The sequence below is a fragment of the Pararge aegeria genome, chromosome 26 (assembly GCF_905163445.1).
Source record: "Pararge aegeria chromosome 26, ilParAegt1.1, whole genome shotgun sequence".
Taxonomy (NCBI): domain Eukaryota; kingdom Metazoa; phylum Arthropoda; class Insecta; order Lepidoptera; family Nymphalidae; genus Pararge; species Pararge aegeria.
Window position 1 is genome coordinate 5,374,221 of NC_053205.1, and position 103,254 is coordinate 5,477,474.

At 37.0% G+C, this 103,254-nt stretch overlaps 5 protein-coding genes and 1 pseudogene across 7 annotated transcripts; 2 read left to right on the top strand and 4 right to left on the bottom strand.

Annotated features, from left to right (window-relative positions):
* Positions 1 to 16,277: 16,277 nt before the first annotated feature.
* On the bottom strand, positions 16,278 to 42,954 carry LOC120635473 (eukaryotic peptide chain release factor subunit 1). Of its 2 annotated transcripts, none has more exons than XM_039906495.1 (9): positions 42,488 to 42,954; positions 40,773 to 40,948; positions 39,279 to 39,517; positions 37,796 to 38,026; positions 35,632 to 35,787; positions 34,368 to 34,468; positions 33,558 to 33,651; positions 32,578 to 32,725; positions 16,278 to 16,912 (listed from the first exon to the last, which is right to left on the bottom strand). In XM_039906495.1, the coding sequence occupies exons 1-9, from the start codon at positions 42,568 to 42,570 to the stop codon at positions 16,827 to 16,829; spliced, it is 1,314 nt and encodes a 437-aa protein (XP_039762429.1). In that variant the 5' UTR covers positions 42,571 to 42,954; the 3' UTR covers positions 16,278 to 16,826. The 2 variants fall into 2 exon arrangements, with proteins under 2 accessions (XP_039762429.1, XP_039762430.1); XM_039906496.1 differs by lacking the exon at positions 16,278 to 16,912 and adding an exon at positions 27,406 to 27,672.
* Positions 42,955 to 44,212: 1,258 nt separating this feature from the next.
* LOC120635406 lies at positions 44,213 to 63,413 on the top strand. 2 transcript variants are annotated; one of them, XM_039906416.1, is made up of 9 exons: positions 44,213 to 44,611; positions 47,340 to 47,446; positions 49,769 to 49,890; positions 53,850 to 54,016; positions 56,696 to 57,004; positions 58,404 to 58,568; positions 59,472 to 59,552; positions 61,508 to 61,882; positions 62,598 to 63,413. In XM_039906416.1, the coding sequence occupies exons 1-9, from the start codon at positions 44,360 to 44,362 to the stop codon at positions 62,706 to 62,708; spliced, it is 1,689 nt and encodes a 562-aa protein (XP_039762350.1). In that variant the 5' UTR covers positions 44,213 to 44,359; the 3' UTR covers positions 62,709 to 63,413. The 2 variants fall into 2 exon arrangements, with proteins under 2 accessions (XP_039762350.1, XP_039762349.1); XM_039906415.1 differs by having other exon boundaries at positions 47,340 to 47,455; positions 62,598 to 63,412.
* Positions 63,414 to 68,903: 5,490 nt separating this feature from the next.
* LOC120635227 lies at positions 68,904 to 81,316 on the bottom strand. The gene is made up of 9 exons (XM_039906181.1): positions 81,173 to 81,316; positions 78,808 to 78,867; positions 75,590 to 75,622; positions 74,991 to 75,116; positions 73,397 to 73,607; positions 71,725 to 71,832; positions 70,975 to 71,122; positions 69,919 to 70,108; positions 68,904 to 69,107 (listed from the first exon to the last, which is right to left on the bottom strand). The coding sequence occupies exons 1-9, from the start codon at positions 81,194 to 81,196 to the stop codon at positions 68,985 to 68,987; spliced, it is 1,023 nt and encodes a 340-aa protein (XP_039762115.1). The 5' UTR covers positions 81,197 to 81,316; the 3' UTR covers positions 68,904 to 68,984.
* Positions 81,317 to 88,259: 6,943 nt separating this feature from the next.
* On the top strand, positions 88,260 to 92,304 carry LOC120635480 (annotated as a pseudogene).
* A 1,286-nt stretch (positions 92,305 to 93,590) lies between these two features.
* LOC120635056 lies at positions 93,591 to 94,661 on the bottom strand. Its single transcript, XM_039905959.1, has one exon. The coding sequence runs from the start codon at positions 94,659 to 94,661 to the stop codon at positions 93,591 to 93,593; it is 1,071 nt and encodes a 356-aa protein (XP_039761893.1).
* A 6,202-nt stretch (positions 94,662 to 100,863) lies between these two features.
* LOC120635057 lies at positions 100,864 to 102,392 on the bottom strand. Its single transcript, XM_039905960.1, has 2 exons — positions 101,937 to 102,392; positions 100,864 to 101,244 (listed from the first exon to the last, which is right to left on the bottom strand). The coding sequence occupies exons 1-2, from the start codon at positions 102,354 to 102,356 to the stop codon at positions 100,864 to 100,866; spliced, it is 801 nt and encodes a 266-aa protein (XP_039761894.1). The 5' UTR covers positions 102,357 to 102,392.
* Positions 102,393 to 103,254: the final 862 nt, after the last annotated feature.

Consider the following 103,254-nt stretch of genomic DNA (forward strand, 5'->3'; position numbering starts at 1 on the left):
CTAAATAATTAAAGAAATGGACATAATAAACGTAAATAAATTTGGAATAATAATATCCTCATTATCGGACAACCAAGTTTCACTCAACATTAAAATTTGAGATTTTTATCAATTGAAAAATTACCGGAATGAACCCGCAGACAATTGAAAGTGTACACTGTCAAACCTAATAGCTAACTTCATGGTGACGGTGTGCGCGCGCATTGTAAAAATTTACCCTCATAATTTTTCCCTAACGCGCCAAAAGAAGTATAACTTCAATAATCAACCCAATTCCGGATACCGTGTCTTCTCATAATGAGATGGGTTTAGGCCGTAGTTCACCACGCTGGCCAAGTGCGAATTGACAATAGACTCCACACGCCTTCACTCCACGCCGCCTCCAAATCCTTATGAAGAATTTTCAGGAACGACGGTTCCCTCACTATTTTTTCCTTGCCGTTAAAGCAAATGATATTTTTATTGTCCTAATTAAAAACTTCAAAAAGCAGCATTTGGGAAACTTAGTCGATTTTTCTCATCGCCGATACCGCATTGCCTGAAAAGTAAAGTTTTCAACCAGTCTGTCCTTGCATCCTCACTTATGGCGCTGGAAACGTGGATGCACACATTTAAGTTCTCTCGAGGGCTACGTAGCCCAGAAGGGTAGAATTAGAAATGAAGATATCCGCAGGAGAACCAAAGTCGATGACATAGCCAAAACTATCTTCTTCTTCTTTTGATTTCTGGCGTTTTGTAGTGCCAAAACAGCACAATGTACTTTGCCAGTGTCAAGTAGCTTGGAAAAGGCACGAACTAGAGTGATTAGTGAAGAAAAAGAAATGTCTATTTCATAACTTCCTCCTGCAATAGTAGTCGTTAGTGAAATTAACTAAGTACGCATGAATTTAACAATAATTTGAAGATGAAATAAAATTAAATATTTTTATCCAAAATATAAAAATCATAGTTTTAATTTGTTAATTTAATAAATTTACATAGATATTTAACATACCGAGCCAAAACTATCAGTTAGCCCTTCAATGCAATCTCACCTGGTGATGATGCAGTCTAAGATGGAAGCGAGCTAAGCTGTTACGGAGTATGGTAATCATACCCTTAATAACGATCGACGCGATATCGCACCGGAACACTAAATCGCTTAGCGGCACGTATTTTTCTTTAGGATAGTAACTAGCGCCAAAGCCTCCCACCAGACCGGACCAGAGAAAATTCAGAAATTATAAATTCCTAAATTGCGAGGATTCGATCTCGGGACCTCTGCCTTAAATTCACCGTTGCGCCAGAGAAGTCGTAATATCGGTCAATTAAAACATCCTAGTGCTGTAAAAAAAGTTAATTATCAATTCTACAAGTACCTGTGTAAGTATGTTTTAAAAGTGCTTTCTACGGGAGCGAAGCGATATTAGCGATATTAGCGAATAATAAAAAAATTAACTCAATGAAACGGAAGTGCCAAGCTGAAGAATAAATCAGTGTCAATAAAGGAAACGACCTTTATTAAAAGTCTGTAAGAAAACTTGGTGTTACCGACAAAGACGTGTTGCCAAGCGATGTAATCTACAACGATGCCGTGGAAAAGCAGACTAGGGGTTTGGGATAAATCTTTAAACTGATGGTAGCCATCTTAGACTGCAACATCTCCAGGGCTAGCACAGACAGGGGACCAAAAATTATATCCCCCATTTATATCCCCTGGACAGGGGATAAAATTAAGGTGTCCACCTGCTAGAGCACAGGAACATGGAATACGAGAAGTTTACGCTCGTTATTTTTTGTCATATATAGATTTTAATTTTCTTTTTAATTCTCAATAATGTTAAATTATTGAAATAAAAACAACAAAAAAAGCATCCGCTTCTCAGCTTGCGGGGCTAAACATACGTAAACGTACTTTCTGTAGCCTTTTAAATGTTGGTAAGAGATTAAATTAACTAAACCGAACTTTTTCTCGTAAAGTGAAGTAATAATCGGCGGCCCAAGCGGATGGTCAAAATGATGTCAAATGAAAACAGCTGCACGATCAATATATAAACTTAAATCACGCGAATCCCTCCGTGAGAAGTTTACAGTGTACATTTGTAATAATATAGTATTTGTAAGACAACATATTAGTCTATATAAACAAAAAGTGGACATAAACAGTCGACTTACAAGAAATGTTCATAAATTAGTGTTCCTCATATCCAATGAGGAAGTTCTGCGACGCATCAATCAACGCGACGGCGTGAACTTTTGCACACCATCAAGTTCAGAAAAGTTGCATCCACCAGTTCCGGTACCACCATTGATGTTGCCAGCCATGATAGTTCGTTGCCTGCCTTTACCATGTTTCCATTATATACATGAGCATTTCCCGAATCTATAACTCTCCCAAACTACTCCCTTCAGAAGATCAAATGTCAAAAGGGGTCAAACTCCAAGTTTTACAACTTATAAGAACACACCACTGCGTTTCATCATTTTCATCATCGGGCACGGGTCTCCTCCAACAATGAGAAGGGACTAAGGCCGTAGTCCACCACTCTGGCCCAGTGCGGATCGGTGAACTTCACACACTTTTTGGAACATTATGGAGAACTCTCATTTATACAGGGTTTATAATGACAGGCCCAAGAAGGTGTGCCGTGTAGTGTACGCCTCTCTGGAGGATTTGGCAGCGATCAGGCCATTGACAATGGGACCGTGCATTGGGGGGTCAAACCTTGGCGAGAGTGCGGTGAATACGCAAGTGAATCCCGCGCTCTCACGTATAGCTCTATCGAGGGACACACAGAGTTTTTAGTGGGTAAGTCCCACATAGCTACTCCGTTTTCGGCATTTTCTCTGAATAAAAAAAAAAAAAAAAGAAAAAGGTATACAGGGTTTCCTCGCGATGTTTTCTTTCTACGTTGAAGCAAGTGATATTTTGATTACTTAAAGCGCACATTACTTAGAAAAGTTAGAGCTGCGTGCTGGGATTCGAACTCGCCTCCCAGAAAGTGAAGACGAAGTCCTACCCACTGCGCGATCACCGCTTTATATGTTTATTTAATTTGAAACCGCTTTTATATGTTTATTTAATTGTCATTATTTATTCGCTAGTTGCTATTAATTAATATGTGGCGTTGTTAATATAACGCGAAGTCCTGGAATCGATTCCAGGGTTAATTCAATAATTTGTCTTAGGGTTTTTCTCAAACATGCTTGGAAATTTGAGTATTATCCTGACAACCTTCATCAAGATAAATCGACATTACTGTACTGGCCAACATCAGTTTACATTTTCTGACTTGTTGTATAATAAAGGCTTGTACTTAAATTTATCAATAGTGTAGTAACCACGATTTAGTTTAAAACATCGTTGGAACTTAAAAGGTTAATCCAATGTTACAATGGAATCATGAATTACAAAAAAACAATTGCGAAAATACTAAATTATGTTTACATAACCAAATAGTATTTTTTTTATCCCAATTTGTTAATAAATAACTTAGATAAAAGTCCTTAAAATTTTTGTTACATGTAATTTTTATCCAACGAAATGATTTTACCGAATAGGTTACCAATCAGAAATAAAGTCAAGAATAACACACCTTTTTTTCGCTGTGAAAAGCGTTGATTATATTAATAACGGTATAATTTCTTGAAACCTCATTTAGAATACCTCCCGCGTAACCCGGGGAAATACAGCTAGTTAGTGATCATGGAAATAATTGAGAAAAGATTATATACCTGTATAATATATTTATAAAAAAAATCCTCTAGAACATTATGTAGTTATTCAGAGTTTTAATATTAAAAACGCAACCATGAATAAATATGTAATATCTACTTATTAGTTTGATTAAAACCGAGATCCTTTATGATATACTTAGTTATTACGTTGATTATAAATAAATTAAATTTTAAATTGCTTCCACAATCATGATGGCTTCCAAGTTATGTAGATTTTTTATTATTTTTTCTTTTAAAAAATGGTTTAACGGTAACAGTGCTAGTCTTTCAAAAGCGCGTCCCTGCTTTCATAGTCAATGTAGTTTAAAAATTACAATAAAGGCGCCAACTGTTACCAATATTCTATTAAAATTCGAGTGCATAGTGTCTCTTACGCGGCTACAAGGTGACGCGTACACAACATTTATGTTGTCTCGTTAGATTTCCACGGTAACAACCATTTAGCTTACAATAATACCATATTAAAAAACAAATAAAATAAATATTGGATAGAAGCAGGCGGTACTTTGCGGAAATCCATCATATATTATGAAAATTAAGCTTAATTTGCTATCCTCCGCGAACAGCAGGAGAATCTGTATGGTATATTTTATAATTTCTTCAATCCGTATACTCCACACCAAACAGATCCTCGGGAATGTACCCTCTACGCACGTTTCGCTCCGAAACCGGAGCATCCTCAGGAGATGTTAACTTTACAACGAATAATTGTTAAGTCAAATAAAATAAATATATTACGACACACAGCCATCTAGTCCCAAAGTAAGCGTAGTTTGTGTTACAGGTACTAAGATAACATAAATACTTATAGAGTCACTGAAAATCATTTTCATCACACAAACATTTTCCAGTTGTGGGAATCGAATCGCCTTTGGTCTCAAGAAAGCAGGGTCACTGCCTACTGCGCCAATCAGCCGATTATATTAATCAATAGTTATAACTAATTTGGCAAAGCTTAAAAATCTAATATTTTAAAGCAAACCATTGCAAAGCCAATATCTATGTCCAAACCAAAACCATGCAAGCAACCACACAAAAATATGAAACCTTATTAAATAACTGTCAATTTTACGTCACAAGTGCGATCATAGACAGTAACGCTCTTGTATAACGGGTGGTCAAAAAACGAAGCAATCAAAATAATTCACATTAAAGTTTGTTATCGCGATATATATAAAATTAACGTTTCCTCTTGTATTAGGGCGCAATTACACTGGTTTTATTTATTGATGAATTTTAGATGAATTGTACCGGATCTACGATTTTTCAGAGTGGGGCAAAAACTTAATATTTGCACAGTAGAAAAAACTTAATATTTGCACAGTAGAATTATGGCCGTTTTCACTAACATTGAATTGGCGTAGTTAACGTCCAATTTGACGACCGATTGGCGCAGTTTACAGCGACCCTGCTTTCTGAGTCCAAGGCCGTGGGTTCGATTCCCACTACTGGAAAATGTTTTGTGTGATGAACATGTATATTCTAATTATTTACTGAATAGAATAGAATAGAAAAACTTTATTGCAACACAACAAAAAAAAGGAAAATACAAGGAAAACAGTAATAGGACTTAGTGTCGAGCGTACGAAGCCGATAAAAGAGTGGAAAATGGATGGTGCATAAATATTAATTATTAATTATTCATAAAAATATTCATCAGTCATCTTAGTGCCCATAACACAAGCTACGCTTACTTTGGGGCTAGATGGCGATGTGTGTATTGTCGTAGTGTATTTATTTATTTCATATTTATTAGATGATAGATGGCAGTCGTTTACTCAAAAACTATTAGGTTTTCGGTTTCACAGAAAAGTCTCAGAGACAGTACATAATTTACCCCTAAAGCCTGTGAATTTTTTTTATTTTTTTATTTACACGTTGTATATATGTAGTGTATATGATAAGTAATTAATATTTTATTTAAGCGTTTCATTGCGCCCTAATGGATTCAGTCCATCGACCTCCCAATTTAAATCCAGTCTTAAATCTTTTAATCTAAATCTATCGATTAATTATTTGAATACATAAATTAAGTGAGTTTATTTAATTTATTGACCGTCTCAAATTTACTTTACTGCATCGCGAATGTTATAAATAATTTATTAGCCCATATAGTTTTTATCTGCCGCTTTAGTCTAGTGGTTAGTAGGTTCGACTACGGGTCACAAGGTCCTGGGTTAGAATGCCGGGTCAGGCCAAATTATATAAGGTGCTGTGTATCTATCTATCTATCTATATACGAGTATATAAAAAGTGTGTGGGTATGTTCCGTATAGGCTCCGAAATGGCTGGACCGATTTCAATGAAACTTTCAGGGAATCTTCGGATTGACCTGGCGAGTAATCCTGTAAAGTTTGGTGACGATCGGAACACTCCTGTTTTTGAACTGTCAAACTGTCAAATACAGCTTTTATTTACTATGATGATATTCTATTGTTGGGTGTACATTGGTGTAGATAATGATCTTCGCCCTCTCGAGTAGAGAATAGAAGAGAATGAATACGGAGAGAAATAAATGATTTTAATATATTATGAGACTTATATTAAAAATTAAATGATGTAAGTTTATTGTGTAAATAAAATTAAGCAAAATCTAGCCCGGCGAAGCGGGCTGGGTACGCTAGTTCTCTATAAAATAATCTTTGGCACCAGCACGGAGTTTGGACGCCGGCAGTGTCAGCCCCCACGCCTCGGAGAGCATGTAAAGTTTTCGGTCCCGCTTATGATCACACAATTGCGGTAATAATCGATAAAGCCCACCAACCTGCATTGAAGCAGCGTGGTGGGTCTATGCCCTAAAACCGTGATTCCTTCGAGAAACGAGATTATCTTTAAAGTGGCAATCGATACATGACTACACGTCATGTACGTCACGCCAAGGACGTCGACGACGACGATGACGTCACGTTTTGACGTCCCTGGTGCAGCGATGAGCGCTGTGGATTCAAGCGGTCGGCGAATTTTCTCTGGTCTGGTCTTGTGGGAGTCTTCTGCCGTGGCTAGTTACCACCATACCGACAAAGACGTGTCCACTTAGCGGCACGTCTTCACGTTCGGACGTTCCGGTGCGATATCGTGTAGTATCTTAGATAGGTATCGGTTCAGTATAACTGCCATAGCCGTAACAGGTTAGCCCGTTACTATCTTAGGAAGGTGAGATTGCAGTCAAGAACCAATCTGTAGTGTAAAAAAAAAAATATGCAAATGGAACATTGTCCATCAATTTGCAAGTGAAATGATATGGTATTGTGAAGTAGAAGTATACAAGCAATCGAGATGGTGAGAATGGATTTTGTTTCTACGGCTTGAGCTAGTAATACTATGTCAGTACCAGTGGCGTGCACTTCATATATCCACGAAAGCACTGCATACCCTAAAATTGAAATATAGCCCGGACCCAGTGCACGCCACTGGTCAGTACCTAGGCTCTTAAAGGTAGGAGACAAAATTATGTCCATCGATTATATCCTGTGACAAGGGATAAAATTAACCTGTCTTCCTGCCAAAGCAATGCAACAGGGAATCAGAGTAGTTTACCCCCTCGTTTATCATCATCATATCAATCTGGTACCGTCTCCAATGTCCCACAATGCCAAGGGTTTAGGTTTCCTTCACCATTGAAGCAAGTGATATTATATTTTCTTACAACGTTCATAGAAAAGTTACAGATGGGAGCTGGGATTCGAACTCGCCCACACGAAAATGAAGTCGAAGTCCTACCCACTCGGCTATCACCGCTTCTCACCTGACGTATTATTTGGTAATTGATATGCGTAGAATGTGTACATATGTGATTATTACGCGTAGTTATATTATGTGGATGTTATTTTTTCTTGTGCGCTTGGAGAGTTGATAAAGCTGAAAGAGATGATAAATTTTTATCCTTTCCCCGTGGAGAAAAATGTCTCCTGGCCACGCTAGCCCAGGAAGTAAAATTACCGACTCAAAATACCATTATATACTTACGTCAGCCAAACTTCAGCAAACAACAATGAGGTGTCAAAATTTTTCCGTATCGTGAAGTGGCAAAAAATCCAAAAGGTCATAGAAAAAATGTAAGAATGACGCAACGTTTAGATTTGAAAGTGGCTTCGGGAGTTTTTTTTTTTCGATTCAGGGCCGTGCCTTTTTGTGTTAGATTTATTGTTTGTTTATTTACTAGGTACTTACTCGAAAAATTGGAGCTAATCTTTTTATTTTATTTCTTTATTCCATTAGGTACAAGTTAGCCTTTGACCGCAGTTTCAGCTTGTGATGAAGTGATGATGTAGTCCAAGATGGCAGCGGGCTAACCTGTTACTAGTCCTGGAGTTATAAGTATTATAGCCATCGCCTTTTTGGTACATCATCTTAATGGAACGCAAAATCTTGGCGGCAAGCCTCAAGACCAGACCATAGGCAATTCAGAAATCGTACATTTCTAAATTTCCACTCCCGGAATACGATCCCAGGACCTCCGCTTGTAAGACCACAGCGCCACGGAGGTCGTCGAATTATGTCTACATTTGTTGTACCTATGTTAGAGTAGATTGAAAAATTGCCCGGTCATATATCAACCTACCTCGTAGATAAATAACTTAACTAGCTGTTGCCCGCGACTTTGTCTGCGTTTGATTTTTTTTTTTGATGTGGCATTAAATTAAGTTGTAGAAAAAAAAAAATTAAAGTATTCAGTTTCGCTGCTGCTGTCCGCTGAGGAGTTCTGTCCTCCAACCGTAGTTTGGGTAAAATTAAACACATATAGTACCTCTATAGTACAAAAATAATTATTTAAATCGATTATAATTTGTCGGAGTTATGGTTTTAAATCGTCAAACACTCATCCCTTCTCCCGAAAGGAAACGAGCTTAATGTCGGGATAAATAAAAATGCCATTTATTTCTCATCGCAAATATATAAAATTTACATTGATTTTAAATTCTATTGTATACAAAATATACAGATAAGTCTTCTTGACCAGTCTGTCCCGGCTATCCTGCTAATGTCGTCTGCCCATTTAGATTTGGGTCTGCCTCGTTTTCTTTTTCCTTTAGGGCCAGTCCATGTTGTAACTTTCTTGGTCCACCTGTCGTCAGTCAGCCTATGGCTATGGCCGGCCCATTGCCATTTTAGTTTCAGCGCGTGTGACAAGAAGTCTATGTCGGGATAAAAAGTATCCTATATTACTTATACACCCATGTACACCCAACAATAGAATATCATCATAGCAAATAAAAGCTGTATTTGACAGTTCAAAAATAAGAGTGCTCCGATCGTCGCCAAACTTTACAGGATTATTCAATCAATCCGGAGATTCCCTGAAAGTTTCATTGAAATCGGTCCAGCCGTTTCGGAGCCTATACGTAACATACCCACATACTTTCTCTTTTATATATATAGAAGATGTAATTACCAGTATTTCTGTTTTTTTTTTTTTAATATAATAATAATTTTGCTGCTTTTATCACTTTTATTACTTTGATGGGAGCAGTGGCGTGCACAGGGTTTCTGACCAGGGTATGCATATAGAAGGAAGATGCCAGAAAACGGAAAAATCCTTCGCATTTATGAGTTATACAAAAATCTTAGGGTATGCAGAGCTTTTGTGCATGCATGAAGTGCACGCCACTGAATGGGAATAAACTGTGCTTCAATCAATTTGTTTATTTCATTATTTTTATTTATCTATTTAGTTCACTCGGGTCTCAGCTGAAAAATCAGCGGCATGCATGTACCTAAAATGCACGGCAAATGCTGAGCTGCACACCCTTTCTGTCTGGTGTTACACACAGACATTGTTACTATATTATTATAAGATGTACTGTTTGTAACACTTCTGTTCTTTCTTTCTTTCTTCTTTCAACACGATGTTTATCTTTACCGTTAAAGAGGAGTGATTGTTTTTAAAACGCACGTAACTCCGATAAGCTAGATGTGGGTGCCGGACGCGTTCCTTCGGAGTACTCGGCTGGCGTTGGTTTGCAAGGCTCTGGATTGACAAAACTGGGCACATCGTGACCAAGGCGAGTTTGCTTTGGCGTTGGCGGAGTCGCGGTTGTGTGCGAAAGCGTCCCGTGGATTTTTCTTCAAACAGTTAGGACCAGCATAAGGCTTATTGGTAAATGTACGCATCAAAAGTGCTACCTATGGGCCTACTTGAATAAAGACATTTTTGCATTTGACTTTGTGACATTACCTGTGCGCCTTTCCCATGGCGATGGAGTATCCAATAAGGATTTCCCACGAAAGGAAGCAAAAATTGGAGCGGTGATAGCGCAGTGGGTAGAAGCTAGAGTTCACTTTCGGAGAACCGATTTCGAATCCCAGCATAGCTCTAAGCACTCACCTCTAACTTTTCTAAGTTATGAGCGTTTTAAGGAATTTGAAATATCACTTGCTTCACCAGTGAAGGAAAACATCGTGAGGAAACCTGCATGCCTGAGAGTTCAATATAATGTTCGCAATGGTGAGTCCACCAATCCGCACTAGGCCAGCGTGGTGGACTGAGGCCTTAACCCCTTCCCTCATCTGCATGATATGATGAAAACAAAAAATGTGTATTTACTTTCAAAGCAGAGATCTTGTAAATCGCGTGCGCCTACGTGGATATAATAGCAAATGTGAATTGGTTAGTAGGTAGTTTTTTTTATTTTTTTCACTTGTGCGGCCGTGACCTTATGGGGGGGGTTGTTTTTTTAACTTTCATAATTTTTCATGACGGTGAATGTCACGAAAATAGGGGGTACGTGAAAGGGTACTTTCCTATACTTACGTACTTTTGTTGCGATGCTGTGTTTGAGAGCTTGATTTCCAGTGTAATTAAAAGCAAATACGGCCCAACACGAGGTGGTCAGACATCAAGGGCGTCGCTGGATCCAACCGTGGAATTTGGAACTCCCTTCAAAAGGCCAATGCCCAGCTGTGGACGTCTATCGGTTGATATGGTGATGATGATGACGAAGGCTTACACCTACGCCTCAGGTGCATGAACACGGGCATGTTGCAGAACGAGTTCATCGCATGACCTGTGGTTGGATTGTATCTAGGTACGCCGTTTATCACCAGTCAACCATAAAAAAAAATTTTGCCGCGCTTAGGTACTAGGAGGTAATAGATAAAAGGATATGTAAATGAAACACAACACACAGCCTTCAACCGACATTATAATACAGGTAATAATAAAAAAAAAAAAAGTTTAAAACTCGTGACATCAACTAGATAGATACTTCAATTGACGGGAAAACGAAGAGATACAATAATTGCGTACGCATTAGAGTTAAAAAGGAAAGTACAACGCATAGAACCGTGTCAAAGGAAACATTTATAAACAAATATATAATAAAACTTAAAAACAACGTTTGTTTGTTGTAACAGGATGTTAAAAGACTATGGATAAACGTGTATTTTACTTACACATTGTGTTTGCGTTCAACACGGGTTTTAGGGATTAACAAAATGCAATATATTACTATCGATAAAAGTGTGATATCAGTTACTGAACAAGCATTCGTTTTATACACATTTAGGGATAAGCAAGATGCGTTAATTTCTTATCGATGCTGTGTACCTATTTGCATTTGACAAGTTTACACATTTAAGGATAAAACAAAATGCAATAATTCAGTATCGATAAAAGTGTTATATCTGTTATTTAAGCAAGCATTCGTTTTATACACATTCAGGGATAAGCAAGATTCATTAATTTCTTATCGATGCTGTGTACGTATTTGCATTTCATACGTTTACGCATTTACGGATACACAAAATGCAATAATTCGTAATCGATAAAAGAGTTTTATCAATTTGCGAGTGGACATTCTTTAGTTTTTTGCACAATTAAGGATATTTAAAATGCAGTTATTTATTATCAATGCAGTAGATTTGCATTTGATACGTTTACACGCATTTAATGATTAGCAGTATGCATTTGCTTACTATCGATAAAAGAGTGTTCAATCAATTAAAGAGTGAATTTGCATTCGATACTTTTACACAAGGTTGCATTCATTTATTTTGATCGTAGTAGATTATTTTGCTCCCGAGAGTAAATTTTATAGGTACAACAATAGGTAGGAGCTACGATAAGTATCGACAATTGCGCATCCCTAAAAACTAATGTGACACGGTCCCGGCGTAAGTACGCTTACATTAAAAATACCCAAAGATTAAAATTCTTAGATAAGCCCTTACCTTACTGTCACACTGGCAAAATATGTCAACCGTCGAATTAAATTAACTCACTACAATATATCGCTTTAATTAAGATAATGTATCAAAAACGTGATAAACACTATAACACATCCCAGAATGTCAACAACCATTTTGACTGTTTTCACATTATTCTGTCAGTAACGTTTTGATAATACTAAAGAAAATGAACATCAACTGTTTTTTTTTTGTAAAAATATTTTAAAACATACTCTAGACGAAAAAGTATTAAAAGGATCGTTTCAATTATACATAGCAAGAAATGGACTATAAGACGATATTAAAACCGTGTTACTCTGCTCGGTGTAAGGGCACAATATCTACAATTGCAATCTTTGTTGATTCCTTGGACATATAACATATAATTGGCGTATTTTTTTTTACAATTTACACATGTTGAATACATAAAAAGCGCTGTTAAATAGCTATATAAATAGCGATAACGATCTCGTATTAATATACTTTTTTTTTATCTTCCTCGCTCTTTACATTACAAGTTACAACTACTAAAACTTTAATCATCCGAAATAATCTTAGTTCAAGAGCCAGTGAACGATTTGTTAAAAGCGTTTTAACAAATTCTAAAGTTGATAACGAGAAAATGTTGTAATTGATCCATATAACATAGCATACTCTACCTGCGAGTTTGCGCTTGTAGTATTTTAGAAAAGTATTGACATCTGCAAGCGATATATGTTGAGTCAAAACAAAACTAAATTAATTTGTATGCCCAGAAACGCAACAAACACCCATTGTCGCACGGCGTATTACGGTTGTTGTACTGTTCTGGAAACTCGACTCATGTTTCTAAAATTATGTATTACTTCAATAAAAATCCTCTAAGAAGAAGGTATGCACAGGGTATGCAGATGGTATAGGATGAAGAAAATCTTCAGTATGAGCTATAAATACTTGAGGGTAGGCTTTTTATAACTCTTACAATGCCTATCCTTAAGTTTTTTATAACTCATATTGGAGATTTTCTTTATTTTACATCATCTGCATACCCTGTGCATACCCTCTATGCACGCCACTGCCAAAGACTAACATATTATTTTCATGTAACACATAGCGATGTATGCTAGTCAACAGTCTCAGTATTGCAGGTTAAATTTAAAGTAAGTTTCAAGAGCAGTACAGCAATGTTACATACTAAATGATCTTTTCGCTAGTCCATTACACAAAATTAGCATAAACACTTCGAACAAATCGTTTCATGTCTCTTAATAAATCGAAACTTTCTTAATTATACAACGTACAAATAACTAGTCGTTTAATTAGATACGCTATAAATTATATTTTAAACCTTTCCCTCACAATTAAAACTATTTTTAGCTTTATAAGGCACTTATAGCCGGAGAACGGGTGGTAAATTTTGAATGTGACTAAAATTATTTTCATGAAATCTCTGATATGCCTAAAATAGTATGTACCGTACCTGAAAAGAGACCTATAAAATGGCATCATATTATTTTGTATTTAATTGAAGCACTTTATTGGTATTTGATATCAACAAATTTTAACCGACACGTATAAAAGTTTGTTCACTGGACTAAAACTTAAAGTTTTCTAATGTCATGAAACTACGACAGATTCTAACTACAGGCTGGTACGTACTGATTATTAATTAACAAAAAACCCAATACCTAAAAACTTAGACCGACGCGATCTATGTATCTAACTAAACGATCCATAGTCCAAAATGATGAATAATAACCCAACGAGGTAGGTAGCAGCACAAATCAACTTAACGATTGTTAACAATGTTAGTAAGAAATTTATAAAGTAACTAAGAAATCTCATCATAATCGTACGCCATTTTCGTTAACAAATCTTGGCAAACGCAAAACAGTCCTCAACAGACTTTTAAAGTGCACCTCCAAAATTTACCACCGTCTCTTGGACTATTATGAGAGGAATCGAATTAATTGACTAATATAAGTGATACGTAAAATTCCAACATTATCTATACGACTGATTTACACGAAATAACATCGGTTATTGTTCTTATCGCGAATCAGTAATATTAAGGCACGACTTTTATTTCGTAATTTTGCAGGATTATTTTATTACTCAAGCAACATCAGTGTGGTCGAACGCAAAAATATGCATTTTTTATGTTGCTTGTTTTTTTATACGATCGCATTATAATTTATTACAACGTTTGTTGTGTGTTTCAACAGACTTCTAAAGGGTTAGCGACACCTGAAATTATAATTTTAAAATATAGTAATTTAATAGATTAAAAAAAAACTCTAATGTGAGCTATTGTAAACTATAAAGCATCACTAGGATACCGAAAAACTGATATAAACACTCATTTTCCATTTTGAACTGCACGGAATTGTGCCGTGCCGCATCGTTTCACGTGGCACAGCATGTCTCTTAATGCATCAAAATAAAAAAGGACCTCAAATACTTTATACTAAAATGGTCTTTGTTTATTTATTTTTTTAAGAAATAATAGTTACACACACGTGTCGCCATTTTAATTTAAAAAAAAATACCTCTTTAGCAATTGCTTTGCAACGTATGGCCATTTTATTGACATTAATAACAAATCCGCGTATCTTAAACATCCACTTATTACGCGTGCTCCCAAATAAAATTACAAACAGTTTCATCAAAATAAAAAAGCAAATACTTGTAATGACAAATGTGGAATTTTAAAAGCGACGTTTTGGAAGTTGCATTCAATGGACGTAGTTCAATATGGCCGTCAGTTGATTTTTTTTTTATAAGAATCATACATCACTCTTATTTTCTTCTTCTCACGACGTTATATTTTGCTACAGTCAAACTCATTCAGCCATTTATGCGTGATTGAGTAACAAACATACACACAAACAGTCTTAATTTATATTTTACTAACATTTCAAGCAAATGTCTCAATTTTAAATACATAGCCTAAATAGCAACTGGAACCCGCATTTTTATCGTAGCCAAAGTAAATTACACACAGTCAACAAGTAAAATTGGGAACCTCAAAGTTACCATATACTTTCAAATGCCATATTTTATATCTATATTTCGAAGAGGATTTTTATATGTTTTTAAACATCCATAATCCACCCATCTTCAAACTATCACATTTGTAACATTTTAGTGTGTTTTAAATCTACCAGATTTAAAACACAATGGTGTAGTTTTCCGAGGTGACAATTCTAGGACTTTCAAATGAAAATCATATTTTTTTATTGTTTTATATTGTGACCGCATTCAAAGGATACAAAAATATAATGTGTACTATGAAAAGTTTATTTACTAGTGCCATATCGAATATATTATTGATTTACATAAAAATGTACAAAAATATTCTTCAAATGTAATCTTAAACATCTTTCAAAATCCGTTCCATACTGCAGTGCAATAAAGTTCATCGCATTTCAATGAAATAAATATTCGCTTCATCGAATTTCAATGAAATCAATGTTCGCTCCATCGAACTTTAATGAAATCAATAGCCGCTCCATCACTAGTAAATAAATACGATTTAAATGTAATTCTACTTCAGCACTAACTGGACAACGATGCTAGGTCATCAGCATCTTCTTTAGACTATAAAATCCCACTGCTGGGCAACGGTCTCCTCTCAGATAGTTAAAAGGGATTTAGTACATAGACCCGCCACGCCGCTCCATCGTGGGTTGGTGAGCTTCAACGATTACTATCACATGTTAATAACGTACAATATTAACAGGTAACATAATTAATATTTATATCAAAATTATCTAATAAACGTTTAATCTCCGCTGTTTTGGATGCCATCTTGAGTATTTAACAATACTATCTCGACAAAACAATTCATATAATGTTGTTAAATCGTACTAAAATTCGTGTAAATGTAATAACATTTTGGCTATCGAGTTTAGGGAACAAATATATATATATTTATTTTATATAACCACAAAAAAGACACTGCTGGTAAAATAAAGGTTTTCTCAGTACTTAGAGATAATATAAATTAAAATCGGACGTCAAACTCACAAGGGTGTAATCACATTACTGAGCATCGTTTTTTTGTATTTAGATGGATTCGGTAACACTTATACGAGTTTCGGCTGATTTTGCTATGCGCTCCTAGTTGTATTTTTGTTTACGAAAACTTAAGATTTGTATTGTATCTTAAAAATTTAAGATTTGTACGGGATCAAAAGAGCACCATCTAGTGAAAATATTGTTTCCCTCTTATATTATAAAAATGAAGCTTAATTTGCTGCATTCCGCGTAAAGCAGGAGAACAGATCTTCGGCAATGTACCCTCTGTGCACGTTTGGCTCCGAAATCGGAGCATCCTCAGGCGATGTTGACTTTACAATGAATTTAAAATTGTTCATTGTAAAGTCTGAAGATTGAAGAAATTATAAATTATAATACAGATTCTCCTGCTTTTTGCGGAGCAATAGCAAATTAAGCTTAATTTTCATAATATATCGTGGATTTCTGCAAAGTAACGCCCTGCTTCTATCCAATATTGTTTCCCGCTATTATAACTAGGTGGCGCTCTATCGATTCCATGCAAACCGCAGTTAACTATGACGGAAACGACAAGAAATCTTAGACCAGGCACCCAGATTATTTCACCATCTATTATGCTGTCGAATACTATAAGTCACTGCAAGATATATTTAAATGCCACGGATGTTAAGACGCGCCAGCATAACTTCTTACAAGTTGACTTCGGATGATTTTAAATACAAAAATGCGAAAGCTATAGTAAATGCAAGAAATCGGGAATGAATTGCGTACGCATCTTCGTAAAAAAAAAAGCGATCTGTATAAAGATGAAATGGAAATCGTAATGTGATTTCACCCTTTTATAAAGTAAGGCTTTAGGGGTGTTGTAAATTTCTCTTCATTTTCGTTATGTATCTGAGACTTCCGCTAAAATTTAATATACAATTTTAACTTATGCCATAGGTTTAATAATCGTCGATGTCGTATAAGTTGTCAATTTCTTCGTCATCCAGTTGCATCGATTGGAAGTCTACCTTGTAGCGTAGGAGACCTGTAATAATTAAACATAGTTATTTTTTTTTATAAACATAATAATTAAATATTGGTTGCTTACCACGCGACTGTTATAAAACATTTAACTAAAATAATTTAAAAAATATATATATATATATATATATATATATATATAAAATGTTACTGTGTTATAAACCAAGAAATGTGAAGACGCCTAATAAAATGTAACATGTATGTTAGGAAATGTTACCATGTTTATTTATTTATATTCTTATAATAATAATAAATAAATAATAGATAATAGAATAAATAATACAATATAAATAGATAAATAAATAAATTTTATGCAACTATGTTTGCAATCTATATATATAAATAAATAAATGTACTACGACAATGCACACACCGCCATCTAGCCCCAAAGTAAGCGTAGCTTGTGTTATGGGTACTAAGACGACTGATAAATATTTTTATGAATAATATACATAAATACTTAGAATATACCTATAAACACCCAAATACTGACAAACATTCATGCTCATCACACAAACATTTTCCAGTTGTGGGAATCGAACCCACGGCCCTGGGCTCAGAAAGAAGGGTTGACCAATCGGCCGTCAAATAAAAATGTTATGTTGGTTTGTGTACGCTTCTAAAACTCAAAAAGTTTTATCTATTTTTCTCAACCATTCAATCATTCAATCACAATGTGCCTCAGAGAAGCGTGGCAGGGTACAGCTAGTGTTTAATAAAATTACATTTCATTTGTGTACAAAAAAAATAACCCTGGCAAGGCCACGCATCAGACAACGTTTCCCTCGGCACACATTTCTAGCAACAGTCCACAGATCAGCACTGGGCCAGCGTGGTGGACTACGTCCTTAACCCCTCGTTTTTCAGGGAGGAGACCCGTGCCCCGTAGTGAGCCGGTATTTGGCTCATATCATGATGATGGTATAGCATCATAATATTTTTATTTGCGTCAAGAAAGTATTAAATCAAAAAACAACTTGAGACTTCATTCAAAGTTGTTTTCTGCAAGAATCCAAATATTTTTTGTTGCATTTCCAGAGAATTATTATCACAATGTGTGTGGCTACATAATATTTTCAAAGGACAGAAGAACGTATTCAAAATTCATTTATTAAAAGTAGGCCAAAAGCACTTTTGATACGTCAAGTCTATCTGTGTGTAGTGACTCTACCACCGGTTCGGAAGGCAGATTCTACCGAGAAGCCGGCAAGAAACTCAGCAGTTGGTATTTTTCAAGATCGACGCTTTACATTTTACATTTTAACATTTTATTTTTAAATGAGTATGATTTTCATAATGTGATTTCAAATAAAGATTAAGATAATCAAGATGTATATATTTTTTATAAAATCTCTAAATTACTAACTACGGCACACAACTGTAAAAAAAAACGATCATACTGAAATCTCTATCAGACACCTCATTTGTTGTACACACGACAAAAAAAAAGAAAAAATATCAAACTAGAAATTTTCACAAAAACACAATTGGCAACTTCTAACTAGTTTACATCGCATTTTAAAAAAAAAAAAAAAAAGGTAACATCAAAAACCAAACGTACGCACCTACGAGTAAGCATTAGAAAACTTAACCTATGAAATGAAATATAAAAAAAAAAGCAGTATACCTACGTGAAAGCTTTAACTATTGCCTAGAAAGAAGAGAAAAAAAAAAAAAACAAAAAAGGACCATGCAAAGCAGAAAGAGTCAGTGTTATTTATTTACCTTATATATCCAGGTTAGGCTTGAGAGAAAATGTAAGAAAATACCTATTCTATAGGACAGTATAGGACATATTTTGACCATGTTAAAGGTAGTATATGAGTGACGGTCGGTGACGCTTAAGGTGTGTTTCGACTACTACACCGATATCGTGTAGCAAACAAATTATTTGAAGCATTTATAGAACTTAATTTACTATGTTCTGCTGACGACAAACAGACGAATGTCTGTCAGTGGTCAATCAATGAAATAAAAAAAAAAATAATGCAAAAAAACTTTTAGTAACAGTAATCACTTTTACTATAAATTAAATTTCCTTTGTTAAAGTTGTGTATAGTTTTCGCTCGCAGTAAAGTTTTTCAGTGAATTATACTCAGAAAAAAAAATTATGATTGCCAACCTTCTTTTACTATTTGTTACATTTCAATCAAAACGTTCTACTTTTGTTTTGAAGTTATACTTTTTTTGGCGCGTTAGGGAAAAATGGAGAGTAAATTTTTACAATGCGCGCGCACACCGTCTCAAAAAACCGACACCATGAAGTTAGCTATAGTCAACATTTTAGTTTTTCTAAAAAAGGTTTCAATAATTTAAAGAATATTTTTAGTGTCGTTTTTTCTACAAACGTAGAATAAGGCGAAAGATAAAAAAAATTATATGTATATATATATATATATATATGTATATATATATATGTATATATATATATATATATATATATATAAAAAATAGATAAATCCACTGCATCAAAAACTAAACGTAAATATGTAAATATGTAAAAATGTAAATATGTTCATAATATATCGTGCGGTGAAATACGGCTCGTTTTTTAGCCATGTCAATTAAAGTTTTGTATAACCATATTTTAGCAATCATCGGCGAGTAAGAAAATCAAGCGGAAAAATCAAATGCATAGACCTAAACCTAAAGTCTAACTGTTATTTCCCCTTTCCTATGTCGGGTTGCCTGGCAGCGATCGCTTTTTAGCGATAAGGCGCCCATTGTACCTGTGTATTATTTAGTGTTGCTTTTGTTTATAATTTCATATATGTTAGGTGTACAATAAAGTGTATTTTCATTTCATTTCGTTTCATCGTTTTAATAGGTTCATTTGTTTCAGTCGCAAGCAGGTCCGCTTGTGCGCAAATACATATCAAAGAAGGAGAAATAAGTTAACTCAAGGTGACAAGTGCAAACGTATTTTTACTTATACTTATATCAGAAAAGCATACATTTTCAATCAATAAATTACTTAAATTCCAAAGATTTCTTTTAAAATTAAGTTTTTTAGTCCTCACTTTAATTTCGTTTCAAACTTATACCACTAATACTAATACTAAGAAAAAAGTTTTTTTTTTTTTTCATATTAAAAATTAAATCACTAAATATAATTGCATTCAAAATATAAACTACGTTAATCTAATTGCTTCAATATAATATTGTTGTGCAGAAACTGAAAATTATCAAGATAAATAATAAATTTAATAAATCACTTTAATAATAAAATTAATACACTCGAAACGTAACAACAAATTAAAAAAAAAAAAAAAAAAAAAAAAAAAAAAAAAAAAAATTATTGAATGTTACAACACATAAATTAGAATTATTAGCGTGGTAACAATAGCCAACTCATCAAAAATTAGACAATCACTTCATTTATCATAATAAAATAATATGTGAAACCTACCCTGTTCTTTCGGATGAGAAACTTTTTATCACACAGGTTTCAATTTTATTTATCTTGACAATTCCATGTACTGAACTACGGGTTATCACGCTGAGGAACGTTACATAATGAGTATAATATTAATAATTTTAATTTTATAAGTAAATAATTTCATATTGTACATATATTTGTCATCGAAAACACTCCGCAGTGAGATGTATGCCTCAATTTTTTTTATTGCGTTATTTTAATTATATATTTAACCTGGAAAAATTTACGGTACCACAAACTTAAGCTACACTGTTAGATACATTACATTGAGATATTTAAATCGTCATATATTATGGCTCCCATAGAATATATGTCAATTTATTAAACCCATCCGTTTATAAAGAACGCTAAGGGGTCGTTCCAACAGACAGACATGTATCAGTCATGACACCGGCCATTAAGAAATTGTAGGAAATCTATTATATAAGTAAGTTAGTGGCGTACACAGGGTTTTTAAGTAGCCTAGATAGTAAGATAGCATAAAATGTAAAAATCCCCCTTCATATGCCAGTTAATAAAATAATTAGGGTATGCAGTGCTTATGCGCATGTAGAATAGAATAGAATAGAATTTGTTTATTCACCAGAACATCACAAACAGACTAACATACGGAGTGACTTAAAATTTTATACTTAATTATGAATAGTTTAAGTCTATGATGTGTCGTGCCAATAAAAAGGTTCTGACTCAGCTCAATGTCCCGGACACTAATGTAACCACAACGCTGGTATTCTGTCAGTACCTATTGAGTTGGGTGAAGTCCTGTTATGAAATCCCTACTAATATTATAAATGTCAATGTAAGTTTGTTTGTTACGCTTTCACGCAAAAACTACTTAACCGATCCTCATGAAACTATATACACATATTCTTGGAAGTGTTAGAAGTAATATAGAATACTTTTTATCGTTAAGCCTTAAATGAGGGGTTTGCTGCTGCCCGCTGTGGAGTTTTGTCCTCTATCTCCAACCACAGTTTGGGCAAAATTAAACACATATTATAACCTCTATCGTACAAAAATAATTATTTAAATCGGTTATAATTTGTCGGAGTTATGGTGTAAAATCGTCAAACACTTTCATCCCCTCTCCCAAAGGAACCGAGCTTAATGTCGATTAAGCTCGGTTCCTTTGGGAGAAACTCCGACCCATAACTCCGATAAATTATAGTTAGGCAGCCATATTATACGCGATCAGTTTCCATGCGGCATCGTACCGAAACGAATAAATCGCTTGGTCACCCGTATTTGTCGTATTTGGTTGCCAGCCACGGCCGAAGCCTCCCCTAAGACCCGATCAGGGATATTCAGATATTATAAATACCCAAATTAATATTATTTTCCAACACCGCGCCAGGAAGGTTTGAGAAATATATATCTGCATTGCAATGTGAAGCTGGTAAATTTGAATGATAAATAATAAATATACTACGACAATACACACATCGCCATCTAGTCCCAAAGTAGCTTGTGTTATGGGTACTAAGATGACTGATCAATATTTTAATGAATAATATACATGAATACTTATAATATAACATATAAACATCCAGACAGAAAAACATTCATGTTCATTACACAAACATTTTTTCAGTTGTGGGAATCGAACCCACGGCCTTAGACACAGAAAGCAGGGTCGCTGCCCACTGCGCCAATTGGCCGTCCTAATGTGTATTATATTCATAAAAATATTCTCGGCTATCTTAGTGCCCATAACACACGCTTACTTTGGGGCTAGGTGGCGATGTGTGTATTGGCTTAGTATATTTATTTATTAAAAAAAAATACACTGGACCAGCCTTGTGAACTAAGATCTTAACCCCTTCTCACCCGTGCCCTATAGTTGACCGGTAATGCGTTGATATGATGAGAAAAGTTAATTTTTACAGTTTTATACCCGCTTTTTTTTACTACTTGAATTTTCGTCGGAGATTGCCCGACTGGTTTCGCACCCTCACGGTTTTATTAGCAATGACTAAGAGCCCAGAATGGCTGCAAAACTCACGTTTGTTCAGGTTTACTCACATTATTTTACAGTAGTACGATTTATTTTATCTGGCGGATACCAAATAAATATATGTTAAAACTTTTTATTAATTCTAACTCTTATACATATATTATTTGATGAACAGGCCGTAGGTAACTCGTATTTTAATATTTTTTCTCATCCTATTAATTGCCAGGCTTATTGGTATTACGACAATTTATTTAACATCGTTTCGTGGAAATTAATTTATAATGCAAATTCTCAGTTTTAACGAATGCTGCGTAAATTTGTGGTAAGCTTTAAAATTACATACAATTATTGCAACTACAGTATAATTAATGGTGATAACACAAAACATTTATATAAGAACATAGCAAACGCAAACACATATTCCACACCGGTGTAACATTTTACTATATTTACGTTTTTTGTTATATTAAGTATAACATTATACAACGTGTAAGTGATAAGCGAAATATTACTTCATGGGCTTTTGATGTACATTATTTACTTTCTCTGGGACTTATCTGTGACACGAAAAGGTTTTTGAAAAGCAATAGTTTTAGTTTAAAATAAATCAGATACAGCCCTAACATCACATGCTAAATTAAAATCAAGTGACACCTGGTTACTTCACTTTATTAGGTACGCGTCGCGTAGCGTAGGTACTATGCACGTGTCGGTCTTTAACCTTCAATCATAAGCAAACACTCAATGTTTTTAATTAGTTTGTATCGAAAAATATATATATGCTCTATTCATTTAATATTTTTACAGGGTGATTCGTTATGAAATATACTTATGCACTCTTCAAAAGTATTTCGTAATTCGGTTACACATTGTATAGCACTGTAACATTTTTTGCATCTCTATTTTTTTGTTATAACTTATGTACGAGAGCTATATTCCAAGCGTATTCCAAACATTGAGAACATATAAATTTTATTAAATAATCTTTAAATATATAGAATATTTAAAATGTTAAATATATATAAATATGTATTTTCCTATGCTATTATTGCTTTCAGGGCGTTTTTGTCTTGATGACTTGATCGATTTAAGTAAGAATATAAAAAACTCCTTATTATAATATGTTTTATATAATTTTAATGTAAATAAAGCCGACACGTTACTCGGTACAATAGTAGCGTAAATATCAATATTTCCAGGCCAATTATATAATCTTTTTTTTTATTTTTTTATACTGTGGTACTAACACCATGTATACATATTCAAGCCAATGAAAGTACGTTAGAATGAGACAGACAGTCTTCTACGAGGTCTTCTGCTTGGTTTGACGGAAGGACAATGTAACCTGTATTGCGTTTTATTGCGATATTTCTTTAGAGAGGAGAGATATTGACAAATACACATTCTTGACATTAAAACCAGCATCTCATAAGCCCATAATTAAATTAGGGGGCGTCCATAAATTACGTGAGGTTTTAAAATTTTTTTCCCCCCTCCCGATCCCCCAATCTCACGTGTGATTTTTTTTAATTTGGGTTTCTTACGTTCACGCTTTGGATTGTTATTGTAAAAAGACCAATGGACCAAAATAGTATATTTTGTTTTTGTTTCAATCAGGGGGCAAAAAAGCACGCGCGCTGTGTGCGTGTGTGCGTGTCTGTGTGCGTGTGAGTCTGTGTGTGCGTGTGAGTGTGTGTGTTTGTGTGCGAGTGTGTGTGTTTGTGTGCGAGTGTGTGTGTTTGTGTGCGAGTGTGGGTGTGCGAGTGTGTGTGTTTGTGTGCGAGTGTGTGTGTTTGTGTGCGAGTGTGTGCGCGCGCGTGCTAAGCAAAGACCTCACAGTAACATGTACAAATCACAAATCGACCTTATACGTTCAAGTGCTCGATATTTGCTTTAAGCTACATCGGTATAAATGGTGGTATGGAGTTGAAACTGGAAATGGGAGATTAAGGAGCAGGGGCCATAAGGGTTCAATAGGGATATATGGGAGTGAGAGGGGATTAGCTACATTATCTTATTTTGTCGTACAGATTAAGGCAACTGTTATGACAATAAGGCAAATATTATTACATTTCTATTCTTTGCAGTTATTTTCTCAAGGCTTTATGGCTATAGGCTACCATTTCCCTCTAATGCTATAAAAAGAGTCGCTCACGGACTGTTTTATTAAGAATATCTATATGCAATTTGTGTAGACGAAAAACTACGGACTAAATCACACAGCTCAAGGTATAGGGATATCATAATTTCACCAGCGTTATAACAACTTAGCAATAGCTATGAAAAAATTATAGCAAGAAAACCAATATGTTTATATATTACTTTAATTTTCAGTACTCAATTATGAATGATTTTTAAAGGGACACCCGTGACAGAAAAGTGCAATTATTGTAACCCGTTTAAAAGCAATTTAAGCATATTTATTGAAATGATTTAAGATATAAACGAGAAGCAATATATGGGTTGGTTAAGGAAGAAATGGGACGGGTTTAAACAACATTCAAATATGTTTTATCGAAGTCACGGGAAGGTTTTTAACGCTTATATTTATGGCATTTACCAACTAAACAAAACATTTTTAAAAATTGGAATCATCTGTCATTCAGTTCATCATGCACAATACTTTTTTTTTTCAAACCAATTTTGACCCTTTTAGGGTAGTTTATTTTGTATAAAACCGCAACCTCACTCGCCCTATGTAAAATTCAAATGATAAAGCATGCAAGCCAAGTTCGAATTCATCGGTGAAAGTTTTTTTGACTGTCCAATCTTCCGAAACTAATAAATCAATATAATCCAAAAGTTTCAGATGACAGATAGAATTTATTAGTTTATTTACGTGCGTAATTCAAAAATTGTTTATATCAAGTAGACCTTATATACTCTTTTGAAACGCTAAGTCTGTCTGTTTGCAGTGGCTCTACCGGTGCGGAAGGCATAATTCAATCCAAATCTAACTTCAACGACAAACCAGTGAAAATTGATATCAGTGTTTTTTTCAGCCCCCTCTAAATTATTGTTAGGCTTCAAGGGAGCATTGTTTCCATATCTAAAAATATCACGTCTCGATGTATATTTCGTGCGGATTTAAATAAATCTGGCCGGGAGATTGAATATGTTCAAGTGTGCATTTATTCAGGCAGCTTCTACCGAGAAGTAGGCAGGAAGCTCAGCAAATGCTCTTTTGTGACATCAGCATTTTTACAATTCTCCGTTGCGAGAGTTGAGCGGTGTGCTTTCAAACTTATCTTGTCATTGAGTAATGCATCAATGCATAGTAACCTCCCTTTAATAAACGTGTTTAAACACATTGTTATAACTTATGAATTGTTAGGTCCAAAATTAACTTATGAATAACAAAGCTTAAATGAAAAAATTATAGCAAGAAACCCAATTTTTGATCATTGAATACTGTGTTTTTTGTATGACTTTAATTTTCTGTACTTCTATTATTCTTGAAATTTAATAGGAACCCGCGTACGTTTCTTTTCTGGGCTATAAATCGTCAATTGTATAGTAAGCTCGCTGTAATAAATGTGTTTAAGCACATTGTTTTAACTCATGCATTGGTAGGTCCAAAATTCACTTATGAATCACAAAGATTTCAAACCCCAATTCCTTTCTCTTTAGATAGCAATACTAAATTGTATCTGTTTTCTGAATCTTTTGGATTACATTGATTATTAAGATCGGGTATAAGTCAGTGGTCGGCAAACTAGCTTTTTGACGGATGCAAATAACCTCGCTGTTCGTTCAGTAATACATATCAATTTTCTAGAATCGATGACGCTCGAATCAAATCTTTGACAACAAAACCTGGTAATCGATCTTTAACAAACTATGAAGTTGTTCGCGTGAGAGAGAGAAGGACAGTAAAGCATATTATACGTAAATGAAAACCGAAATATCACTTTACATGTTTTAGAGCTACATTGTTAGTTTTTGAGTAAACTACTGCAATAGTTTTTACTGAAAGAAGTCAGATAAATAACATCACATGCAAAATTAAAATCATGTGACTCCTGTCACTTTATTAGGTAGCGTAGGTACTATGCGCGTGTCGGTCTTTTGTCTTCAATAGGGTTGTCACAAGGAAACACTTAGCATGTTTAGAATTAGTTTGTATGGTAAAGTAAATATGCTTCTTTTTATTTAATATTTTTACAGGGTGATTTCTTATGAAATATACTTATGCACGTTTCAACAGTATTTGGTAATTCGGTTACATACACGTTGTATATGTATTTTTTTCTCAACTCCATCAATATGGATATCAAAGGGGCTGTACTAGTAGAATAATGCACGCTATATTGAATAGGAACTTGAAAATTATTTGTTTGTCGGATCATTGCCCTTGATTGATGAGGAGATATAACTGGAACTTAATAATTATTATTTTGTCAAAAATGTCTTTGGTGTACAATATAGTGTCTTTGATTTGATTTCATTTGAAAAGGGACAGATTTCCAAGTTTGAACCCTAATATACGTTTAATTATGCGATTGCGTGAAAGTTTGTAAAGCAATACAGGGAAACCGTATTGTTTTACGCTGACAATACGGTTTCCCTGTATTGTAACTAGATGGCGCTTCTTGCATACCATACACTTCGTATTTAACGTCCACGCGATCGAATATTTAAACATAGGTAGAAACGTGTCACACGTGGCACTCGCAGTTCTTACTTCGAATTCGAACGGTTATGTGATGAAGCTTTTAAAAACATTTCTATAAGACTATTTTTCGGCTAAAATATGCAAAATTACAGGTAATTAACCCTACGCTACGTAAGAGATATTCGGCACTGCGAAAATCTTCCACGCGACATTTATCCTCACCATTTATATTCCGCGAACGGAATTTAACTTAAAACGCACTCTTAAAAAAAATTAATCGCGATTTTTTGTAAATATTGTACTAAGCGACATAAAACGTCATACTGCACAAATTTTAAATTCCATTACTAGCCTAGCCCTTGACTGCAATCTCACCATTAAATGTTTAGTATAAGACGCTAACGCTACGTTACGTAACAAAACGTTAACTAATAACGGTATGTCAGTTATATTAAATACCCCTAATCGGTTTCTACGCGACTTCGTAACGAAACGGTAATCGTTTCGCAGCACGTCTTTGTCGATAACTAGTCACGGGCGAAGCAAAAACTCGCGCATACAAATCGCGAGAGTAGAAATCGCGCGAGCGTTTCTCGCAGTGCTGGCTAGAACAAACATAAAGGTCCATAAGCCCCAGTTTGCCAACCACCGATCAACGTAAATCGATTTAACAGCTTCAATAATCATCGAGGTCGACATCGTCCAACGGTTCATCTAGCTGGAGCGATTGGAAATCCACCTTGTAACGCAATATACCTATATTTACATGTCGGCCAGATAATCCAACAGCGTCCGAAGCAGCAGAGAAAAAAAAAAAGGAAAAGAGTACAAATTAGTAACAGTACTCGACGGTACTCTTCATACAAGATTTGCTGGCACGAGTCGCATTCAGTATCGACCGCAAGACTAAAATGGATCTTATTAGTATTGAATTAGAGCTCAGATTTGCCTGCAATTCTTTAGAGCAGGCTTTTGAATAAGATGTACAAGATTTGCGATTTCAAAACTAGTGGCATTAGGTCCATTTTACTTTGAAGATACAGATTTTGATATGCGAGAACGACTCGTCGATTGCGTGCGTGCAAATCTTGTACCAAAGCCACAGATATTCTTTTAGGTTCGGTGCGCTGGGAATAATTTTGAAAGACCCCTTTTTCTAATTCATATATAACTTTTGTGTTAATTTTATTGCAATTATATTAAAGGAGTATATAGGCTAGGAAATCGGTGTTTAATTGGCTGAAATTATCGGTAACGATATCGAGAGACTTATAGACATGATGGCAATGTTAAAAAACTGCCATATTATGTTCCGAAAAGGAAAGTAAGTTATTAAATTATGTTGCACAAGTTTTAGTATATTCATATATGTTATGTATCCCCAAGCTAAACTCGGTATTTCTGAATGCAGCTATCTTCAGTCACATCAAAATGTAGATATACAAAGTTTAAAGTAATAATATTCTTATTAAAATTATAAAAAAATATTATTGTGCCTTCACACAAAAAAAAAATGCCTATGTTAAAAATGGTAAATGTCTTTAAAAGCATTTTCATTCCTTAATTTTAATCCTTCAATGAATAATAATTTGACAAAAATAATAATAATTACGAACTAAAAATAAATATTTACAGAAAATATAAGCCGTCTAACTGTTCACTTATTGGCATGGTATACAAAATGCTGGCGCTATTATGGGCCAATAGTTTTTATACTCTATTTGTTTTTTTAAAAGTTGGCAGCATTAATAATAACGTTAGATTCCAAAGTTACCTCCCTTAGCGTTTAAGCTTTATTATGATATAGGCATCCATTTATTCCAAAGACCTCACAGAGTTACTTTTTATGTTTAAAATTGTTTTTTTTTTAATAAACAAAGAAGTACGTATCGGGACACCACTCAATAACGAGTATTAACATGTATTCGATTTTGAATAATTATTCCAATTTCAAATTATATTTCAAATTTTTATGTATTGCCAGCAAAGAAAATATACGAGCTAATTTAATTTTAATGACGTAAAATCGAATTCACACGTGTACGCGTGTGAGTACACACATATATGTAAATTAGTATTGTAATATTATCTAGGACCTATGTGTCGCCTTAAATGTTAACACAGCTAATGTTATGGTTGTCACTGCGTAATTTTTAACACTATAAGTATTTAAAGTCAAGAAAAAGTAATGGAACAAAGTTTATTATATTATTATTATCAGTTATACCCCTCTTTGGCTTACTACCTCTTTTAAAAAGCATTTTGTGTTTAAAAAAACAACAACGACATTTAAAATAAGAATATAAATAAATAAATAACATTTTTAGATCTGTGACTCTAAAGAACGCCATCTATTGACAATACAATCTGTTTAGCGGTATTGTGACTACATGACATTCTTAAGTCTTTGGATTCCATATAACTCGTAGGTAACGTTCCGGCGAACGAATAAGTAAACGTTGGTAGATATCTCAAACTAGGTCACCTAATATTAAGTGATGATGAAGCCTGAGGTGGAGCGCGCTTGTCTAGAAGATACCTAGTCCATCGAGATAAAAAAAACCTAAATATCATAAGTAGCAAACGTCTTGGAACGGCGTTGTTAATGTCTGCAGTGCGTATTATAAACGTAGCAAAACGCTTCGTACGCGTGTCTATGTGATATCAATTTCGTAAGGGGACTCTTTTAATACCTTGCGGGATGGTAGAGAACTGCGGGGTTTCTTTTATGCCATTACAAGTAAGCGATTGTATGCAATTTAACCTAGTGAAGATGGGTTATTGGGCAGTTAGGGCAATCCCAAACATCTAATCTATTACAACGGAGCGCAAAATTAAAAATCAAGTTACTATGGTCACTTTATTAGGTACGTGTAGCGTAACGTAGTAGGTGCTATGCGCGCGTCGGTCTTTTATCATCAATAGGGTTGTAATTTGTAAACACTTCCCAACAGACCAGACCGGAGAAAATTCAGAAATTATTCAACGTAAAAGAGGTACATTATTTACTTTCTCTGAGACTTCATAACCAAAACGCTCATAGTTTTTGAGTTAACCACTGCTATAGTTTCTATTGAAACAAATAAATCCCTAACATCAAATGCAAAATTAAAATCAAGTTACTATGGTCACTTTATTAGGTATGTGTCTCGTAAAGTAGGTACTATGCACGCGTCGGTCTTTTATCATCAATAGGGTTGTAACAGCTGAACACTTAGAATGTTTCGAATTTGTTTGTATGGAAAAATAAATAGGCTTCTTTTGATTTTGTATTTTTACAGTGTGACTGCTTATGAATTGTACTTATGCACCTCCTTCAACAGTTTTCCGTAATTCGGTTACAGGTTGTTAATTTGAAAATCACCTCTTGGGATAGAACACGGAACCTCCCACATTAAGCTAACAGCTCTCAAAATTGCGTGAAGTAAACACTTAGAATGTTTTGAATTGTTTCAAATTTGCTCGTTATGATTTAATATTTTTACAGACCGATTCCTTATGAAGTATACTTATGCACACTTCAAGAGTTTATCGTAATTCGGTTACACGTTGTAAATTAGAAAATCGCTTTTGCCGGGGATAGAACACGGAGCCTCTCACTTTAAGCTCACAGCTCTCAACACTGCGCTAAGAAGGTCGAAAAATATATAACGCCTGAGCGCACTCTCCGAAATATATCTTGCTTAGAATATCGATAGACAGACGAAATTAGACAAACCGAACGGTTGTCATTTCTGACACAATCCTAAATCAAAATTTGCACGGCCCTTAAAAACTACACCATAGCATATTTACGATTTTACTAATGCAAAAATGTGTTATAGGGGTCTTTGAATTGGGAGATTTCACTAGCATATTTACGAGTGCACACACACTAATGCCAGTTTTATGTTATTTGGGGGGTTCGCTATCGACTCTTTTTCTATCTATCTATATATCTTTAATCTGTCGATAAGTTATCGAGCAACATAGTTAAGTGACAAATATTAAATGTAGTTTTTAACAAAACTACAAATTACATTTTTATTAGATACAGTGTTTTACTAGCTTATTTAGAAGTTCACTAACGACCGTCTTTTATATTCAACTTTATGTAATATATCGATAAGTAAGTTAGAAACTTTATTATTTATTAAAGAATTATGAAAATTAAGCTTAATTTGCTACACTCGGCGAAAAGCAGGAGAATCTGTATGGTGTAATTTATAATTTCTTCAATTCTTATACTCCACACCAAACAGATCTTCGGCAATGTACCCTCTACGCACGTTTCGCTCCGAAACTGAGAGATGTTGACTTAAAAATGAATAATTGTTAAGAATATCTATCCAATAGTTAAAGATTATATTATATAAGTATTCTATTGAAAATAAAAACATTTCTAAATAATCAATCCATTCATTACCAATCAATTGAATATACAAAAGGGACGTGAGGCAAGAATATATTAAATAGGAGTAAGGTTTGTATTAGGGGGTTAGACTAGCGTATTTAGGGGTAATCAAATCACCGTTAGGGGGTCAGTTTTATTCCCAGCACACCTCTAGCGTAATCAATAAAGGCTAGCGAACACCTAGGCGAATTAATAACTATAATTTGTTGTTATAGTGATTGTTAACGGGTTGCGCAACCCTAAACACTTTTGGCAATCGAGACAGTGGCGCTGATGATGTTTTATGCAAACTGAACTTAGTTAACAGGCCGAAAAGTAGTGCTGTCATTATTTTAATGAAAAACACTAGTTTTCGATGTGTAAATTTAGTTTCTTTAACACAATTGTGCACCACAGAATTGGCAATCGTTTAAGCAAAATTGAACTTTATTCACTGCACCGAACTGTTCATAACGCAAGTGAATGTATAGGGATCGTTGCTTGCACCATTAAATAAACAACATTTTATTAATTAGTTAAGAAACAAAAGTGTTTACGTTTGCGCAAACTAAAATTTATCTTAACTTAAAAGCTATTTAGTATAAAATGGCGCCTACGTGAGCGGAAGCAAAGAGGATTTAATTTAATTAATTTATATATACATAGAGGTAGACCTTTGCTATTAGAAGAGTATCAATATTCCAAATATGAATTTGACGGCTGCGGTATCGAAACAGTGGCCATTTTGACATAATACAATCTTCATGAACTAAGGCTAAGGTCGTTTCCTATACAGCCAAGCAAACCGTATACGCCTCAACAATCCTCTGAAACTTCAAATTCATCTGCCACAAATTTTATTATTGCCATAGATTCGGCTATATGGGCTTAATGTCTTTACCTATCAGAATTTTTTGTACGAGCAAGTATGCAGTGATATAAAAAAGCACAAATAAGAAATGCGCAAAGGCGACCTTGAAATCGACAAACGTTTGTCTCAACTTTGTGTTACTCTCTGTTACACTTCCCCTACTCACGCTCGTTCGCGTTAAAGACGATATAATCCCACTTTCTTTGCATTCGCTCACGTAGATTGACGGGTAAATGTGAGTATACATAGGCGAGGCGTTTCAGAATAAATACAACATTAGAATGGCCTCACATTGCTTTTACTATACGCCGCGCCGCCTAATGTGCGCTAGCCTTTATTCTGCGGCTGTAAAGGCTAGCGTACATTATGGTTTTTGTTTTTTTTTTTAGCAAAAAAAATATTAAAAAAATAAACTCACCGCCGATCCCTCCGAATCCCCTGACGAACTGACTACCCTCCTGACTCTTGTCGGTGATGATCTCAAGAGTCGCCCCGAAAGACTTGTAGTTGTTGGCGAGCCATTCAAGCAAAGGCTGGCATTCGACCAGCTCCAATTCCACGCCAGTCTGTTCAACACAAATTGTTAATAATAATATGGGGTTTTTAGAGCATATGCCCACCGCGGTACTACAATGCGCGTTGGTGGGCTCTACCGGAACAGATTGCTCAAAGTGCTCAGAGGGGTTGACACCACTAGCTACTTTACTAGGCTGTAACTGAGAGTTCTTTAACAGAAAAAACCCAATAACTTTTTGGAAGTTTGGACTCAATCCGGAATTCAAGGATCTCGTGATCCGTAAGTAAACATGTAGCCCCTAGAGCAACGAGGCCCGCGACTCCCGCCGCGTTTGTTTTGGGTTTTTTAAAAAGTCCCGGTATAAAATGTATTCTATGGCCGTGTCTAGAATGAAAACCATTTGTTTTGTTATTTTTTGTAATGAGCCTCATGTGTCTGTAATTACAACGGCAACCACGCCCTTCAGACCGGACGAGCTGTGTATAGGACCATAGAAAAGACTCCGCGCTTTGACGGCGCGCCGGTACTGTCAATGAGTATACGAACATTAGTTCATTATTGCAGACCAAGAGCTAATCTAAGGTGGTAAAGCGTTTTGTGACAGAAAAACCCGCGATATACATATACTACCAGATGACTTTGTAGTGGATTAAAAAGAAACGATAAATTAAATCAATCAGCAATAAAATACGACATTATGTCGTATATTTTAGAGGAAATAATTACGAAACTTTACTAACAAAACTATCGTCAATTAGACAAAGCAGGTGTTTCAACCCTCGGAATGTTGTCGACGGATTGACTTGATTTTTTTACACAGCATTGCAAACATAGTTTCTGTATACTTTTATACTGAATATAAGATAAATAAATAAACTCACATCTTTATCAGTGAAATGTGACTTATCCTTCTCTTGCTCGGGCGTGAGATGCAGAATGGTCTCCTGGTTGGTGGCGTGGGATTTGAGCACGTATCTGAAATATTACATTTTGTCAAATTACTTAGCGTTACGCTGACGTAGACACTTCGCTCTGCCTATATTCTCTTTTTAACCGTCTTACTTCAATATTTTAAGTGTTAAGTTAAACCATTTGTTAAGCTAATAAGTACTAATAAGCTAGCGAAAGGGGTAGAAATAGTCAGCTTTTAATTTCTACTCTTTTTTGCCAGTTTCTCCTAATTAGATAATTGGATAATATTGTAAAATTACATATATTTTTTATTCGTATGTCGTGAATTTCAAGTAATTGAATGCAGTGAAAATAAGTATATATTTGCGATAAAACAAATTAAGAAAAAATTGCTGTCATTTTAGCATTTAGATTAGACATTTATAGGCCAAATTGTGTCATGAGAATTTAAAAAAAATTAATCCGTTTTTTGTTTTTTTTTGCCAAGCTATAAAGTAATCAAGAGCCTAAAAAAAGTATGGCAAGTATCCCGCCAAAGAGAATATAAACACTAGGCGTTTTCCAGCAATCATTTTTTGTAGTTCCCACTGGAAGTTTTTAAACTCGAAAAGTACATAAACATAGTTGAAAAGTATTCCTTTTATTTTTAATGCAAAATGAGCTGTTACACAAGTGATTCTGAATACAAATTCCAATAAAATACAGGAAATCTGAAATCTTTTACCGGAATTTTAAATAAACACCGATTCAAATACGAAGATTTGTAACGCATAACTCACCGCTGAATGTCTAGGTTCTCCCAGCAGATGAGTGTTTCGACAGCGCCGAGTTCCAGCGCCCGCAACGTATCGTCTACACCGAAGCAGTATTTTCCAGTGTCCTGAAAAAATATACGTAATAAGTGTCGAGTGAAATCCAAGAAGGTAAGATTTATCAAGGTTCCGTTTTTTGTCGCACTTCAACTTATTATCACCTCTCCAATTACAAAGCATGTCAAAATACTGAATAACTTTTCCACCATTTTTCCGCGTTATTTTTAATGTCCACAGACTTATGATTATTTGACGGCCCACTGGCGCATCGGCAGCGACCCTGCTTTCTGATTACAAGGCTGTGGGTTCGATTCCCACAACTGGAAAATTGTCTGTGTGATGAACATGAATGTTTTTCAGTGTCTGGGTGCTTATGTGTATATTATAGTTATTTATGTATATTATGTATGTGTGTATTGTCGTAGTATATTTATTTATTTTATTTATTATTATTACTGGATATCATTGAACTAAGGAAACTGCATGTTTGTAGTGTCTCTACATGCACAGGGTTTTCGACCAGGGTATGCATAAAGCAGGTACATGGCATAAAATGCTAAAATTCCCCGCTAATACGAGTTATATAAAATAATTTGGGTATGCAGTGCATTTGTGCATGTATGAAGTGCACGCCACTGCCGGTTCGGAAAGTAGATTCTACCTCAACATTTACAATCACTATCTTGCGGGAGATGAGAGCGAGGCTGGCTGCTTCCAATCTACCTCCTCATTAAGGAATTCATCAAATGTATAGTAACTTCGCTGCATTACATGTGTTTTTACATATTTTTTAAATGTAGTTATTGGTAGGTCAAGAATTTAGAAATCGCCTTTAATCGCATGAACAGTGATTTAGGTAATTCCTAGAGAATAAAAAACATTTCGCGAACTCTTATGTGATGTCCAACTACGTTAAGCGCCCGGTAAACTGACACTTGACAAATGAAATATATAAATATATTAGGCGCTGTTAGAGGGCCTAGATTGCCCCCAAAGGGCAATTTGGAATTAATACTTTCAGATTTTTCCCGGCCGGTGGTTAGTTACCATCATATCAATAAAGACGTACCGCCAAGCAGGCGTGCACTTCATACATGCACAAAAGCACTGCCTACAGGATTTTTCCATTTTATGCCAAGTATCTGCTTTATTCATACTTTAGCCGAATACCCTGTGCACGCCACTGCCGACGAGTGATTATTTGTGGTTGAAATATAAAGTCAATGAATACCTGAGAGATCTCGTCAAAGTAGCGCCCAATGAGTTTCTTCTCCTGTATAAACTTGACGTTCTGAAGGGACTCAGCTGCGAGTTCTATCGCCTGGTTGAACCCGTTCTCACCACCGTAAGACACGTCCACCAGTTTGATGATTTTGGATTGCAGACGCTGGAAACAAAAACAGATTTATTCATCATCATCGTCAACGGTGAGCGCTGTAAATTTAAGTAAGAGTTTCCGGCAGAGGCAATTTTGGAATTTACAATTTCAGATTTTTTCTAGCCCAGTCTTGTGGGAGATTTTGGCCGTGGCTAGTTACCACCCTACCGACAAAGCGATTTAGTGTTCCGGTGCGATGTCGCGTAGAACCTATTAGGGGTATAACTACCTTACTCCGTAACAGGTTAGCCCGCTACCATCTTAAACTACATCATCACTTGACACCAGGTGAGATTGCAGTCAAGGGCTAACTAGTATTGGAAAAAAAAAACTTCCTAATCAACATCATCTGTGTATCAATCCCACTGTTGAAAAGTTCTTCTCTCTTACCGGAGGTTTAAGAGCATAAAAAAAAAAACAAAAAATTCAAAATTCGCTTATTTCAAGTAGGTCTAGTATAAGCACTTTTGAAAAGTCAAGTCTGTCTGCGTGTAGTGACTCTACCATCATCATGGAACTACCATGCTGCGTTTTTAATTTATTCTTTCCAATATAACAAATCGGAACAGTGCAAGTCATCATTTGTTTCATTTGTTATATCAAAGTTTGTTATATTGAGGTAAGGTTGGTCTAAAATTTGTTATGAAGAGAAAAAAAAATATACTTTCATTCACCTAAACATTGTTTGCGATAGTTTACAAGGTTTTGTGTTGCCGGAATTCGCTAATTAGAGTTTTTTACACTTTTTTAAACGCAAAGACGACGGGGTGTTATAAGTTTGATGTGTTTGTGTGTGCGCCTTTGTATCTGTGTGTTTATGCGCCTGTGTGTGTGTGTGTCTGTGTTTATGCGCCTGTGTGTGTGTGTGTGTGTCTGTGTCTTTGCGTGTGTGTGTGTGTCGGAACGGATGAATAGATTATGATTTTTTTTTGTTTCAAAGATGAAGCTTGGCTAGTAGAAAAATAAAAACAATGACAAATTTCAAATCCAATATTGTATATATGGTAGATTTTAAGGTGGGGTGTGCTCTTGCTCAGACACCGGATGTCCAAACAATCATCTTTGGAAGTCGTATATCATGAAAACTTCTCTATCATCTAGTGACGTATTGTGAAAACCGCCACAGTGGTAGTTTATTATTAGTATGTCGTAGATTAAGTTAGTCTATTCTATAGGGATAAGGCTGTACCTGATCAGGATCGTACATTTCGCATAGAGACAGCTCAACCTTGAAGTGCACCAGCTAGAACGAGGATGCACCACATTAGTGGGCTCTTTGTCTTTTTTTTTGTATCAATAGTCTATGACCGTTAACTGCTGGACTTAAATGGGACTCTCAACGGGAGGGTTTTCCCATAGACGGATTGGTGATCACAGTGGATGGTAGTAGTACAAGAACAGAGGACGCTCGTACTCTATCTAGTAGAGTCCGAGTTTGCACGGAAATGTTTGTTACTTTTCTCCAATATTTTACTACATTCCTCTTGAATCATTCTATCTATCGCTGAAAACTGCATTAATATCCGTGTGAACAGGGTGATTCTGATCAGGGTGAGACCTGTTTTTCAGTCTATTTCAACTAACAGCGAATCTAATAAAAACTCAGCTTAGAGCCTACCAGAATGAATTTAGCTAGGGTGTACCTGACCAGGGTGAGTGTAACAAGGGTGAGTCTGATCAGATTGAGACCAAAAATTAATATAGAATATAAACTTACCTCACTTCCTAAGCATTACCATTGCAAAGTGTTTAGGACTTCAGGGTTCATTTTTAGGGGGATCTTATCCCAGCATGCACTTCCAACTTTTCAAAGTTATGTGTGTTTTAAGCAATTAAAATATCACTTGCTTCAACAGTGAAAGAAAACATCGTAAGGTAAACTTGGAAGCGTGTGCACCAATCCACACTGGGTTTGCTTAAGGAACTCCGGCCATAAGACTTCTAATTATGGAAGGCGACCCGCACCCTGCAGTCGGTTGGTAATAAGTTGATATGATGATGATGGTCATATACGTACCGGATCAAACATATCAGACTGGGACAGCTCGGTTTTGAAGTCAGCGGAACCAGCCAGGATGAGTCCAGCCACATTGGGACGGTCCGCACTGATGAATAGCTGTGTGGCCACCTCGGCAACCTTGCGCACGTAGTTGTGACGTTTCTCCATACGCAGACGCGCGAAACGTAAGGCGGACTGACCACCACGGCCGTGCTTCTTGGGTAGATCCACCGTGAACTTGTGCAGCACCTGGAAATTAAATGCATTTGTATCAGAAGCAATGACAGGTAGCAGTAGTAAGAACTTCACAGGGCATGCAAGTAACGCGTCCTGCAATGTGGCGCCCTGAGACGAACGTGCTAAGCCTATGTGCCTTTAATTACACCGGAGCTCTGTCACAAATAGCTTGACTACTACCAAAAATACCTAATCTTAAAGGTAGAATACCTTGCGGGGGATAAAAACAATGCAGATTTATCCAACCAGCGTTGTCACTATTAAAAAAAAACGTGTGTGTACTTATGTACAAGCGATAGAGTTATACTTCTTTGGCGTATCAAGACATAAATCTTTTCAAAAAAGTGGCAATGGCTTTACGTTTGTAGAAAAAACGACACTAACAATAGAAAAAAGGTATTTAAAATAAATTGATGGTTTTATTGTAATCTAGTTATCTCATTTTCGGACCACCAAGTTTCACTGAACATTAAAATTTGAGATGTTTGTACAATTGAATCCATTAAATAACCAGAATGATCCCACAGACTTTGACAATTGAAAGTGTACACTGTCAAACCTTATAGCTAACTTCAGGGTGTCGGGTTTTTTGTGACGGTGTGCATCGTAAATAGTGAGCTAGCGCACGATATGGTGAATATTCCCCTTTCAATCGGTATCGGAACTACCTTCATCCCGTTAAGATCGTGTAACCATGTGAGGCACATTTTGTTACAGCGCATAATTTCACTCCAATGATTTTTTCCTAACGCCGCTACAAATTCAAATTCAAAATTCATTTATTTCAAGTAGGCCTTAATATAAGCACTTTTGAAAAGTCAAGTCTGTCTGTTTGTAGCCGCCTCGTCTACCACCGGTTCGGAAGGCAGATTCTACCGAGAAGAAGCCGACAAGAAACTCGGCAGTTGCTCTTACAGAAGTATAACTTCAAAAATTATGTATTGTATAATTACAAAAATAACCTAAATTACATATAAATAAATAAATAAATATACTACGACAATACACACATCGCCATCTAGCCCCAAAGTAAGCGTAGCTTGTGTTATGGGTACTGAGATAGCTGATGAATATTTTTATAAATATGATACACATGAATACTTATAATATACAGATATACGCCCAGACACTGAAAAACCATCATGTTCATCACACAAACATTTTCCAGTTGTGGGAATCGAACCCACGGCCTACGACTCAGAAAGCAGGGTCGCTGACCACTGCGCCAGTCGGCCGTCATATAAAAAATATGATAGACACTCACCTCACGTGTATTACCTTGCAGCGTACCAAATAACGCGCCATTACCATCCATAACGATGAAGCCAAACTTATTATCATCTGCCAACAATGCAGTTAAGGCTTCGGTATGGAATTTGTTATCGCACAGATATAGGGATGTGTTGATCGGTTTGAATGGCTCAAAGTCGATGTTGACCTTCTTCTCTTTTCCTTCCTCCGTTACGATCGTACCGCAGTATATTACCAGGCCGTTGGGTGGTACTGAAGAGAAGAAAAAAAAATTTTTTTTAATTATTGCATATTTTTTAACGTAGTAAATTGCCTGTATGAGTTTTTAGGATACTGATAACAATAGGAATGAATTACCGCCTGTTGTCTTGCGGTGCAATGGTAGAGTGATGGTAACAAGATCAAGTAGCTAGTTCCTGACAAGCTAGCTCCTGATGAGCGCACTCTCCGAAGAATATCCTATAAAACACTGGCAGACCAGCTACCTTACAATGATGATCAAGACTGGAGTTTAGTTTTCTCCCAAAATTATATTTTGCCAGTGTATCCCAAGCCGATCACATTACAATGGTACACATTACTCTATATACTGCAGAATATATTTTGTATCAGTGTTTTGAAAACTTGATTTGACAAATGGTACCATTTTTATTTATACTCTTTATTTGTACACCACTAAGAAAAACGAGACAAAAAAAAAGAACAAACACATGAAGAATGAAGCAGGATACAAAAGGCGGCCTTTTCGCTAAGTAGCATTGAGGGTACAATATATCTTAAGAACTTATAAAATAATTACTAAATAAAAATATACCAAGGACCACTACTATGGTCTCAATGGCTAATGGCGCTAAATGTGTTAATAGTACATATATACCCAAAATAAGTGTGTTAATAAAGATCACAAACTTGTTTCTGGTTTAAGACATTTATTGTTCCATAAAGGAATTTCCACTCAAATGGAACTTACAGGCTAATTTACAAAAAGAAAGTAATTATATAAAATTGCACCTTTGAGCACATTAAATAAATTGTAAATAGAAAGTAATAATAAATAATAAATAAATATACTACGACAATACACACATCTAGCCCCAAAATAAGCATAGCTTGTGTTATGGGTGCTAAGATGACTGATGAATAATTATAAGAATATATACATAAATACTTATAATATAAGGTAAACTTGCCTGCGCCAATCGGCCGTCATCATATCGACGGTCAACGGGTAACGCGTGCGGCAGCTTTCAATTAGCTTCTGGTTCTATCCCAAGAAGGCTAATGACCTAAAATTCAATTAAGTGCCAGCTGCATGCAGATGTAATTACAGGCACGGAATTACAGACGGACACAGAGTGACATGTTGCATGCCCTGCAGTGTTTTGCTCTCTTTTAGGCATTGGTTTTCCACATACAATCAGGTGTACCATGCTTTGAATGTCAATTATAACTATAAAAAGTTGCTGCATATGGTGGTTTTTATATTTATATATGTAAAAAATCTCACCTTTAGTGTATAACTTGAGTCTGTGCTGCACAGATGTGATGGCACCCAGCACAGAAAGTCTGTTTACTCTTGATTTGATGTTGGAGGCAGTGCCAAATTCATCAGCCAGCATTTTGGAGACTCTGGATATCTGATCCTTTGGTGGTATTATTAAGGATATCATTGATGTACCATTCCTGAAAACAAATATCTGTTAGGTTTTATTGCTATTTTAGATGGTTTTAATTTAAATAGGTCTCATTAACCTGTGTGCTCCCATAATCTGCATACATTTTCCAGACATATTAGGTTAGGATGGAACTGAGGTGATGGTATTCACTATGTTCTACCATTGGCTGCAATCTTAACTGCTGATAAGTGACAATGCAGTCTAAGTTGGTAACGGGCTAATGCATTAGAGGGGAATGGCAATTTTATAGTTTCTACATGGTATTGTAACAGAATGCTCAATTGCATTGCCAGTAGCATGACAAGCTTCCAACCATATAAGATTGAAGAGATAAGAGTACAATATTACTTTAAATTTAACCTATTGTAACATAATTTTTATAATAATGCGGCGGGGGAATGATAGCCTGGAAAAAATTATAGTTACGGGCAACACTGAAGACAAAAGACCTAGAGGCCGGTCCCCAACAAGATGGGCAGATCAGCTGAAAAAATCAAATTCAGACTGCTTCTATCAAATCGCAAAAATGGCCTCCAACAGAAGTCTATGTAGACAGTTTACCAACGTGAAGTTGAGATCTCACCAGGACCACGATCTTCAGTGATGAAGGAACGACCATAGAGAGAGATCATAATTTTAAATTAAACCTCTGGTACATTATTTTGACTCTTAATCAAGGTTGGCATTGGCATTAATTTTATAGTTGAGGAAAATGAAAGTCAGAATGACTTTGCAGAAGAAAGTGCTTGTTACATTGACATTTCTTTATAATAGTAAGTACAGATTCTTACAATTCATCTGTTAGAAGGTAAAAAAGTGAATTCTGTTTCACATTCTTTCAGATCAAATAATAGACCAAAAGATCTGAAATTCAACAAGCTTGAACTAAACAAATTCTTATTTCAAATTGATTGAGTATCTACAATACAATTTGATAGATGAAACAATTATTCCTTTGTGTCCTGAAGTGTGATGATTCATGTAAAGGGAGATAAATATTTTTTTCAATTATTTTTACTTGTGGCTCTCGACTTTTCATTCTAACACTGTACTTTTTTATCCAAATTTTAGGTTTGAGATACATTTCACTTGACCAGCTAACACTTGATCTATCACTTTTTATTCTACCAATAATCCTATGAATGCAATAATTTCACATTTTTGCATAAACATTGTCAAATTAATTATTTGTAATATTGGTTTAGATATTACAGACAACGAAATGTATGCAGATTTAAAATTGTCATTAGAGTCGATAATGGCTTGCACACTGTCTAGTGGTTGCATATTACAATGGCGAAAAGTTTCGAAATCAAATTCGAAAAAATAACAATATTCGATTTTGATAGCGCAAGCTCGTTGACTGAACATTGCACATTGATCGGAAATATATATACGTATCGAGGTTATATTTCGCGCATGCAAGTTGCGCATAAAACCAGCGTGGAAATGACGAAGCCAAGTTGGCATTTTCACCGAATCATGTGGCCAAAAAACTTCGCAAACAATCTCATTTGCGCTTTCCTCATGCGTTTATGTAACTCACCCTCTTGCCATTTCCAAGCTCTTGATTAGCTTCTTTATCTTCCATATTTCGACATTGCGATCTGCAGACGATTCTTCAGACATTTTTGATCGGGTTCAAGCAAACAGTTAACAACCAAATAACAACGAATGCAACGTTTATGTATCCAAAACACCCCTAAACTTTAAATAAATGAAAATATAAGGGTACGGAGCCCAACACTGTTCAAACTGCTCAAATCCAGATTGAACCGGACGGACGAAAGCTACACTTTGTTCACACACTTTCTAGTTCACATTTAACTTTGAAACTAGCACTTTTCTTCTCGTACGGGGATTCTTGGATTTCTTCTTATTTCGGTTACCCCTAAGCATGTGGGATGCAAAATTCACACATTGGAAACTAAAAAGATGACGTGAACGTGTGACCAAGCGACGGAACAAACGCCAACGTTAGAACAGCCAAGTGCCACCGATCGTTATCGATTGAAGAAATGAAAGAAAATCCTTCGTATTGCCAGCTCGAAAAATAAAAATGTGAAAACAGAGCTTTCACAAAATATCCATTTTATTTTAATTTAAACGAATAGCATTAGCGTTGTAAACTGAAGTTGAATTTTATAACAAAACACGATTCGTCGTTGCGAATTTAACACATTTTATGTGCTGGAAAAAGCCGCATATTCCTTCCCATTCGCTTTCTTCTTTAGAATGTTATACAAGCCTATTTAGTTTAGTAAATATTTACTAAACTCTTAGTAAACGATTTAATTAAACATATAATTTAACAAATCTCCTTAGTAGCCCAAGATAACTCGTTTATTATTATTTGTATTAGACTATCGATCACGAGGTCCTGGGTGCGATTTCCAGGCCATAACAATATATTTGATTATTTCGCCGCGAAGAACTTCAATTCCTTCTTTAACCATCATCATCTTGAGTTTGGATTCCATAAAATCAAAAGTAAATAGGCACGTCCATCTTAGACTTCATTTTCACTTTTCATCAGGTGTGATTTTATTGAAGCGCTGGTCCATATAATTCAAAAACATGTATTTTATATTGCCTTTGTTTTGATGATAATATCCGAACTACGCTGGACGGAACAAAATGACTTACATGAGGAGGCCATAGCACTATTTCCTTAGGTCACTATTGCAGCTACTGCAAGATCTATCCACGTAAAAATTCGTTTTGAGATACCAGGGAGATTGCAGGTTATAATTTCAGATACAGGACCGATATAGATTGATAGTATTTGCTGCTCAGCCACAGTACAAATAAGTTAGCATCTGCCCCCCTATTCTATAATTATTGTGACAGTTAACAACCGGTGGCAACCTGATATCCCAGTGATGAGAACACAGCTGTCGCTGAACTAAGATGGTAATGACTAAACGGGTTAATTAAATTTTCTGTGGAGTATGTAGAAAGTTAGAAAAAGTAGATCTTGCCTATCATTTGAATTATAATATCTACGTGGTTTTTTATGAGTTGGATTTCCTTTACCGACCTGACAAATGCAAACAGCCAAAAAACTTTGATATCGGAAAAAATATATATGAGGATACTAACATTACATGAAGTAAGTCCTAATATATATATATATATAACTCCTAATAATAATTACCCTGTTTTGAGTATATCTCAGTCGTAAATAATAAATATGGTAATACTAAACATGAAATGTCATTTGCCTACCTGTCAAGGTGCTGTCATTGTCATTAAAATATGTCCATTTTGTTCGCCCTCGTGAGGTGCAATTTTATATTTCGCAATCGGCTTAAAATTTGAAACACGTTTACTGATGTAGTGTTATCAATTAAAAATGCCTATTGTAGCTTACTTGTAAGCGTTATCCTAGCTCAAGTACCTTAGAATTCCGTAAAGCATGTCCACTATTAAATTCATTCTGAAGGATTTAGGTGTTATGAAGATATGGAGTGTCTGGACGCGAAGATATATTGTTAGTACGGTTGTTAGGCGATGTATACGTGACCGTGGCTTCAGAGACGTGATACTGCGTTTCAAACACACGATATTACGCCAGCGTAGAACTCTTATGCTTGCGGCGACTGCCGCATACAAAAATCATTCGGAAACCCCAGGCTGTGAACAGGGGATCAGTGACGATGAAATGCAGGTGATTTTTGTTGCATAACTTCTATATTTACACATTTTTTTATCTGTACAATACGCGTTAATATAATGCCCATTCTTATGGTACTACGCGTGTTATTTTTGGTAGGATGCGCCTGTTCCCTACATGTCGTTTATTTATATGCGCAGTGACTCGCTATTACGTTCCCACTGGCATTGAAAGTCAAAGTCAAAACTATGTTTATTCAATTATACCTATGTAAGGCACTTGGATGTGTACACACACACACAAAATTTTAGCTAGTGGTGATAAAACTTTATCTATATAGTTCCAAACTCAATTGGGTCCTACAAAATTCGAGTTTTAAATAAAGTGGATATATTATAATTGGAAAGTGTGTTTGTCCTTCTTTCAGACTCTAACTAAGAAACTACTTTTTATCAGAGGAAACAAACCTTTTCAACAGGATTTGTATAAAACCATAGTAAACGCAGACTAAGAACCCAGGCAGAAGCTAGTTATACAAAAACTCATTGCTATGCCCCTCAAAAAAATGGGATTAACAGACAATCTACCTATTTTGACACTGCATCTTTTAGAACTAGCTGTTGCCCGCGACTTTGTCTGCATTTGATTTTGTTTTTTGATGTGGCATTAAATTTAGTTGTAGATCTAAAAAAAATTAAAGTATTCAGTATCGCAAAGCCTTTAATAAGGGGTTTGCTGCTGTCCGCTGAGGAGTTCTGTCCTCTATCTCCAACCACAGTTTGGGCAAAATTAAACACATTATAACCTCTATAGTACAAAAATAATTATTTAAATTGGTTATAATTTGTTGGAGTTGTGGTGTAAAATCGTCAAACACTCATCCCCTCTCCTAAGGGAACCGAGCTTAATGTTGGGATAAAAAGTATCCTGTATTACTTCTAACACTTCCAAGAATATATAAGAAGAGTTTCATAAAGATTGGTTTGGTAGTTTTTGCGTGAAAGCATAACAAACAAACTTACATTCACATTTATAATATTAGAAGGGATGTTTCAGTTCTCAAGTCACATTTCAGTAGATTGGAATAATCCACACAGACATGCATGAGATACAGAAGGTTTCAATCCTTACAAACGATTGTGATGTTCTTGGTTATTGTGATTTTAAATAAATTCTTAAGTTGTTAGATGGATCCCAAAGGATGGGTGAAAGCCTCGTCTATACCTTTCCACACGTTTCTGTGTTGGGCAGTATTCATCCACTCCGTCCGAGTTTGCATAACTTACATGTAAATTAAATTTAAAACTATTTATACAAAGTAGCAAAGCCATAGTGATAGCCCAGTGGGAAAGAGATTGACTTCGCCTTCTGTCCCAGCGATGTGGATTATAAACTTACAGTGCAATATACTAGGTTACATAAAATTCATAATTCGTTTAAAGGAAATTGCATACAATTCTACAATAAACTACCCATTGACGTCTTGGAGAAGTCTCTTAAAAAGTTCATAGTTTGTATTAAACGTAAGCTTATAGAAAAGTCCTATCATAGTATAAAGGACTACGTAATCGATAAAAAAGCTTGGGTGTGAATTATTGCTCTAACCAGGTTGCTCTTCTAATAATTTTAAATGACATTTTGGGATGGTGATAACAAAAAAAACACCCGGCTAAGTTTGTTGTGGGCTTTTTCTTAGACCTGAACGTGTTTGGAACCCTCGTAGCTTTAGTTTTAAGTTTACGAATGTGGCTATCGCCATCATCTCACTACCGTGTAATTCTTATGTACGCATCAAAAGTGCCACCTATGGGCCTACTTGAATAAATATATTTAGATATTTTTGACTTTGACTTTGACTTTTATATCATCAGCAAATATAAGCTATCAAAGTCTCTAGTATGCATACATAAAATAACAAAATGTATTTTGATTTCTATGAGCTTACCACAGTGGTTGTGGGTAGCAACGTTTTTGCATAACTACATCTTAATTAAATTTAAAACTCTATTTATACAAAGTAGCAAAGCGATAGTGAGAGCCCAGTGGTTGACTTCACTCTTTGGGGGGGCCTAGCTATAATCCCAGCATGCACCTCTAATTTTTTACCTTTAATTTCTAAGTTATGTACGTTTTAAGTAATTAAAATAGCACTTGCTTCAACGATGAAGGAAAACAAAGTGAGAAAGCCTACATGATCCATAATGTTCTCAAAGGTGTGTTAAGTCCACCAATTTGCACAATCTTTTGCCAAAATATTAAGGTAGTCCACAACGTGGCCTAGTGCGGATTGGTTGTTATATTATTATCTAAGAAAGTCCTATGTTCTTGAAGTTGAAGACATTAAAATCTGCTAAAATCTAGATGGGGTTCATAAGGTAGGGAAAGGTTGACGAAAAAAATCGTATTAATTCCGAAATTCCTCTTCTTCTTCTGCTTGCGGCTCAGGTTCGCCTGGTACCTGGTGTCACGTCGACCGGCTATGATCTATTGTGACGCCGCTGTCTAGATCTCCCAGCAAGTGTTGGTCGCCTTCAGGAAAAGCAGCACTTTCCTTGCTGGAAGAAATTTAGCATCTTCTGGTTGTGTTATAAGCTTCCCCAAAAGAGTGCTGCGTTTATGCATCAACGCGGGGCAGGAACAGATTAAATGCAGCGGCGTCTCCGCAGCCTCCTTACAGAGTCTACATAGATCTGTGTCTTGCATCTTTAGGTTGAACATGTAAAACTTCTCTTAGAAGTCTCATTATAATGAAACCTCAAATAAATTGGATTATAATTTGCAGACACTGGTATCGGAGCTGGAGAATGTGCAGAATCTGGCCAAGATGACACTCTACTGTACAAGCTGCGGCAAGAGGCTTGTGATAGACAAGAAGCATACAGGAGTGCGGTATTGTGTGTATGTCTTTTGTAGTTATAAGTAGTTCTTCTTCATCTGCTTCTGTACCTTCACGTCTTCATCTGTTCCTGGGCCTATCTACATACGTAAGTCAGCCGGGAGAGTCTGGTCTACGTCCATTTGATATGCCTTTCTGCTGGTTCACTCCAGCCAGCTCACTCCAGTAGCGTAGCAGGCGCCCTAGGTCATCGAGTATGGGTGCCAAGGAGCCAAGGTATACTGCACATTGTTCTGCGACTACGTCCGAAGCAACATTACATGGATCAGTGTCCAATCTGTGTCGAGCCATGCTTTGCAGAAGGGTTTATTGGTGATACCTTAAATTAAAAGTTGTTTGTTTAATGGTTTACGCCCCGTTATAAGTAGTAACATAGTAATTCAAGTCATAGAATATCACATGCTTTGACTTTGAAGCAAAACATTGCGACAAAACCGGCATGCCTGTAAGTACATGGTTTTGTTCAGTGTGGTTAAGTCCAGTTATCTTAAACCTATGCTGCTTTCAGTGGCGTGCACATCATACATGCACAAAAGCACTGCATACCCAAATTATTTTATGTAACTCTTATTAAAGGGAATTTTTCTATTATATGCCATGTACCTGCTTTATGCATACCCTGGTCAGAAACCCTATGCACGCCACTGACTGCATTCTGTGCCATGTCACAGCAAAACCAATATACCACTGGTAGCAGGCATAGCCACAGGACATTGCCTGTTAAATAGACACTTAACGATAATGAGAATTACAGAAGATCCATCCTGTCCAGAGTGTGGTGAGGTGGAAACCAGTTTTCATTTCATAGCAAACCTATCTAAAGGGGATATTGTGGGTTTCACAAAAGAGACTGGTAGGTTTTAGGGGGAGATCCTGCCGGGACATCAGTAACCTGTGTCTCAAACATGGGGAATAGGGTGGAATAGTCCTTATTACAGAGTACTGATTACCCGTCTGGCAATGGCAGGCGACCCCTCACTAAATATATATACTAAAAGACTGCATGAAGAGGAAAAGAAACATTGCAAGAAAACGTATATCAAAAAATATGAGTTCCATTTTACGGTAAACGTATATAACACTAGCGGACCTGCGCGACTTCGTCCGCGAATGAGTCGACTTAAAAAAATAGACGTATGTCCGATATAAATGATTCCGAGATTCCAATATAAATTAATCCTAGCTTGATCAATTTATCGCACCCGAAACCTGTATACTAAATTTCATGAAAATCGTTGGAGCCGATTCCGAGATTCTAATTACATATGTATATATATATATAATATACTAGCTGTTGCCCGCGACTTCGTCTGCGTTTGATTTTGTTTTTAAAGTATTCAGTATCGCTAAGCCTTAAATGAGTATAGTAGTATATATATATATAACATGTGACTGTCAATTAATTAAAGACAAATAATTTGCAATAAAATAAAATTGCGACTATAATTAAAGATCTAAGCTATCCTATCTCTTAAGTTGGACCAGACTGCTCACGGTGTGCCAATTTAATTTAAAATCGGTTAAGTAGTTTAGGAGTCCATCGCGGACAAACATCGTGACAGGAGATTTATATATATTAAGATATATATAGCCTATGTCACCCGGGGATAGTGTAGCTTTCCAACAGTGAAAGAATTTTTCAAATCGGTTCAGTAGTTTTGAAGCCTATTTGATGCAAACAAACAAACAATCAAATCTTTTCTCTTTATAATATTAGTATAGATAGAAAAATATATAAATATATATATATACACTATACAGTCAAACCTGGATAAGCGAGAGTTCAAGGGTGCACAATCTCATTCTCGCTTATAGAGGTTTCTCACTAACCCGAGTTTCTCGCTAATGCAGGTACATGTGTAGCGTTTCTCTTACTCGCAGCAATAACAAGACATTTTCATGCACTAAGTATTTTATTTTATTTAGAACTTATTTACATTAAAAAAAAAACCGTGAATTTCGTTTGGGTTTCTGTTTTTGTATTTTGAATGTTTTTCTCTAACTCATAAATTTTGTCGAATATTGCTTGCTCGACTGTCGCTTATAGAGGTATAGATAAGTAGCAGTCTCACTTACGGAGGTCCGTGAGGGGAAAACGACTCTCTCTTACAAAGGTTTCTGTTTCTCGCTAATAGAGGTTTTGGGAGCTTAAAATCACGGGTCCTGGCTATTACTCTCACTTATATAGTTTTCTCACTTATCCAGTTCTCACTTACCCAGGTTTGACTGTATATACACACCCATGCCTTGTAGAAGGCAGGTAACTGGTTGATAAACGTGATGATTTATATAATTCAATGTGTTATTTCTTCCAGGTGCAAAGATCCTAAGCCCGAGGGGGGTTCATCCGAAGGCTGGGTGCCCTACATGGAGACGGAGGACGTTATAATATGGCGCAAGGAATACAAGCCCGGGAAAGGCCTATATGCTTACAAAGGTATACTGTTTTTTTTTCTAAACCTATGTAGGTTTAACCTATATTTGTTTCAAGTACGTTTAAAAAAATAGAAAAAGCAAATTATTGTCTTGTAGCGCTACAGTCGCTAAAGACCGATGTGAATGGCATACACTAATTTCGGTATCGACGGTAAATTTTTTATATGAATTTTAAAATTTATAAAATTGGTAATTCCTCCAAGTGTAGGTAGAACACTTATAGAAAAATTATAAAATTACAAATTATTGTGTTAAAATAAATAATATAAAAAGTGGGACAAAATCGAGCTCAAAGGAGTCGGTTACATACATACAGGTGAAGCTTATATAAAGCGTGTAAAAAGAGATTTTCTATACAACGTGTAACCGAATTACGAAATAACCTTAAAGGGTGCATAAGTTTTCTTCATAATGAATCACTCTGTAAAAATATTAAATCTCAAGAAACATATCTATTTTTCCATATAAACGTATTCAGTATATTCTAAGTGTTAACTTTTGACAACCCTATTGGAGATAAAAGACCGACACATGCATAGTGCCTACGCTACGGTGACAGAAGTCACACGATTTTAATTTTGCATGTGATGTTAGGGCTGTATCTAATTTCTTTCGGTAAAAACTATGGCAGTGGTTTACTCAAAAACTATTAGGTTTTCGGGCAGATTTCTCCTTTTCGCGGAGTATAGCAAATTTAGCTCAATTTTCATAATATATCATGGACTTCCGCAAAGTAACGCCTGAGAAAATCCAATTAATGTGTATGGATTCTTAAGAACTGGTTATTATAGCCGGGTAGGAAAATACCTGATGATATTATCTCATCAAACTATGAATCACTACAAAAACATACATATATTATATCTTGATTGTACTTTTATCAGTTTAACTGCTATGTTACCCGGTTTTACATAATAAGTTTTGTAACGCATAATTATTATCTTATCAGTGACATTGGATGTCGAGGTTAAAAGATTCAGAGTAAAGTCGACTCAAAATAAACTTCAAGGTAAAAAAGAAGTACATACATTTTGATGTTAGGCGTTCAAATTGAAATTCAAATTCCAAAAAATATGTTTTATCCATGTAAAATTCATGTAGACATTATCACAGGCACTTATGAAGCGTTCATACTTTTAAGATGTTAACACTAATGTTAGGTGATGGTGATAACTCCATCTGTTTACTAAAGCAAGGAGGGTTCCACACGCGCACTGCTCTAAGAAGAGCCCTGAACAAACTTAGCTAGGTTTTTTTTGTTATCACCATCTCACACTCGAGTTAATGTTTAGCTATGAAGTTCATAATTTATACCCAAGCTTTTTTGACATACATAATATAATCCTTAATATTGCAATAGGTTTTTTGTATAAATTTACGTTATATTTTTAATTCTATAGTTTTGTAATCTGCACGGTAAGATCTGTGGAATCTTGTGTCTCAAAAATATTTTTTTTCTTTCGCATTTTGTTCTGCGATACTCGCCGCCGTATTAAGCAGATGGTTTGTTGATACACTTTGGTCGCTCACACTGGAATTCATAGACGAGAGGTGACCAGTGTCAAAAAATCTAACATTTAACTTTATGTAGGGCTAGAATGACGGCCAACCTTTCTCGTCTTTCACAGACAATCACTAAAGACATCCTTAACTTGACGGCCGATTGGCGCAGTGGGCAGCGACTCCCACAACTAGAAAATGTTTGTGATGAACATGAATGTTTTCCAGTGTCTAGGTGTTTATCTATGTATATTATTCATTATAATATTCATCAGTCACCTTAGTACCCATAACACACGCTACGCTTACTTTGGGGCTAGATGTCGACGTTTGTATGTCGTAGCATATTTGTTTACACGATAAAAAAAGCTTGGGTGTGAATTGCTCTAGCTTCATAGCTAAATAACTTCACTGTGAGATGGTGATAGCAAAACAAAAAATTTACCCGGCTAAGTTTGTTGTGGGCTCTTCTTAGACCAGGGCGCGTTTGGAAACCTCGTAGCTTAAGGTTTAAATTGGCGAACGAAGTTATCACCATCCCCTTACAATATTGTATAAACATATATGTATGAACGCTTCATAAGTGCCTGTGATAGGCCTACATGAAGAAACAAATTTTGAATTTGAATATATAAATATTACTATCTTTGGATATTTAATTAAACGACGATGATTATTATATATTGGATAGAAGCAGGCGTTACTTTGCGGAAATCCATGATATATTATCAAAATTAAGCTTAATTTGCTATACTCCGCGAAAAGCAGGAGAATCTGTGTGGTGTAATTTATAATTTCTTCAATCCTTATACTCCACACCAAACAGATCTTCGGCAATATACCCTCTACGTTAACAATTGTTCATTGTAAAGTCAACATCTCCTGAGGATGCTCCGGTTTCGGAGCGTAACGTGCGTAGAGGGTATATTGCCGAAGATCTGTTTGGTGTGGAGTATAAGGATTGAAGAAATTATAAATTACACCACACAGATTCTCCTGCTTTTCGCGGAGTATAGCAAATTAAGCTTAATTTTGATAACGATGATTATTATCTCAACATAAGTATATTTATAGGTGATTGTACATAGATTGAATTATACTTTAAAAGAACACGTGAAAACTAATAAAGACGTTACGTCGTGTGCGTTCGAATAGTATCCCTTTTCGTAGTTGATGTCTGATTCGTTGACACTTGTCCCTGCACACGTTCGGTTCGGCCCGTGTCGGTCGCCGTCGGCTGTCTTCGTCATATCGGCGCCAACAAATATTAAAAAAAAAAGATCCGTGCCCTTCTTCTTCTTCTTCTCTCTGGGCAGTTTCCGCACGTAAGCGCTTCGCTTGTTGTACGTGAAATTTCCCAATGTTGCTCGCTACTCCAGCCATCCAAGCTCGGTCCAGAATCCCAGCATGCCGCCCAGGTTGTTGAGGACTTCTGGGATAGTGGCTGGTGATCCCAGGTAGATCTCGCGCTGCTCTGTCACGCCCGTGCACTCCAGCATCAAGTGCGTAGGTGTTTCATTCGCCTCCATGCATGCTCTGCAAAGAGGGCTGTCGGTGACACCTATAATGGAAAGATGTCTGTTTAAGGATCCGTGCCCTGTTGAAGGCAGATGGGTCGGAATGAATGAATATAATTTTTCTGCACACCACAAAAAGTGCATAAAAAAGATAAATAAAACAAAACAACGTGTACAATTTCATGATGAGTATGTCACAGCCTGATGGATTTTACAGCTTATAAGTACTCTCGTTTTTTCTCCTTCTAACTGACAATATAGTTTTGTATTTGCAAGTTGTGGCAGTCTTTGTGGGTCTACAATATTACATTTATATGCTTTTTTTATTTTTTGTTTTTTAAGAGTTATTGTTGTAACCTGTTGATGGTTCCTTAAATAAATAAATAATTAAATAGTTCAAACAAACTAAAAAAACACGCTTGGTATAAAAAACTAAACTAATTTCTTTCTATTAGTTTATTCATAATAGCGATTTTTTTTAGTTTTTCTTGATCTATTATTTTTATTAGAGCAAAATTAATCGGTAACCCATCCACCATTAAAGAGATAATTTTTTTTTTTTTTATTCAGTGTGCCCGTCTTTCGAAATGCAAGTTCTAATTATTATTTAAAACAGGCCATTAAAAAGTAAAAGCTAACGCCCTCTACCATCTAGTAGCTTAATGTTTTCTGTGGAATTTGTTAGGTACGCGAACGCCATAGGTTTTTTACATTTGGGTCTAGATGGCGCTGTAGTAATTAGTAAAAAATCTTATTTTTTATAGTGAAAATTGGAATAATCTTTTCAGATTAGTGTATTGTCATCGGTCCTCGATATGTCTACAAAGTTTGAAAGAAATCTGACCGTTTAAAGTGGGTCAAAATCGCGCCCAAAGAAGTCGGTTACAAACAAACATACAAGTGAAGTAATATAAAGCGTGTAATAAATGATTCGTTATTTCAGTGTACGGCCGGTACCCAGAGGTGCAAGCGAGCGACTTCGCAGCTGTACAAATAGATGGTGCTTACCGTCGCGTGTGGGATTCGGCGGTGGCGGCGTTGGCGGTAGTGCAGACAAATGTCAGCGGGATACCGGGCCAAGCTGTCTTGCACTGGGAAGTGCTGTGGCCGGTTAGTTCTACTAACTGATGAATAATAAATAAATAAATAAATAAAATATACTACTACAATACACATCGCCATCTAGCCCCAAAGTGAGCGTAGCTTGTGTTATGGGTACTGAGATAGCTGATGAATATTTTTTTATGAATAATATACATAAATAGTTGGAAAATCCAAAAGCGCAAATAATAATTAAACTACATCGAATTATACCGTGGCAAGTAATAGGCTTCTATTCCTCAAAATATTGAAGCCTATAAAAAAAAAAAACAACTCTATGAGTGAAGTATTTCGCTCGTTATCGTGCGCCACAAGATACGGGACACTTTTTCATATGTCGACGATTTCATAGGACGACACTTTTTCATATACACAGATGACTCTCCTTACCTCTACCCTCCATAATAGAGGGCATGCAGACGATATAAAATGAAGAAAATCTCCAGTACGAGTTATAAAAACTTTAGGGTAGGCTTTTTATAACTCTCACAACGCCTACGCCACGCCACTGTATACAGATAAACACCCAGACACTGAAAAACGTTTATGTTCATCACACAACCATTTTCCATTCATGGGAATCGAACCAATGACCTTGGACTCAGAAAGCAGGGCCGCTGCCCACTGGGCCAGTCGGATTTCTAAACTCATAAAAATGACGAACCCTTTGCTTGGTGTTTATTTTAGAAAAAAAGGAAATACCGAACAAAAAAAAAAGAAAAAAAAATCATCTTGGTTCGAACCGCGGTCTTCTTTTTGAAGTTATACTTCTTTAGCGGCGTTAGGAAAAAATCGTGGGAGTGAAATTATACGATGTAACTATGGAGGGTAGAGGTAAGGAGAGTCATCTGTGTATATGAAAAAGTGTCGTCAAAATGTATTAAATTAGGATGGCGCCACATTTGCATCAGGGTAACTCTTAAAAGAAGCGCCAAATATAAATATTGTTAGAGTAGGCTTGAAAAATAAACAAGGAAGTATGGAGATACAAGGAAGTAAGGTTATATTTACCACAATATTTTGTACAACATAAGTTGTTGAAATTCTCAATAATTAACTACTTTAGCCGATAATGACATTAATTTTGTTAACTCGGCATACTTCAATTCATCTACGATTGCTACATTCATACCATACCCTGTGCATCCACCAGCGCCATTGTGGAGGATTTTTGAACTGTTATTTAGCGCATACACTGGACACTTTTTCAACTTTTCTCCCATATAAGATGACTCTCCTTACCTCTACCCTCCATAGATGTAACGAAATGCGCGCGCACACGGTTACACGATTTTAACGGGATGAAGGTAGTTGCGAAACCGACTGAGAGGGGAATATATCGTCAGACAGCTCACTTTTTACGATGCATATTAAAATTCATTAAAATAGTTGGGAGCTGTTTCTGAAATTTAGATTAATATATATACTAGCGGAACCCAGCGCCATCTGTCGAGCTAATTTGTGAATCTAAACCATCCAGGATACCACCCAAACGCATACCGAAAAATTCATTCAAATCGGTCCAGCCGTTTAGGAGGAGTTCAGTGACATACACACGCACACAAGAAATATATATATAAAGATATATAACTAGTTTTACCCTGCCACGCTGTGGCACATTTTTATGAAATGTTTGAGAAATGAGAAATAAAACAAAGAATACGTTACATATGTCAGCGAGTGTTTTCTCGCTTTCGGCAGAGGACGCGAGTTTTTTTTTTAACGATGAATGTACCAGTGACTGTACATTCATTGTTAAAAAAAAAAACTGTAGTTTCGCGTTCGAGGAAATGTGACTGATGCAAAAAATAGATATAAACAATCTTGATGCGGATTATATATTATGCTAATAATATAGAATTATAATTTCAGCTCGATCGGTGCAGAACTTTTTGAATTTTTGAAGCGTAGATAAACCACCATAACATTTATATATATATAGATACAAGAATGCTCGTTTAAAGGTATGAGATAACAGGAAACTAGAAATGTCCTTTAAAACTGGCCGCTGAGGTAGATATAGGATGCTTTTAATTCTGGACAAACCAACGTAGCCCACTGAAAACTGATAAAAATAAAACGCAAATGTTACAGTACTTTTATAATGGGTAAATATATATATTGTTTTATACTACGACAATAGACATATCGCCACCTAGCCCCAAAGTAAGCGTGGTTGTGTTATGGGTGCTAAGATGCCTGATGAATATTTTTATGAATTATATACATAAATACTTAGAAAATACATATAAACACCCAGACACTGAAAATCATTCATATTCATCACACAAACATTTTCCAGTAGTGCGAACCCACGGCTCAGAAAGCAGGGTCGCTGCAAACTGCGCCTATCGGGAGTCAATTAAACATTTGATAACTATAAATTCATATTTTCCACATTTTCCAGATATTTTATTAAATTGATTAGGGTTTTTACAAAAATACGCAAATACATAATTATCTTTTATTTATGAACTATTTATTTTTCAAGAAACAATTAAAATTATATTTGATTAATAACCAATGTTCATGACAGTAAGTTGGTGGGTATTTTGAAATAAATACGACTGCACTATCGATACACTCCAGTCCTACATGGACTCGAACGATGCAAAGATACCTCCCGGTGTCTTAGTTGTTTATCACTCATTCGCTGAGGAAAAGTTAGTTTGATTTTATTTGTTGCAGAGACTATTCGCGAACCGTGACTACGTCTACATAAGGCGGCACAAAGAGTACGATATCAAAACCACCTCCCCACCGCCCATAGCTGTTATAGACGACAATCTCGCCTACCCAACGAGCGTCCACGCGAAAGCAAAACGGAAATCCATGCAGAGCTACGCGCAAGAGGGTGTCAGAGAGATAAAGAACAAAGTGTATATAATTTTGAACAAATCATGCGAACATCCCAAAGTGCCTGAAACGAAGCACGCTATACGTGTGAACGAGTATTGGAGCCATATGGTCGTTAAGACCGTGGATGGTACTGAAAAGGTTAGTTCATTCTGTTTTATTTTGATCGAAAGAAGAACATCCTGTATATGCACCATCATATACAGTATAGTTAGAAATTAAAAAAAATATTTGTATTTAAAACTAAACAAGTCGTCTGAACATCCCAAAGTGCCGGAGACGAAGCATACGGTGAACGAGTATTCAGTGGCGTGCATACAGGTTATGCACTAAGCGGACAGATAATATAAAATGAAAAAATCTCCAGTCCGAGTTGTAAAAAATTTAGACAGGCATTGTAAGAGTTATACCTAGCCTACCCTTGAACTTTTATAAATCGTACTGGAAATTTTCTTCATTTTATATCATCTGCATACCCTCTATGCACGCCACTGCGAGTATTGGAGCCATATGGTCATAAAAACCGCCGATGGTACGGAAAAGGTTAGTTAAAAAAAAACATCCTGTATATAAGCCATCCGACGATGGTACAGAAAAGGTGAGGTTATGCTATTTTATTTTGTTTCTAAAAAAACATTTTGTACATGATTCATCATATAAAATTACAGTTTGGTTGGAAAAGAAAAACTATTTGTATTTGAAACTAAATAAGATGTTTTAAGGGTGGGTGAACGAGTCGTTTTAACCGTAGAGCGAACGTAAAAGCTATTTAATTAGAAAAAAAAACCCTGTAAATGATTCTTCATATAATTTTGGACAGTTGTGTGAACATCCCAATCCCCATCCCATCCTTTATATGGGTGAACGACTATTGGACACATATTGTTGTTAAGACTTTACATGGTACGGAAAAAAATACAGTTTCTTTCTTTTTTAATAAAGTTTATAAAAATATCATCCTGTATATGATATTGGTTTATATAACAACTAGCTGTTTCCCGCGACTTCGTCTGCGTTTGATTTTGTTTTTTGAGCAATTTAGTTTTTGATCTAAAAAAATTTAAAGTTTTATGTATCGCTAAGCCTTAAATGAGGGGTTTGCTGCTGTTCGCTAAGGAGTTCTTTCCTCTATCTCCAACCACAGTTTGGGCAAAATTAAACACATATCATAACCTCTATAGTACAAAAATAATTATTTAAATCGGTTACAATTTGTCGGAGTTATGATGTAAAATCGTCAAACACTCATCCCCTCTCCCAAAGGAACCGAGCATAATGTCGGGATAAAAATTATCCTATATTACTTCTTACACTTCCAAAAATATGTGTACAAAGTTTCATGAGGATCGGTTTAGTAGTTTTTGCGTGAAAGCGTAACATACAAACTTACATTGACATTTATAATATTAGTACGGATTATCATATACAGGTTGTTTTTTTTAATGATTTTTTCGACCACTGTTCGAAGATTTTTGGCTGTTCTCCAGTAAGCAAGAACTTCTTGACCTCCAACATTCGTGACGCAAATGTTTGTCCACAGCCGGGAATGGAGTTTGTCCTCACGTACTACGACGAGCCAGCGGTGGGTGGGATGCCGGGCGGGGTCGCAGCGTGGGCAAGCAGTCGGGCTGCACCTCTATATTTGGAGAGAATGAGGCGTGCGGCCACCGACTACAGAGCGTGGGCAGCGGATAGGACCACGCAAGTTAGTACACGACATCTGCGACTAAAAAAAACGTGTGTACACGCTTTAGAAGTTATAGTTCTTTAGCGTAACAAGATAACATATTATATTTCACCCTATTCTACGTTTGTTGCAAAAACTACATTAACAACAATAGAAAAAGGACCGCTTTTGTGTTCTTTTTGTTGGTATTTCACGAACATTTCGAACCACTACACTGACAACGTCACTTTTAAATTGAGAAGCTATATATATATATATAGCTTAGCTATGTTATGAAGCTATGAAGCTATATATATATATATATATATATATAGCTTCTCAAAGCGGGTAGTCAGATTCTGCCCGTGACATCCAACTTGCGACACGTGCCTACGCAGTCCCGTCGTGACCACGATCCATGCAAATCCACGGGTCGAAATATCGACAAATCCAAAATATTATCGTGGTATGTCTCTCTCTCTACGTCGTGTTCCTTATTGCTGAGGGTCGTGACCCCTTCCACTAACAACTTTTTGGACGATTTTGTGCCATTTGACTCGGCTTTGAGCAACGTTTAAAGCCGTATGCACTTTGGTGTCGAGAGCACTGCGGATTTGATCCGACCAACGAATCGGGCTACGTCCTCGAGGTCTCTTTCCTTCCACTTTGCCAGTGATTACTATCTTTTCAAGATTGTCTCCATCTCTTCTGGCAATGTGACCGAAGTACTCGAGAATCCTCTTAAGACAGGTGGTTGATAGCCTTCTTGTAATTTTAAGCTGTCTCAAAATCGATGCGTTGGTCCTGCGAGCCGTCCACGGGATTCGCAACATTCTCCTCCAGCACCACATCTTAAAAGCGTCAATACGTTGTCTATCAGCTGCTTTAATCGTAGTATGTAACCGTTGAACTATACTTAAGAAATGTATCTCTTATTTCCAGGAGTTACCGGATTTCATCCCGTTCGGTCCAGACCAGGTTCACAACGAGCAGGCATTGCAGAGACAAGAGCAGGATATGGAGGTAAAGTCAAGTATACATGTATATAGTATTACATCAGTGAATTCGCTGAAATATTTATTAAAGTAATGATATTTTTTTATTGGTACATGAATATATGCAGTGGCGTGCATACAGGGTATGCACAGTGTATGAAGATGATATAAAATGAAGAAAATCTCCAGTTAGAATTATAGAAAACTTAAGGATAGGCGTTGTAAGAGTTATAGAACGCCTCATCAAATCAACCGGTAGACATAGGACGCCCACTGCTGGACATAGGTCTTTTGTAGGGAGTTCCAAATTCCACGGTTTTGTGCCGCTTGAATCCAGTCTGTCGTCCGTCCACCTCGTCGGGGGACGACCAACTCTTCGTTTACCAGTACGGGGCTGCCATTCCAGCACCTTGGGACCCCATCCGTCCTCCGAACTATGTGCCCCGCCCATTGCCACTTCAGCTTCGCGACTCGTTGAGCTATGTCGGTAACTCTGGTTCTTCTACGGATCTCCTCATTTCTGATTTTATCACGTAAAGATACTCCGAGCATAGCTCTTTCCATCGCCCGCTAAGTGACTCTGAGCCTTCTTATGAGGCCCATAGTTAGCGACCATGTTTCAGAGCCATAGCTCATCACTGGCAACACGCACTGTTCGAAGACTTTCGTCTTCAGGTACTGAGGGATTTTTGACGAAAAGATGTCTCGAAGTTTCCCGAACGCGCGATCCGAGTTGGATTCGGCGGTTCACCTCCTTCTCGAAATTGGACCTACCTAACTGGATCGTGCGTTGACGATTACTGGTTGATAAAATCTGATTTCTTTATTCATGTAGGCCTATCACAGGCACGTTAAGAATGACATATTGTACTCGGTCTCCCCGAAATGAGGCCGAAGCTTTGACCACTATAGTACATAAAATATAGCTTGATACCTGAGACGTTTGTCATAATGACATTTAATAGGTATGGGACGTCTTTTGTATTATATCGTAATGAGTTACCTAATTAAAAAAATACATTTTAACGACATTGAAAGAGAGAAGAATTAAAATGAAAGATGAATTGGAAGGTTTTTAAAAATTTTTATTGTTGAAAGGTGTACAGCCGTTGCCAGACTAAAAAAATACGAATCTGTGGTGTAAACATTATTATATTCAATCATTTATACCGTTTAATAATTAAATTTTCATACATTTTCTTTATCGATATTCGCCTGTCAGTCGATTACACATCCCTGCCAGGCTGCGAAAAGCGTTTACGAAGTAAGCTAACAAAAAATAATAACAAACAAATTAAAATAAATAACTTAAATTTATCTTTGTTTTTACTATTATCTCTTTAATAACATGTTCATTTAAAAAATAGTGTTCTAGATTTATAAACAAATAACTTATTAATATTTAAAAAACTTTAACTTTTTCAACAAGAAATTTACTGTTTTAGCTGTCTTTAAAACTAAGTCTCTAACGTCACAGGTATCAAGCTATGTTTAATGTATGGAGGGTAGAGGTAAGGAGAGTCATCTTATATGGGAGAAAAGTTGAAAAAGTGTCCAGTGTATGCGCTAAATAACAGTTCAAAAATCCTCCACAGTGGCGCTGGTGGATGCACAGGGTATGGTATGAATGTAGCAATCGTAGATGAATTGAAGTATGCCGAGTTAACAAAATTAATGTCATTATCGACTAAAGTAGTTAATTATTGAGAATTTCAACAACTTACGTTGTACAAAATATTGTGGTAAATATAACCTTACTTCCTTGTATCTCCATACTTCCTTGTTTATTTTTCAAGCCTACTCTAACAATATTTATATTTGGCGCTTCTTTTAAGAGTTACCCTGATGCAAATGTGGCGCCATCCTAATTTAATACATTTTGACGACACTTTTTCATATACACAGATGACTCTCCTTACCTCTACCCTCCATAGTTTAATGGACTATAGGCTCCTAAAACATTTTTATTTTATTTCGTTATAGTCATCCAAACGGGGACCTGACCTAGAGAACGGTGTAACAACGCGCGATCAAAGCTCACAGACGGACGCCTATCTACTGCAGAACTATTTGGCAACAACTAATAAGGATGTCGGAGGTGAATCCAAAGACGTTAAGAAAGTCAACGGAGACCAAAAAGACGTAAAGAAAGACAATGGAGGCTCGAAAGTCTTCAAACAAGATGAAAATCATCAAGAAGAGAACATAAAAGAGGTGGAACAAGAGAAAGATATTAAACCAGATTCTGCAGGAGATGATAAGAGTGGCAATGGTGACGTAAAGAATGTTGATAAGCGAAATGGTGATCAGAGGAGTGAAGGAGATGGCGATAAGAAATCTGTGAATGGTTATGAAAAGGTACGTTATTGAAATTTACCGATCTAATGAGTAACATCTATTTTCTTAGCTCTAACACAAAAAAAAATGAAAATTCATTTATTTCACCTAGTTATAACTTATATAGTTTATAACACTTGTAACGTCAAGTCAGTCATCTAACACTGGTTCGGAAAGCAGATTCAGTTAGTGATGGTGATAACTGCATTCGTTAACTTAAAACTAAAGCTAGGTTGGTTCCAAACGCGCCCCGGTTTAAGAAGAAACCACAACAAACTTAGCCAGGTTTTTTTTTTTTGCTATCACCATCTCTCAATGTTGAGCTATGAAGTTAGAGCAATTCATACCCAAGCTTTTTTATCATACATGTAATCCTTAATATTATAATAGGATTTTTTTATAAGATTACGTTTTATGTAAACTTTGAACTTATTGAGAGACGTCTCAAGGATTTCATCTAGTAATTTGTTATAATTACCATTAAATGAATTTCAAATTTTATGCAGCCTAGTAAACTGCACTACAAGTTTAATAAAAAATCATAAAACTCAGAAATATAATGACATGTAATAGGCATATACAATTTTTAGCCTTCAATAAAAAAAAAAGATTTCCATAAAGTAACACCTGCTTTTATTCAATATTGAAGTGTCAAGTGAGTGTTACCGATATATATATAAAACAATATTGCACACTTGTATCATAATGTATTAAAATAACATTTTCTTTTATCTAGGAATCAAAGCACACGCAAGACGGAGAAAAGGATAGCGAAAATCCAACGGAAGAGGGAGAGAACAATGGCGGGTGGTGGCGGTATCTATATCCGTTTTATTATTTCGTATGATATACGAAAAATGGCGTCAGCATATACTAGAAACTTTCCTATCGTCCTGTACGTAGAAACGCATTTTATCTAAACTCCAAGTTACCCTGAGCGTAAACTAGCGAGCGACGCCGTGCGACCCGATACTAGTGCTTGAGACTCGACGCCATGAGAATCGACGCCATGAGACTTAACGCCATGTGATTCGACACATTCGACTCGTCGTCATGCGACATGATATTTGTGCTACGACGCCATTCAACTTAAAGCTTTGCATTTCGACGCCATGCATATCGGATGTCATGTGACTACGCTATACAACTCGATGCCAATCGACGCCATTCTACTTGACGCGGTGCCATTCGACGCCATGCAATTTAGAGTCATGATACCTAACACTAGGATAACGCTCGTGGAATCGGCTGTACGATTCAGAAACTCAACAAGGTCGTTTATAATACAAAATTATCAATTTGACACTTCCACTCGTCGCAATTTTTTTATGGAGATGACAGTTCCTCATAATCTGTCAGAATCAATGATAAATTAATAAGGAATAATAAGGAATGGACCACAGATGCTATAGTTTATTACGATAATCTGGGGGCAATATGCTATCGATATATATAGTTAACTAGCTGTCCCGGCGAACTTCGTACCGCGGATCATTTTTTTATAAGGTGTGTTATATTTTAATACTTATGCTATTCCGGTCTAAGAGGAATCTACATAATCAAAGATCATAAAAATTGGTCCAGCCGTTCTTCAGTTATAAATGGTGTAACTAACACAACTTTCTTTTATATATAGATTATCTTTCCTGGCTAAATAACTGTGTATTTTATTATAGAAGCACAGAATTGAAATATTGGATAGAAGCAGGCGTTACTTTGCGGAAATCCATGATATATTATGAAAATTAAGAATAATTTGCTATACTCCGCGAACAGCAGGAGAATCTGTATGGTGTAATTTATAATATCTTCAATCCTTATACTCCACACCAAACAGATCTTCGGCAATGTACCCTCTACGCACGTTTCGCTCCGAAACCGGAGCATCTTCAGGAGATGTTGACTTTATCATGATCTTAACAATTATTCATTGTAAAACTACCCCGACCCACCGCTTCGCATCGCGTCCGCTCGGCTTCTTACGGTCGTAGCGCGATGACAACTAACCTATAGCCCTTTCTCCAGAGTTGCGCTTACGAATGAATAAAAAGATTTGAAATCCGTCTGGTAGTTCCGGAGATTAGCGCGTTCAGACAAACAAAAACGAAATAAACTTGGCCGCTTTATTAATCTAGATTTTTATAATCTAGTCTCTTTAAAGGTTAATTATTAGTGTACAGTTCGAAATATTTTATAAAAGGCGCAAATTTAAGCGCGAGCTATAGGCGAGTGTTTTACCAGCGCCGATAGTTAAAAATTCTAAAACAAGTGCCGTCCGTTTAAAACTTGTAAGATGGCGGCTTGGTTTGTCAATTAAGTTCAACTTTTTTTAGTGTAAACTAAAATTTAACTTAATTTAAGTTTATAAAATACTACCAGTCCGCTTATAAGTCATCTTTAAAAGATAAGACATGCTGTCGCGGACTTTTTTTTAAAAGAACTTTGTCATACATGATTTTATCGAAACTTTAACCGTTTGCGTAACGTACGCAGCGGAAGCTCTCAAAAGAAAACAACCTCGAGATCTTAGTGTTACCGTTATGATATATAGCGTTCCTAGATTAATGGGTTATCTAACTATGAAAGAATTTCTCAAATCGGACCAAGTTCCTGAGACCATCGCGTTTGAGTAAACAAACAAACTTCAGCATTTATACAACGTGTAAATGAAAACTGTTATAATACAGAGGCTTTAGAGGTACATTATTTACTGTCTCTGAGACTTGTCTGTAATAGTTTTTTAGTAAACAACTGTCATAATTTTTACTGAAAGAAATCGGATACCGCCCTAACATTAAATGCAAAAGTAAAATCAAGTGACTTCTGTCATTTTACCCGGTACGCGTCACGTAGCGTAGGTACTATGCACGTGTCGACCTTTTATCTTCAATAGGGTTGTCATAAGTAAACACTTAGAATGTTTTGTATTGGTACTATGGAAAAATAAATGTGCTTCTTTTGATTTAATAACTTTACAGGGTGATTCCTTATGTAATATACCTATTTACCCTTCAATATTATTACGTAATTTCGTTACACGTTGTATATTAGTATACGATTCGATTCTGTGGTGCCCAGTGCGAGATTAACCACCTATTACTTACTCGGTGAGTTTAAAGCTCAATACTATTTCCCAGATGGCGCTAGCGGCGATAACTTAGGTAGAAAATCACACACTATTAACTCAATATAACTAAGTTATGTCGAAAACGGCCGGTTGAATGGTCGAAACGGTTGACGGCCGATTGGCGTAGCGGGCAGCGACCCTGCTTTCTGAGTCCAAGGCCGTGGGTTCGATTCCCACAACTGGAAAATGTTTGTGTGAAGAACATGAATGTTTTTTAGTGTCTGGGTGTTTATATGTATATTATAAGTATTTATGTATATTATTCATAAAAATATTCATCAGTTATCTTAGTACCCATAACACAAGCTACACTTACTTTGGGACTAGATGGCGGTGAGTGTATTGTCGTAGTATATTTATTTATTATTTTATAAACTGTTAGTATACTCTTTGGTCCAGAAGTTATAATGTTCAAATACAAATCACGAAGTCCTGAGTTCTGTTATGTAATTCCAAGCACTAGCTCGGAGTTAGCAAATTGGCGTTGTTCAGGCCCGTGCCTCGGAGAGCACGTTAACTCGGCCCCGATATTTATCACTAAAGTGTGATTATATTCGTTAATCCACCCGAAGCCCACCCACTCGCAATAGAGCGTTGTGGGTTTAAGCTCTAAAACCCTTCTATGCGATAGGAGGCCTTTGCCCAGCAGTGGGATTTTAATAATTGTTATATATGGTATCTATCTAGTGTAGGATATAAAATCAATGCAATATAACTTATAAGGATTAGAGTATAAAGTCTATTTTTTCTTAATTGTCTTATAATGTAAACAATATTTTTGTTACTCAAAGAAAAAAGTACAAAAAGTTACTTAGTTTTATTTCAAATTGTAAATAATAAAATAAAAACACACTTACATGAAGAAAATCTAATTTTATTGTCTGTTTGTTTCTATTTATTTTATCGCAATTGCTTTATTGTATATTTCTAAAACATACTTTACACTAAAAAGTAATGGAAATATAGTTTACATTAATAGAAAAGTTAGAATAAATTTATCATAATAGCCTATTCTAGCCTAGTATATAATAGCCATCGTACACAATATTGTCTCAAAACCAACACAAATGAAATTAAAGCGTTGAATGGGAGGGCTTTGTGCCATACTGGCTGCGTCGTGAACAAGTCGAAATTTCATTACTTTTTAATGACCACACTGGCGCAGCGCTTCTCGCTGTGGTTTTAATAATCTAACTCGCATCTATATGATGTGAAAATGCCATAAAACAGTTCACAGGTCATACAGCGTTAAAAAAAAAAATACCAAAAAGCTCTCGGCATGTAGTTGTTTACATTAAAAGTAACAACTTTTGTTCAAAGACATTTTTTTATTGCTTAATATTTTGTGATAGATATTCATAGATACTCTACTTGTTACATTACTCTGTAACGTTTCATCGGCATCAACGAACTACGACTCTATCGTGCGGTCATTGACTGGTCAGGGCATGTATTTGATTCCACAGTGTAATGTCACTTTACAGAAATAACATGGTTTATTAAGTTTTTTTTTTTTTTGTACAGTTGTAGAACCAAAGATGTTTGTTTTAATATAGGAACCACAAGGCCGATAGCTTTCTGCTATATTTTATTTAACCCTGTATACAGAGTGTGCCGAATGTAACGCATTTCCAAGCTACTTCCAAAATTAGTCGACGGATGTTTCTTTTTATATGTTTCCCCATCCGCCGAGTTGTTATATATATTTGTATGAACTAGGTGCAATAATGTACTGCTTTTATACAGGATGATGTTTTATTGCGGTAACATTACAACGAGTAGCGTATGTTTTTTTAATGTTAACGCCAACCCGTTTGATGTAGAGGTGTATTGTAGTTTGAAAGCTAGCTAGATAAGTTCCATTTTACAAAAACTTATACCAAACAATCAGATAAAGTTGGGCTTATTTATTGCAATCAAATAGTAAAATAAAGTGTGAAAAAGTTGAAATGTCCCACCGTCAAAACAACATTCTGTATATAGTTAACTTTTTTCTTACCTTTCTTAAAATGTAAAAATAATACGTTGAAAATATTATTATTATTACAATGTCTTTGAGTATAACTTAACAACCACTACGGGACACGGGTGTCCTCCCACAATGAGGTAGGTTAGGTTAGGTAATCCACCACGTTAGCCCAGTGCGGATTGGTGGGAATCACACCTTTTAGAACATTATGGAGAATGTAGGTTATTTCACCGTTCACGTAAATCAAGTTATATTTTTGTCGTTTAAAACGCACATAACTTGCTTAATTGTGTGCTGGGATTCGAACTCTACAGTCTGTAAATGAAGCCGATGTCCTAACGCTACGCTATCAACGCTTTATACAATGTATTAGTGTTTATACACAGGCCGCATAACTACGGGTAGCTAATCTGGTGCAGTCACGAGCATGTCGAGGTCATCGGTGACGCAAATTCTTAAGTTATTTACCTACGAAAAATCCCTCAACTTGGCTAAAAAAGGTTGTTTTCCATTTTAAGACAGTTAAGAAAAATAATTACGATATGCTATAGCATTTACAGAGTAATATAGTAATTAATATTCCTAAACTATGTGTGTATGTGTGTGTAGTTATGTAGATAAAATGTAAATAATATTAAGCCATAATATATAAGATTGTTATCATAAAAGTTATACTTAGTTGAAATCTATTAACTATTAAATAAACAATTGTTATATTATATACTGTGTTATTTTAAAATAGTGTTATTTAGTTTGTAAAATTTTCGTGCATAAAGGTTTATGCTGTCGCCGCTAGGAAAAAGTGACTTTTTGACATCTTGCTAAAACTGTCCTACACCTGCAAAAGACCAACATATTATCTTACCACTATTTTATTAGAAACAGCTAGAGCTTCTTTTACATTGTATTATAGCAAAATATCAAAAAGGCGACTTTATCGTTTGCAGTATAACCGAAAATACCGAAATTTTAAGTCGTGAACTCCCCTCCCGCACTTTATACTAACTTTATTACTGGCCCACTACACGGGTCTCCTTTCAATTGCTTAAAACTCGCATATCCACTCGCATAACCAGAAAAAAAAGTAAAAGCTAGAGGTGGGTGCTGGGATTCGAACTCGGGCCCCCGAAAGTGAAGTCGAGGTCCTACCCATTGGGCACGTCACGTCAGTTTCGTCACGAGATATTGGCCCCGGTTAGGATCACTAACATGCGCTAAAATCGTAAAGCCCGCCAAGCCGAATTAGATAAGCGTAGTGGGCCTGAACTCTAGAAACATTAAATGAGATCTATTCAAAGCTGTGGCAATTAAAAATACACTAAGGATAATATTTTTTCTAGCAAATAAAATTTCGGAAAAACTTTGCTTTATTATTTAATTACAATAAAGCGACGACATCTTAAAAATATAACATTAATCTAAAATTTTAAGACGAAGCAAATTCCGTCTATTTTAATAGCACACGTCCTTTTACAGAAAGCTACATTTGCTTTCTGTCAGAATGTCTCAATTTTATTCGTTTTCAAACGTGGCTTTCTGTAAACTCTCAAATGAATTTGAGGTGTAAAACAACTTAGATAAGTTACATTCTGTGTGTAATTTAACTCAAACAAATTCAGTCAAAACGGCTCCCACTTTAACACAAAACACGGGGCTTTTAAAACTGCCATAATTTGAAGTTTACAACAAGTTTGATAAGTTGAATTTTACCCTGTATTTTTCTTTCTTATGTTACCATAACATATGAGAACTATGTCACAGAATGAAGAAACTACAAAAACCGTGTACACGTCGAATATTGGGAGCATCAAAAACCACTCCAGTTTAGAGTTGTTTCTCGAACATACGGTTATTCACGTCATTTCATTTAGCAGTTGACAGTAATTATTTTACCTCTAAAATGGGAAAATGGGAATAGTTTGAGAGCTAGCAACATTCCGTGTGAAGTGAGACGTGCTCGGGGCTTTTTCACTGTTTTGGATGCAATGCACTGCATGCAATGATGGCTGAATCGGGTTTTGTAAGAACTAGTTGACAAAAAACTCATTGGATCGTTGGTTTTGGTTGTGACGCCACTTGCAAGCCCAGTTCCAGCAAGACATGCCCGCCCACGGCTCGTCCGTATAGAACACCTGTCCATTCTGGTACATCTGGGGAAGAGTTGCATCGGAAACGGTTTAGTCTTTGCAGATCTTAATTCAACTGTTGAGGCGAGGCCGTGGCTATTTAGATTTTGGGTATGGGTCGCGCCATAGGGGTTGGTTGGCAACTTTTTTTCATTATTCCACCACAAGTTAGCCCTTGACTGCAATCTCACCTGGTGGTAAGTGATGATGCAGTCTGAGATAGTAGCGGGCTAACCTTTTAGGGAGTATGGTAGTCACACCAATATTCGGTTTCGATGCCGCTTGCAATTGTCGTTTATGCATACGAAACTGAATAGTCAAAGTAAAACGGACCTAATCACATTCGTTTTAGGTTACGTTACGTTTATATTAGTTTATTATTATTATTATTTTTTTTTTTTTTTAATATTTAATATATTATGTATTATTTTATTTTTGTAATCTAGTTTAAGTATTAGTATGTATTTTTTTTTAATATGCACAACCTGCAGTATGTTATCCTTTTGTTTTTGTTTTCCTTATCCTAAGGTTGCCTGGAAGAGATCGCTACAAAGCGATAAGGCCGCCTTTTGTATATTTCTTCTGTCTGTGTTTTCTTTTATTCTTCTTCTGTATTTTTATTTGTGTGCAAATAAAGAGTATAAATAAAGAAAAGAAAGTTGTGCCCCGCCCATTGCCACTTCAGCTTCGCGACTCGTTGAGCTATGTCGGTAACTTTAGTTCTTCTACGGATCTCATTTCTAATTTGATCACGTAGAGATACTCCTAACATAGCTCTTTCCATCGCTCGCTGATTGACTCTGAGTAATATAATTGGTTGATTTTGAATACTCACAAAAGACAAATCTGAGCTCTTATATGTAACGCCGTCGTATCCAAACCGTAGGATGAAGTTCATGGAGAAAATTGAGAAAATACATCTCACGTCGGTCGTCGCAGGTATAAAATACCGGTACGGACCACACCAGTACGATACCTTCGGTTCGTATTCCACAGATTCCGGAAATTCTTCTCTCGGGTTAATTCTGTTAACGAATATTTAATTGAAATCTACGCTGCGTGTAAATGAAAACCGAAATAACACTTCACAGGCATTAGAGGTGCATTATGTACTGTCTCTGAGGCTAATCTGTTAAACCGAAAACCTAATAGTTTTTGAGTAAACCGCTGCCATAGTTTTTACTGAAATAAATCAGATACAGCCCTAACATAACATGCAAAATTAAAGTCATGTAGCTCCTGACCAGTGGCGTGCACTTCATACATGCACAAAAGCACTGCTTACCCTAAAATTGAAATACAGCTCGTCTAGGAGGAGGATTTTTGCTATTTTATGCAATTTTCCTGCTGTATGCATACCCTGGCAAGAAACCCAGTGCACGCCACTGCTCCTGACACTTAATTAGGCACGCATCGCGTAGCGTAGGTACTATGCTCGTGTCGGTCTTTTATCTTCAATAGGGTTGCCATAAAAAAAAATTTAATTCGTTTGTATGGAAAACTAAATATGCTTCTTTGCATTTAATAACTTTGCGTCAAGGGGAGTTGATCTCTTGTGAGATTCACATTTGTTGATATTCCGAATTGCGTTAATGGCGGTCAAACTTGCTTACGTCTTTCTGCTTTCTTTTTGTATCGATTCAAAGAAGGAATTCAAAGAATTTGCACTGTCCGCTTTTTTAAGGATGCACTTTTTAGAAATGTATTTTTCAATAAAAGTTCGGGCTCAGACGTTTTTTATTATGTAACTTATATTATTAGTTTTCGTTTCTTCAAAAACACCTCAAATACCAAATAATAATATATAATAATTTACATCACAATACACCCTGAAGGATTTAATGATTGTCTGGAAAACCATAAAAAATTACGAATACTAAGTTTATCTTACTTGTATATGCATTGCGCGTCGCTCCAGTTGTCATCCGAGTGGCAGTAGAGTCCTTGGCTTGGATCTTTGGCCTGAAACTGTTCAGCATGGGGGCCCACGTAGGTGGTCTCCGAGTGTCTGTGGTAAAATCCGCTAAAAGCGAAGGCCCCTGAAACAGTTGGGTCATTTAACACACAAAATGTTGACCATTGAATGGTCACTATCAAAGTATTTTGCAGGTACCATGGCGTCACCTACAGTTTAAAACTTGCGAATCTGCAAAAAAATATATTCAATGTTGAAGCATAGGTCAGTTATAACTTGCTTTTTTAAAGTGTATTGGTAGTATAGATAAGATTGGCGCAGTGGGCAGCGACCCTGCTTTCTGAGTCAAAGGCCGTGGGTTTGATTTCCACAACTGGAAAATGTTTGTGTGATGAACATGACTGTTTTTCAGTGTCTGGGTGTTTATCTATGTATATTATTCATGAAAATATTCATCAGTCATCTTAGTACCCATAACACAAGCTACGCTTACTTTGGCGCTAGATGGCGATGTGTGTATTGTCGTACTATATTTATTTATTTATAAATCTACTCTCACCGTTTTTCCCTAACGCGCCAAAAGAAGTATAACTTCAGAAAGTTTTCAAAATTTTATAAATAAATGATAAATCGACAGTCTTACAAAAAAGCCGTATAGATGTCTGGCTTTCTCGTTTGCTTGCTTTGTTAATAAAGATATTATTTATATAGATAAATGTTTTATACCTCTAAACGTGTAGCAGTGTGGCTTCCTCTCGCTCGACAGTATCATCTGGACATCTTCTTGATTGTGCGGTGATGCGATATAGTAAGATGTTCCTAGGCATTTGAACTCTGTAAAAAGAACGACAGATGACATCAAGCGAGTCGCTGGGAGCCGCTGGAGGCAAGCGGCCCAGGACCGTGTGTTGTGGAACTCCCTACAAAAGACCTATGTCCAGCAGTGGACGTCGATTGGTTGACATGATGATGAAAAAAACGATGTTTTTAATGTAACAGAAGCAACGAAATGCGTCTGTGTGATGTCTTTGCTACTGACAATCTGGGTATCTACAGAGCCATAGACAACACAAGATAATTTGAATTTCGAACATAAAGGCGTCCTCAACGGTTGGGTATTAAATGGGTACGAGTCAAGCCCAAAACGGGTATCATCATCATAACTTCAACCGATTGTCCACTGCTTGAATAGGTCTTTTGTGGAGTTCAAATCCACGGCTTCCCGCTAGTTTCCAAAACACACACCCTGGGCCGCTTGTTTGTTGGAAACGAAACTGGTAACCTAAGGATGGAAACAAACACGAAAAAAAGCAGGTTCAGAATATATTTTATGTGACGGCCGATTGGCGCAGTTTGCAGCGACCCTACTTGCTGAGTCCAAGGCCGTGGGTTCGATGGAAAATGTTTGTGTGATGAGCATGAATGTTTTTCAGTGTCTGGGTGTTGTATATTCTAAGTATTTATGTATATTATTTATAAAATATTCATCAGTCATCTTAGTGACCATAACATAAGCTACGCTTAATTTGGGGCTAGATGGCTATATGTGTATTGTCGTAGTACATTTATTTATTTTAAACTTTTATTTTAATTATCATAGTTTCCTACTAAAAGAACAATAAATCAGTGTTAGACTTTATACAAATATCTTAATTACAATTGTTAAAACCAAAACATTACAACAACTCGTTTTGCCCTGTGGCGGCATTAAAGCTTTCGGACAAAGCGGATAGTATAAAACGGACGATTTTACGGTCGATTGGCGCAGTGTGCAGCGACCCTGCTTTCTCATTCAAAGGCCGTGGGGTCGATTCCCACACCTGGAAAATGTTTGTGTGATAAACACGAATGTTATTCAGTGTCTGGGTGTTTATCTGTATTTTATAAGTATTTATATTATATATTATTCATAAAATTATTCATCAGTCATCTTAGTACCCATAACACAAGCTACGCTTACTTTGGGACTAGATGGCAATGTGTGTATTGTCGTAGTATATTTATTTATTTATTTTTAAAAACAATGAGATTAAATAACTTTAACTTCGATTAAGAAATTAAAATAACCGTTATGTTTTTATTCATATCCTACTAATATTGTTACTCAATCACGCAAAACAGCTGAACGGATTTGGATGTAATTTGGCATGCAAGTAGCCTTTGACATGGAAAAGAACATAGGCTACCTTTTATCCCGATTCCTTAAGTAGTTCCCGAGGGAGAATTGAAAATTGTTTACGAGCTAAACCGCGGGCAGACAGCTTTTAAATCAGGTATTTATGTCACCTATGCTAAGGAAAAGAGAACATAAAATATTTTATATATAGGTTTAGTAATATTTTACGCGTTGATTTAAAAAACCTCCTCTAAAGTCTGTTAAAAAAATTTATTCACACACCAGGGCTTGTGTACAATCCAAAAGGTATTTTCGCCTGCGTCGATTTAATCTTTGCCTCCGAGGTGTCCATCTTCTTGTTCAACTTTAACAATACCATCGACATAAGCGCCATGTCTGTCTCGAAGAGTAACCGCTTCAAATCCTTTATGTGAGTGTCTATAAATGAGAACAGCTTCTTTTGTGTGGCCTCTAGGATTTCTCTGCGTTCCGTCTATATGCAGAAAAAACTGTTGTTTATATACGCTGCTATTTGTAAGTGGATAGGAATAATCATCTGTCTATCTTGGAGAGAAGCAGGCGTTACTTTGCGGAAATCCATGATATATTATGAAAATTAATTTGCTGTACACCGCGAAAAGCAGGAGAAATCTGTATGGTGTAATTTATAATTTCAACAGATCTTCGGCAATGTACCCTCTACGCACGTTTCGCACGTTATGAATAATTGTTAAGATACATTGTATCTCATAGTCACATCTCATCATTGTAAAGTCAACATCTCCAGAGAATGCTCCGGTTTCGGAGCGAAACGTGCGTAGAGGGTACATTGCCGAAGATCTGTTTGGTGTGGAGTGTAAGAAATGGAGAAATTATATATAACACCATACAGATTCTCCTGCTTTTCGCGGGCTACAGCAAATTAAGCTTAATTTTCATAATCTGTCTGTGTCGTAGTAGGGCTCGCTTTCCGGATGCATTGGATCCTTGTGTACTGCGGCGCGTATAAAAAACGCGGAAGCAAAGCGTGATAATGGGATATAATTTACGTAACGGTGCAGATCCTCAAAATGCCTCAGGATTCGATGATAAAAATATGTTTTGGATTTTAATGAAATTTGTCTGAGATTTTTCGCCGAGCTTAGCTTCTATTGTGTGCTTGCTGAGCAAGAGTGATCAGCAAGCGTCTGACTGCACAATTTTGGGATTTTGTCAGTCTCACTTTGAAATTTCTAATCATAATTTGTAAAACTATGAAATATGCTTACATGTCAAGGCCATAAAGATCAGGATAATATAAATGAATGAATGAATGAATACACTTTTATTGTACACCAAAGAAAAAAAGTAATTACAGAGATATAAATACATATCAAGAGAGTACAACTTGGTGGCCTTATCGCTACATAGCGGTTTCTTTCAGGCAACCAATTGCGTAAAAGGAAAAAAAAAAAAAAGAAAAGAGGTGGGTGGAAATATGATGTAGAATGATGACAAAAGTTAGTTGTAGATTTACATACTGGCTGAATTTTGCAATCGTCTTGGAAAAAAAGGGTGTGATAGGCAAGTTAAATACAGTAGTATTTTCTTTATATCTTTTGTTTTACTATAAATAAGTGGAATTAATTTATAGAATAAACATCTTAATGAGTTCCTGAAACTTAAAAATAAATAAAGTAACCATCCATGCCATGGGCGTATATTTCATTTACCTGTCACAACCTATTTACTTCAAGACGATCGGAAAGGTCACCCAGTACAAGGAAGTAACGGTCACAAGTGGATATTTTTTTGATTTTGAACTAAATAGAGTGATCTTATTAGGCAAATGATGAATGACACTTGATTTCTCAGCGAAAATCGTGTTTGAACTCACAGGGTTGTGCGGCTCTTTTATCCGTGCATTCATGTAACTTGTGTACTCCATCAGTTTCTCGAATTTCTCGTCCGCATAGCTATGTTTTGGATCTATGTCTTTCGTGCTTGGCATGTTGTATGGTTTCTGAAATATAAAATGGTCTTATGTACTCTGTCACTTGTAAGGTATTTAGGATAGTAGACTGAATTAGCTAGAGTCACTACAAACAGACAGACTTGAAGTTTCAAAAGTGCTTTAAGAAGAAGAAACACTTTATTTTACGTATAACATACAGGAAAAGAAACAGTAAGGAGTATACAGTACACAATGTTGACATGGAAAGGCGGCCTTATTGCTGCAAGCAATCTCTTACAAGCAACCTTTGTAGATAGGACTTACAGCAAGAGAACTAGATAGTGCCAAGAGTAATTAGATATACAGAAATACCAAAATGTAAAGATACAAATACATAGATAATTTAAATATACCTACGTTATCTATATATATATAAAAATGATATGTTGGTTTGTATACGCTTCTAAAACTCAAAAAGTTCTGCACCGACCGAGTTAAAATTTTAGCATTATATATAATATGTATTGTGTAGTTATACTTACTGTTTCCACAGTAGGGAAAGACAGCCGCGCGAGCTGAAACGTTTAAAAAGTAAATTATTTGCACAATGTAGTAATTATGATTTTACACCAATTCGCACATCTTCGTTCCCGGGTTTTGTTAATTGTTTTAGCTATTAAATACCAAACGAAAGCACAGAAATATATGAAAAACAACACAACACCGCGTATACAATTTGGCGGCCTTTGCGATCTCTTCGCGTTAACCAATTGCGTAGAGAAATAAGTGGATGGTGCATATGACCACATAAAAATATAAATAAATGAATGATTATATTAACTAAACTTAATAAATAAATAAATAAATATACTACGACAATACACACATCGCCATCTAGCCCCAAAGTAAGCGTAGCTTGTGTTATGGGTACTGAGATAGCTGATGATTATTTTTTATGAATATAATACACATAAATACTTATAATATACAGATAAACACCCGGACACTGAAAAACATTCATGTTCATCACACAAACATTTTCCAGTTGTGGGAATCGAACCCACGACCTTGGACTCAGAAAGCATGGTCGCTGCCCACTGCGCCACTCGGCCGTAATACATACTGATAAAAAAATTATTCAAAAGAATCATCATCACATCAACCAATCGACGTCCACTGCTGGACATAGGTCTTTTGTAGGGAGTTCCACAATACACGGTCCTGGGCCGCTTGCCTCCAGCGGCTCCCAGCGACTCGCCTGATGTCATCTGTCCACCTCATTGGGGGCCGACCTACGCCGAGTTTACCGGTGCGGCGTCGCCATTCCAGCACCTTAAGACCCCAACGTCCATCGGTCCTCCGAGCTATGTGCCCCGCCCATTGCCACATCAGCTTCGCGACTCGCTGAGCTATGTCGGTACAGTACGCGCGGCGAGAGTTTGGCTTTGACCTTCGGGTGGAGGGGATTACTGCGCATGGGTACTGTCACGCACACAATACTTTTCCTTTTTTATGTACCAGGTTGGATATTTGAGTGGGTCAAAATTCATGTACAGTGGTAATAATGCTAGAAAATAATACGAAATAGATAAACTTCTTCATTTATTAAAACTATTGATAGTTATTTTACTTATATAAAATGTTTATTTCCTTTTAAAGTTTACAGAGACAGCGATGAAAATTCTAAATAATTGTTTTTTAATAAAATTATTTATTCCAAGATACATGTAAAATTGGTACATACAAACAAAAGAAAACTTAAAATAATTATTAAATACATAAGTTAACATTAAAAAAAAGTCTTAGCAGCAGTGCTATTCAGATTCTGAATCAGTTAAAGGTTTAACGCCTTCTATGAAATCACCGCATGGTCCAGTGGTGCTGCCGCGACACGAAATTGTGCAACGTCTTTTGCTTGTTGAGGGTCCGGGTTCAGGGCTTCCTCGGTTGCAGTTGTCATCATCATCATCTTCATAACCATCATCAGAATCATCGTCTTCGGAACTATCATCGACGCGAATTATAAATTGCTCGGTAAGTAAATCAACTACATGGTCACTCTTGACGTACTCTTCTTCTATATCTTTTACCTTTTTACATATTTTTCACCATTCCTGGGCACCCATTAAGGATACTTTTTCTTTGATAAGTTTGGTACATTCTTGTAAATTCCATTTAACATTTTTGCTAGCTACATATTGTTTAATAGTAGCCCATGCTATTTCTATGGGGTTGAGGTCTGGATGGTAAGGCGGTAATCTTAATATGCTATGATTTGCTTCTGCTAAAATTTGATCTATTGAAAAAGTTTTAAATCTTTCTTTATTAGCTTTTATCAAGTTGTACAATTGTGGCTTGAGCATTGTTGAATCATATTGTATGCCTTTATCAGTTAGCCAATTCTGCATATCGGCTTTTTTGGTATTGGAGGACGGTGCTAAATCCCATTGTTTATTGTGGTATGAAGCGTTGTCGACAACCACTACAGAATTGGGTGGTAGGTTGGGAATTAATTGTGTCCTAAGCCATTTTTCATAATTCTCGTAATTCATGTTGTCGTGATAGTCCCCTGTTTTGGTGCCGGCTTTAAAAGTTAATAAAGCATTTGGTATAAACCCAGCTTCAGATCCTGCGTGGACTATCACGACTCGTTGTCCTTTAGAAATGGGTTTTTTTAGTCCTTCCGTAGGGCCATCGCTCCAGGCTTTGGTTGTTGAGTGCGATGAATCTACGTAGGATTCATCTGTGTAAACAATGGGTCTTCCTTCTTGTCGATATTTTCTTATTTTACTTAAATATTCAATGCGTTGTAATCGGATATTCGATGTTTCTATTAGTAATTTACGGTTGTTTTCTGTTTTTTTCCAGCGAAATCCTAACTCCTTTACAATTACACGAAGACTTGTTTCTGACCCTTTAAAGTTTATATCTTCCTCAAGTTTCTTTTTTAGTTTCTCAATGGTGGGAAGTTCATTATTCATCTTGTGAAAATTGTGTATACATCTTTTTATAATACCTTGGTCAAAATTATCAATATTCGTAACTGGTTTAGCTCTGGGACGTTTTTTTCCAGGTGTTCTGAAAGTAATTAGCAAATCGGAACTCTTGGCTTGATTTGCGATATTTTTTACAGTTCCAATTGAAGTCTTAGTGGCCTCCGATGTCCGTTTTTGAATTTTAGCTAATTTACTGACTACACAATTTAATTTAGAAACAGTTTCCGTTTTCATTACCTGCATAGTCTGTATAGTTTGGTTATTCTCCGACTGACTGAGTAAAGAAGCAACTTCCTCAATCTGACTTCGAATTTGCTTCAATGAATCGACACATTCGTCAGCTTCTTTCTTTAAAAATTCACGTCATATATCATTTTCAGTGCTTGCTTTTTTAAAACAATGTTTTTTTTACGCATTTTCAAATCACTTTTTAATATTTAACAAAAAAAACTTAACTGACAAACTTAAACAAACAAACTCAACAAATAATAACAATCGACAACAATAAACAATTAACGAAAATAGCAATTCACTTGTGAACGTGATTGTACAACAGGAGTGCGCGGTACGTCGTATCGATGCGAGAGGCAGGGAACGACTGGAGCGCCAATCAGAGCACCGCGTGCGCCTACACACCCGCCCCACACCCCGCTAATTGCCCGTTGATACCCAATTTCTGATTTCTGCGCAATAACGGTCAAAGCCAAACTCTCGCCGCGCGTACTGTAACTCTAGGCTCAAAAGAATACAATGAAAAAACTTACTAGTTGAAAAGATGATAATCCATCGCCACTGCCTAACGCCGTGCGGAGTGATACTATAAACTGGAATGTCCAAATATAATTATTATTTTTGAAGCTGAATGTATGGGTAATTTATTATAATTACTCATAATGTGTTTTTAATATGTTTGGCGAACTGAACCTAATTATAATCGCAGTGTGTAAAAAGTGCAACTTCGTCGAATTTCTTTTTTGGAAGCTTTAGGGTTAAGAGGAGACTGACAGAGAGCTTTCCATCCATCCCATCCAGAGGTTTAAGTGGGTGTTGTGTTTATATTCGACATTGCTGCGGTAGACATCACGGAAGTTATGACGACGATGTGAATTTTAATTAGTTAATTTTGATTTAAAAGTTATTTTCGATTTAGCTTTTTTTTTATTTTTTTTTTGTTATTGTAATATTGATTCCATTATAGTATGGGTAAAGGCAGAAATAAATGAATTTATAATTTAATTTAATAATTTAGAGTTACACGAGAGGGAATCAAGATAGATTGTAAAGAGAACGGAGAAGGAGAGCTATAAATCATATATCTAATAGAAATGCATTGGTGCACGCGCGTGTTAGGATATAGGGAATTATAGCACTTTATCTATGATAAACCCGATGATTATATTAAATATATCAACAAATCATAGTTTGTATACTCATTGATAATGTATTGAAAATAGAATTATGGTCTTTAGTAGACTATCAAAGAAAAGTATAGGATCTATGGCGGGTGACGCGAGTTTGACAAGATCGATTGGCGGGAAGGAAAAGTTAGCACGTATTTGAATTAATAAATTGAGAAAAAGAGATTAAGTAAAGTATGGTGATAAAACGTTACAAATTGGGAATAGATGATTTATAGTGGAAACTATATACTTAATGAAATATTGTTTTGCACGCGATATTAAAAAATATATTGATAAATTGTTGATCTAGCCAAGTTTCCACGCATCAGAGTATCCTAGAACCTTTCCATTGTAGCCGTTCAATAAGGCATTGCCGGTAAAACTTTTAAATCTGTTCTCACTTCAAAAAGATTCTGCTTCTTGGATTAATTCGAAGGATTTCGTTTATCCATATCTATCTTTTTTATTGCTCAGCGGGATTTATGCTTAATCGATCAAACAGATATTGACACTGAATGAATATTTTCACGTAAGTTTGACTAAGCTGCTTTAAAAAAAATAACATATCAAGTCTAGGGCTCTGTAATCCAATCTTTCCAAATTTCCAGTTTCTTATGCCCCGCTTTTTGTATAAAATCTCCACTAGCGGACCCGCGCGACTTCGTCCGCGAATGAGTCGACTTAGGAAAATAGTATGTCCAATATAAATGAATCCTAGCTGGATCGATTGACCGCCCCCGAAACCACCTGTATACTAAATTTCATGAAAAACGTTGGAGCCGATTCCGAGATTCCATATATATATTTATATTTAAAATAAATAAAATAATTGCTCGTTTAAAGAAATAAGATATACATAACGTGAACTTATAAAAATAGTGGTGATAAGGTAATCTCTAAATCTCAAACTCTATTTCCATACATCGGTATCCCTTAAAATATGGCTTGATCGAATTAAAAATTTAAATCAATTGCAACAAAAAAAATTAAGGCCTAACTTCGCATTTTCGCAAGGGTTACATTTTAAACATTGGAATATAAATACTTATAAATTACTAGCTGTTGCCCGCGACTTCGTCTGCGTTTGATTTTGTTTTTAAAGTTTTCAGTATCGCTAAGCCTTAAATGAGTATAGTAGTATATATATAAATATAACATGTGAGTTGTGACTGTCAATTAATCATAGACAAATAATTTACAATGAAAAAAAATTGCGACTATAATTAAAGACCTAAGCTATCCTATCTCTTAAGTTGGACCAGACTGCTCACGGTGTGCCAATTTAATTTGAAATCGGTTAAGTAGTTTAGGAGTCCATCGCGGACAAACATCGTGACAGGAGATTTATATATATTAAGATTAATTCGGATGTGCGAGAAAAACGAGTGAGTGTGTAGTTAAAAATTTTTATGAAATATATATATAATGCTTAAACGAATTGAAAATTAAAAAAAATTGAAAGTAAAATTGTAGGTCTCACTTTGCATTTTTAATATTTTAATATTAAAAAATACTTAATGAGCTTAATGCTAAAGCATTTTGCACCCACCAAGCTTCGGACATACGAGAAAAACGAGTGAGGGTGTGGTAAAAAAATTATATGACATATTCATAACATTTTAATATAAAAAAAAAAAAAATTAAGTGTATCAAATTTTATATATAGCTTATAAACGATTCGTAGTAAACCTCTGTAAAAATTAAGAGATTATATATGAGAAAAACTTACGAAATAAAATATTTTATTCAACATTTTTGTTGATGGCCATTAGACTACTGGTGTTTTTATCGTCATTTGAAACTAAATTATAATTGGGCGAAAAATATGGTCGTTAAATTGCAACAAATTGTTTAACAACACAACCGATAACACTCTAAGCTAATTTAATGGTAGGTAATCTTTGCACTGTTGCAGAAAACCAGAGGAAAGCTATGCTAGTAATGAAATTGTTGACAAATTGGCCAACGAAGCTGTAAAAGATGGCATTCATTTTGATTTTTTACCATACTGGTCATATGCTCTCCAAATAGTAAAAGAATACTGGATTAAAATTTGGAAAGAGTATTTGATGAAAATTCTCTTAGCAAGGGAATTTGATTTAAAACCATTCAACCCACAGTAAGACAGACGTGTTTCATGAATTGATGGTGCTGATCTGAGCAGGTGTAACGGCTTTAAGAGCGCGTGCTGGACATTTTCCTCTGAATATTTTTGGTTGAAAGATATCAAGCATATCCTTTTGGAATGTGTACGTAACGAGGTGGAAAGAACAAATTTATTTAAAAAGTATGTAACAAAACTCTTTTCTCGAGTTCATATATCGAACCTTTTCTTAAAGTCACCAATGTTTCTTTCATTGACATTTAAAAAAGATGTTTAAGTTTATTTTAAGAAGAAATTATTGGATTTTTATAGACCTGAAGTAAGAGCATTAAATATTGTTTCTTGTATTTTCACAGAAACGCAATTTCGTCTTTATGGTTTAAAAATAAGAGCTGTTGCTAAATCAACTGGTATTCCACACTAGGTATAATAACACAAATCATAAATCGTTCTATCAGCACAGGGACTTTCCCACAGATATGGAAGTCAGCAGTGGTCAAACCACTACCTAAAAAATCAAATGTTCAAGAACTAAAAGACTTACGACCAATTAGTATTCTCCCGTGCCTATCAAAGATTCTTGAAAAAGTCGTATGTGCTCAATTATCATTTTACCTCAAAAGCAATAATTTTTTACCAAATAAGCAATCCGGTTTCAGAAAGTTTCGAAGTACAACCACCGCTCTAATTGACGTTGTGGATAATATGTTGGCTTCACAGGATTTGAGTGAAGTTACAGTGCTAACCTTATTAGATTTTTCACGTGCATTTGATACAATTAATATTGCCCTCTTAATTGCAAAACTCAAGTTTTACGGGTTTTCCCCAAATTCGATTAAGTGGTTCACGAGTTACCTCAGTGAGCGGAGCCAGCACGTAGAACTGCGTGATTCTACAGGATGGACAGTTTCTTCGGAGCAGAAGTTCCTGTCCAGAGGAGTACCACAAGGCTCAATCCTAGGTCCTATCCTTTTTATATTATACACTGCAGATATAGTAAATAGCATAAAAAATTGTAATTATCATATGTACGCAGACGACATCCAATTGTATATCTCTTTTAAACCAGGTCTTCACAGTGAAGCAATTAATAAATTAAATATTGATCTCACCAGTATAGCAGATTGGGCTCATATGAACCAGTTAGTCCTAAATCCTACCAAATCCAAATATATGTTGCTTGGATCACGCCAAGCAATAGCAAAAGTATCGCCCAACGATTATGCAGTACTTGTTAAAAATGAAACATTACAGTACACTAATGAGGCCAGAAATCTGGGAGTACTAATGGATAGTGAACTTCGTTTTGAGAACCACATCCTTGAAAATGCGCGCAGCTGCTTCTACAGGTTAAGAACACTATACCGGGTGCGGAAATACCTAAGCGTAGATGTGCGTGTTAAGGTATGTGAGACTTTAATACTCTCGAAGCTTAACTATGCTGATGCACTGTACGGACCACGACTGCTTGTTCGCACTCAGCGTCTGATACAACGCGTTCAGAACGCCTGTGCTCGGTTCTGTTTTCATATTCCACCTAGAACGCATACCTCACCGTTTATTAACGACGCCAAACTACTTAATATGAAAACAAGGAGGGATTTGCATTTAGCTTCATTACTTTTCGGAGTATTAAAGTTTCAGCAGCCTGTCTATTTATATGATAAACTCGCGTGGCTGAAAAGTTTGGATACAAGGTTAAATCGCACATGGACCCTTAAAATGCCGCGACATTTTAAGGCTGCTTTTCGTGGTAGTTTTAAATTCGCGGCTACTAAATGTTGGAACGACCTACCTCCGCCATTAAGAGATATTAGCATGTCTAAACTCTCTTTTAAAAAGAAATTAAGAGAATATCTTTTCCAACAACAAAATATTTGAACAAGGGTGCCTAAGTGTGTTTATTATTTCTATTTTTTATTATTATTATTTTTTATTTTTTTTTTTATCGGTTCGATCGTAACAAAATATTATATATGTATACAAATCTTTTATATTATTTTTTATTTATTATTATTACACTTCTTATTTTTTAATTTTATATTACTTTTAAATTGTATTATTGTACCCATAGTTTTTAAGCGAAGCTCTGACAGTGCCTACCGTCCAAACGTCACGTCTGGCTTCACGGAAGATCAGCGCTGTGTCTTAACAGGCACTGCAAACATGCTGAGTGAAGACCATTTTGGGATCACACCGTTCCTATAATAATTGTTGTGTAGACTATTAAGTTGTATTTTAATTCTAGTGTGTGTATCCAAATAAAGTTTTTCTTTCTTTCTTTCTTTCTTTCTTTATTCCATATGCAACACTATACAGGTATTGTGGAGGATCGTAGACGAGTCCAATCCACAGTAGTGAAAATAAAACAACAAGCGAAGTGAAATGCGTTCGCTTCAGAGTCAGCGAGTGAAGTGCTTGATTTGACCGCGTAAGGCGGGGTTTTATGCTCACAGAAGCGCGCGCATATCGGTATCTTTATTGGAGTATATGCGAGACAAGGATGCAAGTACAGGTAAAAGAGAAAGCAATATTAGTAGACAGAGATAGTGATACATAAAGAGTGAAGCGGTTGTTTACAATTTGGTTAGCTTCAGTATGGTTGGTGACGGGGAAGCGTCGACAGCTTAATAAATCTATTCAAATAATCTTATACTTGAGGCATATAATATCAAAGTCGGCAATCTCCACTTGTCACAAGTTCGAGTTATCAACAAAAAACATTTCTTAGGTTTATTAATTTTAGATATCAGCGTATATTGACAAATTCTATCTTCAAAGAATTGTTGAATTAATTTCAGTAATGAAATATAACTATTTTGTAATATTTAAGAAGTAAATTCTTTATTATTAAAATGGAGACTGCCGGATTTGAAATACACTTGTGTAGACTGCTAATTTTGATATGGACAGTGTTGGATATTGCCGTATTTGATTTGAACGCCGCCATCTTGATACGTGATTGCATGACTAGCCAGATTTGATACTTACATATTTTGAGTGTTAGGATAGAACTTCGAAATCTAATAAAAGTTTAAAAAAAATTTAATACCATGCAAATGTTGATTTCAGAAATAAAACCCTAATATAGTAATCAAATATTCTTTTTATTAATTAAAAATACAGATTCATATTTTTAAGTCTGGGGAATCATCTTGGAATTCGCTTTTTCATCATTTTCGTTGTCATTTAAGGGGATAGCATCCTCGTACATATTTTTTACAGGCAGAATCAAATTTCTGAAATACACAAGCTCTTCATCATCCATCCAGCTGTCTCCGTAGTGCGTTTGCAATAGTTTTTTGACATCTGTCAATTTATTACTGTTAACTTTCCCTGATGAATGAATTTCTGGCGGATTAAGCATGTTCATATTTTTGTTCTTTTTTGTTATGCCTCCAAATTTTCCATCACTTACTCTATAGTAAAGATCCCCTTTAACTACAACGTCAACTTTGCTTTTTGTTCTCCTAATGTAGAATCGCTTGCTCTTTTGAAAAGCAAAATGCCATGAACCGACATCTTTCAGGACAGTTTTTAAACTATCTCTCCAATCATAAACCTTGCAATCACCTTTTCCTAATTCAATAATGGTACTGTAATTTTTAATAATATCCAAATAACCATCAGCGTTTTTTATTATTTCCCTTTTGCGGATATCTCGTTCTATATGCCCGAAGACTCTATCTGGAGTTATGAAGGAATGTCCTACAACCGGAAATACAATTTCTACGTTTTTCACATGACTTGGGGCTTTAGATGTTAGCCATTTAGCAAGCATACCCACCATGGTGGTATTTTTATTTTGGCCCCCGCAGCCGTCCGCAATCAAACGAACTTTAGTAATATCTGTCCAATCTGTCGAACAAAGCCGATGATAAACAGCTGACGCTATTTCATTAGAGCTTTTTGCGAACTTATCCTCGGTCCAACAGTAGGCAAATGTATTCTTTGGAGACAGTGCAGCTTTTGAACTTCCCTGCACTATTGTAAAATTATACAAATACAATTGTCTGGAATAATACGTACTTTGGTCTGGTAGTTTTGACATAGGGCTATTTTTTTGGCAATCAAAAGAAAGTGTTATCATGCCATCTTGCTCTTCTTGAACTAACTGAAAAAAAGCTTTAGCTCGCAATTTGTGCACTCTCTTCTGTATTAGGTCATCGGTTTTTTTTTGTAGGTCGTCGTTTTTTTGGTGCGTTTTAATCAATTCATCATACTGAAGACACGTTGAACACACGTCGGTTCTCGGTGATCCGAATCCCAAATTATAGAAATTGTTGAAAACGGTTCTAAAATATCCTCTTTTCACTTTTACGTTTTCATTTGCTTGGGCATTGTACATTTTAAACATTTTGTTAATGCTAAGTTCTGCTGGCAAATATAATCGTTTAGATTTCCCTCGACAATAATGGGCTTCTTCACAGTTAAAGGAATTAATGAAAGTTTTGACTGCAATTAGTTTTTCTCCAAATTTGTGCTGTTTGTGATTGCCACCTCGATTTTCAGGTAATAAAGTACCAGTCTTAAAAAAATGTGCCATGATTGTTTGAACCCTGTGTTTTGTTACATGCAAAATTCTCAAAAATGCCTGTGGACATATTGGAATGGTACATATTTGACTTGAACAGTACATTGTATATTTTGTTTGTAAGAGTTTCTGTCTTTGAGGACCCTTTGTTCCACGTCGTCTCTTAATTTGTTTCGGCTTACAATATTTTAAAAGGAATGCATCTTGCTTCGATTTTTCTTTGTATTTAAAAAAGGCATCATGGAAATATTTTACATCAGCTATAGAAACAGTTCCACATTTAAATGCATTTGTGTCATGTCCGCATCTTGGCCGCTCAGGAAGTTGCTTCGATGAATACCTCTACAAGAAGTGAAAAAGGAAAATAAATTAACGTAATTTTATCATGGGCAGTCAAGTACTATAAAAGATATGAGTTTTATAACTAATAAAAAATAAAATGACACTACGAGTTTTGTAACTTTGCCAAGTCCATTTTACGCATTTTTATAGTACTACATGGTATTATCAAAAATCAAAAATAAAGCGTGTGTGCCGAGCACACGTGAAACTTCTTTGACATCTTTTGAAATTTCGACTTCCGTTGCCATTCGTGACGAATTTCCGTCACACGACCTTGAAATTTTACTCTCAACAAGCCGAAGTTTCACTTTAAAAAGTGAACCAAACTAACATAAGAATATAGTAATGGGCAAGTATCAAAACCATATATCGCAGTATACAAACCTCTCTCTCTTAGCCACATTTCTTTTCCAATTTTCTGGATCACTTTTCCTTTTTCTCGATTGTCTAGGTGAACAGGGTCGTACTAGATTATCCATTTGTCTATTTTACACAACTAATATCACTTTATAATAAGAAATCCCAATAAAAATGACAATAATCCACGTGGAGATCTTTGCGCTGTGACAGCAGACGCCATACTAAATGCCGAGCTCTGATTGGTTGGAACGGAGACTGCCATGTTTGAAAGAAATGAATGCGGAGGTTTGTTACCGACATTCATTTTTAATTGCGTCTTGTATGAGAGATAGCCGTCTTTGAAACGCCTTAACTTTTACGTAATGGAGAATTTACCATAGAGAAAATATTTGCATTGTTAACTTTTTTTTGACCCTGACTGGAGACTGCCGGGTTTGATACTATATGCCTCACTTAATTTTACAGCTATAAATCGTATTTTGCTCTCTATATTTATTACTAATAAAATATACTCTAAATAGACTTATGACTACTGATTAGGTCTCGCAACTAACTTATATTTTTCATACAAATAACCAATATATCTACATTATCAACTATTAAAACATAACTTCCTTATTATAATAATCAGTTGATTATTATAATAAGGAAGTTATTGATACAAGGTCTCGCAAAAGTATTTGTTAATTTACTTAATCAATTTAGGTATCGTGAATCTTCAACAGTCTCCCCTCCGTGCGAAGATGACATCTGGAGCACTTCATGTTGAGGAAGAAGATTGCGCGATTTTCACTAGGCGGGAAACCGGTCGCTTTAGTATTCCGGCGGTAGTGCGAACGTCTACTATACGTTTTTTTCCGTCTGGTCCGGGGTAGGTTTTGATGATTTCACCTCTTGGCCAGGTGCCTCGGGGAAGGGAATTATCGATTATTATTACAATGTCGCCGATGGTTGGGTTAATGAATTCATTATGATTGTTGTTGTATCGCGGTGTTATCGTGGGTAGATATTCATTGAGCCAGCGTTTCCAGAAGTGGACGGTGAGGCGTTGTAATGTTTTCCATGTTGGGGGGCCGATGAGTTCGTCGTCCGTGAAATCTCCCATGCGAAGGTGCCCGCTTGATCTTCCAATCAGAAAGTGGTTTGGAGTTAAATCTTCTTGGTCGTCGGGATCTAGGGATACCTCTGTTATAGGTCTTGAATTTATGAGGTGTTCTGCTTCTAGAAGTAATGTATGTAAATATTTCTTCTTGAGGATGTCGTGTATTAAGGGTTGCGGTTAGTGCGGTTTTAACTGATCGCACTAGTCTCTCCCATGCTCCTCCCATGTGTGGAGCTTCTGGAGGTATGAATTTCCATTGAATTCACGTGATATATACACGTACACCGCAGTCCCGCGGGTAGTAATAAACTAGCTTTGGTACTAGACGGTTGTTTCTTTTGTCCGCCGTTACCTACAGACATACCATTCTGGCGACGAGGCGCACGCAACCCGCGCGTGATTAGTAAAAGACAATGAATTATATCGGCAGTTTAACCGTATTCGATCATAAAACACAAGAATGGCAGGTATTTTATGGACGTTTGAACCAATTTATGAAGCTGAACAAAGTGACAGTGGAGAATAAGTGTGCATTACTTTTGACACATTTATCGGACGAAACCTACCGTCTGGCAAGGAACCTTGTACTTCCGAATGAATTGGCCATTTAGGCCGAAGAGGTCAACTTTAGTTGATAGGGCGAAGTTTTATGACGCAGCAATATTTGATGGAGAAAGTATCGAAAATTGGGCGGCGCGGTTAAGAGGTCTCGCCGTATATTGTGAGTTTGAAGCTAATGTGAATTTAATGCTAGACACATTGCTGCGAGATAAATTCGTTTTAGGCTTAAAAGTAGGCCGTGAACGCGACCGTCTTTTTGAACAAGATTCTCGAACGCTAACGTTTGCAAAAGCGATAGAAATTGCTCAACAAGCGGCATGTGCTCGTGCTGGAAGACCAATCAGCACCGATGGTGCAAGTTCATCGCAAGCTGTCTTCAAAGAGGAGCCAGTTTACAAGGTACGAGAGCGGCGTAAAAATGGCGCAGCGTCATCGCGAGCATCAAGTGACAGTGAGCGTTGTGAAGTGTGCGGAATGAGAAATCACCAAACATCGCAATGTAGGTTTAAAAACTGGAAATGCAAAGGGTGTGGATCTCAAGGCCACTTAATAAAAATGTGCAGTAATACTAAGCAAAGTGTGAAGTCCCAGTTGCATAATTTAGAGGTGGTTTCGGATGAAAATGATGATCACGACTGTAAGGAATGCGATATGTTTAACATGAGGTACGTTAATAGTAAGCCTATAAAAATAACTGTAGAATTAAATAATTTAAAATTGCCTATGGAATTAGATACGGGTTCAGGTACAAGCGTTATCTCAGAAGAGTTGTATTTAAATAATTTTAAAAATTTTAAACTGAATAACACTGACCTAAAGATGTGTTTATACAACGGTCACAAAATTATTCCTTTGGGATACTTTATCTGTAACGTTATGTACTTGAACACCACTCAGAACATAAAATTATATGTTGTACAAAATGGGGGGCCTCCATTATTAGGGCGTGATTTCATGATGAAATTTAATATTTATTTCGCTTCATCTAATGTCAACAAAATAAATATCCATAATAAAAATACCGAGGAGGTGCAGCTATTGTTAAATGATTTTCCTGACCTTTGGAAAGATGAACTAGGTTGTTTTAACAAGTTTGAGGTAGAATTACATCTTAAGGAGTCAGCTAAACCAATTTTTATCAAGCCTCGTTCAGTTCCATTTGCATTAAAAAATAAAGTTGAAGATGAATTAGACAGATTGGTTAAATTAGGTATTTTGATTCCTGTTAATTTTTCTGAATTCGCGACACCTATCGTGCCAGTTTTAAAAGAAAATGGTAGTGTAAAAATCGCTGGTGATTTTTCTTGCACCTTAAATAAAGTTTTAAATATTGATAAATATCCATTACCGCGAATTGAAGAGGTTTTTGCAAAGATTGGTGGCGGGTTTAAGTACTCAAAAATAGATTTAAGTAATGCTTATAATCAATTTCGACTATCTAGTTCGTCTCAAGAGTTAACTACAATAAATACTCAAAAAGGATTGTTTAAATATACCCGGTTGGTTTATGGACTAGCGAATGCACCTGCTATCTTCCAACGGGCCATGGAAACACTGCTTGCGGGTATAGAAGGTGTTACATGTTGGTTAGATGATGTATATTGTACAGCTCCCACGAGAGAATTACATTTACTAAGGCTCAGGGAGGTGTTACATAGACTACAAAATGCGGGACTAAGACTACATAAGGATAAATGTGCCTTTTTTTCAGGATAGCGTAACATACCTTGGGTACGTCATAGATAAAAACGGTCTAAAGACGTGTTCTAACAAGGTAGACGCTATTCTTAAGGTGCCTACTCCAACAAACGTTCTAGAAATAAAACGGTTTTTAGGTGTAGTTAACTATTACCGTAATTTTATTCCAAACGCTTCGGCCTTGTTGGGCCCTTTACATGAATTACTCCGCGTAGATGTTACTTGGCACTGGGGAGAACGTCAACAAAATTCATTCGAAAAGGTAAAAAAGGAGTTAGCCTCAGACCGTGTTCTTTCTCATTTCGACCCGTCTGCACCTCTCATACTTACTGTGGATGCAGGGCCGGCAGGGTTAGGAGCGGTACTCGCGCACGCTGATGGTGAAGGTCGCGAGCGTCCTATCGCTTTCGCTTCTAGGTCTTTGCAAGCTAGTGAAAAGGTTTACAGCCAAATTCAAAAGGAAGCTACCGCGATTATATTTGCTGTGAAGCACTTCCATCAATATCTCTACGGTAGACAGGAGCCATTCATCTTAAAGACGGACCACAGGCCCCTTCTATCCATATTTGGTAATAAAAATGGTGTTTCCGTAACAGCAGCCCTTAGATTACAGAGATACGCAATAATATTGTCCACGTATAACTATACTTTTAAGTATGTATCGGCTAAAAATAATCTAGTAGCGGATTTTTTCTCTAGAGCGCCGCTGCCTCAGTCGGAATCAACAAATGTTGAAGAGGAAGGGGGGGAACAAAACATTACGTTTTTGTTTCTCGATGCAAGTGCAAAACCGGTTTCATTAGAGGAAATGAAGCACGCGACAGCGCATGATACGGAGCTAGCCACTGTAATGAATTATATGAAACACGGTTGGCCGCGTAAAATTACCTGTACATTAATATTACCTTATTTTTACTGTAAAACCGATTTAGAAGTAATTAATGGATGTTTGTTTCGTGGTCATAGGTTGGTAATTCCATCCGTTTTTAGAGAAAGAATGCTAAGGGAACTACATTCGGCTCATTTTGGAATAATTAAAACGAAATTGATAGCACGCAGTGAGTTATGATGGCCACACATACATATAGATATCGAGCGATGGATAGGCCAGTGCAACGCGTGTGCGTCGGTACGAAGCTCACCTCCCCGCGCGCCGCCCGCCTCTTGGCCCCAGTCTACTCAGCCCTGGTATCGAATTCACATAGATTATATGAGTATAGGTCATTGCGTTTATTTGATCATAATAGATGCCTTTAGTAAATGGTTAGAATGTATTTACATGAATGGCGGCACCTCCACGGCTGCATTAATATGCAAACTGAAATTTGTATTTTCTACTTTTGGAATTCCCTGTTTAGTTGTATCGGATAATGATCCAAAAATTAATTCCTCTGAATTTCATCACTTCTGTACTAATCATGGTATAAAATATATGACTTCCCCGGTTTATCACCCTTCTAGTAACGGACAAGCCGAAAACTCAGTAAAGATTTGTAAAAAAATGTTGAAGTGTATAATGAGTGATATTAATAATAGCACTCCGCAGCGAGTTATACAAGAAAAGCTATTGAGTTTTCTGTTTGAATACCGTAATACAATCCACTGTTCTACTGGTGATACTCCGGCAAAGTTAATGTTTGGTCGAAACATACGTTCTAGATTAGATGTTATCATACCAAATAAAAGTGACATTACACTTTGTAAAGAAAAAGTTCAATTAAAACCAAGTAGAAGTTTTGAAGTGGGTGAAATAGTTTGGTCTAAGTGGTTTTCTAGCAAAAAAGCTATATGGGAAACGGGTAAAATAATAAAAAAAATCGGCCTAAGGATTTTTGAAATTTATTTTAAGAAATATGATACTGTTTGCAAAAGACATTTGGACCAAATTAGGAAGCTAAAAAGAGAAGTTAACATAGTTGATGAGAACGATTATTGTAATGAATATTTACCTGAAATAACTTTTCCTTCGGCTTCAGCTGAGCAGAAGTCATCGGATTTAACGGATGTTTCATCAGTATCATCACCCGAACCTGTAGACACCTTAATTCCTAATATTGAGGCTTCGAAGAGTGACAATCTAAATTCAGATGATAATGTGCCAATTAGTGGTAACAGAGATGATGCTGAGGCAACACCTGAAGTTAAGGTACCCGTGCCCGAGTCTGAGCGTGCTCCTGATTGCTTGAAAACTAGCATAGACGAGATATCTAAATCTAATCAAAGCTCGCCCGGACGTCCCGAAAGAAGAAGGAAAATAGTAGATTATAGGAAGTACTTATAAGTTTATTTTAGAGTAGTTTTTATGTTACATCTAGTTTTTAATTATTACCTATTGTTTTAGAGCCTCAAGTAAGGATGGAGGAATGTGATATATACACGTACACCGCAGTCCCGCGGGTAGTAATAAACTAGCTTTGGTACTAGACGGTTGTTTCTTTTGTCCGCCGTTACCTACAGACATACCACTTTTCTTTGGATTTATCTATCATTTTTTCCAACGCTGTCTTGATTTCTTTATTTGCTCCGATGAAATTTGTTCCATTGTCGCTAAACATCGTTTTAGGTGTCCCTCGACGTGCCATCATTCTTCGCAGTGTGAGTATCATGTTATCTGCTGACAAGGATGTAGCAATCTCCAGATGAACTGCTCGCGTTGTGAGGCATGTATATAAAGCCACCCAGCGTTTATCTGTTTTTCTGCCAATTTTTATGGTTATTGGTCCGAAATAATCTACAGCAGTGCAGGTGAACGGGTGTTCTTTGTGTTGCAGGCGTTCCACCGGTAAGTCTCCCAAAGGTGTCGTGATAGGAACGGCTTTGTGTATTCTACACCATTGGCATTCTCTTGCTATAATTTTGACGGTGTTTCGAAGGGATATCACGTAGTATTTCTGTCGAATCTCGTTCATTATCGTGTTGTGATTACCGTGATTATATTCTTGATGGTAATGGTTCACGATTAATCGTGTAATCGGGTGTTTTCCATCGAGTATTATGGGTTTTTTGTAGGAAATCGCTATGTTGTTGGCAGCGGATAGGCGAGTTTCGAGATGCATTATATCATCTTCTATAACGGCGGTGAGTCTTCTTAGGCGAGATCCTTTGGCGAACTTCTTGTGATCTTTAAGGTTTTGAATTTCATTCATAAAACTGTCATTTTGAATTCGTTGTATCAACATTGTTTCAGCTTGCTTGATGTATTTTCTTGATAATGGTATTAGTTTGTTCACGGTTTTTATAGTTGGTTCTTGATTCGCGGGTGTTTGTTGAGTCATCTGTTTTTTATACGGTTTCCAGGCTTTATCCTTGACGATTCGTTTAGTGGCGGTGACTTTGTCGGGTTTATTTATTAATGTTTTAAAAACTTCGACGCTTTGTATGAAGCGTGCTGAGGCTCGTAGGTAACGTGTCCATGATGAGAAACGGCTGACGTCTGGTATAGGTGGTTAAACGAGACGCGCCGTGGCTACTGTCTGTGTTTTTTCTTCGCCCGTAACTTGTAGTGAGCGATCACTGTGATCTTGAGGCCATTCGTTGCAGTCAAGTTTTAGGAATTCTGGACCGTTGAACCATCGATGGTTGCTGTCGAAATTTCGGGGTGCCGATCTAGTTGCGTCGTCAGCTACGTTTTGTTTAGTGGGTACGTATCTCCATTCTGATGTTTTTGAGAGTTCTTCTATTTCAGCTAGTCTGTGTGCGACGAAGGTTTTGAACGTGCGTGGGTCGGATTTGATCCATGCTAATACCGTTCGAGAGTCTGACCAGTAATACTTCTTCTTAATATTGGTGTCCATTTCTTGGTGAATGCTGTTTGCTAGACGGCAGCCAAGCACTGCGGCTTGTAATTCTAATCGTGGTATAGAGGTAGGTTTGAGTGGGGCCACCTTGGCTTTTGCTGCTATTAGTTTTATGCTGACCTGGTTGTTCATAGTAGTTTTCCAGTATGTTGCAGCGGCATAGATGGTTTCACTGGCGTCTACGAAGGTATGTAGTTCCCCCTCGTTACAGGAATCTGTACATCGTGGAACGTTTAGATCTTTTAGATATGCTAGGTTGTTGAGCCATTTTGACCAATGGTCTCTAAGCGTGTCGGGTATGTGGTCGTCCCAATTTATTCCGGTGCGCCATAGTTGCTGTATAAGTATTTTTCCTTGTATTAAAACTGGAGTGGCTAAACCTAGCGGTCCGAATACTGACATGACAGCGCTTGCGACTTCGCGTTTGGTTGGTGGTCTTGTTTCTTTAGTGACGTCGTCGGGCGTGTTGCGAAGGTTGACAGTAAATCGTAATGCGTCGTTGTTGGTTTGCCATATCATGCCCAATGTCTTCCCATATTTATCGTGGTCTCCTAAATTAATGTGGTCGGGATGGTTGATTTCCATTGTGTTAATAGTGGATGGATAGTTCGATGTCCATCCTCTTAGTTCGAAACCTCCACTTTTGTGTATGAGGTCCACTTCTTTACTTGTTCTTTTTGCTTCTTCGACTGTTGGGAAGCTTTGTAAATAGTCGTCCATATAATGACAACGTTAAATGGCATTCACAGCTTCGGGATATTTTTCTTGGAAGTCTTGAGCATTTCGATTCTTAACGTATATAGCTGAACAGGGTGATGACGTTGCTCCGAATATTAGCGACTTCATTCTGTATTCTTTAGGTTCTGCGTCTGTTTCTTTCTCTTTCCAGAGGAATCGTAAGCTGTCTCTGTCTTCTTCTCGTATTACGATTCTGAGAAACATTTCCTTGATGTCGGCTGCGACGGCTACCGGGCCTTGGCGGAACCTTATCAGCACGCCGAAGAGAGATTGTAGTAAATCAGGACCAGATAGTAAGGCATCGTTTAGACTTTTGCCATTTGTGCGTTCGGCGGCGTCGAACACGACTCTTAATTTTTCCTTTTGTGGATGTATTACTGCAAAATGTGACAGGTACCAGGTTCTTGGCGAGGTGGGTTTTGTGGTGGCTAGCTCGGCATATCCATTGGATATTAGATTTTGTATTTGGTGAGTATATTTTAATTTGAAGTCTTCATTTTTATTTAGTTTTCTTTCTATGCCTTGTAGGCGGCGTAAGGCACTGTTTCTATTTTGTGGCATAGTTTCATTGTCGGATTTCCATAGTAATCCGCATTCGAATCTTCCTTCGGGCAATCTATGAGTTGTTTTTTCCAAAATTGCCATGGCTCGTTGTTCGGGATCTTTTAGTGGTTTTCTTTCTGTTATTCACAACGAGTCGATACTGAAATGGTTTTTAATTAGTTTATCTATGTCTTCAGTTTCCTTTTCATGGATGTGATTTATGAAGAGGACGGGTTTTGAGGTTTCAGTCTTCAAGCCGTGAAGTATCCATCCTAGGCTGGTTAGGGATGCCACGGGCTTTGATGCGCTACCAGTCTTCAAGTCTCTTGTAACTATTAAGTGCCAGTTGTCTTGGCCTATTAACAGTGATGGTGGTATTCCATCGTATATCAGCTGATCTTCTATATCTTTAAGATGGGGGCAATCTTCTATGTCTTCTTTCTTTACGGATTGTGCTATAAGGTTGAGTTGTCCGATTGTATGTGCCTGAAGATCTTCATATGTCCTTGAGAATAAACCTTTGATACGAATTTTAATATGTCTTGATTCTTCCGTTTTCATTTGATGACCGCTTATGCCTTCGATAACTAGGCTCTTTGCAGGTCCGGAGGCTCCTATGTGGTGGGCGACTTTGTCTACCAGCAGAGTGACTGTTGACCCCTCATCTAGTAAGGCCATTACGGTCTCAGTGCCATTTGGTCCGCACAGCTCTACAGGTACTATTTTTAGGTAGGCTTTTGAAGTGCCTATGTGATTTACTGAAACTATCTTATTAGAGTCTGGTTTTAATCTTTCTTGATGTAGTAGCGCATGATGCTTTCTGATGCAACCATCCTTACCACAAGGTTGAGTTTTGCATTGAAAGTGTCTGTGATTTGTTTTGAGACATTTAAAACACATCTTTAGTCTTTTGACTATTTCCCAACGTTCATTGGTGGGTTCCTTTGTGAATTTGTCGCATTTGATAATATCGTGTGATTGTTCGCATAGGGGACACCTTTCTTCTTCTATTGCCGAGGCGGTAAGGACGATTCTCATTTCTTCTTCAAACTCGCTGTCGTAGTTTGAATCTTAGTCACTTTCGTAGGTTGATTCGTGATTTGCCGTATTAACTCTGGCTCTTCTTATTGGTCGTGATTTGTTATTTTCTATTTTAACCTTCTGTTTGAGACGTAAACCGGGCTCATCAAATTGATCCGATACCATATTTAAAAACTCAGACAGCACACTGAGTATGGGTTCCTTTGTCCGGTGGCATTTGTATTCTTGCCATCGAAATCTTACTATGGTGCTCATTTTTCCCACGATTCTATCCGATATATCGGTAGAGTAAAGATATTCCTTTCGGTCTAATTGTTTTATTGTATTTACGCTGTTAAATACTGCGCTAGCAAATGTGCCTATGCCCTTATGTCTTCAGTCATTTTGGGCAATTTGTCGAGTTCTGCGATTTCGCTTTTTATTATATATGAAGGTTGTCCGAATATTCTTTCTAATTCTGTTAATATTATTTCTGGGTTCGTGCTGGTGTATAGAAGAGATTTTACTGTTTGTCTTGCAAGTCCTTTGAGGGACTTCCTGATGCGAGCGGTGTTTTCGGTGTCACTAAAAAATGATGCCGTGTCCTTGTAGTGGCTGATGAATGGTATCCAGTTGATGGGATCTCCGTCAAATAGGTACAGATCGTTAATATATATTGGTGGTTTCTTTGGTGCGGTATCCGTTCTGTGTTCGTGACTACTGTTGGTTTGTTGAACTGCCTTTGCTACTAGGTTTGATAGGATGTTCATACTGCGGTTAAATTCGGTATCTTGTGGCGGCGGAGTTTTGTCTATCCAATCGTTGACTAGGTCGTTTTCAGCGTCCTGCTCTAGGTCAGAGTTTTCTGCTAGTTGCAAAAGCTCTAATTTTGTACGAGCGAGTGCAGCTGCGGCGTCCGCCTGTTCCTTGTCTCTGTGCTGGAGTTCTAAACGGGCTTCTAGTTCTGCTCGTTTGCTCTGCGATGTCCGTGATCCCGTTGCTTTTCTTTGCACGTCTTGTGGTGTGTTTTTGGCTGTGCTACTTGAGTCTGTTGTGGTTGTAGTTTGATCGGTGCTAGTCGTTTGTTCTGTACAGGTGGTTTGCTCTGTACCTGACGTTTCGCCTGTCCTTGACGAATCTCCTGATTCGTCGCTTCCGACCTCCTTTCCCTTTGGTTGTGACTTCTTGCTTCGCGTCTCGATGGTACTCATCTTGGCGCAGGTCTTCAGTCTTCTTGACCCTAACAGCCCTAACGCCCTATCAGTCCTGGCAGAGAGTCCCAAAGGAACAACACACTCTGACAGGGATGGAAATAAAGGTAGGGTGGTGAGGAATCGCCCGACAGAGGGTAACGCGTGAGAATCGCGCGCTCGGGTACCGGGGGGAACGCCCGATACCGTCGTGCGTGCCTTCCAGGAGGGCGCTATCCCACGCGAACCGTACCGGCGCGATCAGACTGTTACAGACTTACTGCCTGTTAAGGCAAGCTGGCAGTACCGTCTGGTATACTGCTCCCGCCGTTAGGCGTTAACTCACTGTTCACCGTTTGACACCGTTAGGTGGTGAACAGATGAGGCGCGGTAAACCGCTTTGAGTCTTCTCTTCTATGTTGCGAAGCGATCTTCCCAACAGGCCTCGCGGTCTTCGGCAGCTATGCAGAGCTTCGCCTCAATGCACCCGCAGCGATGGTGGATTCCTCTTCGTATGGTCGAACGTAAGACTTCTTGTAGGTCTTCTCTGCAGCGCGGCAAAACGATCTTCCCAACAGCCTCGCGGTCTTCAGCAGCTATGCAGAGCTTCGCCTCAATGCACCCGCAGCGAAGGGTTGATGCCTTTTCCGTTGCTAGACAGACTTCTAGGACGTTGACTTCGGTCTGCAGCCTGACTTGAACAATCTTCCAAGCCCGCGGAACCCGTTCCGCAGCGATAGGTTGATTCCTTTCAGTCTTGCTTCGCAGAACTTGTTCACTGACTTGAGCTCGTCTCCTTTTCTTAGTTTGCCGGTTTCTTGAATCCGGCTCGAAGGACCATGCACTGTGGAGGATCGTAGACGAGTCCAATCCACAGTAGTGAAAATAATACAACAAGGTGTAGTCGTTTTAACGGAGATGCGTTCGCTTCAGAGTCAGCGAGTGAAGTGCGTGATTTGACCGCGTGAGGCGGGGTTTTATGCTCACAGAAGCGCGCGCATATCGGTATCTTTATTGGAGTATATGCGAGACAAGGATGCAAGTACAGGTAAAAGAGATAGCAATATTAGTAGACAGAGATAGTGATACATAAAGAGTGAAGCGGTTGTTTACAATTTGGTGGATCGCTGGCTGCCTACCCGCAAACTGCGCCGCTTTCCTAGTTCGCGTATTTTGCTTCGATTATCACACGGACCGCTCATCTCCGAATCGACTGTCTGGCGCGTTTAGTTCTAAACGCCGCTCCGACGGACCCTTCCCGCACCCACGCCCGGAGGAGATCGTCATCCTCCTCCTCATCATCGCGGGACAGGAGCGCAGTGCGAGGAACATACTCTGATGCGCCCCGCACTACCCGCCCCGGCCACGCACCCCGCGAGGCCTTACCGCGCCGCTCGCCCGACGCCTCGCGCCGAGCCCCAAGAAACCCGCCAGGCACCCAGCCGGCCACCCGAAAGGAGGAACAGCCAAGCGTAAGCCTCACACACAGGGTTTTTTCTATATATCGCCCCCCGGGAACAACGCTGGACCTGCAGGACGTCCACAAGCTGCTGGACCCCGCGATTCCAACCATCCCGCCTGGCACTCCAGCCGAGAATGCTACACCGGCAGGAAGCTATTCAGGGACTCCACCAACACAGGATACACGGTGGTGGGCCCTCAAACGCCCACCAGTCCCACCCACTACCCGTTCTCCAGGACGCTTTGCCCGGACGTAATTGACCTAGTGGTCTCTAGGGGCCTCGAGAACCAGCCGGCACTCGAGGTCCTTTCGACGAGCTGGGTTCAGACCACCTCCCAGTCCTGGCCACTTTTGACCCAGGCAACCAGACCCTACCGCCCCTTCCGGACAGACGCCGTGTGGACTGGCGGACGTTCGCCAAGGAGGTGGAAACCACCACTACGACCAGACCCGTAAATACGCCAGAAGACGTCGAGGCTCTGGCATCGAATATGACCTCCACCCTATTTAGAGCCCTGAAGAAAGCCACAACCACTCTCCCCGACCTGGGCCCGAAGCAACCGCTGCCGAGGTCGCTGAGGGACCTGATCGAGGAGAAGAGACGAACCAGACGGAAGTGGCAACAGACCCGCTGCCCCACACTCAAGACGAGACTAAATAAACTCGTCCAAAAAACCGGACTGGCGATGATTAAAATATGCGTCGCCAAATGGGAGGACCAAATAGAAGCTGCGGATGAGGACGTGCTCTCGCTGCACCGCCTGTGCAGACAATTCACCCGCAGCCCCGACCCCATTAGACCTCTGAAACACCAGGATGGTACACTTAGATACCGAAATGAAGACCGAGTGGAGATTCTTGCTGCTCACCTGGAGCAGCAATTCACCCCATTAGCCGCGTCCAGACCGGCTGAGCGCGGCTCGCGAGTCCCGCTCGCGAGCCAATAGTTCGGCCGGTGTGGACGGCGCTGGGGCTTCCTCGGGCCCACGTTGGCTCGGCCGAGCGCCACTCGGCCCCGAGCCATGCGTTGTCGGTTTTTGCCGATGCTCAAAGGCGGCTCAGTCTGAGCTGCTCGCCCGGTGTGGACGGACGTAACGACACTCGCGAGCCAGTGAATCAAAAATGGATAAAGAAGACAGTATTCGCTTAATACAACTTTACGGAAGCTTCAAAATGTTATGAGATTCGAAAGATCCAGATCATTTAAATAAAAACAAGCGAGAAGATTGCTGGAGGAAGATCTCTAAGGAAATGAAGTTACCTATACCCGAGTTGAAAAAGAAACTTGACTCATTGACAGGTTCATACCGACGCGAAAAGTCAAAGCAGAGAAAAAGTAATATCACTGGTTCAGGTCAGGATTCTTTTATTTAATTATAGTGAATGTTAGATTAGTTAATCTCATTATCAAATATCAATATGTACAACATTTTCTATAGGACACACCATAGGAAATGAAAAATAATCTATAACGTCTACATATTTGTTACAGGCGCTGTCGAAATTTATGTATCGAAGTGGTTTGGTTTCAAATATTTTGACTTTATGTCAAATAAAGATGACACAGGAATTACAAAAGAAGGCGGAATAGATAACGTAAGTCCTTTATTTATGTTTATTTTCAAAATTAGTTGAACATTAATATTGATGCTGCCATAGAATTATTCCGTTTGTTACAAAATGTGTTGCTAAATGTAGACGAATATCTTTAGCACTAACAGCACCTCTGCGCGGAATGGCCGTTAGAGGTAATAGTGCTGTAGATGGAATATTGTTTCTCCATTGACCTGGAATAAATGAACCATCAACTTCTCTATCATAATATTCTGGTGGAATAGAATAGTTATTTCTTCGTAAGTAATTATATAAATACACTGTTGCTAAGACAACTTTTGTAGCTTTTTCTGGCTCTAGGAGGATTGGTTTCCTAAGGACTCTGTAGACTGAACTTAAAATACCAAAGGCATTTTCAACGACTGCGAGCTCTGCTAAGTCTGTAATTGAACACTCTTTCTTTGGAACCCGCCTCATGATTACCTTCAAATGGTTTCATAGTATATTTGGTAAGCATAAAAGCTTTGTCGCCCAATATGAAATATGGTATTTTCATTATGTCGGAAATACGCCCTTTACTTCCGACATTAACAAACAAGAATTTGTAATTAGCATCCACGAGAGCGAAGAGCACTATACTAGGAAAATTCTTGTAATTCTTGTAATCAGTACTTATATTGATGGGCCTTTGAAGAGTTACGTGTTTCCCGTCTATAGCCCCTATAACATGTGGGAAGTTCCATTTTATTTCAAATTCATTAGATACTGCTAGCCATTCTTCTTCTGTGGACGGTGTCTGCAAATAACAAATTAAACATTATTTTTACAGAGCAATCCTTCTCAACAACCAGGACCATCACAACAACCTACGCCATCGCCACAACAACCCGAGACATCCCCACAAGAACCCACGCCATCCCCACAAGAACCCACGCTATCGCTACAAGAACCATCGTCATCGCCACAACAACCATTGCCATCGCCACAACCATCGCGAAAGAAAAGAAGGCTGAATACGAATGCACAAAATGATTCTCTTGACAATTTATTGAAGGACACTTTTGCCATAATTGAGAAAAGTTCAACTTCCATAAATGATCCATGTGTAGCATTCGGTAATCATATTGCACATGAACTCAGAAAATACGATCCTTACACTCAATCATGTGTTAAAAATGCTATTAATACTATTATTCACGAAGTGGACATGGGAAAATATCAGATGTATAGACCAGGATATTACACACAACCACCCACTACCACGTCAACCATAACTTCCGGTGAAAATTTGCAGAACACACAATTTACTCCTGCTACTACTACAGAAACATCAGACTTTAATTTTGGTGAAAATCTGCAGAACCCACCAAATACTCCTGCTACTACTACAGAAACATCAGACTTTAATTTTGGTGACAGCTCCGTTATTTAAATATGAGGCAGATAAATAAATAATTTGATTGCTTAATTACCATGATTTTTATTTACCTTAACGTAATCACTGAGGGCGTCTATAATTGCATCACAAGTTTCTGGAACTATAGTTGATATAGATTGTTTCGATACTCTAAAAAGATATTGAAGACTGCTATAGGAGTCTCCTGTTGACAAATATCTCAATGTTAGCAGCACTCTTTCGGATACAGTTATTGCTTCTCTGTAGTTAGTGTCACATTTTTGTATTTTCACAGCCACTAAGGAGCACAAATATTCAATGTCTCCCGCAGACATGCGTGTAAAATTTGAGACTGAATGGTCGATTGTTAGTTCCTTTAACAAACTGTTACCGTATTGGTTTCGGTTTTGGTACAATTTTTTAATCCAGAGTTTTCGTTTCTGTTTTCTTTTTTTTATGATATATCCAGACAACATAAGCGCCGTAGCAGCTAATAATACGTGGTTTTCCATCGTTATACGGAGAGAAACTGAATGCTCAAACCGGCTCACCTTCGCTTGCGAGCCCGGCTTGGAACTTTTCACAAATTAGCTCGGGTGCCACGGCTCGCGAGCAGGAAGTCTGAGCGCGACTCGCGAGCCGCGCTTAGCCGGTCTGGACGCGGCTATTCCCCATTATGAACACCGAGCACAACGACATGGTTGGAAACCACCTGAGAGAATACTTTTCCCGCGACCCAGCCCCCGACGAGGACCCCATAGTCCTCTCTCCAGGCAGCGTCAGCAGTGCTATACAAAAACTTAAAACCAGGAAAGCCCCAGGCGCGGACGGCATCTACAGACTACGGAACAGCTACAGACCCATAAGTCTGCTCCCGACCATGTCGAAGGTGTTTGAGAAACTCCTACTGCAGAGGATGACCCCCTTCTGGACCCCGCGCCCAGAACAATTTGGGTTCCGTGCGGAGCACGGCACGACCCAACAACTCGCCCGTGTCCTACACCAAGTCACAGCGGCCAAAAACAAAAAAGAAAAGCCCGTGGCCGTCTTCCTGGACATGGAGAAGGCCTTCGATAAAGTGTGGCACGAAGGCCCAGCAGTCGGCGGCCCTGAGAAAGGTCGCGAGCGCGCCTCGATACGTAAGGAACTCTGTTATCCAAAGAGACTTACGTATCGAGCCCATAGAATCCTTCATCACCCAACTCGCCCGCCGCATGTTCGCCCGGACAGAGACAAGTACTTTCATCCATCTGAAAGATATCGCCCCATGGCATGCCCGCCCACCGGACAGGAGAGCCTACCCAAGGGACCTCACCTAGGACCCAGCTCCAACATGATGAAGACATGAGTCGGTGATGGTGAGTTAGTACAAATTATCGACTTAATGTGCGATAGAAGAATCGTTTAATT

Bases quoted from the DNA above. Each gene is read 5' to 3' on its own strand.
- LOC120635473 (XM_039906495.1), bottom strand. From the start codon at position 42,570: ATGTCTGAAGAATCGTCTGCAGATCGCAATGTCGAAATATGGAAGATA. The intron at 33,652-34,367 runs GTGAGTTATGCG...GTAATATTTCAG, and splicing joins GAGAACCTAGACATTCAGCG to ATACGTGCTCAAATCCCACG. The intron at 32,726-33,557 runs GTGAGTTTATTT...TGTGTTGAACAG, and splicing joins CACATTTCACTGATAAAGAT to ACTGGCGTGGAATTGGAGCT.
- LOC120635406 (XM_039906415.1), top strand. From the start codon at position 44,360: ATGTCCACTATTAAATTCATTCTGAAGGATTTAGGTGTTATGAAGATA. The intron at 54,017-56,695 runs GTTAGTTCTACT...TATTTGTTGCAG, and splicing joins ACTGGGAAGTGCTGTGGCCG to AGACTATTCGCGAACCGTGA. The intron at 57,005-58,403 runs GTTAGTTCATTC...GTTTGTCCACAG, and splicing joins CCGTGGATGGTACTGAAAAG to CCGGGAATGGAGTTTGTCCT.
- LOC120635227 (XM_039906181.1), bottom strand. From the start codon at position 81,196: ATGTTGAATAAAATATTTTATTTC. The intron at 73,608-74,990 runs GTGAGTTCAAAC...TTCTGCATATAG, and splicing joins TAAAAGAGCCGCACAACCCT to ACGGAACGCAGAGAAATCCT. The intron at 71,123-71,724 runs GTATAAAACATT...CAACTGTTTCAG, and splicing joins ACACTGCTACACGTTTAGAG to GGGCCTTCGCTTTTAGCGGA.
- LOC120635056 (XM_039905959.1), bottom strand. From the start codon at position 94,661: ATGGACGACTATTTACAAAGCTTCCCAACAGTCGAAGAAGCAAAAAGA.
- LOC120635057 (XM_039905960.1), bottom strand. From the start codon at position 102,356: ATGGAAAACCACGTATTATTAGCTGCTACGGCGCTTATGTTGTCTGGA. The intron at 101,245-101,936 runs GTAAATAAAAAT...TGTTATTTGCAG, and splicing joins CCCTCAGTGATTACGTTAAG to ACACCGTCCACAGAAGAAGA.